Raw genomic sequence first — 144,179 nt, 5'->3', positions numbered from 1 at the left:
TGTTATTTTCCTCCAAAGAATATAAAAAAGCCAATGGAAATTTCCTTAATATGTATCCAATATGTTAATTTTGTAATTTTATCTCTGGCTTTTAATTAATTTCATCACTTCTGAAATGCACAGTTGGATATAGCTGGGTAAAATGAGAGCTGTCTGTTGGCCAGTGAGATTCGAGACCTTGTTTGGAAGAGGGGAAATATGTTCCCACATAATTGGTAATTGGAAATAAAATGAATACATTGGCAGTAATGTCTTGTTTTCTTTTTATTACAAACACATTAAACATTTAAGTCTCATTTTCTAAGTTTGTTATATCCAGTTATGAGGATGTTGTTATAATAGTGAAACAGCAGCTAGTTTATACTGATAAAGAAACATCTGAATTCCCTTGAAGAATAAGGGGAAAGAATAAGGAATATATTTCAATAGGGTTTTCCAGGGAAAAGTAAAATAAAGTCCATTTATTAAACATCCTTCCATCTGAATTATTCTGGTGTACCTTGATAGGTAAAGCTCAAGTAATTACACGGTTAGGTTTAGAATTTAACTCGTGCTTGTTGCATCCAGGCAGCTGATAAACTTTGGGCAGGTGATTGCTTATTTACTTGGCAAAGAAAATAAAAAGATGCAAAATAAGTATATTTTTCTAGTTTGATAATTCAGAAGCTTTGTAACCTACTTCTGATTGTGTTGTCTTAAGTGATAAGCAAATGCAGCTCAACATCAGACTGCAGCCATTAACTGTCAAGGATTCACTTTGATCAAGATTATATGACAAAGCCTGTAGTATCAAAGCTCTTAGAATTAAGACTTGACTAGTAATAAACAGGGTTTAGTGTTCACATAAGGAAAATTGAACCACTAGAAGGGTTACACTGATATATATATTTATTTATTTATTTATTTATTTATTTATTTTCTGAAAAATGGTTCTGGACTTTCCTTTCTTGTTTATCTTTTAATAATGATGGAGTAGCATGGCCTAGTGATTAGGTACATAGATAGCTAGCCTCTGGAATTAAAAGTACCAGGTTTAATTCTCATATTTATCAATTAGTAGTAGTGGGAAGTTAGGTTATTTCTTCACTCCAAAAATGGAAATAATGATAATACAGCTTCAGGATGATAGTTGTAAGATTTAAATGGGAGTAAGTATAGAAATAATTTGGCATATGACCCAGCACAACTTAAAGAATTCAGTAGACATTTATTGATGCTGTCGTTAGTATTATATGATAATCCCATGCAGTTGACCAGGTTTCCTGAAATTGGGAATGGGAGGGGGGGGATACTGTATCAGAGCAGATAAGCTTCCTGTCTAATGCACTCGTGATACCGTTTTTCAATTTCTTGAGAGTTTTATATTAATTTTTCATTACCTCTCCACCATTGGGAAGGAAAGGGGAAATACCTTGGAATGTCTACCAGAAGCCAGCAAATTAATACCTTTAGCCGTCAGCATGCCCCTGTGAAGTAGTTCTTTTTGCCACACTTATATATGTGAAAAGAAGGCTCAAGGAGGTTATATAATTTGCACAGCATTGCACAGCTGTACTGATTTTACTCGTTCTCTGTCCCAAGTTCTAGAGGCTGAGCCCCATGGTGTCTTCTTAGATAGCTGGAAACATTCAGTGGACATGAAGGGCATTGCTTCCCTTTACCCTGTGGGTCTCAAGTGGCTTTCGCCTACCCTTCATACATGTTGGGCACTGACCATTTATTCTTCTCTTCCATGTCATCATCACGCTGGAGATTAGTGGACTTTCACTGTCCAGGGCCCTGGGCTCAGTATGTTTCAGAAGGACCTTATTCACCTTGAAGTAAAATATGAAATGTGTCACACTCCATCTCTAAGCAGCCCTTTAATAAATTTTTGAAGGCCTGTGAAGTGACAGCCTGCTTGCTATAGAATGAAAACGTGGGCCCTGATAATTGTATCTGATGGGGTTTTTGGTTGAATTGTTCTGCTCCTCAGTGAAATAACTTTATGTGTAACATTTCTCGGGGTTTGACTCTCTTTTTGCAAGGTTCATAATTACTTTTATGAGCTTTTGTCCAGAACACTTCAAAGTAAATGTATGTCTTTGTGGTTGTTCATTGTGGGCATGCTAAAACAATGTTTCGCTGTAATTGGTCACGTCATGCATTAGTGCATCATTAGTTTCTTGGGGGAAAAAAGTGAGGAAATTAATTCAAGTAAGAGAAGTGGTCTGTTATGTCCCCAATTAGAAATGAAACGACCTCTCATTTTAACTTTTATGTTTGTACTTTTCAATTCGTTATCTAGAATATACTATTCCTTACTCACACATATTTTCTAGTATCTTTTCATAGACTGCTTTACTGGTTTGTTTTTTTTCTGAAAAGTTAAAAAAATTAAGAAAAAGTATGTAGGCAAATAAAACAAGCATCCATATTCCTACTGCCCAAGAAAGAAAACTTTGAATATTTGAAATTCTTTTAGGCCCTTCAGGAAATGAAACCTTGCAGATTACATCAATATCTCTTAACTACATAACAACAACAAAAATCCTATTCCTTCCCCCTCTTCTTTGGGGTAACAACTATGGTGAGTTTGGTGTAGACTTCCACTCATGCGCTTCTTTTCTGAGACATCATCTGTCTTTCCCAAATTATCCAGAAAACTATGTCAACTTCTGGTTAACCAGGCCATACAATCGGTGTTCTCCTACACAGGGGATTAGAAGTAAAACAAAATACACTTCAGGATTCCCCAGATTTTATCTTTTTTTAAATAAAGATTTTATCTATTCATTCATGAAAGACACACAGAGAGAGGCAGAGACATAGAGGGAGAAGCAGGGAGCCCGCAGCAAGCCCGAAGTGGAACTCGATCCCGGGACCGCAGGATCATGCCTTCAGCCTAAACCAGACACTCAACTGCTGAGCTACCCAGGCATCCCCCTAGGTTTTATCTTTTATTGGTCTCTTAAATCTCTAATGTATTATGTGACCAAGTTTCACTGGATCTTAAATTACTCAGAGAGATCTAGGCTGGAGTTGCCCTGAAATCTTAGTAACTAACTCAGAGTTTCCTAGGTGACACTGAAGTGATGAGTTTCAGAGTCTTTTCACTTGTTCCTAAACTTCTAGTCCCTCTCAGCATCTTCATGCAAAGATAATATGGAAGAAATTCCTAGATTTTGTTATATCAGAGTCCCTAACGTCTGTTTACCAGGCGGCCTTCATTCATCCCGGGGCTACCCATGCCACTGGGAACTGCAAGCGAGAAGAGTTGCCCAGTGACCCTGGCCCTCCAGTTTAAACAGGATGCACTCATTTCATGCATCTCATCCTCTTTTGCCTCTACTGCAACCAGAAGCTTAAATTCTCCAGGTTATGCATGGACACTCATATTCTTATTCTTATTCTGGATAGCCCCTAAGTTGACCTCTCCTGTTACCCCCTCCTACCTTTAAACTCTTCTTTTGTGCACTCAAGAACTGTCTTTGGCAAGCTTCTCTATATCCACATTCTTTTAACGTACTTTGACTAAGTGAAACCTAAATCTCCCCTGATGACGCTGCAGTCCTCTTGAGTAGAGGCCATATTTTTCCTCTCCAGTAACACACTGCAGCAAATAGATATAGATTAGGCATCCTGTGCTTGTATCTCATTGCCCCTCCTCCCTATTCCTTCAAGAAATTAAGTGCTCCATGATCTGTCTTTCTAATGCTGTCATTGGCTACCATTCATCTAGTCGTTGGAGCATCTGCTTTAGAAGGTGTGTCTGACTTTGAATTCTGGTGCTACTACTTGTTAGCTGTATGACTTTGGACATGCTTTGCTTGTTTCTTTGTCTGTAAAATGAAGGTCGTTGTGAGGAGAAATGATAATAGATAAAAGGTTCTTAAAATGTCTGACACATAGTACATGTTTATTAAGTGTGAGCTATTATTTTTAAAAGCAATTATCATCCTTCTCTTATGTTTATCTCCATCAGTGACTATAGTGTATTTAAAATTTCAGTTTCAAGTAAATTAATGTCTAAGCACTGACTCCTTCCCTTTCACTTCACTTTCTCTGATGCTTCCTTTCCAAGCATTTCTTACATTCTACCAACATCTCCAAGATTTGGATTCTACTGCCCTTCACTCTCATTCATCCTCCATGTGGGCACTATCTTCCACCTAAAGTAGTGTCTGTGGTCCCTCTTCATAGTCCTTCTCCTGCAACATCAGCTCCCTTCTTTATACTCATCTGGGAGAACCACAGCTCTACTTAACTGCAATTTTATACCTATTCTGCAAGAATCCAAGTAACTAAATGTTCATGGAGAAAACTATGTAGCTTGCAGATTTATGAATATAAATCTTAAGTGGGGACTTAATACTACCCATCAATTCTACTGAACTTTCTAGTCTGTTCACTTTCCCATACTCCAGAATGATTGTTTTATACATTCTCATTCTTCAAGCCTATAAGTCTTGTTCTATTGCCTCAGTTTTCCTGACTGTCTTCCTAATACATTGGCTTTTCCCCCTCTGGTCTCCTTTGCTTGTTCCCCTATCAATATTTGTTTTTTTTTTTTTTTTCCCTATCGATACTTGTAATACTGTGCTTTGCAAGTTACCTCAAATCCTAGCTGGCTTAAAACAATGATAATTTTTTAAAAAGATTTTATTTATTTATTCATGAGAGACACACAAAGAGAGTCAGAGACACAGGCAGAGGGAGAAGCAGGGTCCATGTAGGGAGCCCGATGTAGGACTCGATCCCGGGACTCCAGGATCATGCCCTGAGCCAAAGGCAGACACTTAACTGCTGAGCCACCCAGGCGTCCCTAAAAACAACGAAAATCTTTAATTACGTTTCTCAGTTTCTGTGGATCAGGAATTTGGGAGTGGGCTTGGGGTCTCATGAAATGGCAGCCAGATGTCAGCTGGGTTTGCAGCCATCTGAAGGTTTAACTTGGACTAACTCTCTCATATGACCCCTCTGTGGTGCTGCTTGAGCCATCTCAGCATGGTGACTGGCTTTCCTTTGAAAAGACAAAGAGAGCTGGGCAGATGCTGCAGTTCTTTTTGTGACGGGACCTTGAAAGTCATACACCATTACTTTCATAGTGTTCTATTGGCCATACATGCTAGCCTGGATTCGTTGTGCACGGGCCAGATTTTGGGGGAAGTACACAAGGATGTGGACACCAGGAGATGAGGTTCCTTGGAGGCCATCCTAGAGGCTGGTTGCCACTACATGTCAGCCTGACTGTTAAATGTTGGCATTCCCTGGTCTCTGAAGATAGATCTCCTTTCTTCTGTGTTTATATTCTCTCCCTTAGTGTTCTCATCTAGTCTTGTGGCTTTATATATTGTATATGAGCTATGGGCACTCAAATTTGTCTCCACCCCTAAACACTAGATCTGTACATGCAAATGCTTACTTGATGTTTTCACTTAAATGTCTAATAGGTGTTTTAAACTTCTTTCTAAAATATTTTCCAAGTTTCTTCATCTCAGTGAATGGCATCAGCATCAGTGCAGTTGCTCAAGCCAGAAATCTAAGAGTAATCTTGGATTTCCCCTTTTTCTGATGAGTTGTTAACAATACCTTCAAACCATATCCCAGATTTATCCATTTTGCTTCCTCTCTGTTGCCACTACCTTGATCCAAACTATCATTGTTTCTCATCTAGTCTACATCAAAAGCTCCTAATTGGCTTCTCCATTTCTGCAATCCACTATTCATCAGTCATCTTTAAAAAAGGTTGATATTATGTCTTACTCATGCTTAACTACCTCTGTTGGCTTTCCATTTCATTTAGAATGAAATCCCTTTTCCTCACCCTGACTAAAAGGCCTTCTATCCATGGCATCTAAACTCCTCTTCAACCTCATTTTCTACTACTTCTTCTCTGGTTTACATCATCCCATCCATATTTGTTTGTCTTCTGATCTTGACATATGCCCAATGCATCCCAAAGTAGGACCTTCTGTGCTTTCACTCTGAAATGCCCTCCCCTGGATCGTGCGTAGTCTCAGGTCTCAGCTTATGAGTCCAGCCTCTTCAGAGAAGTCAGACCTGATCATTCAATCTAAAGCAGCTCCACATCATTCTCTATCACATTGCCTTATTTTCTGTACAACACTTAATACCATCTGCTATTTTTTCTCATTTGTTTGTTGTTTGTACCTCTTAGTAGAATATAAACTTCATAAATGCAGAAGCCTCAAGTCTTATGTTGACGACTGTATCCCCAGCTCCTAGAATAGTGTCTGGCTCACATTAATGCCTCAAAAAAGGGTTTCTGAGTGAAAAATTAAATAGTTAACTGATCACTCACTAAGGTACCTTTCTTGGTGTCATTTAGATTGAATTACCCCTGGAATATATAGGTTATCATAAAGAAAAAAAATACTTAAGGACTATTTACATCCAACATCTGTCCTTCCTCTTATGTATTCTATTGCAAGAATTCTCTTTATTGCTCTTGGTACTTAGGCAAATTTCCCTATGTTTTAAGAATATCGTAATTTCAGTTATAGATAATTATGCCTTTGGGGTGCCATGGGTTTAAGGCATCTTGTATTAACAAAAACACATGTATCTTTATGCTGTGTGCCGTGGCTTTTGTTTGCAGAGTTATTCTCTACAGTTCCGGTTCTCAATTTTTATTGTCAAATTTGTTGTTAAACCTGGATCTATATTGCAGAGAAACTGTTTAAATATTTCTTTTCCTGGCAAACCACCATAGCCTGTTTATTATTATTGTTCTTATCTTCAGAATAATCATTCCTATATGTTACATGTCACTGTGCTTTTTCTTTAGAGTGACCCTGAGATCCCTCCCTTACTCCCCTTAGCTCAAAATCTCCTTCTCTCCTAAGGGGTGATATATTCTCCTTAATTTTATTATTTTAGCTCATGTGCATTGCTTTATTTTACAATGTTACATTGATTAGTGAAGTTCTATGGTATTGTTTCCCTTTTAGGTGGTTTGTTTTTCTTTTCTCCTATCTTACCCCCTAAGACAACACATTCTGCACAGCTGACATTCAGTCTGGATGAGTGGGTGCTGCTCTCCTGTTCATGCTGACCCGAACAGGACCTGACCTCTGACCCTAACTGTGATTCTTAGTGACACATACTTCACCTTGTGAGGCAGGCACCCAAGTTACATATGAGTTAACTTTACTTCATTCTCATCACAGTTTATGCCAGAATGTTTTATGAAACAGTCATTTCTGGGACTCCTGGGTGGCTCAGCGGTTGAGCGTCTGCCTTTGGCTCAGGGTGTGATCCTGGTCTGGGGATCAAGTCCTACATTGGGCTCCCTGCATGGGGCCTGCTTCTCCCTCTGCCTATGTCTCTGCCTTTCTCTGTGTCTCTCATGAATAAATAAATAAAATCTTAAAAAAAAAACCCAGTCATTTCTGTTAGTTTAATTATACAAATATTTATTCATGTTTATTCAACACCTACTAATCAGATGCAATTCTGAATTCAATAAAAAACACCCCAGGGATTTAGATGTATCTGGAATAATTAATAGTACTAGCTGTAAACAGTCAGGGTTTTATCAGCAAAACAAAACCAGCAGGATATCTATAACCATATCTATGGTTGTAACCCAAAATCAGTATTTGCAGTGCTGGCATGGTCATTCACAGGCACACACAGAGTGGTGAAAAATTGGGATTGCCTAATGCACATGCTTCCAGCTGAGGTTGAACAAGGAGATGACCTGCCTTCTTGTTTCAGCTATCATACTGTAAACAAGCGTCTCTTTCATGATCTACTTAATGCCACATTTTTCATATTTTTATTCTTTTTGTTGGTGATTTCAGTGTTTACAATGGTCCCCAAGTGTAGTGCTCCAGTGCTGTCTAGTGTTTCTCAGCACAAGAAGCCTGTGTTGTGCCTTATGGAGAAAATGTGTGTGCTAGATAAGCATCATTCAGGCATGAGTTATGGTGCTGCTAGTTGTGAGTTCAGTGTGAATGAATCAACAGCAAAACAGATCCAGAAAAATGAAGAAGACGTTCCCTGCTCTGTACATGAGGCTGCTCTGGAAAGAGCTAAAGTATAATGTGTGATGAAACTATGGAAAATATGGGAAAATGGCTAAATTTATGGATTCATAAGATAATAACTCATCGTAAAAAGCAGAGTGAACAGCAATGTTGTGAGGCTGAAAGCCAAAGAAATTTCAGGTCATGTTACTCATGGTCAGGAAAATGTTAAACCCTTCTTGGCTAGTGCTGGCTTGCTCACGTGTTTCAAAAAGTGATACAGCATGACAAATATTAACTTGCAGATGAGGTAGGTGCTACAGATCAGGAGGCTGCATAAGAATTTTAAAAATACCTGTTAAATGATAGACAGGAAAAGGGTTATAGGAAAGAGCAAATTTTCACACTGAGACTGGCTCATTGTATAAGAACACTGGCAAAAAACCTGTATAATGCAAATAGCCTCTAAATCTCCTGGCTTTAAATCATTCAAAGACCATGCAATTAGTTATTTGTAATAAAAACATATTAAATAAGGAGTTTTTAAATAGAAACAGATGAAACAAGATTATGTATTGATTGATTGACAAAAATGTTGTGACTAGACACTTGCAGGAACCTACCCTGTATTTCTCCCAAGAACAACAGTTGCATATGCATGAATTCAGTGATCATGGCAACTTTGTAGAATATAACTGGGAATAATGAGAATCAACTTCTTGTCAAGGACTTGTATTGGTTCATGTAATTGTGGGTCTGGCTAGGGAAGTCCAAAATCTACAGGGCAGGCCAGCCAGCCAAAAACTCTTGGGGGGCAGGAGCTGGCAATTCAGGCCAGAGGCATTATTTATTTTATCTCAGGGAAATCTAATTTTTGCTCTTAAGGCCTTTTAACGGAATCAATGAGGCCCTCCCAGATAATAAAAGCTAATTTTTACTTAAAGTCAACTGATTATAGAGGTCATCCACATCTACAAAATACCTTCACAGTACAGTAGAATACTGTTTGTTTGAATAACTGGGTACCATAGTCTAGCCAAGTTGATACTTAAAATTAACCATCACACTAATATTTATTGAGTCTTTACTATGTTCATACATATTATCAATACCTTCATACTTATTTAATCCTCAACAATCCTATGCAGTTGGTACTATTATTATCTGCATTTACAGATTAAAAAAACAAAACAAAAAGTCTTCCCTAGGATCATACAGCTAGGGTGTAGTAAATCTGGAAATCAAATCTATGCAGACTGGTTCCTAGTCCCTGCTCTTAACCAATTCACTCACCTTATGTAGAGAAAAAGTTAGCTATGGCAATAAAGCTCATAACTTCACAATTGGACAGAATTTTTACATTAAAGATGATACTGTTTTGGTTGACATTGAGGACTATATGTACCATCTGGGGTTGGGGGCAGCCTTCTGAGTAAGTACTGTTTCCTCCTTCTGTCATGAGCTTTACCACTGTCTATGTAACCCAGGTTCAGCCTGGTCCTGCATTTGATGAGACCACAGTTGTGAGATGATTGGTTATTTTAAGTGTTAGGTATTTTTAACTAGCCTGGAATAAGCTAATTCTTAAAACAGAAGCCAAATACTGTCAAGAAACAAAGTTCACACCAAGAGATGCACCAAATTATGTTCTGAAATATTTACACAGAACTAAAATAACCCCAGAGGTCCCACATAATCTCCATAATCACAATATAGCTTAGCGTGGTTGTTAGCTAAACCACTAACTACCTTGAGGCAGAGGATCTGTGATTGCTGAAAATATCTCTTATAACTGTTTAAGTTGTAAAAAGCAAACAAGTCAAAATAGAAATGCAAATTACCAACTACTGAATTGAAGTAAAATAAAGTTAAATAAAATTGAGCTTCATAAAGATTGATAATGGTGGCCCTACATCAATAGCATGGGTAATGTGGCACATATCAAACAATTGATATTTCACTATTTTTATAATGCAGTTCAAAATAATTTTGGTGATTTTTTTTGTTTAGTTGGTAGAATTCTCAAAATAATTTGTGCTCTTCTAGCTTCTGGATATGGTCACCCATCTGCTCACTGAGGCAGCCCTGACAAAGGTTGTGAGGAAGAGTTAAGAAGCATTGATGTCCCAGGAAAAGGTTAGAGCTTCACTCATATGAAAAATACGTTGTCTCTCCTACTACCACGGGCAAAATCAGATCGGGCCACCCCTTCTTCAGGTCAGCAAAGTTATATGGTCTCATTAGGTAGAGGCCAACTCTGATGGGTTCTTGAGAGGAAATACAACATCCCTATGGGCATCACACTTTCTCTTTCCTAAAGTACAAGAGGCATGTGGAGGAGTAAAGAGAATGTCAACGTATATCTGAGAGGAGTGAATCATAGTTTAAGCAGATAGCTTTTGGCTGCTTGGTGAGGGAGCAGATGTCTCAACATATATTTTAAGATGCGTCATATAGTTAAGAGAGTAAAAGAGAGTGGTTGATCATTGTACTATAAAAAGATAAAAAGACTGGAGCCCTATTCTTAGAAGTAAGTTATATTTATTTTCCTCAGTAAAGTGCTGAATGTAGGTCTTCAAAGAAATGTAAGTGAACAATTTCAAGTTCATTAATGTTCTGTGGAAATTGACATTAAAGAAAGTAGGCCTTGATTGTCAAAGCAAAGAAATGGGAAGCTCCTCAAGATAAACAGTAGAGCAAGCAGTGCAATTTGGAACAGGTGAAGAAAAGCAGGAGGTGTTGTGTATGGAAAAATTGTTGGCAAAGACTGAGTGGGAGGCTGATAAGGAGTGAGGGCTTAAATAAGAGGAGTAGCGGTTGGCAGTTTAGGGGCACGTTGAGGCATAAAGTCAACCTGATTGTGGATTTTGTCAGGGCACAGCTAGGAGAGGGAGAAGGCCAATGTGTTCAGAAGATGGTAATTTCGAGCAAAATACATTCCTCTGGAAGGGAAAAGGATGTGATGGTTGAGCAGCTGAGACCTTAGCTGACTCTTGCCACCTCTCTATACACTAGTGATGGCTGTCAGTGTTGGACTTTTAGGATAAAGCACAGAGAAATAAGTAACAACTTTCTAGAGAACACAAAGGATTTCCCTTTGATTATGATTTTTCTGTCAACCAAAGCCATTCTTCTGGGTGAGTGTGTAAGGCCAAGGAAGCCATGGGCCTGGGGCAGCTGACACTGGTCCATGTGGTTACTCTCTTGGGGTTCTGAATTGATGGGAAGGAGAAGGCAATGTGGTGTCTTTGGGGTCAGATTGCCTGGTTCAGACACAGCTCTGCCACCCACATTGCCTGTGACTTGACAAATTAAACTTTTAAAACTTCAGTTTCCTTATTTGTAAAATGGGACCGATGATAGCATCTCTCTCATAGGACGGTTAGAGTGTCCGTGGTGGTGTCACCTTTATCATGTGCCCACTCTTGGTAAGATGCTTTAGTTATTTCATTTAAGCATCAAAACAACATTTACAAGTTGCTGCTATTATTTACATATTTTTTACCTGTGAGAAAATCGAATTCAGAAAAAATTACTTGTCAAGAGTAACCCTTATAATCACTTTTGGAATCTAGGTCTTTCTTGATTCAAGTTCATGTTAATTGTACAGTGATGCTTAGCACATGCAAGGGCAGACATGGAGCACCATCGGGAACAGAGGCCAGAGCCTTGGTTTGGAGAGCCCTGGCTGTGATGGAATGATCTATCACATCACTCAACGGTGACGCCAGACTCAATGTGGTTGGTAACCGGAACTCATATTGCTTTATTACCTTGATATGTGCTACGTGCTGTGAAAGATGTTTTCCCACTTAATACTGATGGGAATTCTCTGAGGCAGTTGCCCTTATCTTTCCATTTTGCAGATGAGGAAATGGGGCCTGTAGGTGGCAGAACTGGAATTGGAAAGAACATTTGTCTTTCTCTGCAGCTGTAGGCTGATGGGCCTCATGTCCATGTTTTTGGACACCCCCAGCCCCAACACACAGTGCTCTTTTGAAGTAGGTGGTGCTCACCAGATCCCTCTCCTCCCTGCTACAAAGTGTACCTTGTGCTTTCTGATTGCCATGGCTTCACAGTATTGTCATCCACCTCCGTATTTTCTCCCCCATAATTTCTTTCACATAAAGCGATCCATTTGATACTGTTTCTTGAACATCTTGCTCGGTCCTGTTGTAACTTATCTGAGAACACACAGCGCTTCTTCTTGGCTTAAACTTACCTAGCAGTTGTCATTGCTAGTTGTCATTGTATTCTTAGACTTTCATGTGTCTGTGCCTTGTCTTTTCAAATACATTACCAAGCCCTTGTGGCCCATGTCTTCCTTTTGTAGGATTTGTTTCCTCTAGAAACCCTTACTTTACACATCATCTAACTTAGTAAATATTAATTAATTCATTAATTTGAGGAAATAATATACTCATCAAGGGAGATAATTTTAAAACATGGAAGAAAACAAATCTGTTATAAAATTATAGCACAAGTCACAGCTTATGGATATTAGAATTAGGAGCCTTCATCATCTTGATTATTCCAATGAAAAGAAAGTGAATGAATGCAGAAAAATCGCAGCCAAAGAAAAGCTATCATAAGGATGCAAAAAAAGGCTGGAACATAACAGAGTCACACTGGTGTTTACCTACCAGTTTGGAAGACCGATCAACCAAGTGTTCCAAATCCTTCAATGTGTAAAAAAATGCAGCAGCTAAAGTAAAGGAAAAATCAATATCCTATATAGCTATTAAGTAGCATTTCATTTCTTTTATGTGTCTTTTTTAAATGATTATTTCTTTCTTTATTTATTTGAGAGATTGAGAGAGAAAAAATGAGAGAGAAAAAACACAGGAGATTGGGGGAGAAGCAGAGGGGGAGAGAGAAGAGACTTCTTCATTAAGCCCTTACTTGGGGCGTGATCTCAGCATCCCAAGATCATGACCTATGCGAGGCTTGATCCCAGGACCCTGAGATCCTGACCTGAGCTGAAGGCAGATGCTTAACTGACTGAGACACCCACACACCCCTACGTGTCTTTTTAATACTCCTCATACTAAATAAAATCTTTTATATATGGTGATATTATTTATCTGCTTCATCCACGTAAATCAGGGAAAGATGATTCAAAAGTAAACCTCGTATTGGATTTAGAAATTTTTGTTGTGTCTTCTTCCAGTGTTTTGTTGCACAAGGAGCAAGCAGTTTCTGTAGTCATGTAGGTTTAAATATAGTTACCTAGTCTTAAATTTTTTTCTTTTAAGAACCTAGTATTTATTTTCTGATGTTTTATCACATTGTTTTGTGTTATGTGCATTTTTAAAATATGTATTTGCTTTGCTGGTTATTTAGCCTGTTATTCAATCCATTTTTGTACTTGTTGAATTAAATCTTTTAGTAGGAACTAATTCACTGATAGAATGTTGTAAAAATCAGATTTTCATGATTAGTTCTACTTTACTTCTCACTCCTTTCTCCAAACCTTCCTTAGAAATATGTAGAACCGGTTTCTGTTTCATATACTAACGGATGATATTTGTAAGAGCATCTAAGATCTGATCTTCCATAACTTTCCTCTTTTTTGAATATCTTCCCATCTTGCCAACAAATATTTTTGGAGGGCAGAATGTAGCTGTTTTGCACAATTATTAATATTATCTTGCATAAAATAGGGAATTAAAAATATTATTCTCAAAGAGACTTTTCTCCCTTTTGGGTCAGTATTAAGTAGAAATTCTCAGTGCGGTTCCTGCTTTATTTATACTCCAAATAATTCTGTTCAAAGTTGACTATTAAGATGCAAGAGCATAGGAATCATTATTACCCTGTTTACTGGCTCTTTTAAACGTGTGTAATTTATTTTAATATGGAACAGCTGGAGAACAATCAGGTGAAACCTCTGTTGGCATCAAGAAATAATTATATCATCCTTGTGCTAATACCCACCATCTTCTGTTGCAGATGGCAATGCTGTCACCCTCCAAAGATCTTTCTCAGAGATGATTCTAACTGTAGAATCTTTGCTTGTTTTCAGAGATTTCATTTTACTTTAAAAATACAGAATAAGTGGAAGAAAGGAGATGATAGCATCTTCTTATCTTTAGAAATGGGTATTATTTTTTTGAAATTGTAGACAGATGTGGGAGATGGTTTTGCAAGGCACTGAAGCCCAGTAGTGTATGTTACTAATAATACATTTAGTGTAACCCATCTGCCTCTTATGTGAAGAAAGGTGGCTGTTTTCTACAAAATGCGTTTTTAAAAGCCACCTTGGAACTTTGTGTGGGGGATGATTCTTGGGAAGATGGCAGTTTGAGCTGCATGCGATCATTGAATCTGATAGGCAAGGTCCTAAAATCTCCATTCTACATTCATTTTTAAATCTCATTCAAGTAAAACATTTTCAGAGTCTTTGAATTAGTGAGGTAAGAATAAATGAATTGAGATGGAAATTATTATACCATTTTTCCAGCTTAAACTTTTCCAACCCTCCATGGAACTCCCATCCCCAGCTCTCTTCAGCCCTCAACTAGCCACTGATTCTGGGAATATTCCCTTTGTGTGGCTTATTCCCATCTTGCCCTGAGTCCTTCCAGGAGCATCTGCAGCACATAACCAACAGCCTAGAAAGTACTTAAACCCAGGGAAGAGAGTCATGAAGAAATGTTACCTTGAGACTTACAAGGAGTGACATATCCATCTTGAAGCAGCCTTGTGGGGAGGGTACCATAGGAATATGCCCTGACTTCTCTTTCTTCCCTTTTTCCCCTCTTCTGTCAGGAACCCACTTCCCCTGCCATTGAAATCAAACCAGAAGGCAGAGGATATGGGAGCAAGTTGCAGATCAGGTGAGATAGGCTTCTGAATAGAACAGAGTAGAGAAGCCAGCAGAGAAAGGGGCTGGGAAAAGGGGAGGGGGGGGGAGACAGGAGACAGCAAATACAGATAAAATGTCCTGCCACTGAAAGCTCCCAGTCTAGTAGGGAGGATGAAGAGGGAACAGACATGGACAGCCTGGTGTGACATGTGCTCCTGATGTGGTACACATAGCGTGCAATTGAGGAGCACCGAGGATGGGTCCCTAACTCAGAGGGATGGGGGCTGGAGGGATTTACAGGAGGCATTCCTGGGATTTTGAGTAATGAAGAGTTTTCCTGGTGAGAAAGGTAGCCGCTGACAGCAAGGAATGGCTTGGCAGTCACAGTTAGGCCTAGCTATTCTGTTGCACATAAACAATTTCACAGAACATCGACATCAGAAAATGTTGATGGATCCATGTGCAGATGGATTAAATAAAAAGGAAGAGCACTCTGAAATCATGTCTGAACATAGATGAAAGGTTGAACATTGTTCACATCACAAACATGGCCAAATACTCCTCCATTCTGGGTCATATGAGTGACTGTTCTTTCTTTACGAATTACCGATTTAGCTTTGCTTCAGTTCATCCACCTTATTGATAAGATTTATTGGAATTCAATCACAGACATGAGACATCCTGATCAAAACTTTTCCTTCCTACCCAGATTCACCTAATACTCACCTCAATCCTTTAATACGTTCCTTCTAAACCCTCTTACTAAGGCATCCTGGAGCTCCTCAAGCTGTGTATTATCCCTCTCTGCAGTGAGTAATAAACTCAACATGTACTACCACAGGTGTGTTGCTGGTGATTTTTAGCTGGAGCATGTTAACACTGGTTAAAGTTGAGAAAAGGAATTTTAGATTAATATTGCAGCATGTAAAAATGACTAGGATGGAGAGAATATGTTATGTTGGAAAAATTACAATAGTTCACAAGGGTTGGTACTATCTAAGTACATTAGAGGCTGTAAATGTGACCCCTATGTGTATTCAAAAATAAATTATATTCTTTCCTGGCTTTTGTAATTAGGTAAGGAGAAGAAATAACATGTATAAAAAAGGGAGAAATATTTTACATTTTGAAATACCTCAAAACTTACCTGTATGCAGAAATTAAAATAACTTCTTTCTAGATTTTCTGGTTGCAAAATTACAGTATAATCATAGAAATGTACTTTTTTAAGTTTTTTTTTATAGGGTAGGGTGGAACTGTGGCTTTGTAAGTGTGCTAAGTGCTTTATAAATGTCCTGTGCATACTTAGTTGACCTACTGCTGATGCAGAATCTGTGGGCATTATGGCAAAAAAACAAGACTGGAGTAGAAGTAGAGACAAGACAGGAAGCAGCTCTTTTATAGTGAGCCTGGATGTTTCTCTGTTCTTTGAAGACACTAGGGAATCACCATATGAATCCTTAAAAGCCTTGCAAAATCCATATCTCTAAGCAGAGTCATATATAAATGGAGAAGTTGATCATTTTTGATGTTTTCCTTGTCAAATCATCATAAAAATGATTTTAAAATAATAATTCCTAAAACTTACATTAAATTAGTTTTATGCCAGGCATCCTGCTAAGCACTTTCTATACATTTATCTGCATATTGCTCACAAGAACCCTTTGAGATAAAAAAAAAAAACAAAAAAAAAAAACCAAAAAAAAAAAAAAACCAAAAAAAAAAAAAAGAACCCTTTGAGATAAATATTGTGATTTTGCAGAAGGAACTGAGGAAGTGTGTTTAAGGGTCACATAGCTAGTAAGTGAAGGAGACTAGATTGAAACCCAGTGGTTTGTCTCTAGATCTGCTTTGCTGGATTGGAAGAATAAATAGTCTGGTGTAGACCCGTGCTTTTCAAATCTTAATGTGCATGGGAACCTTCTGGGGATCTTGTTTAAAAATAATTCCTGGTTCAGTAGATCCCATGATGGGGCCTGAGCATCAACATTTCAAATACTTTTGATCTGCTTTGTGTGGTGAGGGGTCAAGGACCTGGAGAGAGAAAAGTGGAGTCCAGTCCTAGGGCTAAGACTCTGGTGAGCTCAGTTCAGTTCTTCTCTTTGCCAATTCCTTTTCCCGATGTGACATGAGCAGTTTGCATGATTTTTAAGTCCAAGCCAAGCCTGCAAACCTTGCACTTACCCTCCCCCCCCCCCCCCCCCCCCCCCCCCCCCCGTTCCTTTCTCTCCTTTCTGCTGTCATTGGTTCCGTTCTCCTAGTCCTGAGCAGCTAGGAGGCTGTAGACAGGGGAGCTGGTGTGGGCAGCAGCCTCCTTCTCCCCACAGGGCCGAGTTCAGATGACAGCACTTGAGCTTCCAGACAGACAGGGGCTGCTCTGTGATGGGCTGTTTCCTTCCACGTCTGAGAGGTTTGCCAGCATCTGGTGCTGCTCGGTTTTGCCTCATGGATTCTCGTTCCCTGTCACAGCTGATTAGGGGGTTGGATCTAAGAATGAAGCCTGATACTCAAGGCACCACATTGTATCATTTATATTGTGCTCTGTCATTTCAGCCCCAGACTGTAATATTCCTGTGAAGAAACCTCTAGCATCTTCACAAGGCTCCTTTTTCTTTTAAAAGGATTTCTACTATAAAGCTAATGGGAGATACTTAACTCAGTGTGGCCAGCCAGAGCTGTGCTTAAAACTCACCATTTTCAAACTTCTTTTGCTTTTGTAATAGCTGTGAGGACCTATGAATAGAACGTGATAAGCCTTCTTATAACTTAAGCTTCAAAGAACATTTTATTGTTAGGGTTCCCTAAATCTCCAAGTGATGTACCTGAGTTTAGGGCTCCATTTCACTGTAATCCCTAGTTCTATATTCACTATGCAAATCACAGATTTGTGTTTCAGTTGATCAGTCTGGGTCCATAGTGGGCATTTCTTTTTCTTCCTTTTGCTTTGATCATGCAGTACTATAGCACACGCTCAATAAATTATGCAAAGAATTTCTCCAGATGCAGAGCTTCTGTGACATTGTGTGTTATGGTTTCCTTGCTGCATTTTGACATCTTGTGAAATTTAATTGCATCTGATGATGCTTTCAGCCTAATCAGTCCAGAGCAGCAGTGTTATTTCCCCTGCTGTGCTCAGCAGTACCTCCTGGAAAGTTGTGAAGGGTGTTTGCTGTCCTGTTACCGTGTTTATGTAATTCATTATCTCTTAACTACATTCAGGGCTAATTACAAGTCATGAAGATGTTAGGACAGGGTAATCTTTTAAACATACATTTAATTTCCAAGTAGATAAAGTAGAAGCAAGTCTTTCCATCTTTAGAATGGTCTTCATATTGGAGGTATCAAATGTCTTGGGTTTCCTAATTTTTCCTGATCTGTGGTTAGGGATGTTTTTATTATGTCTCATTGGTATTCAATTATTATTCCAGCTATTGTTTAGGATTGGTGTGCCCAGTATTTAACTAGGGATGGGATTTTTAGAATTGTTAAAGGATAGAAAGGTGCAGAGTAAAATAAACTGTTGTAAAGCTTGTGATGGGTAAGAGAGGGATGATGGTTCCAAAAACCTTTGAAGAGAACCACTATCTCTATCCGTATGTCTGTCTTGGCTGAATGCTCCATTCCCACTTGGGTTGAAGATCTGGAATAGATGGAAGAGTGCTGTAGAAATCTAAGAAGCAATTCTTTGGGATTTTCCTAAGATTGGAAAGATGGGAGAATTGTTACTAACGGAGTAAATACTGCATTTAAATATCCCTTATGTCTCTAAAAGCAGCTTCCACGTTAACTGCTTTTGAATTATAGTAAAAATCGAAAAAAAATCTATTGAATGGACAGAGGTTAGGGCAAAAATCAGGGGTGATTTCAGAGGAAGACAGACTGTTTTTCTCCTGTATGCTACCCACTCTTAGCCTAGCAGCCCCAGATAATAGGCCTCAGCTCTCCCAGGCTTGTGGGGTTGGTGGTCTCCCATGAAACTGCCCTGGGTTTCCTGGGGCAATGTTAGATGAACCAGAACATGGTGTATGGTTAGTCTCTTCCTTTTGGGCCAATACTTGGCAACTCAGTCAGGCTATGGAATCCTGGGTCTAGGTAGCAGTTTTGCATATAAAGACTTGGGTCTAGCAACAAATAAGAGGCTATAATGGAATTTGTGTCTCTCTGCCAGATAGTCTGTTATTTGGATTCAGATTCCCCTTCTTGAAATAATCACTTGCATGTTTTATACACCTGCATGCATTTTGAATTTGAATATTCGGTATAAAAAATTGGGACATATGCATATTGTTGTTCTCTCTCTCCAAATTAATTCCAGTGTAGTTCTGATGATTTTGAAATGTTATATGTGGAGGGTGGAAAATACTTTAACATAAAATATTGCGAAGTAGATAAAATGAACATTTTTAAAAAAGGATAAAAATTTAATACTGTGAAATCTTATCTTTACAGAGCATTCAATTAATTAAGATTAATGGGGAAATAATCATTTTATTGGCATTTATCGGGATGCAGTGTTTGCAGTGCATAACAAGATTATTCACTAATAGTCTTTCAATTCTGCTTTTATTACACGGTTCTCTTATGATTCAAAATGAGAAATGACAATGCTTAGAATTTGGTGGAGATAGTTTAGTTATACATAGATTTTTTTTAGACTGCTTATTTCTAATAAGAAACACTGTTGATAGCATCTTCATCTCATATTCTTTCATGCACTTTAATGTATTCTAACATTTTGATTTAAAAATATTTGTGTTGGGCAGCCAGGGTTCAGTGGTTTAGCATCTCCTTCAGTCCAGGGCCTGATCCTGGAGACCTGGGATCGAGTCCCGTGTCGGGCTCCCTGCATGGAGCCTGCTTCTCCCTCTGCCTGTGTCTCTGCCTCTCTCTCTGTGTCTCTCATGGATAAATAAAATCTTTAAAAAAAATTTAAGTATTGAAATATAATAAAAGTTTTAATAAAACATTTGAAAAAATTTAGAGTTTTGAATGAATTCAGTGAATACCTTTATATTGTGTACCTCTTCCCCAAAGCATTCTGTTCCAATTGCCTCAGAAGTGCCATTATCCAGAATTCTGTGTTTATGTTTCCTTTTTTAAAAATGTTTTTACCACATATGTTTGTATCTCTAAAAATGCATTTTGTAGTCTTTCATGTTTCTGAAATCTGTGTAAATCAAATCATCATTCTGTATTATTTCTGAAATTGCTTTTTTTCACTCACACACCTTATGTTCCTGAGATTTATCTACATTTTTAACTATCATTAATTCCTTTTAATGGCTACAGATTATTTCGTTATAAAATTATACCACTATGTATCCATCATGCTATTGATAGACCTTTGGTTTTCCACTACTTTGCTACCACAAACAGTCCTGGCCTGAACAATTTTTACATGCTTGTTGGTGTAAGTGTATGGGACTTTTTCTAGTTAATATTCCTAGGATTGATATTTCTTAATCTTGGACACCATCAACATTATTGGGTGAACCAAAACTTTTTCTAAAGTCATTAAACAAATATTCAGTTTCATCAACCAAGTATATGCAATCCAGTTGATTCATATCTTTGCCAGTACTTGATACTGTCAGACTTTTAAATTCTCACCAATATGGTGGGTGTGAAATGGTATGTCTGTATGGATTCTAACTTGTTTTTTCTATGAATACTAATGAGATTCAGCATATTTTCATACTGTACTATTGACCATTGGGATTTCCTTTTCTGTGTGGTGCCCATTTTAGGTCTTTGCCCACTTTTCTATTGGGTTGCTGTTATGGCCGGAATTATATCACCCCAAATTTCATATGGTGAGTCCTAACCCCTAATACGTCAGTATGATCTTAGGATTTTCAAAGAGGTAGTCAAGTTAACATGAGGTCATTAGGGTAGGTTTTAATCCAATACAAATAGTGTCCTAATAAAAAGAGGAAATTTGGACAAAGGTACAGAAGGAAGATGATGTGAAGACACAGAGAGAGGACAGCCATCTGCAAGGAGAAAGGCCTCAGAAGAAACCAACCCTACCAAAGCCTTAATTTGGATTTGTAGTATCCAGACTGTGAGAAAATAAATGGCCACTATTTAAACAACCTAGTCCACGGTACTTTGTTATGCTGGCTTGAGAAGACAAATATAGTTAATTTTAACAACTTCTCGATGGTTCGCATTTATTGTGTCCTACTTAAGAAATCCTCCTACATTCCAAATTCATGAAGCTATCCTTCTATATTTTTTCTAAAAGCTATTAGTTTTGCTTTTTCGTGTTTAAGTCTCTTTCTTTTTTTAATTATAGTTGTCACACAATGTTACATTAGTTTCAGATGTGTCACATAGTAATTTGACAATTCTGTGCATTATGCTATGCTCACCAGAGGTATAGCCACATCTGTCACCATACAACACTATTACAGGACCATCGATAATATCTTAGTTTTCCTTTTTCATATTTAAGCCTTTAAAGAACCCATAATTGATTTTTTTTAGTGTGTGGAGAGTAACCTGGGGGTACAGTTCTTCTTTAACTTTATGAAAAACGAATGATCAGAATATGATTTAGAAAAAAAGTGTGGCTTTTGCCTGATGAACTTTCCTTCTATCTGTAGGTTTGTTTTTACTTTCCCTGTGCTACTACCACATGATTTTAAGTATTACAGACTTATAATAATTCCTGATGTTTGGTACAATAGCTACTCTCAGCTTTTTTTTTTTTTCTGATTTTTTTCAATGGGTTCTTAGCTATTCTTGGATATTAACTATTCCAAATTTATGAGATTTTGATTAAAATCATATTGAATTTATAGATCAATTTCTGGAGACTTGATATCATTAAGATATTCAGTCTTCTATAACTGCAGAGCTAATGAATCCTATGACTTATACTATTTTAAGTGACAGAAGTCAATGACTCTTGAACCAGGCATACATGTCGTAAGTAATAGCCCCATTTTGGTGACTCAACTAGCTGATTGATTGCCCGGAAATGAATCCCAATTATGTGTTCTGGCTGTTCACAAGGCACTTTAGGGTCTACTTTATTCCACTGCCTTTTAAAGAATTCTATATTTTTGGACTTATTTTTTAACATGCAGTTAAAGAGTCATTGTGATGTCAGGATATCTATGCAATGAAGGATAAGAATCTTTTTTTAAAGTAAATTTAAAAAAAATTTTGGCATAAAGTAGCTTTCTCATTCAGTTTTCATTCATCTTGAACTTTAAATTTTTTCTTTTCTTTGAATTCACAGTGTATACTTGTTTTCCTAGTCTTTTGTTTTGGGCACCATGGAGCATGTACATAGACCATGGCAGTGTGATTGCTTCTCCTTGAGAAGCATGTCATTAATTCTAAAATCTATCAACTTAAAAAAAAAGATTTATTTATTTATTCATAAGAGACACACACACAGAGAAGCAAAGACATAGGCAGAGGGAGAAGCAGGCTCCCCACAGGTAGCCAGTGTGGGACTCGATCCCAGATCCTGGGCTCACGCCCTCAGGAAGGCAGATGCTCAGCTGCTGAGCCACCCAGGCGTCCCTAAAATCTACCAACTTTTAATGAGTTTAATTTAATGCGATTAATGAGTTAATCTCAATTAACTCATATTTGTGAAGCCTGATCAAATACATAAAAACATAATAGAGCAGCAGATCTTTTGCACAGTGACAAATTGTGTCACTGGTTTTTAAGCCATGGGATTCATATCAAAACTGTTATTAACATGTAGCAATGATCATTGATATCTATAGACTACTTATTGTGTGCCAGGGCTGTTTTGCATGTTACTTACGTGTGCCACTTCACTGATTCTAGCTAGCATCCACCACATGAGGTAGTTACTGTCAGTAGCCTACTTCCCTGGGATGGAAATGGAGGTGAGCAGAGTTAAATACTACACCCAAGATCATTTAATAATAAGTGGCAGAAACTTAATATGAAACTTAGAGCCAGTGTTCTTAACCTCTACAATTGCATCTTTTGTAAGATAGTCATCTTGGAAAAATTAGCACTGCAGAGAATTATTTTGCATCTTTTAGCTCTGTGATCATCAGATTTTTTCTAGTCAGCTTGCCATTTACTCCCAGAGTAGAAAGGGATGTAAACAATGAATAAAAACCCAGATTTCCCTTTGAATCCCACATCCTCCATTCTTTAATTCATTTTGCACTTACTGTCTCTAGTCTAAAACTTGTCCTTTTTTTTTTTCACCATCTTTGGCTTTAATTTGGTTTTTCTGACTCTAATTACTTATCTCTACCTATCCTTCATCTTTCATTTACTAATGTGTATTCAAAGAACACGGGATAGTTTCATTAGAAATGTAATAGCTGGGATCCCTGGGTGGCGCAGTGGTTTGGCGCCTGCCTTTGGCCCAGGGCGCGATCCTGGAGACCCGGGATCGAGTCCCACATCGGGCTCCTGGTGCATGGAGCCTGCTTCTCCCTCTGCCTATGTCTCTGCCTCTCTCTCTCTCTCTCTGTGACTATCATAAAAATAAAAAAAAACAAAAAAAAAATATTAAAAAAAAAAAAAAAAAAAAAAAAAAAAAAAGAAATGTAATAGCTGAATTAATAAGAAACATGTTTTATATAATAGGTTGAAGATTTTCTATCACTTTATACTTTTAAATTATTTATTTCTTGAATTAGAAGTCAAATTCTGAATATCCAAAAGAGTAGTGAGAGAACAATGAGTACTTCTCTTACTCCTTGTCCGCCAGCTACCACTTTCCTCCACAGAGACTACCACTGAGACCATGTCATGGGTTGTATTGGGATATAGAAAGGAAAAATTGCCTTCTACTTGTTTTAATATTTTTACAGTAACTAGTGCAATAATGTTTAAGAGGTTTAATTCATTGTCCATGATCTACAATTTGTTTTGTTTTGTTTTTGCCAAGTGCCTGTCATTAGGCTATAGGCTATAGGCTAAGTGCCTATAATAAAGTACATATTTTTTGGTAAAAATTTTTAAACCCCTAATATCATAAAATTTTGAGAATTCCAAAATAATTAGCAATTCTAATTATAAGTGGATGTTACAGGATATGTACAAAAAGAGTCTTATACCTAACATGAAGTATCAGAACTAAAAATACAATTGCTTGTCTAATTTTTAACCTTTAAAAATTGTTAAATGTGCTTAGTACTTATTTTGTATGTGATAAAACTTAAACAGGATACATTAAGTTATGGAGCAGAGTCCTTTTTACTAAAATTGAGCCATTCTAGGCAAAATCAGCAAGATGGATTCCTTTCAGATCTGGTATATTTCAAACTACTATAGGACACTTCTCTGAGCCCAAGAGTTAGATCTTGAAATTTTCCTGTCTTCTAGGACTGGGAGTTTAAACTTTTAAACTTTTGGTTTATGTGCCTACTAAATTTTTACAAATTGCATATGCCCTCACATTTTTAAATTGGTATCTTAAATTTTTAATCATGTCAAGAGTTTACAAAGTATGTCATTTCCCATGTACTGTAAATGTCAGTGAATTAAAAAAAAAAAACCTGCTTTATCTTTTTAAAAACATACCCAATAGAATCTAAATTCTGCAGGGATTTGTTATCCATCAGTACCCATCTTACAAATACACAAATAAGAAGGATTTCCAGCTATGGCAAAGTGAAGAGTTTGGAGAAATCTTTCCACAACCAGCAAGTATAAAACTGCATAAAAATGTCAAAAACAACAACCTCTGGGCTGTGCAAATAGAACAGAGGCAGGCAAAATATTGAAAATCATTTATTACTGAAATATTTCTACAGTTCAGGTAACATTAGCAGGATATGTGCAGCCTTCTTGCCTGGGATTGCTCCCAGCCACCTTGCCAGACATAGTTTTGCCAACTTATCAGCATAAAAATGGATGCAAAAACAAACTAACTAGCCAACAGCTTTGCTGCTAGAGGAAGCAAACAATTTCAGATGAGGAGCAACATGACTATTTTGTCAAATAAGCTTTACAAACTCAGTGGAAGCTTTGATAGTCCAGTGTCATGTTCCTGTTTGAGAGGAGCTATGGACAGCCAGAAAATCAACAGCAGGGTTCTGGAAATGAGAGTGTCATAAAGGGCTGAGATAAGCTTTGCACTCATGCCTGGTAGACTGGGAAACTACATACAAGCAAACAGTAAAAAGCAAGACACCCAAGAACTGGCTTCAATTCTGAATATGCTCCCAAACCACAAAGAGATTGACTCACAGAAGATGGAAGGTGTATAGTTCAAGGTGGTTAGTCAGTGTCTGCCCAAGTCATTAGCTAACTTCTAAGGTATGCAGCCTCAGAAGCAAACTCTAGGAAATGAAGCCAAAAAATAAAGATAAGAATAAGAAATATGAGCAGAGACATCAGAGGCTACATACTGCAGAGGAGACAGATTCCAAAGTTGAAGGCCAGGCAAGTTACAACAGCAGCAACAAAACCCTCAGAAAAAAGTAAAATAGAGCTGATAATTTCTACAATATATCATCTGAGATGTCCAGATCTTTTCAACCATGATTTAAGAGACATATAATAAAACAGTAAAGTGTGACTTATATTCAGGAAACAAAGGGAAATAACATCAAGAGTGCCCAAATGTTGGATTAGTCAGGCAAAAACTTCAAAGCAGTACTTACAAATAATGTTCTTAAGAGTTAAAGGAAACGATGTCCCAAGAATTAAAATATGATAACAATAGCTCAACAAATAAGGAATATCATTAGAGAAATAGAAGCTGTGAAAGTAATCAAAAGAAAATTCTAGAATTAAAAAACCTCAATAAATGAAATAGTCTCTAGATGGTCTCAATAGCAGATTCAAGATGATAGAAGAAAGAAAGAATCAGCAAATTTGAAGGTCAATCAATAGGGATTATTCATTCCAATGACCATGTGAAAAAAGAGATTGATGAAAATGAATGGAGCCTCAGCGAATTAATAAAAAAATGTCCTGTTTATCAATGTATGTTTCATGGAAATTCTAGAAGAAGAGGAGAGAGAAAAGAGCAAGAAAATAATTTTAAAAATAATGGTGAAATGGTTCCTGGATTTGATGAAAAGCATTAATCTACAGATCCAATGAACTCTAAGTTAAAAAAAAAAAAGAAAGAAATCCAAACCCACATGCACATAGTCAAACTGTTAAAAATGTACCTGATTTTAAAACTTACCATATAACAGTATAGTAATCAAGGCAGTGTAATATTGGTAAGGACAGATGTATAGATCAGGAACAGAATGGAGAATCTAAGAAAACTCCCAAACTACGTATTTATGGTAAATTGATTTGTGACAGAGGTGCCAAGTGATTTCAATTGGGAAAGGAGAGCATTTTCAACTGTTGTGAGACATTTGGATAACCATATCTCTATTCCTCCTTCCAAAAAAATGTAGATCCTTTTCTTACCTTCCTCCATATATAAAATTAACTCAAATGGATCATAGTCCAAAATATAACAGGTAAAACTATAAATCTTGCACAAGAAACAGAAAATCTTTGTGACCCAAATAGACAAAGATTTCTTAGCTATGATATCAAAAGCATAACACATGAAAGAAAATTTGATAAACTGGACTTCATTAGAATTAAAAACTTTGCTTTTTAAGAAAATGAAATCACTATTAAGAAAATGAAAGACGAACCAGACTCGGAAAAAATTTTGCTATCTGTCTGATAAAGGACTCCAGATTTTATAAAGAACTCTTATAGCTCTCTAAGAAGAGGACCAAAAAAAGTCCAATAAAAATGAGCCAAAGATGATAATAAACCAAGGAAAAACTGTGATTGGCTAACAAGCACATGAAAAGATGTTTAGTATCATTAGTCATTAGGGAAATGCAAATTAAAATCACAATGAGGTCCTGCTATACATTACCAGAATGGCTAAAATTAAAATGTCTGTCAATACCAAATGTTGGTGAGGACGTGGAGAAACTCTTCTGCATCGCTGGTAGGAATGTAAAGTGCTGCAGCCACTTTGGAAAATAGGCACACAGTTTCTTAAAAAGATAAATGTAAGATGGGGTGCCTGGGTGGCTCAGTCAATTTAGCATCTACCTTTGGCTCAGGTTATGAACCCTGGACCCTGGGATTGAGCCTCATAGGACTCCCTGTTCAGCAGGGAGTTTATCCCTGTCTCTCTGCCCCTCTCCACCACCCCCACTTGTGCTCTCTTGCTCTCTCTCAATTAAATAAATAAAATCTTTTTTAAAAAAAGATAAAGTTACATTTTCATTTAATAAATAAATAATAATAAAAAATAAAATAAAATAAATAAAATAAAATAAAAAATCTTTTTTAAAAAAAGATAAATTTACATTTTCATTACATATTTCAAAAAGATAAATTTCATTTTCATTCTACCTAGCAATTCCATTCCTAGGTATCTACTGAAGAGAGATGGAAAGACATGTCCACATAAGACTTGCACACAAGTGTTCACAAGACATTATTCGTTGTTTCCAGTCAAAAACTGGAAATGAACTAAATATCCGTCAACCAACTGGTGAATGGATACACAAAATATGGAATATTCCTATGATGGAGTACTAGTCAGCAATACAAGGAAATGAATCACTGAATATGCAATGGCATGGATGAAACTCAAAAGTATTATGCTGAATGAAAGACACATAATAGATGATTCAAGTTTATATGAATTACCAGAAAAGGAAACACTATAGAGATAGAAAGAGGGCCAGTGGTTGCAGGGAGTGAGGGGAATGGGACTGAGTATTGATTACAAAATGCACATAGGACTCTTTGGGAGTGATGGAAGTACTTTAAAACTGGGCTATGAAAATGGTTTCAGGATTGTTATAAATTTAGTGAAAGTCCTCATATTATTTAAAATGGGAAAAATTTATAATATATAAATTATAACCCAATAAAGCTTTAAAGAAGAAATTGTGAGGATATATGGATGAGTAGATGGATGGATTTTTTTTTTAAGATTTTATTTATTCATGAGAGACACAGAGAAACAGGCAGAAACATAGGCAGAGGGAGAAGCAGGCTCTCTGTGGGGAGCCCGATGCAGTACTCTCTCCTGGGACTCTAGGATCATGACCAGAGCCAAAGGCAGATGCTCAGCCACTGACCCACCCAGGTGTCCCTAGATGGATGGATTTATGATAAAACAAGTATAAGACAATGCTAATGTAGAGTCTCTGTGGTGGGTTTATGTATATTAACTACGAAGTTCTTTTAAAAATACACAAAGACAAAAAAAATACACAAAGACTCTTCCTCCAACACATCAAATTTTGTGTCTTCTCTTTTTCCCCTTGAACTTGTATTTTCATTCTATTTCCATTACAATATTTTATGCTAATATAATAATTTAAAAAATCAAATGGCTTTCATTGACTACTCTATATCATATTTCCCTGAAATATGCATTGTATGCACATTTCAAATTTTAAATTAACTATGACTGCAACCCTTTAAATAATTAAAATGTTTCTGGATTTGGTTATGAATGCAAACAACCTAAATGTATTTATTATAAACACACTGAGACCATACACATTATGGTTAAAAAGACATACTCTGGAGTCAGACTGCCTAGATTCAAAACCCATCTCTGCCCAGCAGGGTAGCTTTGAGAAAGTTTCTTAACCTCTCTGTGTAGCCATTGCCTCTGCTGTAAAATGTGGTAAAAATAACATCTAGCCCACGGCAATCTCAAGGGAGTTCAATGAGTTAAAAATGTGTAGCACTTAGGGTCCTTAGAAAGCACTATATATATATATGTTTATTATTATTTTTTATGTTGATGCTTATATAGAAGATCAAATTTTATTGTAGTTGTGTGATGAATTTCAGTTATTGCTTAACATCAGTGTTATCCTTATTTTCCATTGTGACATTGTAGAGGGAAACTTGTTTTAATAAATCAAAATGGAAATGTAAGAAGGATTTTTTTTCTTGAAGTATAACGAAGTCAATTAGAGTTCCATGCTAAAAAATCACTTACATTTTTTTTTCATAAAATAATCACCTAGTTCAGTTTTATTGAAAGCAAGGATTTAGAGACCACTTGACTTGCAAAAGCTTTTTCCTCTGTCTTCTCAGTCATTTTCCTTTGCAACCACCACAACCAGGTTTTGGTTTACATCCCTGGTACCTCAGCAGGGTGTTTTTTTTTTTTTTTTTTTATAAATCTATTTTTTATTGGTGTTGAATTAGCCAACATATAGAATAACACCCAGTGCTCATCCCGTCAAGTGCCCGTGTGAAATTCTGGGAGAGGGGAGGGTTGGCCTTCCGTCTATGGAGTGGTAGAAATAGCTATCAGGAAAGAGAAACAGTGTGATCCATGGACTCCTGACCTTATCCGGCAAATCTAAGGAAACAATACATGTGGATAGATTTTGTGCGTAGGCTTCAGTTTAAAGAACTGGCTATCTTGGGGTGATTTGCTGGAGTAGCTGTGAAGGTTTCAGGCTGCAGCCTGTGGGACTACTGCTGGGTGTGTAGGGGTGTTCCCGCTGCACCCCTGGTTTCTTTTTTTAAATCTTAAATGATGCCCTACCCCCTCCAAGCAAGCGTCCTTTCTCCACTTACCATGACCACCCTTGGCCGAAGCATAGATTGTAACCGACCCTCCTCTCCTCTGAAGTTGGCCTTTGGTGAGAAATTCGGAGCTTTCCCCATATCTTTTCCCCACCTTAATAGAGGGGTGCTACTTTTTCCTTCCTCCTCCTTAGGTCCCTTTTTGCGCCATCACCACCCAGCACTTTCCACGACACTTCCTTACTTTGGCCAGAAGCTATCAGGTAAGATTAGAAAGAGTCTCTGACTTCCCTCGTTTAGTTTTGGAAACAACATTTACTCACTCTCCATCAGCCTGGGAATGGATATTGGGTCCCCAGCCCTGCCACCTTCTGCTATCACCATCAGCTGATGTGGTTTAGATAAAGTGAAAAAAACTCACCAGCGTTCTCAGACCTGCCAACTCTTAGCCAAGGGTGCTTGGGGGCTAAACTTGAAGAAAGACCACAGAAGACACTTGTAAGCACAGACAATCCCTCTGAATGAATTGTTTTCTTTTCATGTAGCTGCTTCTGCTTTTAATATTTGAAGAAGTTTTAAGCAGGGTTCTTGTGTGATCATCTTATAATCCATTTGGGTCTAGTTTAAAATCTGACAAGTGGAACAAAAAAACCCTTGGATTTGGTGCATATTTCTGTTTTGGTTCCACTGCATCTCATGGTCCTCAGCAGGGATCGAGAAAAGACTTGGTGTGCACAGCAGATCCCTGAAATTGGCGGGCTTGTGTTTTTCTACTTTTCTGTTCAGGACCTCTAAATGCGGAGATGTGGATGCATACCGAAATAAAAGTGATTCGTTGTGTTCTAAAAAACTAAAGAAAGAAAGAAAGAACTGGCTTGGGGGGGAGCCCTCATTTCTGTCAGGTGTTTGAACCAGGAACATATTGCACACAGCATCTGCCAACTTGAATTCTCTGTTCTTGTTCCCGTTGGATGTGGGTATTCAGAGTGGCCTCTTAGTAAACAGGAGGAAATGAAGTTGGAAAGAAAAGAATTCTTATTTTGGCTGAACACATATTATGGGTTAAATTTTGTTTTCGGGGATTAACCAGTTTGGACATTTTTACATAAAAGAGTTTTTTTTTTTTAAGATATTTATTTATTTATTCATGAGAGACACACAGAGAGAGAGAGAGAGAGAGAGGCAGAGACACAGGCAGAGGGAGAAGCAGGCTCCATCCAGGGAGCCCAACGCGGGACTTGATCCCTGGTCTCCAGGATCAGGCCCTGGGCCGAAGGCGGCTATAAACCCCTGAGCCACCCAGGCTGCTCCATAAAAGCAGTTTCTTGTGTGGAAGGATATTTTTTTGGTGTGCATAGTCTTTGGATAATCTTATTTACTTATAGAAATAATATTATATTACAGAAATATTAAAATAAAGAAAAAACAAGACCCATAATCCCATTATCACCCTGAAAGAAAGATTCCAAGTTTTTCTGTTAAAATTATATTCATACAGTATAGTTTTTTAATAGTCTTAAATTTTTTAAATTTTGGAATAATTTAGATTTATAGAAACATTGCAATGATAGTACCTATATACCTTTTACCTTCTCCTAATGTTTTTTCCCTAGTTTATTGAAGTATAACTGACAAATAAAAATTGCATATATTTAACATACACAACATGATGATTTGATATATGTATATATTATGAAATGATTACCACAATCAAGCTAGTTGACACATCTGTCACTTCACACAATTACCATTTTTTTCTGTTTGTGGTGAGAACACTTAGGATCTACTTTCTCAGCAGATTTCATGTATACAATACAGTATTCCTAACTACAGTCTAATGTACATCAGATCCCCCAAACTTATTCATCTTATAATTGGAAGTTTGTTCCCTTTGACCCCCAATCCCATTCAACTCTCTGTTTCTATGAGCTTGACTTTTTTAGATTCCACTTATTAAATGAGATCATACAATGTTTGTCTTTAAATGAGATCGTACAATGTGGTATGTTTAGTGTGTTTTGTCTGTAGCAAAATGAATGGCCTTAAAATGGCATTCATTTTTAGGATTCTCTTCCATGTGCTTTCTTTTTTAAGATTTATTTATTTATTAGAGGAGATCATGAGCAAGAGGGGCAGAGAGGGGATAAGGGAGAGAGAATCTCAAGTCGACTTCCCAGAGTGTGGGGCCCAAGCCAGGCTCCATCTCATTATTCCTAGATCGCAACCTGAGCTGAAACCAAGAATCAGACTCTTATGCGACTATGCCACCCAGGTGCCTCTCTCTCTTTCTCTCTTTTTTTCCCCAGAGGAGGTTATAATACATTGGAGAGCGGCAGAGCCTTAAGAAAAGAGTATGTGAGATGAGCCAACCCAGAGAGGGCAACTTTGTTAAGTGACTTTGGGAACATTTCACCAAGTGTGTGCAGCAGCTCACCAGTTTTCTTTTGTGGCCTGCCTCTGGACCCCATTTCCCTGAGTATTCCTATATATGCTCCATCTATTCCATTAAATTCCCTTATAGCTGTCTTAGAAATACACTGCCATTTGCAGTTTATAGCCTGAGTTAAAAAAAAAAATCACCAAATCTTAGCTCAATGCATTTAATTTTTTTGTGACTAGAACTTATGGGATAATGTAGAACATTTCAATGGGTTTGAAGAAATAGAAAAGCCACATTTTGAACTAAAAAACAGAAATCTGTCTACCTGCCTTTATTTCCTCCCCTCCAAATCATCACATAAAACTAGTACCTGTGTACTTTCCCTTCTTACCTTGTAAAATATTTAACTTTCATATTTCCTACTCTGAAAATAGTCTTCTAAGGTTTCAGGGATTGCCAAGGACATTTGAGGTCCAGGTTGATGAAAAACATAGGATGTCATTACTGTTTGGTTTCTCAGACACGTGGTTCCCAAATAAATAGGAGTGTGGTTCCAATGGCTGCAGAGGACAAGCAGCCTGCAGACTAATTGGCATGCAGCGGGGAGCGGGAGCGGCCAAATGACTTACAAGGGATCCGCTGTGTCCTAACAGGCCTAAAGACTCTCTGCAGACCCCGACAAGGGGATGCAGGCTGCGTTTGGAGTAGCTCAGACTGGAAGCCAGTGAGCAGCGTGGCAGCTGCTTGATTAAAGAGCATTGTTCAGTAGAATCAATGGGAACAGAAATCAGCTGTAAACTGCTAGCTTCCCTGAGGAGGGACAAAGTATGTTCGTCCACAGTAGACCCATGTGGGGCCTGTCTTGTGTAGTGCAGAGTTGTCAGGAAAACCTCCTTTGGGCTGATCCTATACTAATGTTGGTCCTTCCCTTAGCAAACTAGCCATTTCATACTTATTCAGATAACTTGCCTTGTGCTATGAATGCCTGTCTTTCTGTGCATAATTTTCTTCACATATATTCTCATATGATGGTGAGGCATTTGGGCAGCATTTTTTTGCTTTTCATTGTGTTTATTTATGTTTATGTGCATTATAAACCTACCTGGGACACCTTGGTGGCTCAGTCAATTAAGTATCTGACTCCTGGTTTCAGCTCAGGTCATGATCTCATGGGTTGTGAGACTGAGCCCTGCGTTGGGCTTTGTGCTCAGTGATGAGTCTGGTTGTAGGTTCTCTTTCTCTGCCCCCCCTATCAAATAAATACATAAATCTTTAAAAAAAACTCATCTTATAGGTAAGCATCAGTAAACATTAAGCTAAGCTTTGGAAATCATGTTTTGAAAAAAATATGGAGACATAAAGGCATATTTTTAAATTTATTATTTTAAATTTATCTTTAAAGAGAGCGTGCACGTGCAAGCAGGGGTGGGGTGGGGAAGAGCAGAGGAAGAGGGTGAGAGAGAATCTTAAGCATGCTCCATGCTCAGCACAGAGGAGACTCAGGGCTTGAGCTGATGACCCTGAGACCATGACCTGAACTGAAATCAAGAGTCTCATGTGTAACTGACTGAGCCACCCAGGTGCCCCAAGGCATATTTTGACTTTAAAGCAAAGTTCTTAAAGCAGACATAGAGCTGAAAGAATGTTATCCAGGTATGATTGGTTCCATTACCGTCTGGGAGTTGGATTCTAAAAGCAGAGAATGGATAAAGACTCTTAGCCAATGGGAGTTCTCTGTTTTCTTTTCCATGTTTGCCTCTTTCTTTGGCCTTTTTTTTTTTTTTTTTTTTTTTTTTTTTTGTGAAACTCCCACCCCTTAAATAGTTTCTGACAATGTATTTTAATAGTATTTTAAAAGCTGGGAGTTGCAGGGTGCCTGGGTGGCTCAGTTGGTTAAGCATCCAACTCTTGATCTCAGCTCAGTTCTTGATCTCAGGGCCATGAGTTCAAGCCCCACAGTGGGCTTCACACTAGGTGTGGAGCCTACTTAAAAAAAAAAGACAGTAGTTGTACATAGAAACATATTCTACTTTTTACTCAAGTCTCTGTAATGTGGAAATATTTTTCTTTCTCATTTTTTCTTTTCCACTTTCTTTCCTGCATTTTGTTGGTGTGTCAAGTAGTGCTCCAAACATAGATTGTCTTGTTTAGTGTTCATACTGCCCTATGAAGCTATTATTATTACTCTTGTAATTATTATTTCTCCCATTTTACATAAAAGGAAAATAGGCTTGGAAAGGTTAAATGGGTAGACCAAGGTCACTCAGTTCAAAAAGGACTCAGATTCATTTGTGTCTAGCAATTAGGGTCCATAGCCTATGTTTTAAAAACTACTGTATAAGATGGCACCCCTAAACACCCCAAAAATTCTCTGAGTTTGAGACATAGTTTTGTTATATTGTGTAAAAAGATACAAAAACAGTGATCTCTTCTCTTCCTGATTTTGCTGTTCTACACTTATTCAGTATCCTTTCTTACTGATTTCTCTCTTACTAGAAAGAACTAGTCTGGATCATGTCCATTTGGCAGAAAAAGCACTTTCTTTTATTCTTATGTTTACAGGAGAAATGAAATATCTCACTTTACTCAAAAGGAAACTAAGATAACGTTTCATTTTGGCTTTGTTCCTATTTAAGATATGGATCTGATTCTCAAAGCTTTCAAACATCTTGGATCCGTCTTTTTTACAGACTATTTCTCCTCTTTTGCATCTCCCATAAAACAAGATTTGAGAGACTATATTCTAGATTTGTGTTTTGACTCTTGTGGATTTTTTTTTTCTCAAAGAAATCATCTTTTCTTTGGAATTTATTGAACAAATCAAAGTTTTTAGGAGGACCTGCTATTTTGGGTATGCTGTGGCTCTGATTGGAAAATTCTAATATACTCTGATTGTACATTATGTCCTATATCTGCATAATGTATTGTAAGAAAAATGCATTTAGTGGCACCTGGGTGGCTCAGTCTGTTAAGCATCTGCCTTTGGATCAGGTTATGGTCCCAGAGTCCCAGGATCAATGGAGCCCTGCATGGGACTCCCTGCTAAGTGGAGAGCCCACTTCTCCCTCTCCCACTGCCCCTCCCCCCTTTTTTTCTCCCTCTCTTACTCTGTCTCAAATAAATAAATAAAAAATCTTAAAAAAGAGAGAGAGAGAGATAAATTCTTTTAGTGGAGGAATCCTTATCATGGCATTCACGAGCTTTAGAGGGTCTCATTGCAATTGTCTGCAAACACTGGTCTGCTTTCAGAGTTCCAGGGGGTCCTGAAATTTTAATAGCACAGCTTTGCCTGTTCTCTAAAGTTACTTTCAGTGAAACTATTTATCTTATGATTTTCATTGATTAAGATTAGCAGCTTTTTTTTTTTTTTTTGTATTTCATATAGATTTATTTAGGGAGTAAAGTGTATTAAGTTTGTTGGGAGCTTCCTTACGTGAATTTCTTTCTCCCCTTAGCTGTATTCATTCCTTCGTTCATTTATTACATTTACACTGTGCCATTTGCAAAACTATGTCTTCTCAGACTAGGTAAGATCACTCCATTATAAATTCATTCTATAGTTCTCCATGGAGTAACTTTATCACTCTTTGCAAATTATGTATTTGTATGCTGTCTCCCTCATTGTGCCAGAAGCTATAGGAGGCCAGGGTCCCTCGGGATTGGGCACATTGCTCACGTAATAGGATCTCCAAAAAATCACTGTTGAATGAATATATCTTTGTGTCCCTTTATAGTGCCTAGCATCTACCTGAGAGTCATTTTATATCTATCATAAACAAGTGATCACAATAGAGTGCTGGAGGGATAGAAAAAAAGAAACACAGCATGATCCCTACATCAGGGAACTTTCAGTTCAGCAAAGGAAAAGGAAGTATCAAACCCATAACTCTCAGGGAGGTACTGTGGGAATGAAGAGAAGGACAAGGAAGAGTGGGCAGCAGGGAAGGAAGGCTTCGCAGCAAAGACCTGACATGGGGAATGATTTGTGGGGAGAGCGAACATGTTAAGTCGTCTGAAGAGCAGGATCAGGGGGAAACCTAAGGAAGACCTGGTGATGTAGAGGCAACTGCAAGGAGTCTGTAGAATTTCCCCAGTTGTAGCACTGTCTCTGCCTCTCTCCTTGGGCACTAGAAACAAGCGATTTTCCTAATGCCAGTGAGCAAAGAGCCATGGCCAGGTTAGGGGGCTGTTGCAAATGTGTGATTTGGAAAGGAGAAAGGGCTGCACTGAGAGGCCCTGAAGCAAGACTAAGTCTTGGAGCACAGGATGCCCCAGGGTAGAGAGCAGAGGAGGGCGAAACTAGTGTGGGCACCAGAGTGAGTTGCTAAAAGGAATGCATAATAGCAGCTAAGCAAGTTTTTTTCTGAGAAGGAGACAGGGTATCCATGATCCAGGAACCATCTATGTATCTCATGAACCTCATAAGGATGGAAATGAGAAGGGGCTGCCCTTCAGGCAGGGTCACCTGCATATGTGGTTGATCTTGCACAGTAGCTGTAAATCCAAGACTTCCCAGCATACCCTTCTACCCTGCAAGCATCACTTTGTGTCTATTTGGGGTCAGTTAGCCTTCTGCCCACTGTTTTCCCCCTAATCTCCCAGCATATCTGCCTCATAAGACTCCAAATGGCCCCAGATATACCTTCCATCTTCTCAAGGACAGGAATACTGATACTTCATCCACTACAACTCACAAACACATGCTTTTCACAAATAATAAAGTCCACTTTTATGCTAGCAGTTTGTTATTTACTCTCAACATTGCTGCCCACCTCCCATACCACATATTATGAATAAAGCCTGACCTGTAGGCTTCATTTCTCCTGCTCTTCTTTTTTTAAAAAAATTTTTGTCACTAGTTAAAAAGCAAGAATAATAATAAAAACTTATAAATTTAAAAAAAATAAGGAGGGATTTTGTAGAGTGAGAAACCATAGTACAGAACTAGTTTACCAAAAATACCCTTAGAGAGTGTCATCAATAGTGTCAACAATAAAATCTTGGGAACTAGGAGTCTGGTTCTAGTCGTTTATTTTGAAGAGAAATAATTATTTTTATGGATGACCGTTCTCAAGCGTTTGACGATTCCTGGAGTCAGTGTTCCAGATGAAAGCATCTGTTCTAAACAGTGCTAAAGTACTTCGAGAATCACTTCTTCACATTCCCACATTTCAGTGAAGAAGCCAAAATGTAGCTAGAAGTAATTACTTCAGACTAAGCCCTGATGCTAATGGTACTACCTCATTAGTATTGTGGCTCAGTGAGGAGCCAGAGTGTATTTTTAATGAGTTTAGAATGATAATAAAATTAAAGTGGAATTGTTGGGCAGAAGGAATATGTAATCCTATTATACTAATGTCTCAACATAAAGGGAATGGTGACGGGAATTATAGGGGATTGTGTTACTTTTGCTCTTGTCTTGCCTTTAATGTTCCCGCTGCTTGAGATCTTGCCCTTTGGGAAATGCACACTTTCCTCCTCATCTAAACCTTCCCCTTCCTATAGGTATCAGATCAGATTTCGACTTCTCTGTGAAGTTTTCCTGACCACTAGATGTACCTTTCTTTAAAAGCTGCTGGTGGTGTTGTTTGGGCACCAAAAAAGTTGTGTTTCATGCCTCAATTCTATTTCCTTCTGTGGCAGTGCCACACACAAAACAGCCTTGATAGGTTGATTTTATTTATTTCTTTTTTTTTTATATAAATTTTTATTTATTTATGATAGTCACAGAGAGAGAGAGAGAGAGGCAGAGACACAGGCAGAGGGAGAAGCAGGCTCCATGTACCAGGAGCCCGACGTGGGATTCGATCCCGGATCTCCAGGATCGCACCCTGGGCCAAAGGCAGGCGCCAAACCGCTGTGCCACCCAGGGATCCCAGTTGATTTTATTTCTAAAAAGCATAGGAAAAGGGTATGTAGAGAACATGGACAACATTAAATTTTGTTCAACAGTTTTCGAGGAACTATTGTATATACAGAACTTTGAGAAATAAAAAAGTCTGAAGCCTTTGCTTTTATTCAAAATATTATTGAAACTTAATATATATGAATATACATCAAACTTCCCATCCAGAAGTATGTGAACAACTTTATAAACATCACATGAACTCTTTCTAATGTGAGCACCATCAATGAATGACATAGAAAGACATAAAATTATTCATCCATCCATCCACCTGCCAATTTAGAAGCATTAGGTGTTAGTGCTAGGTGTTGAGACACAGAAGTAAAAAATGGCATGGATGGAATTCCTGCTTTCATGAAGATCCTGCCTCTCTAAATGTAGGGTGACAGAAATGAAGTTAGAACCAAATTATGAAGGACTGTGTATGCCATGGTAGGTCATTTGAATTTTATTTTGAATTCTGTAGGGAAATGATAAAGATGTTAAGCAAGGAAATGAGAATGATTTATGTTCTAGAAAGATCTTTCTGGGAGCATTAGAGGTAATAGCAGAGTGGAGATGTGGCAAAGCAAGTTTAAATATAGAGAGATGAGAAAAAGACCATGATATTCAAGACAATCTCTCCAAACTCTCTTTAAGAATAGATATCTCAACCACAAATAGGAAAGCTGGAAATATTTCTGGCAAAAAAAACAGTACCTGTTTAAAGATTTTAAAATTTATTTATTGGAGAGAGGGAGAGGGAGAGAGAGGGGAGAGGGAGAGGAAGGGAGAGAGAGAGAGAGAGAGAGAGAGAGAGAGAGAGAGAAAGCATAAGCAAAGGAAGGAACAGAGGGGGAGGGAGAAGGAGAGAGAAAATCTCAAGCAGACCCTGCACTAAACACCAGGCCTGGCACAGGGCTCAATCTCACAGCCCTGAGTTAATGACCTGACCTGAGACCAAGGGTTGAACCCTTAATGGATTGAGCCACCCAGGTACCACAAAACTGTACCAGCTTTAAATCTTTCTGCTCATGCACATCAAAGATGAATTAAAGCAACTAGGGACTTTTTGGATTTTGAAAAGGAATTAATTTTGAAAACAAAATTAGGTTACAATTATGTGCATTTCTATTAAACTTATGTGTAACAGGAAGCTATATTTATTCAATTTGTTGGATTAAACATGGAGCTTTTAAAAATAAAGTGGCATTAAAAAAGTTGAAAATATTTTATGGTTTAATAGAACTGCTTTGTTCTCTCACATAGGATTTTGTTTTATTAATAAGACACACTAAAATTTAATTTTTCTTCATCTTTGCTGTATTCTCTCCAAAGAGCTGACTTATTTTTATATAAAAGAATGTGTAAAAAAAACTAATAAAATTCAATGAAAGGAGTACAATTTTGTCTAGACATGTAAAGGGAAGAATTACACGAGCAAAGATTCTTTAGTTGACACACCAAAGAAATTCAGAAATCTTGTTCTGCACAGCTGTTACCCACCCTACTATCAAATTTGGTTAAAAGAAAATAATTCCTAGTCTAGATCTGGTTCCTTCATCCCCTCCCATTCCTACCTTGGAATAAATAGGACATTTTTAGATTGAGCATCTTGTGGGGTCCATAATTAAAGATTCTACTGTGCAAATAAATTTAGCTTGTCCTCTTCAGTCGTGATGGGAGATTTATAACCCCACCTATCAAAAAGTCAAAATTCTGTTGCCTGTTAGTCCTAATAAAGCAGCAGGAGTTTCCTGAAGGGAATGCTGATGAGCTTAATTGTTCACAGCTGGAGGGTGAAGGGTTGGTTTCATCAATGCAATTTTAACCTTCTCCTTCCCCATTTCCCTCTTGAATTTACAGATAGGAGTTGGGCTCCAAAAGTCCATAAAAGAGATATGGAGATTTTCTTTAATAGTGGTGATCTGTTCATATTTTGGCAAGACTGTGAGATATTGATTTGGATTTGATGGTATAATGAGGTCTGTGCAAGTGTTGATGTCTGGAGCAAGAATTTCAGTGCTGAAGTGTGACTGTTTTTTGGGATCAATCAAATGAGATACGGGAAGCAGCTACAGAAGAAAGGTCGCTTCTTGACTTGCCTATGACGTTCTATATATAAAACATCAGAATGAAGAGACAGTTTATTTAGAAATGTTTCTTTAACAAATGTAATATGCAAATCATTGTAGAAATACATTATTTGGAGACCATACCCCTTACAAATATTAGAGAAGTCTTCACAATCTGCTATTGCTGTCATTTACAACTACTGAATATCTGTTGGGAAAGGATATCATAATAGAATTGGTAATACAAAGAGGGGCTTACAATAGAAATATAGGGAGGCCGGACATGTTCATATAAAGGTAGAAGATATATCCGGGTGGATGCTATGCCAAGTGCTAAAAGACTAGAGAAAAAAGGAAGATCCAGAGTAGAATCAAAGGAAATGAGAGAGCAATGAGATATATAGTACAAAACCAGGAAAGCAAAGATTGGAAATTTCAGGAAGGAGATGACCAGCACTATTTATTATTACTAGAAAGTTAATGAGACTAAGGACTAAAAATAAGTAAAGAAATTACACTTAGCTATTTGAAGATCATCAGTGACAAGAATATGCAGTTTCAGATGAGTGTGAATGATGAATGAGAAAATGTAAACATGACCGGAATTGGGACTAATTCGAGATTAGAATTATCGTAACAAGGTTTTAGCAAATTGAATCCAACCACATATACAAAGATAATACACTATCATAATTTGATGGGATTTATCTCAACAATACAGGTCTTGGTTGGTAAGTTACACATACATACACATGAATACACACACATGCACATATTTTACTTGATTGCCATATTAACATAAAAGATAAAAATAAAGAAAATACTCATAAGATCATCCTAAAAGAAGCAGAAATATATTTGACAAAATTGTTCATCCATTCATAATTTAAAGAAAAATCTCTCAGAAAACTAGAAATCAAAGGGAAATTTCTTAACCAATGAAAGATATCAACAAAACATCTTACAACTAATATTTTACTAAGTGGAAAAGTCTGAACAAAACTGAGTAAAAGATAATGATTAATCATTCAACATTGTCCTAGAGGTCCTACCAAGTGTAATAAGAAAAGAAAAAAAAAGCATACAAATTGGAAGTAAAACTGGATTTACTTACAGAAATCATGACCATGAACTTATATATTTTAAAGAATCTATATATAAAAAAGCTGCTACAACTAATAACTGAGTTTGGGAAGGTAACAGGATAGAAAGTTGTTGTGCAAAGACAAGTAGTATTTCTATATAGTAGCAATGAACAATTGCAAAATAAAATTGAAATAACATCATTTACAATAGCCCAAATCATAAAATACTTAGGGATAATTTTATCAGTTATAAATTGGTTGAAAATTATAAAACACTGCTGAGAGAAATGGATGAAGACAAAATTAATATAAAGATATACTGTGTTCATGACTCAAAACATTCAATATTTTTATGAGGTCAATTCACTTCAAACTGATCTAAAGATTCAAAATCACCCCAATTAAAATCCCATTAGGTTTGTTTAAAAAATTGTTTTTTAAATTTTATAATACAAATTCTGGCAATTAAAAAACTTCGGAGAATTAGAACAATTATAATGAGAAGAAAAATTTGGAGAACTTATACTATGTGATTTCACAACTTACTATAAAGATCTGGCAATCATACCAGATGATTTGGGCTTATGACAGACATGTAGACCAATGCAAGAGAATTTGAATCCAGAAGCAGACACCATACATAATTTGTCAATTGATATATCAGGGTAATTTAAGGGGGGAAATGCTATTTGTCAATAGCATTGGGAGAATTGAATATCTATATAGAGAAAAAACCCAACCTTCAACCCTTCCCTCATACCAGATTAAGAAATTAATTCTAAGTAGATCATAGACATAAATATAAAAGCAAAATCTATAAAGCTTTCAGAAGAAACAAAAATTAACATCTTTGTGACCTTGAGGTAGGTGAATATTTCTTAGATAGGAGAAAAAAAGCACTAACCATAAAAAGAAAAACTGATAAATTGTTCTTTATCAAAGGGTAAAGTATCATTAAGAAAATAAAGGTGAAAGGCAAGCTTTAGACTGGAAGAAAATACCGCAGTACATATATTTAATGAAGGATGTGTTTCAAAATATGTAAGGAAAGCTTATAGCACAATAAGAAGCCAAACCATCAAATTGACCAAATGGACATAAGATTTGAATAGGCATTTCACAAAATTAGATCTATAACAAACACATAGTAGATGCTTCATGTCATGAGTCATCAAAGAAATACAAAATAAAACCAGTTTTGAGGGAGATGAAAATGTATAAATCTGTCAAACTGTATCTAAGCGGATGCATGAAATGTGTGTATTTTATTAGATGTTATTGTATCCAATAAAGTTGATTCCAAAAGTAAAAAACACGATATATATTCAAATGTTATGGTTCAGCTTGGTTTTGTCTTTTAAAATAGGATTGTTATATGTAGCACAGTGTCCAGTTTAGCAGGATATGATATAATTAAAAATTAGTGACTGAAACCTTTTCCTTGATGATGTATGTTATATTTGAGCAGTTTTCAAAATATGAACCTTTGCTCTAAGTAACCAAGCAGCTTTTGGGTTCACTAAATAAAATTTTAAAAACCCATTAGATCGTACATACTAGTTTATTCCAAATAGTCCTAGAAGTCATTAAACTCTTGCTCCTTCCATCTCTTCATTTTCTTCTTGTTATTTTAATAAAATGAAAGTGTGGGAAGTATGTTACATTGGCTGATTTCAGTTTGATGAAAGAATTTGTCTGATAGCAATGAAGTATGGATGAGAAAATTCTAGTCCTTCTATTTCCAGGAAAGGAAGGTAATATTTGTTTTCCACTGGAGAAACACTTGCTTTTTATACACTATTTTCTTTAATACGAAATGGATAAGTTATAGATCCAGAGACATGTTCAGGGCAAGATGAAGGAAGTGTTGCTGATTTTTCTTTGGATTTTGGTTAGTTTTTATTACTTTATTCTTTTGCATCGTACCAATTTGCCAGGGACAATTTAGTCTCTTTGTAAACCTTTATAATCTGTAACTTTATGGTAGAAAATTTTTAGAGGCGTTTGATGTGGGCATGTGTTTAGATTTAGGTTAAAAAGTTTATCTTTAAAAATAACAATTTAAGATATCGTGATATTAGTCAGATTTTTAAAAGCTGTGAATGGAATTTTTCTCTCGTAAATTCAGTTGGGTGAGTTAAATGCTTACTTCGCAAAGCCTTGTGTTGGGAATGCAGGGAAGACACAGATGAATAAGGCACTCGCTGTTTCAACATACTTAGAAAAACTAAATGACTTTCTCCATTTGAACATTAATTTGCACATGGTTTGGTGACTGGAAATATGGCAACAATGTGATAGTACATCAGTGAGAAAATGAAACTGGCTGCAAATAAAATGGAAGCCTTTGATTAAACAAATCTCTGTGAAGGTCATTAGCAATATGAAGCTGTCTAGTCCATACTAGACAGTAGTAGAGTTGGACAGTAGTAGAGTCAGGACACCTGTGTGTCCATGAGAATGAGGTGGGGCCACAGAGCCTGTTATTTGGTTATGTGGATGGCACTTCTGTACATCAGTACTGAGGCTTCCTTTTCTGTGGACAGATGCAGGCTCCAGCCCAAGAGCATGTGTTACTTTTGCCCCTAATTGTCACCTCAGCTTGGCATCCTTGCACTACCGCACTGTAGTGATCTGACCTCAATATCCAGGCTGACTTAATAAGGGCAATGTTGAAAGTCAAATTACACTTTTATCTTTTAGGATGATACTGTGTTACATTTTCCCTTTCCTTCCAGGAAAGAAGGGATTGATAGACATTTTGATTGTCCTATTTCTGTACTTATTCAAATCGAATCCCTTCATGCCATGCATGGCAGAGAGAGACAGTAGTTTCCTATATTGGTGTGGCCCTGGAAGGCATAGGCCACAGTGTTTTAGTATTTTCAATGGAGTTGTATTGGCTGTTTCAGTAATGTCTACTTTGTGTGTTTGCTGGGCATTGTGTTAAGTCACTTAAATACTTGATCTCATTGAAATCCTTTCAACAACCTTATAAGGCAAAAGTTATGATGACTGCTTTACTGCTGAGGCACCTGAGATTTGGGGAGCTTAAATTGTTTGTTCAGACTCCCAGCTGGTCACTGGCTGAGCTGGGATGCAAGTAGGTCTGCCTCCATCCCTGGGCTGTGCTGGATTGACCACACTCAGATGTCCTGTAGAAAGAAGGAAACCTAGTTTTGAGAGCTTAGAATGAAAAGAATCATTAGGGATCATTCTAGAAACAGGCCCCAGAAGGTTTTTCAGAAGGTGTAGGAACTTGCCCAAAGACACAGAGCTAAAACTGAAGAGTTTTCCCAGGGGAGAAGGGTCTTCATTAAAGGGTTTTAAGAATCAGAACAATAGCCGTCATCAGCAAGCCCAATTGGTGAGTGGTTTAGACCAGTTTGTAGTTCCTATTTAGGGGCCACAAGGAGGCAGATCAGGCTTGGGCTTGTGGTATCATCCAGGCCCTAGTAGCCCCCTGATCTGTCATTCGCTTGCTATGTGACTTTGGGCTGTGCCACTGCCTCCATGTTCCATTTGGAAAATGGAGATGATGATGTAATAATAGCTTCCACCTGGTTAGAGCAAAGGTTATGTGGGACCATCAATATATAATCGCTACAATTCAGATAAGAGGCAATGTCTGAATGATAATAAAAAAAAATAAAAACCGGGATCCCTGGGTGGCGCAGCGGTTTGGCGCCTGCCTTTGGCCCAGGGCGCGATCCTGGAGACCCGGGATCGAATCCCACATCGGGCTCCCGGTGCATGGAGCCTGCTTCTCCCTCTGCCTATGTCTCTGCCTCTCTCTCTTTCTCTCTCTGTGACTATCATAAATAAATAAAAATTAAAAAAAAAAATAAATAAATAAAAAAAAATAAAAACCTAGTTTTGATAAGGATAGGAGTTTTGGGGGATAAATTTGGTTTTTGTTTATTTTTGTCTCTGTGTTTGTATTTTAGTGTCTTCCCCCTTTTTGCTGTGTGGCTATATAGTTACCATTGACTCCCCTACACAGACTACCTAAGGACCAGGGTAGGTATCTGGGATGTTGCAGACAGACATCCACATTCTCAGGATTCATCACAGATATAGGTCATGACAGCTGAACAAATTGGAGTATTTTTTATTAATTTCTGTTTTCACATTGGAAATACACTTTGATTTGATTAAAAATATTAAATTATAAGCAAATAGGCATACAGATTGCATGTTAGGACACAGCAGAATTTCTACTTTCCTTAGCAACCTTCCAATGTAAACATCTTTCCATGCCTTAAATATAGATTGTCAGGTCTATGGAGAAATTAGGAGAAGGTTTCAAAAATTACAAAAGTGAAAGAAACACATATTTCATTTTTATATAAACCATGATTATGATGCATACATTACTTTTATAATACTGATAGGCATATTAATCAAACTTTAAAATCCTGACATGAATAATGTTTGTATATATGTCTTAATACTCTGTGCTAGGGTCAATATGGTTCTCATTTCTAATCTAAAATCTTATTTATGGCTTTCCCTTACAGAGCTAGCTTTCTGTGGGAGTAAAAATTCAAAATAAAAAATGAAATAAAATGCAAATAAAATATTCAAGAAGTGAAGAGTTAAAAAATCTACAGGCTGTTTTTAATATAACACAGACCTTTGTCCTCAAGGTAAAAATAATCAGAGTTCCAACTACATATCTCCAGAGCTCTTTGTCCAAGTCATTCTCCCCTCTTTGTGCCTTTTGATCCCTGGCCACTGTGACCTTCCGGGATTCCCAGTCCAGACCTCTCTGTTCCACCTTGCACTGTAGCCTGGGAACTTTCTCCAGAGCAGTAAGCTGGGGCAATTGTTTCTGTTTCTCAGGGTCATTGGCCTTCATTGCCTGGTGTTTGTGTGATTTTTTGGTTTGGCTTGGTTTATTTTGTTTGTTTGGGAGGAAAAATGAATTTTAGAGGTGTTTGGCAAGATTGTACAGATAATGACTTATTCCCCATCTTCTAGCCCTATCTTTGAGGGTAGTCAAATCCTCATACCTTAAATATAAGGCCACATTGAGACCGGGAAGGGGTCGTGACCTGTTCTTTGGATGGGTTTTGTTTGGGCTAAGAAAAAATTTATTGTCTCTTATATCAACAGTATTTGCACCCTTTAAGTTGTACTGTGTTTTATTAGGGCCACCTACTCTGCTGAAAGGCTTTGACCACGAATGTAAGATGATCTATTGAGGAGGAGCTGTGGTCTGTCAGAAGCTGAGGTTGCAGAATGTCTTCTTTGGCCCCTGTATGAACTCAGCTCAAGAAACTCATGTGCTTTAATTTTTTTTTAACTTTTTATTTTGAAACTATTTTAGATTTAGAGAAAAATTGCAAAAATCATACTAACTAGGAAATTAACATTAATACAATATATTAAGTAATCTATATATCTTATTCAAAACCTACCACTGTTCCACTCATGTTCTTTTTCTTTTCTTTTCTTTCCTTTTCTTTCCTTTTCTTTCTTCTTTTCTTTTTTTATTTAGTCATGATAGACATAGAGAGAGAGAGAGACAGAGACACAGGCAGAGGGAGAAGCAGACTCCATGCCGGGAGCCAGACGCGGGACTCGATCCCGGGACTCCCGGATCGCGCCTGGGCCAAAGGCAGGCGCCAAACCGTTGAGCCACCCAGGGATCCCCTCATGTTCTTTTTCTGGCTTAGGATCTACTTCAGAATCCCACATAAAAATGCACTCATCTTATTATGTGTACATTTTAATAAGTTTTGACAAATTTATGTATCATATAACTACTATTTGAATTAATATAGAGAATGTTTTTCTGATTCTCAAAAGAATCTCTTAAATTTCCAACACCCTACAAAGTTCATTGTGTGGGCAGCCCGGGTGGCTCAGTGGTTTAGCGTGGCCTTCAGCCCAGGGCGTGATCCTGGAGACCCAGGATCGAGTCCCACCCCAGGCTCCCTGCATGGAGCCTACTTCTCCCTTTGCCTGTGTCTCTGCCTCTCTCTCTCTCTCTATTTCTCTTATGAATAAACAATTAATATCTTTTAAAAAAGTTCATTGTGCCTCATCCTAGTCCATCTTGCCCACCCACTTGCCCTGGGAACTACTGATCTACTTTCTGTCACCATAGATGAGACTGTTCCATTCTAGTATTTCAAGTAGATATAATTATCTAGTATATACTCTCTGGCATCTGGCTTCTGTGTTCAGCATAATAGCTAGGAAATTCATTTATGTCGCTGTATCTGTAGTTAATTTTTTATTGCTGAGTTTGAAAATACCGCATAATTTATTTGTTCACCTACTGATGAATGTTTGGATTGTTCCTAGATCTGAGGTATCTAGAGGGGGAAATCATAGGAAGGTAGACCCTCCCCTTCCCTACTGCTTATTCTTCTTCCAAGTAGGATTCTTGGCTAACAAAGATAAACATAAAGAACAATAGCAGGCTAGTAATCAGAATACCATGAAATATCCCTGATTCAGAGCATTCTTTTAAAAGCTGCATTGGTCAAATTGGTTTGGTCTTAAGCCCTAAGTGAGGTTTCTTTTTCCCCCTGCCTTAAACCTGAGATGTCTGGGATTGTAGATCTGGCTCCAGCTTAAATTATTTACCCAAGTGCAGACACAAAACTGGAATAAAGAGAAAGAGAGCCAGTGTTGAGAGTGAGGGCTCAGAACCAGACTGCACAGGTTCAAGTCTCAGCTCAGATAACTACTGGACATGTCACCCTTTGGCAAATTAACCCACTCTCTGGGTCTCATTTTTTTTCTTCTATAAAAGAGGGATAACAATAGCACCCACTTCCTAGGGTTGTTATGAGGATTGAAAGGTTAATACAGGTGTTCAGAACAGTGTCTAGCCTCAGTATGCATTCAGTAAATTTTGGATATTGTTATTAAAATATTCAATAATAATAATTCATTCAGGTTTGCCTGGTTGTTCCTGAAGGTTAGATTCACAGATATGTTTTCTATCTTTTCCATTACTTCCAGGTCTACCACAAGACTAGGCAGATAGTAGCTTCTCAATATCTGCTTTTCAAATGGAAATTGATGTCTTAATAATTCATCATTTTCACAGTGACTAAGTTATAGCTGTTTGTTGTCAGTTTCCCAAATTGAGCAGCAACTTCATGTTATCCCTGGGTTAACATTCTTTCTAACATATATTGTTGATGTACTTGAATCTCTGGGAGTAGTATTTGCAGTTCAAGTCTCCTCCTGGAAAGGGGAAGACAGAGATTTTACTGATGATAATATGAGAAGTAGTAGAGCATCAATGATTAAGGGCATAGGTTCTTGTTCAGCATGGCCTAGGTTTATATCTTATTTTACTTACTAGCTGTGGGAATTTGGGCAAGTTACTATTTAGTGCCTCAATTTCCCCTCTATAAAATAGAGATGATAATAGTACCCATGTCATTGAGTTATGCTGAGGATTGATGTATTAAGGCAAGTAAAGCACTTAGAAAAGTCCCTTGCACAAAGCAGTCATTCAATAAATGTTATTTGTTGTTATTGTTACTATAAGGTGGTAGGTATATCCCCAATTTTTGAAGACAGTTCTAATGTCAGAATTTTCCTTCACTAGCTTAATTGTGCTAAAATTTATTGGCCCTTGTATCCCAATTAGGAATTACAGCAGCATTGGCTCTTTTAATCTTCTTAGTACTAAACTCACTCATGCACCTGCATGAGTATATGCTGCAGGTAGAAGTGATTTTGTTTGCTTGGATTCCTTGGAGCTTTGCTGTGCACTAAGTTTGGACAGATGGAAATAGAAGAAAAAAAAGACTAAATTCCACATACTTATAATTGTGTAGCTGAGAGAACACTGAACTTCAGAAAACTCAAATTCTAGTTAATTGTTCACTACCTCTGACCACTTTACCTTTGAGAGCCTCATTTATAATATGAGTGTTTTCTGTAATATGAGTGTTTATAATATGAGACAGTGTTTTCCGTCTGCCAATCTTATAAGAGTCTTTCAAAGATTAAATAAGCAAATGGATGGAAGAGCCCAATGTAACCTATGCAATGAAATATAAACACATAATGTGTATATTTATGTGAGTGGTTGATATTCTGGCAAAGTACATGTTTAAGTAATAGAGAATTTTCATACATAACAAATTAATAACCAACTAGCAGAAGACTGAAATACATTGAGAGAATACTTAGTAACTAAATCATTTCAACATATCCATCCATATATATATATATATTCTCATTCATCCTTATCCATGGTTGGGAGAGTCTTTAGTTCCTACTATAAGAGCCTTCTTAATATTTCTGAAAGTTCCTCTGATTATATGCCACATCTCCAAAGTACTGTACAGTCTCCAAAGTGCTGTACTCTACCTCTTATTCTGGCTCTCATTACTGGTATTTCCCTCTGGTCCTGGGGCCTTGCCTCTCTGCCTAGTACCCTATTCCATGGTGATGCATTCTGCTAGGACTCCAGAGTGGCACTGTATGCACGATATATGCTGCAGAATCGGCCTTGCTCAAAGTCTGATCATGCCATCTGCTTAAAGCCCTTCCCTGGCTCTCCACTACCTTCAGAATAAAGGTAAGATTCCTTAACAGGCCTCAAAAGCTAGTTTCTTTTCTATCTCTCCCTTTATCTCTAGCTTCATTTCTTACCACTCTGCCAGTGGTTGATACTCCTGCCATGTTGAATTTCTTTCATCTCCTCCAGACATATCTTGGTCTCTTTGAACGCCCAGCTTTTATTTCTGTTCTTCCCTTGAAATCATCTTCCATCATCTCATGAATTCTTCATCATCGTTCGTGTGCTAGCTTCAGTGTCATTCTTTTGAGGCATTTGTCCATGACTCACTCTCAGCTTCTGCTTACAGCTTCTCTCAGTGTGGCATGCAGATCTGTGTTCTTGAGGCTGGTTGACAGGTCAGTCTGAGAAGCTACAGTGCAGCGATCTGGTCTAGAGTTTCCTCTCTCAACTGTGCACACCCTCTCCCTCTGGTCAGCTGTTTTCCACTTGGAATTTCGAAATTAACCTGTTCTATATAGGCTTCTATACAGGGTTCTATTTTATCTCACGGTTTCCAATATGTACATTTATCTTTTAAAATATTTTGTAGAAGGCCCTTTGAGACTGCACACTGCCTAAGTTCATTCTTTTTTTACTGAGGGTGTGCCAGGGACTGTTCTAGCTTATAGAGACACAAAAGATTCATAAATGAGGTTGCTGTTTTTTAAATAAAAACCAGTACACATTATATTATAGATACCCAAAAATACCAGTGAATAAAAGATATTATATTAAAAACATGCTGAATAAACCAACTTTTATTTTACTTTTACAGGGTCTAGATTAGTCGATGGTTTTTAATTTGTGTTGTGTCCTACCTCCTAACAGCCGTGTTAGGCTCTGGGCTTCTGGATATAAATTCCCTAAGCCCCAAGACAAGGAAGAGTTCTGACTCAGATTGTCTTGAGGATTAGTTAAGATAAAGCAAGCAGTATACTTTGTACAGAGACAGCACATATTAAATTCACTAAATGCCAAATTTGTTATTATACTGAAACTTCTCTGAGACTGTTAACCACAGAAGTAGCCAGTAGCATGAAAACTGATTAAAGCTATTTATTGTAGAGAGAATAGAGATGATGTTTCTGGAGGCTCTGACTAAACTAGTGGTAGAGTGTTGAAAAAAAAAACCCACTGGACTAAGCATAAAGAACCTGAGCTCCAGTTGATTTTTGACACTTTGATACTATATGACTGTATGACTTTATGCAATAAAGTCTCTGACTTTATTTTTCTTACCTGTAACATTATAGGAGCTCATATGGTCCCTTCTAGTTTCAGTATATGAGAACTTTGCCATCTCTTTAAAGATTTTCAAACGGGTTTAAAGAATTAAAAAATTATATCTTTACATATCTCCTGTATTTCCTATTTCTACATTTCCTAGCATGATAACAGGACACATTTTCTTGTACACAATTCTTTCTTTGTAAGTAACGTGCCAAAACAACCGTTTAACATTTCAGGAAGAAAAATTTATCATAGCTGTGGGACAAGATATTGAAGGTTTGATGCAGTGCAGACATTTGTGAGTGTCTTTTTTGACTGGTTGGACAGCTTCTTCCCTTCAGAATCAGCCTCTGAATATCAAAGGAGACATCAAAGGTTGTTCTGCTCCTCTTAGAATGCCATTGGTTATTATGGTTTAGATGAAGCACTTAATTTGTTTAAGGTAGTACATTTCAGAGAGAACCCATAGACATTTAAATTCTCTTTGTTGTTTTTGTTAAACTGTAATCTTTCCTAATGTGAGCTGCCTCTTTGCTACTTTGGTCAGCTGAGAAATCTTTTTACTTACTGTTCAAAGGGAAATAGGATTTCTGAATTTTTATTCTAAAAACTTTGAGTTCCAATTCTTTCTTGTTAGTAGATGTGAATCTTCTTTTTATTGCTTAAAAGAACAAGGAAAATTGTATCAATATAGTTAGTGTTTTAGAAAAAATTTTATATAAGGTTTTTTATAATTCATGGATTGTTATTACTTTATGTTAACAATGCTTTGCAATGAGTTAGATGATGGTCACCAGAGCCAGTATTTAGGCAAAAATTATCAAGTGTTTATTATTCTATGAAGAGCTTGAAACTCTAACAGAATATTTTCATTTGAACCACCAAAAATTAAGATGGGTAAACAATTTCCAAGTGCCTATTCTCCTCCATCCTGTTGTCCATATTCCACACTGTTAGCATTCTTATTTTTACCCTGGTTTAGCACTGGATACTAGGAAAAGAAAAGAAAAAAAAAAAGAGAGAGCAAGAGAGTGAGAAAGAGTCTGAGAGATGACGGGATTGACGAGTGAAAGTTCTAAGTGGATGAGTAATAAAGGTTTTATAAGTTCACTGTAGCTCAGTAAATATTTATTGATCATCTTGCTATAAGTTAAGTATATCGTAATCATCTGATGGTACAAATGAATAGGGAGGAAAGCTCCTTCATTATCCAGGAGCTTGCAGACTTGTAAAAGATGGGTAAATGTGTTTTTGACTACTACCAGGCTGATTCTGGCAAGGGCTATTATGAAACAACAAAGATGTATACACAGAGTTGAGAGCAGAGGCTCTGGAAGGAGACAGACCTGGCCAAGCCAAGCTCTCCTCTTTACATTTTGTGTAACCGTGGCCAAGGTATTGACTGTTCTATAGAGCCAATGTCCTCATTTATAAACGGAGATAATGTCTACCTCTAAGGGTCATTTTGAGGATTTCAGGCATAAAGATTATAGCATAGATAACTATATGCATTGGCACAGTGTCAGACATATAGCAAGAGTTGACAAAATGGTAACTAAGTAATAGGAAAATCCAGGGAATGGAGAGATTAAATCCTACTGGGAAATTGTGGATACCCACCTTGGGAAGGTGAGATTTTAATTTGGTGCTAAAGAATGAACAGGTCTCTGCTAGAAGCCCTGGAAAAGAAAGGATTTCTGGGCAGAGGAAGGTGTAGGGTTAGGGTTGCAAAGGACAAAGAAGGAAGATCCAGAGAACTTGGGAGGGATTTGGGTATGTTTGTAGTGGAAGAGCATCTGGATGCTGCTCATAGTCAGAGTTTGGAGACTTTGAGTGCCAGGTAAGAAATTTGGACTTTAATTTTAGTAAAAGCTCCTTATTTGAAGTGATTCTCAGTTTTCAAAGAATTTTCTCACAAGTTAAAAAATAAGTTTTTATAGTCTATGAAATAGGTCAGGAAAATGTTACATGATCTCACTGCATACATGAAGAAATTTATTTTCAAGGAGGTTAAATAAGGAGTTCAAGACTGCAGACCTAGGAAGTAGTAGATTCAGAACCGGGTCTCACATCCTTTGGCCTAGACAAAGTGTCTTGCCCAAGATGCTACCTCGGGTTCCAGTGAGTGCAGCTGAAAGTATTGGTTAAGGGCCCTGGTGAGATCTGTTTTTTAAGAAGGGAGCTATGCTCTGAGTGGATGGCATTGAGGAAAAACACTAGAGTTGGGAAGACCAGTTGGGGCTTTGAGGTAATCAAGGGGAGGGATAACTGGGCCCCAAACTAAAGAAACTCCAGGGCAAATTGAAAAGGGAGCACAAACTAAAGAGCCTTTGTGAAGACAGAATCAACAGGTTGGGAAGACTGATTAGCCATGGAGGGTGAACTTTAAGGAGAAGAAGTTTATGGTCTTGAACGTGACCAGCTAAGAAGGGGGAGTTCATGAACAGAGAATTTGAGGTGTTTTTTATAATTGTTTCCTGTCTCTTCAGGAACAAACCTCCGGGAAGGTGACCAAAATTGAAAAGTAACTAATGACATTTAAATAGTGCCCTAAGTTTACATGGCACATTCAGGTCTTTATCTTATGATTGAATTAAGTAGCTGAGAATATCTGATATAGTGATTATTATTTCTAGTTCTTTGTTCTTCTCATCTATAAAATGGGGAATATAATGATTCCCCGCCCCCCCCCCCGGGCTTATATTGCATGAGTTAATATGTTTAAATCACAACAGTGTCTGGAACATACAAATTGTTTCCCATTATTATTTTTGGTTTTATTATTGTTAAGTTTCAGTTCTGTGAGCTATATATAATGAATGGGCTGACAAGGAAAATCCCACAAGCTAGTTTTACAGGAGTGAGGGGGAGGAGGAAGAGATTTAGAGAACTCAACCCCTGGAGTGAATTTATGAATTCACCTCTGTACAAATTTATGAATTTCAGCCTCTGATCTAGAGTGGGGAAAAGGCAAGATCATTGCTGGCTTATTTTCTATTTTATTATGAGTTGACAAGGAGAAATAGAAACTCTGAAATAAAGATCATTTCTTCAGTCACTGACATTCTAGTCCCTCATTGCTATGGGAAGCTAACTCTTAATTAAGAGTAAATTATTTGGTCCCTTTAGATTCACTTTCTTAAGGAAATAGAATTTTTCATGGAGAGAGGAAGAACTGCCAAGTAAGAGAGAGCCTCATAAATAAAACTTCAAATAACCATCCCAGCATGCTTTCAGGGAACTGGAACATGAGAAATATACCTCAATATAACATTAAAAGAAATCCCCAAAATGACACAAAATTTGTCATTTCAGAGAAGAGGAACCACTTCTAATTTCATGAGCCTTTTGGAGTACTATTCCATTTACTTCCAGCTCTTCCAAGTAAGTTTTTCCACACTGCCACTCTCTTTCCTTTCTTACTACTCTTTATTTTGATCCTCTAAAGAAGTTGCAGGAATATATGATCCAGTAATTCCACTACTGGGTAGTTACCCAAAGAATATGAAAACAATAATTTTAAAAGATATATGCAGCATTACTTACAATAGCCAAGATATGGAAATAACCAAAGATGAATGGATAAAGAGGATATGGCATATATAATGGAATGTTACTCAGACGTAAAAAGGAATGAGATCTTACCATTTGCAAAAACATGAATGGAGCTAGGGAGTATAATACTAAGTGAAATAAGTCAGTCAGAGAAAGACAAGTATCATATGACTTCACTCAAGTGTGGAATTTAAGAAACAAAACAAAGAAAAAAGAGACAAACAAGAAAACAGACTCTTAACTATAGAGAGCAAACTTAGGTTACCAGAGGGAAGATGAATGGGTGGAGATACATGAAATAAGTGAAGCAGATTAAAAGTACACTTATCTTGATAAGCACTTAGTAATGTATAGAATTGTTGAATCACTAGTTTGTATGCCTGAAACTAATATAGCACTGTATATTAATTATACTGAAATTAAAAATAAATAAATTTTAAAAACTTGAAAAAAGATAAAATAAAATTAGATTAAATAAGAGAAAAGGAGGAGGAAGCAGGGAGGAAGAGAGGGGTGGGGGGGGAGATGGAGTTGTTACAGGAATATCCCGAGTTTGGTCTTTGTGATGTTGAGCTGAAAACAATACCTATCAGGGAACCAGAGCTGAGAGGAGGAAGATGTTTAGCAAAGATTCAGCAAATTAGGATCACAGATCATAATGAGACTGAAAATCAAAGGTAGGCTTTTACCTAAAAAAAATGTTTTAATGCAAATATATGCAAAATGTTATTTGTGATGTCAAGGGTTGTGAACTTCCTTAAGCCTATCTTGGGATAGGAGCAGCACCTATTTTGGGAGAGATGGCTCAGGGCTTCCTCCTTGCCAAGCCCACTATTAGGCAGAGGAGAGAGAGAAGAAATAATAAATACAGTGCTTGGAAGTGAATCCCTGCACTGAGACTCAGTTTAGTCTTCCAGATTATTTTCATTTTTTTCCATTCCGTAAATACATGGACAGTCAGTTTTTTAGGAATGTCTGCCAGGTGTTGGTATGATAGCAGGAGATCTGGTATTAGGAGAGAAGGAAAGAACTATAGAGAAAGAAGACTTGTGATCTGAGTGAGCTGGTCGCTTCCTCTTGGTGCCATTTGGGTACATTTAACTGCTATGAAATACATGAGACCACATATATTTTCTAAGTATCAACACAGAAGCTTCTTTTGGAGTTACTGATACACTCTGGTAGTCAGGCCTTACAGAAAGATTTTCCCAGAGAGACCTCATTCAAATGCAAAATTCTGAGGGAGATGGGAAGAAATACTCTGAGGAAAAATTGCATTTAAAAAAGAGTGAAAAAAAATAAAATAAAAGAGTGAAAGGGTGAGGATAAGTAAAAGTGGTGGACAGTAAGGGAAATGGTTATAGGATTTTATGATTAGATGCAACTTATTGTCTCCTCTCTGTCCTTTAATATGTAGTTTATTTGCGTGTAGTTTGCACATAGTAATTACCTCTGGATATAACCAAAGGATTTATGCAAAATTTGACATTGAAAAGAAAGTAAATGATCACATAATTTAAAATTGCGGTCCTGAAGATCATAGAAAAAATAATGACACCGGATGTGAAGTAGGTGGCCACGAAGCTCACCTTTGGTACTTATTAACTGTGACTTTGGAGAAATCACATAACCTCACCTAACCATAATATCCCTCTTTTTTTTTTTTTTTTAAGAATAAGGAATAGGCCTGTTTGGGAGATATTCAATAACATAAAATAACTCTTTTATTCTTCAGAATAGAACTATGAGGTAGATACTATTATTGTCGCCATTTTATAACTGAGAAAAATACAGAGGTGTAGAAAGGTTAAGTAACTTGCCCAAGATCTCCCAGATAGTAGGTAGCAGAGCTGGAGGACAGAAATACAGCTGGTCTGGCCCCAAGGCCATACTCTTAGCTTTGGTCCTTGTTGGTTTTCCAATATGTCCCCATACATGAAGGGCAAGGAGAGATGGAAGAAAGATGCAGGCCACTCCAGATAGACAGGTGGCAAATTTAATCAGCAAGGGAACTCATATATGAGGCTTGTCTTCAGCAGCCATAAAATGAGTAGATCTCTGCACCTGCTGGCCAGAATCTTATGTTTATAGAGTGGTCTTTAACTAGATTCAGTCCTGTATACTGTCTAGATGGTCTCGACAACACATCACTGTCTCGAGTCTATGTCCTTGGAACCATTCCTACTGTGGGAACAATGGGCAGAATGTACTTTCCAAGGATAGAGGAGGGAGTGACTGAGTACAGCTTGTGGGTCAAGTGGCAGTCATGTCCTCTCAAAGACCTCTTCCAATAGTTCCTTACATTTATATTTACAGTTACATTCTGAATTTAATTCAGGTTGAGTGAAACATTTTTCAAGACTAGAGCATATTCCTTTTGAAAGAGTGTTGCATATGTGGCAGATTCTTAACGCTGTTTTTTGAAAAAAATTTTCCTTCCAGTTTCATGTATGTGACTAAGAAGCTGCAATAGATATTTCTGCTCCTATAAGACTATTTTTTAAAAGGACTATTCTGGTCATAAGCTATGTAAGTATGTATATGTTTTTGGACTGTCTGATAAGGAATGTTTTTACTTTTATTTGGTTCAGAGATACATATTTAACAAATTCTTCATTGGAGCCTAGTAACATGGTCCAATAACATGCTATGATAACAATGGATATTTGCCCAACCACTTAAAGTTGCTGAATCGGTAAATGGTCCCACAAACCCACCCATTCTCTTGTGTTATTGGAGTCTCCCAATAAGCCAGTCAGCCAATATAGGTGCTCGGCTTTGTGTGATGTTAATGTATCTCATAAATTCCCTAACAACAGTTATACATAAAAATGTTTTTCTGCTTATTTGTCATGTCAGCCACTAACATAATGTGATTATTTACCAAACATTAAAACATTTGTAGGTGAAGAGACTTATTCCAAGAATGGAATGAAATGGAGACTGGTTTTTAAAAAAGAGGGAGGACCATGTGTCTAGAAAATACCCTCAAGCATCTTGCATAGAGTTAAGGTGTCACTGACTGCTCTACAAGTCTTTGTGTTTGTGTGTGTGTTACTATGATGAAAGTTGTCAAATTTCAATCCATCTGTTCTTTGAATAGTTTGCTTCTCAAAGCCCATTTTACTATCAGTTTTCCGACAAGTTTTGTGGTTGGCATTGCTACTGAAATGTCTTTAAGAACTTAAGTTTAGCCTGAAAATTTGCCAATTATCTTGATCCACCCTAAACGAGGACATTGTGTAAGTGTGAAATTGAAATGATGTTAAATTATTGCATATCTACTATCACAGTAACATTGGACTGATGCCACACATTTATCCCAATTTTTGGATTTGGGCCATTATACTAATAAGTCCATGATATTAATTTTTAAAAATCTAGCCATGACTCCTTCAAAATAGAATTCTTCATCTTTTGTTCAAGCAAAGAATGCCTAGTGACTTCAAAGGGACAATGTAATCGGTCCTAACAGAGATGAGAAGAATGCCCAGATTTGCCTATGAACAATACTCATGACAGCAGTGTCACCTCAGGCTCTGTAGTCCTCCTGCCCAAGACAGCCACAGGATCCCACTGGTCAATGAGATGAAAAAAAGAGAAGAAAAATCTTTCCTTGGGGTCTGCTAAAATAAGCCTTTGTTAGAGTTTTGTCTCAAGCCATTCAAGAATTGGCCTTATTCCAACTGTTTTCATGCAAGAAACAACATTATACAACACATTGAAAATAATTTTCAGAAGGCTGCATGAACAGGATGGTTAAGAGCTTGGGCTTTGGATTTGAAAACTTGGCTCTTGCAATTTCCTAGTGGTGTGATCCTGGACGATGAATTAACTTCTCTAAGCCTCAACCTGCCTGTAAAGGGTGGGATGGTGGGCAATGATACCTACTTCCTAGAGTGTTATGAGGGTAACGTAAAATAGCAAGCGTTTAGCACAACGACGGGAAGGGCATCGTAGCCAGCAGCTGCTACCTTTATCAGCTTCGCCTTTGCCTCATCACCATCATTACTTGCTCTTCTCTCAGCCAGCTACTTCTGGTCTTCCTGCTCAATACATTATGAAGATAGAAATGCTCACCACAAGAATTGTCTGTAAAGTGCCTTGAGATGTCCAGAAAGGCATATCATTCCACTGAGTGGTTATTTACTCCTCAGTTTTTTGTTCTGTGGAGTGATTTTGTTTGTCCTGCAATATTTCTGCCTGTGGATAATGGAAGGGTCTGTGCTACTCTTCAGAGCAAGAGAATCCAGTTTCGTTCATGCCTAACATTTTTTTAAGTCAAGGAAATTTATTTCCTGAGGTCATGTCACAGGAAGTAGACTCAGCCACAACTGTGGAGCTCTCACAGGGAGGCCAGAACTTTATTGACATGTTGGATGAGCCAGGGCACTTATGGGGAAATGTCCTATTACCTTTGTTAGTGTTCACAACAGCGGAGAGCCGTCCCAGAGCAAAGGTGTCAGGGAGCAGATCCTAAGGCACATGCAGGATGCTGATGCCTCTGGTTTCACTGTGAGACTTTGGGGAGGGGGAAGCGTGAATAGGTTATGGAGGGTCCAGCTGCTGAGTCAGATTGAGACAAGCCATGTGGGGTGGAGTTTGGGTCAGCAGGCTGGAGAGGTTTCTGCTTTTTGATCATTATCATTTGGGGCCTCATCAGATGGTCTTGGGGCCACCTGAGCCCCAAAGCTGGGAAATTCTTCTGAGCTGCTCATCTTAGGAGCCTTCTTGCTGCTGTTGGTGATCCAGGGAGCTTCCCATACCACAAAGCCCTTGGGTGGCACCTTGGACTCTTCATGGACTGGTGGCTTCATGTACATCTGCAGCGTCTCGTTGTTGACCACATCAGCCAGGTATCCCTCCACTAGTTTGAAGATATGGGGGATGGCTTCCTCCACATTCTCTGGGAGCCCCATCATGGTGCTGCAGTCTTGCCTAACATTTTTGCAAGGTCAGTAGAAATGACATTTGAAACCTTGTCTAGGTATTTGTTGGATAGTTTTAATAATCTTAACAATGTTATATTTTGGTTTTGTACTTTGAGGAAAGAACAGTGACATTCTATTCAAGGTGTGGAGAAGAGTGGCAAATAGAAATTAATAGCTATTTTTGCAAAAGATACATTTAATTATGTCACCATTTGTCCATAAAAGTTATAGAAGTATTAGGTCAGAGGATATGTTGACCAATGAGTCTGATTTAGTGATAAGGCTTTCATAGAAATTGGTGACATTATTGGTTTGGTTGTGGGGCTATTTAAATATTCTATTATGTGGTATATATACCACAGGGTATTTCTATTTATTTATTATTTTTATCGAGGTAAAATTGGCATATAACATTGTATAAGCTTCAGGTATACAACATTATAATTTGACAATTGTATGTACTACAGAGTGATCACCACCAAATGTCTAGTTGCCATCCATATGGTATTTATACGGGAAGCTGTATAAATAATGCTAATTATTTGGGGGATACATTTGTTCCTTTGCATTTAACCTCACCTTGAGGTCTACTTTAAAAAAAATGGAATTCAAGAGTTCCATTTATGGGGTAAATTTTGATGGGTATTTATTGATTATCACCATGCTATCAATGATGATTGTAACAATAATCATGAAGAATGTATTTAGAAGCATCCAATAAACTCTTTTATGTGCTTTCAAAACCTCGAAAATCAATTCTGAACAGCATATGGAGAGCTAGAGGCAATTATTTGAAAGTGAGACAAAAGCAGGGTAGGATTTCATTTGAGAAAGTAAAACATTAATGAATATCAACATCTTAATTTCTACACCATTGAAACTGGTTATAGTGGTATCTAATACAAATTATATGATGTCATGTTTAATAAGATGCTCACACTTCAAATTATGTCCCTTTTATTGTAAAACATGTCAACAGTAATAATTTCTGACGTTTATTTTAGCTACTTTAGATTGATTGAAATGATAAGTTTTCTAGTATGTCATCAAAAGTTACTTACAAATTAGATCTTTAACAAAAGCCCCCAACAGTGTTATGCCAACCCTCTCTACCCCTGATCTATTTGATAGGCCAACTTCTATTGCATGTGACTTGGTGGAAGCAGAGAGGAATAGTGACGTAGATGATAGAGAGTTCCAGGCTAATGAGATAAAAATGGAAAGTGCTGCATACTGTGGCTAGTCTAGAGTTAGTGTTCCATCTATGAGAGTTTTTATTGTTACTTATTACTGTTATAATTATAATATTTTTGTTTCTAAAGCTATGATAAATCTCCTCCTTGTAAAGCACATTCTCTTTCTCTTTCTCTTTCTCTCTCTCATACACACACATACACTCACAAGAGAGAAAATTGCCATATCTGGATCTTGTTTTCTGATTATATTCTCTGATTCTTAAGCAACTTTCTAGGGGAAAAAAAAACGTTAATGAGCATTATATTCTATTTTTATCTCCTTAACATTTACTATCCTATGTGTGGGTTATATTCCATAATAGTAAGATATTCCAGTAGCATGTTTATTATTCTACATATGAATTATATATGTTTATATATATATATACATAAATATGTATATCCTTTAAAAATATCATTCCTTTAATGTACTGTTGGATTTAGTTTGCTAGTATTTTATTGAAAATTTTTGCATTCATGTTTATTGGGGATATTGGCCTGTTGTTCTCTTTTTTAGTGGAGTCCTTATCAGGTTTTGGTATAAGGGAAATGCATGCCTCATCAAATTAATTTAGATGTTTTATTTCCTTTTTTATGTTTTGGAATGGTTTGAGAAGAATAGGTATTAACTCTTCTTTAAATCTTTGTAGAATTCACCTGAGAAGCCATCTGGCCCTGGACTTTTGTTTGGTGGGTTTCAGTTTCTTTGCTGGCTACTGTCTGTTCATCTTTTCTATTTCTTGTTTCAGTTTTGGTAGTTTTTGTTTTTCTAGGAATTTATCCATTTCTCCCATGTTGTCCATTTTGTTGGCATGTAGATTTTCATCATATTCTCTCACAATTGTTTGTATTTCTGTGGTGTTCGTTGTTTTCTCTTTCATTTGTGATTTTTTTTTTTTTTTGAATTTGGGTACTTCCTCTTTTCTTTTTGATAAGTCTTCCCAGAATTTTATCAATTTTATTAATTTTTTCAAAGAACCAGTTTGTTTCATTGATCCATTCTATTATTTTTAAAAATTTCTATATCATTTGTTTCTGCTTTAATCTTTATTATTTCCTTCCTTCTGCTAGATTTAGGCTTTGTTGTTCTTTCTCTAGCTCCTTCAGGTGTAAGATTAGGTTGTTTTTGAGATTCTCTTGCTTCTTAAGGTAGGCCTGTATTGCTCCATACTTCTCTCTTAGAACTGCTTTTACTGCATCCCAAAGGCTTTGGAACATTGTGTTTTTTCATTTGTTTCCATGTATTTTTTAATATCTTCTTTGATTTCCTAGTTGACTCATTCATTGTTAAGTAGCAAGTTGTGTAACCTCCATGTATTTGTGATCTTTCCAATATTTTTCATATTGTTGACTAATAGCTTCATAGAGCTGTGGTCAGAAAATATGCATGGTATGATCCTAATCTTTTTGTATTTGTTGAGGACTGATTTGTGACCTATTCTGGAGTATGTCCCATGTGCACTTGAAAAGAATGTGTATTCTGCTGTTTTGGGTTGGACTGTTCTGAATATATCTGTTAAATCCATCTGGTCCAGTGTGTCACTAAAAACCATTATTTCCTTGTTGATTTTTTGTTTAGATGATCTGTCCATTGATGTAAGAGGGGTATTAAAGTCTCCTGCTATTATTGTATTATTATCAATTAGTTCCTTTGTGTTTGTTACTGATTGTTTTATGTATTTGGGTGCTCCCGTGTTGGGTGCATAAATATTTGCAGTTGAGCTTCTTGTTGGGTTGTCCCCTTTATTATGATATACTGCCCTTCCTTATCTCTTGTTACAGTCTTTGTTTTAAACTCTGTCTTGTCAAATATAAATATTGCTACTCCAGCTTTCTTTTGACATCCATTTGCATGATAAATGTTTCTCTGTCCCCTCACTTTCAAACAGGTGTCTTTAGGTCTAAAATGAGTCACTTGTAGGCAGCATACAGATAGGTCTTTTTTAATTTAATCATTTGACACTGTGTCAAATGATTGCAGTGCTTAATCCATTTACATTCAGAGTGATTATTGATAGATATATGTTTAGTGCCATTTTATTACTAGTTTTACTGTTGTTTCTATACATTTTCTCTGTTCTTTTCTTTGTCACTTCTGATTTTTGCTTTCCACTCAGAGAGTCCCCTTCAATAATTCTTATAGGACTGGTTTAGTGGTTATGAACTCTTTAATTTTTATTTGTCTGGGAGATTCTATTTGGAATGATAGACTTGCTGGGTAGGGTATTCTTGGCTGCAGATTTTTCCCATTCAGCACATTGAATATATCATGCCACTTTCTTCTGGCTTGCTAAGTTTCTGTTGATAAATCTGCAGCTAGCCTCATAGGTCTTCCCTTATAAGTTAAGGACTTCTTTTGTCTTGCTGCTTTTAAGATTTTTCTTTATTGCTATATTTTGTAAAGTTAATTACAATATGACTTGGTATTGGACTGCTTTTGTTGATTTTGATAGTAGTTCTCTGTGCCTCCTGGATCTGGATGTCTCTTTTCTTCTCCATATTAGGTAAGTTTTCAGCTATTATTTCCTCAAATAAATTTTCTGCCTCCCTTTCTCTTCTTCTTCTCCTATAATATGAATATTACTACATTTGATGGTGTCACTCAGTTCCCCAAATCTATGCGAATGTTCCATATTCTTCTTTCTCTATTTTGTTCAGCCTCATTATTTTCCATTATTTTGTCTTCTGTATCACTTATTCATTCATCTTCATCTTTTAGCCTCGTGTTCATTGCATCAAGTCAGTTTCCAATCTCAGTTATTGTATTTTTCTTTTGTAATTTATTTTTTTAAATATTCTTTTATCTCTGTGGTAAGAGTCTCCCTGAAGTCTTCCATTCTTTTCTTAAGCCTAGTGAGTATCCTTATGATTTTTGCTTCAAATTCTCTATCAGGCATAATCCTTATATACATTTCGATTAACTCTCTGGATGTGACCTTATCTTGTTCTTTCATTTGGGATGAATTCCTCCATCTTGACATTTTGTCTAAGTGTCTGCCTTCTTCTCTGTGTTAGAAAAGCCCACTATGTTTCCTGTTCCAGAGAGTAATAGCTTTATGAAGAAGAGATCATATAATGTCTGGGGCCTAGTGTGTCAGGGAGTGCTTCTGGTGGTGTGTGCCACATGAACTCTGCTATCATTTGGGTTACTCTATCTTTCAGGCCAGTCATCTGCACAGGTTCTCCTTGCCTGTAGTGGGCAGTGTTTGATTCTTGGACAGGTTGCGGCAAGTTTTGGTTAAGTGTGCTCTGGTCTGTCTGTTAAAAGAGACCTTATAATACTTCCACTAGAACTGAAGCCTTGCAGAACTCTCTGGTAGGGAAACATGATATGGGCATGGGTTTCTGCTGGTCTTCTGGGGAAAGGGCCCACCGTGCTGGGCCTGAGGGATGTAGGACTTGGTTTAAGAAGGTTAGACAGCCAGTGTGGACACTGTGCTGCTTCGTGTAGGTAGATCTGTGTTTATGCTGAGAGGTGGGGAAAGGAAATGGCACCAGCGAGCTCCTTTGTCCCCAGAGACGCATCTCTATGATTGCTATCTCTCAAGGAAGCATTCCAAGAAGAGTGAAGAATCTTCCCACTAGGTGTCCCAGTCATTTTCAGATTGGTGTTTCTACACTGTCTCCAGATTGTTTGCTTACCTTCTCTCCAGGAGCAGGACAGCCCCCTCTGGGCTCTATCCCAGTCAAGCCCACTGACCTTTAAAACTCTAATCTTTAAGCTCTGCTGGCTTAAGACCTCATGAAAATCATCCTGTTCTCATTTTCCTAGCCAATGGCTTTGGGAAAATGTTTGCCTTGTGTGTTCCCCTGTGTGCTCCTCTCTCTCTCTCTCATCTTTCTCTGAGACCATGATGCCTTCCTCCCCTCCACAGCACCTGTAATCCATTTCTTCTCTAAACTCAACCTATGGAATGGGAGAAGATATTTGCAAATGTATTATCAGATAATGGGCTAGTATCTAAAATCTATAAAGAACTTCTCAAACTCAATACCCAAAAAACAAAGAATCCAGTCAAGAAAGGGGCAAAAGACATGAACAGACATTTCTCCAAAGAAAATGTACAAATGGCCAACAGACACATGAAAAAATGCTCAACATCACGCAAGATCAGGGATATACAAATCAAACCCACAATGAGCTACTACTATCCCACATCAGTGAGAGTGGCCAAAATTAACAAGTCAGGAAATGACAGATGTTGGTGAGGATGTGGAGAAAGGGGAACCGTCTTGTACTGTTGGTAGGAATACAAACTGATACAACCACTCTGGAAAACAGTATGGAGAGTCCCCAAAAAAGTTAAAAATAGAACTACCCTTTGATCGAGCAATTGCTCTACTAGGTATTTATCCAAAGGATACACACATAGTGATTTGAAAGGGACATGCACGCCCAATATTTATAGCAGCAATGTCCACAGTAGCCAAACTATGGAAAGAGCCCAGATTCCATTGTCAGATGAATAGATAAGGAAGATGGAATATTACTCAGTCATCAAAGAATAAAATATTGCCATTTGCAATGATGTGGATAGAGCTAGAGGGTATTATGCTAACCGAAACAAGTCAGTCAGAAAAAGACAAATATCATATGATTTCACTCATGTGGAATTTAAGAAACAAAACAAATGAACATAGGGGAAGGGAAGGAAAAATAAAATAAGATGAAGTCAGAGAGGGAGACAAACCATAAGATCCCTCTTTTTTTTTTTTTTAATTTTTTTTATTGGAGTTCAATTTGCCAACATTTAGCATAACACCCAGTGCTCATCCTGCCAAGTGCCCCCCTCAGTGCCCAAGAGACTCTTAATCACAGGAAACAAACAGGTTGCTGGAGGGAAGGTTGACGGGGGGGATGGGGTAATTGGGTGAGGGGCATTAACGAGGACACCACTTAATGAGCACTAGGTGTTATATGCAACCGAAGCACTAAACTCTACCTCTGAAACTAAAAACAAATAGATAAATAAATAACATTTAAACAATAATAAACTTTTTCACTTAAAAAATTCCACTTTGTTTGCATTTTTATGTTCTTTGGTACACTGATTATTCTCAAATTGAATATCATGGTTTTATCCCTGGTTTGTAGATTTCTTTCTTTGTCAATGTCTGTGTACCTTTGATGTGTTTTCATTTGTTCTGTTATTGTCTTTTCAATATCACAGACTCTTCATTCTTGATATCAGTTCTGCTACTATTGGTCTCCTTTGCTGCTTGACTGCTTTTAAAGAACTTATAGATTTCATACAGCTTTTAATAGTATCTTTGCACCTTGTTTTAGTACGAATTGTCTCCTCTTTTAAAATAGTGGGAGGCAATTACTATATAATCATGTAAGCCATTTTAGATGATGGTTGTTTTGTCTAGCTTCCTGTCTTTTTAGTAGTTGCCCTAATAAAACTTAGCTTTTCGAAAATCTTATTTCTCTTCTATGTATAACTCATTGATATTTGCTCTTACATTTTCCTTTCTGTAAATAATATCTTCTTGTGAGGTTTTCTCTGAGTTTCCTTCCTTTTTGGATTCTCTTTTTCTAGTATATGTGCTGCTGAAGCAAGTACAAGGATTCTCTTTTTCTAAATTTAGCTAAGAAGTCATTTGTTTTTCAGTCTTTCCCAGAAGTTTCTTTCTTTCGCTCTATCTGTATGAAGATCAATAAACCCCAAGACATTGTGGTATGTTATGTAAAAAAGCAGAGAATGCTTGTCACCCCCAACTAATCTTTCTGTCATCTTCATCTTAAATGCATTTATATAGTAGCCCTAGAATAATACTTTTCACTATATTACTTAATCTAAAAGGACAAGATAAAAATAGTGGCAATAGTACTTGTGACAATTTGTCAGCGATTAAAAAGCATGCAATGCTTTTTAGAATGATTTCTCAATCATTACTTATTTTGTACTGTTACAAAGCTCTTGTATGGCAGGTGGGATGGAAAAATTGTCCAAATTTACAAATGAGTAAACTTAGTTTCGGGGAGGTTCAGTGACTTGCTCTTGGTCACTCAGCATGGCCAGGCCATGAACTTATATATATTTTGTCTGTAAAGCTTGAAATCTTTCTATTACAGCATCCTAATTCCTGAGTTAATGCTAAGACCTTCAACTAAGCAGAAAAAGATTATTTTAGAATTTTTTATTTAAATTGCAATTATTATGCAGTGTAATATTAGTTTCAGGTGCACAATATAGTGATTCAACACTTCCATACAACGCCCAGTGATTATAGTGATTCAACACTTCCATACAACACCCAGTGATCATCACAACTATACTCCTTACTCCCAATCACCTATTTAACCCATTCCCAACCCATCTACCCTCTGGTAATCATCAGTTTGTTCTCTATAGTAAATATCTGTTTCATTAGTTGCCTCTCTTATTTTTCCCCTTGCTCATTTGTTTTGTTTCTTAAATTCCACATATGAGTGAAATCATATGGTATTTTTCTTTCTTCTCTGACTTATCTCCCTTAGCATACTTTGTAGCTCCATCCATATTGTTGCAAATGCCAAGATATCATATGTTTTTATGGTTGAGTAATATTATATACTGTATCTTCCTGTCTTTTTCTTAGATCTAGGTTTAGGTTTTGTGTTAAGGTTAGGGTTAGTATTAGCATTAGCAGTTAGGCATTTGGGGTTCATAGTTTAGGGTTCTGGTTAGGCTTAGGGTTAGATTTGGGTCTCCTGCAATCCAGCGATCTCTCTAGAGAACAACCCTAGACTTCTAAGCAGAAAAAATTTTATCTTAGTCCAATAAGAGATAATGTTAGTCCAATGGGGTTTATTCTGATGCACGGAAGTCATGCTGAGCTGATAATTTATCATGTTCTCCATGAGTGAGATACTCTGAAGATCAGCATCATAAGCCCTACAAAAAAAGAGCTAACAACATGGTTTAGAAGTAGTTAATGGAACCCAAAGTTTGGATGCCTTTAGGGGCTTGACTTCTTAATTTTGATCAGTTGGCCTGTCAAATCACACAGGAGACCATTATAATCAGGAACCATTATTCAAATATGCTAGTGACAAGAACCCTTTGATCTTTCACATTTCTATTTTATCTCAAGTGGCCAATTGTAGGCTGTCAGCACTTCTGTGTGCTTGATCAATAACTTTTCCAACTGGCAGTGAATAGAGTGTGCTGATCAATTGAATGATATGACATTGAATCCTAAATGTGTTTATTTCAAGTTGTGTAGAAAGCTGTAATTAAAAGTTAGAGGATAGAGGAGTCATTGTATTTTGATTGGGAGGAAAATGAAAGGCAGCCAATGCATTAGCAACCTATAAGGAGTGAGTGCAATCCTTGAACAATTTCTTCCTGCCTACCTCACTGGGGCCTGTGGTTTTTGATCATTCAACTCCAGAATTTGACCACTTATCTCCAACTCCAGTGCCACCATTTTGGTTAAAGCTCACCTGGGCTACTGCAGATAGTCTCCTAACAAATCTCCCTGCCCTGTGGTTTTGCACCTCTTCAGAATCATTGTCCACATTGCTGGTACTGGATCTTCATAATTATCTTAAAATAGTAAGTGTTTCCCTGTAGCCTTTAGGGTGGGGCTAATACTCCTTGGTAGGGCATATGATTATTGCCTGGCCCTACCTGACCTCTTGATGCCTCCCCTGCCCTTCTTCAATAATAAACACTCTCCACCCTAAATTGCTCTCAGTTCTTTCAATACACCAAGTTCTATTTGCTCAAAGCTTTTTCACAAGCTTCTTCCTTTTCCTGGAATGCCCTTTCCTTGATCCTTGGCTACCGCTGCTTCTATATTGCTTCTAACACTTCTTGCCTGAACTTTCCTATCTGCAGTGTTATGTCTAATATCCCAACACTCTGTATTTACTTCTATTTTATTGTACTAGACAGTATTGTTATTTTTCTAATAGTTCTTCACTTTGATGTGAGGTCTTTGAGGACTGGGACCATGTCTTCCTTTATATCTCCAACAGATTATATGGTATTGAATCTAGACTAGACCTACGGTATGTGCTTTTTCCCAGCTTCATTGAAATATAATTGATCAAAAAGTTATGTGTATTTAAAGTGTACAGTGTGATGATTTGATAGACATTGTGAATAATTACCACAGTCAGGTTAATTAACACATTCATCACCTCGTATAGTTATTTTTTTACGGTACAAACACTTAAGATCTACACTTTTAGCAAACTCGAGTATACAGTACAATATTATTCACAACAGTCACCATATTGTACATTATTAGATCCCCAGAACTTATCTTAAAACTGAAAGTTTGTACCCTTTGACCAACACCTTTTCATTTCACACACTGCCTAGCCCCTGATAACTTCTAATAATCCCTATTCTACTCTGTTTCTATGAGCTTGACTTTTTTTTTTTTTTAAGATTCCACATGTAAGTTAGATCATATACAATTTTTCTTCTTTGTCTGGCTTATTTCCTTTAGCAAAATATCCTTCATGTTCATCCATGCACATCCATGGCACAATTTCCTTCTTTTTAAATGAATAAATAATATTCCAATATTCTATTATCTATATCTATCTATCTATCTATAGATATACATCTTTTTTATCCACTTATCCTTTGATGGACACTTAGGTTGTTTCCACATGTTGACTGTTATGAAGAATGCTGCAATGAGCGTAGGAGTGCAGATATCTTTTTGAGATACTGATTTCATTTCCCTGGATATGTAACCAGAAGTATGATCGCTGGAAGATAGTAGCTGAGGGGTGTCATGTATGGCCCTTATTATGTTGAGGTAAATTCCTTCCATATCTAATTTGTTGACAATTTTATCATGAAAGGATGCTGATTTTTGTCAAGTACTTTTTCTGTATCTATTAAGATGGACAGCTGAATTTTATCCTTTATTCTATTTGTTAATGTATGTATCACTGTTATTAATATCTGCATGTCAAATCATCCTTGCATCCTTGCATCCTTGCAACTTCAGTGTGTTGTTGAATTCAGTTTGCTAGTACTTCATTGAGGATTTTTTAAATCTATGTTCATTAGGGATATTGGTAGTTTTCTCATAGTATCCTCATTGATATCAGGATAATGCTGGCCTTGTAAAATGAATTTGGGAATGTTTTTTCCTCCTCAGGTTTTTGGAAGAACTTAACAAGAATTGGTATTAATTCTTTTTCAAATGTTTGGTAGAATTCATCAGGAAGCCATCTAGTCCTGGGCTTTTCTCTGTTAGGAGATTTTTGAATACTGACTCAATCCCCTTACTCATTATTTGATCTTTCCACATTTTCTATTCATGATTCATCTTGGTTAGTTTTATGTTTCTAGTAATTAATTCATTTCTTTTAAATTATCCAATGTTTTAGGCATTGCCATTTTTTTTTAAAGATTTTATTTACTTATTCGTGAGAGACACACAGAGAGAGGCAGAGACACAGGCAGAAGGAGAAGCAGGCTCCATGCAGAAAGCCTGATGTGGGATTCGATCCCGGGACCCCAGGATCATGCCCTGGGCCAAAGACAGACACCTAACTGCTGAGCCACCCAGGCATCCCTAGGCATTGCCATTTTTTAAAAAGTTCTTTAACCACTTCTGCCAGAGGTGACTTCTTGTTGGTTGATTTTTTTTTTTTTTTTTTTTTTTTTTTTCTGAAAACCACTTGCTTCCTTTGTTTCCTGGCCTTTCCCTCTTACCCCCATTTCCTTCCTCTGTGTTTATTCTCAAATTCCTACGAGTTTCTTACCAAGTCAGTCATCTTATAAATGCTCTCTTTGGTTAGCTCCATACCATATAGGCTATTCCAGGCTACACCATCTTTAAAATCAATGCTGCTTATTATTATTTTGATTAGATTAGGCTACAGTGAGGCTATACTGAGGTATCAAGTAACCCTGAAATCTCAGTGGCATAACACATAAAGATTTCTATCTTGTTCACAAAAGGTCTGCTTTGGATCATCAGGGCAATTCTTGTCTAAGCAGTGACCTGCATGGGATTACTGCTTTACTTCTGAAATAGGTGGCTTTGGGATCACTATCACAAGAAGGTATAAGGAGAGGTCTCAAATCAGTTCATCTTTAAAAAACTTGTTCTAATATATTTCAGTCATATAAAACAATCATTAGTTCAATTTTGCTTCAATTGTATTCCCCTACTCACCCTGCCTGCTCTTACTGGACTATTTTGAAAATGATGCCAGGAATTTCCTCTGTAAATGTTTAAGTATATACCTTTAAAAGATTTAGATTCATTGTTTTTTTTTTTTAATTTTTTGTGTTTTTATTTTAGAGAGAGATTGAGAGAGAGCAAGCACAAGCAGAAGGGGCAGAGAAAGAGGGAGAATTTCACTTAACTTAACTCCAAGTTAAGTGTGGAGCCTCATGTGAGGCTTGATTTTACCACCCTGAGAGCACAATATGAGCCAAAACCAAGAGTGGGTCATGATTGTGCAACCCAGGCACTCCGAAGGATATAGATTCTTTCTAAAAGCACCATCACATCACCATTATCACACCTAAAAGATGACACAGTTTTCTAATATCATCAAATATTCAGTTAGCCCCACCAATCCTTAGATATTTCAGCCAGAAAGAGACACATTACTTTACTGCTCACATCTGTTGGTGAGAACTAGTCACATGACTCTAACTAAATGCTAAGATTCTGGGAAAAGCAGTTTTTTTGTGTACTCAGGAAAAGCATTACAAAGCAGGACTTGGTGAACACAACCTAACATTAGATAAATTCCCAGCTTACTTTGTTTCTTTTCAAACATTTTTCCCCTTTGTATTTATATATCAGTAAAAGTTATCAGGCCTACTGATCAATGCACTGTCATTAACTTCTTGAACAGGACATCTCAGAATTTTGGGACAGACACACAGACACACTTTTTTACTTAGCCCATAAATTTCATAAAGGGCCAATTAAAGTCTTAACCTCTTTTGGAGAGAGGTTTTTCTGACATAAAACTGGCAATGACTTTCATTTCCTAATTGTTTAAATATACTGTGATTTGTACTAGATTGTGAATTACTTTGATCAGAGTGCTTTTCTTTTCAAAGCCCAGGCAGGCAGGATCTTGCCCCTGAACAAGTAGGTGCTATGCCTGGTGATTCTGCAGCATGAACCATACCTGGAGGAGTAAGTTGAGGCACAGGTGATATGGTAAGAGGTCTAGGGTGAACATATACTATGAAGGAATGCAAGTTTTGAAGTCAAGAGGAGCAGCTATTAATTCACAGAAATGGTATCAGTACGTTAGGTGGGAGATGTATGCTCATTGACAAACCTATCTACTACTCAGTTTTTCCTATATTTCTAGGGGTAACAGCCACAGTGATGGCATACTTTTTATTCCATGAACATTTCTTAGCATATTTATTGGCTTTGACTATTTTAAATAATTTGGCTTACCTGGCTCACAGCTAGATCCTCTATCCCTTATGGGATGAAGGAATGCCAGTGCCTGTGATACCCTTAGCAGCAAGACAGGAGTGAGACCTGTTGAGGTACCTTCTGAAGCAATATCATCCACCTGAGAGTCCATGCTGCATCAGAATTTTGATAGAAACTTAAAATTCCATGTCCCATCCCTTGTCCAGTTTTTTTTTTTGTCTTAAAATATAGTATTACAGAAGTCTATACACTCGTAGATTTCCTTGAGAGTTCTTGAACTTATGCAATGGAATGAGAAGTGTGACTTTCTAGTTAATTTAAGTGTAATTTCATATAAAATAAGATATAAACTCTCTAGGGAGCTGGCAAATCCCCTTTGGTTGACCCAGTCTGTCTCACCTTCTGCTTTTGTCAGCCTGGTTCTCTAGTACTCCCCAAATGTGCCCTACATTTGGTGCTCTGGCCCTGAAAGCCTAAAGAGTTGAAGATGCTTTTGTACAGCAATATGCTCATATTAGTTTTATTTCTCTACATCTTGCCTGTCATTCTTCAATATTTAGCTATTTAGTCACTTTTTTCCTAATTAAGAAAGGTTAGGTCTCATATGTCCAAAGTCCTATATCTCTCCAACCCCAGCAGGAATTTCTATAGGAGCAAGTGCTAGAACAAAAGTTTTCACCAAAAACGAAGTAAGTAGAGGAAAAAGCAATACAGCAAGACTGATGTTGATTTGAGGACTCTTGAGAAAAAGCAATACAGCAAGACTGATGTTGATTTGAGGACTCTTGAGAAGGAGGTGCCAACCAACTACTGAGCATAGAGTCAGTAATGATGAACTCAGAAGATGAGAGCAAGGTGTATGTGAATGGACAATGGTGATGGAGTTGAGGGCTGTGGTGATTGTCTAGAACAAGCTCTAAAGTTCCTAGCTTGACTTTAGGAGCTGGAAGGAACTTGATTAGTGGGTAGGTTGGCCAAGTGCAAAGACCAGGTAGAAGAGACACGGTGCACTCTGCAGCCTTCGTCTCTGGTTTGGGTGTTCTCTAATTGGCCAACTCATGTTCTGCTCAGCTTACTTTAAATGGTGGGAAGTTTGGGTTTTATTTCTACTTTTGTTGTGATAAAAAACTTAGAATTTAACTGCTATCTGAAAATGAAGATGTTTCCTCCATGACCCAGCAAAATGGTGCTGTGACACTTCCTGAGCTTGACCATCCAATAGCATGTCCTGGCCAGAGCCACTTACATTTGTCCTTTCCACTGTCTAGCCACTGTAGGGTAGAGATTGGTTCTCAAACCTTCTTGGGCATCAAGGACATTAAGGAACATGTTGAAAGTACCAATTCTGGGTATTATGCCCAGAGATTCTGATTTAATATCCTGAGTGGGTTTGAATTTGGGAACTGATGCCATAGATTCACATGTCACTCATTCTGTCAGAGTAGTGACATTTATATTTCTGTGAATATTAATCTTTAGAAGCTGGATAATTAGCACTTAACTGCACAAATATGAGATTAAAAACAAAGAAACAAAAAGCCCAAACTAATTATGATTCTCCAAAAAATTGGAGCCCTCAGTAGACAACATAAGCTGGCAGTTTTCAAGGCAGACTAAATGTAAAAATGGTAGCCAACCTCCACCTCCTAGTACTTGAAGGAGAAGAAGTGATGCAATGTATGTTTGAACAAAGATGTTTTTTATAATATTGAAAATCTTGGCTTCCATATCCATAGAAGTGGATAAAATTGGACCCAGAGGGAAAGACATAAAGACCCTCTGTTAGCATCATGTTATTTTCATGAGATATGGTATGAATAAGAAGATGAAGTGGATTTATTTAAGTGGAAAGATGTATTTCTGCTATAAGGAAATATAAGAAAAGACATGTGATACTTTTTAGGAAAACAACAGGATAGGAAAAGACAGAAAAGACTATTTAAGACAGAATTCAGCATTTTTCCTTCTAAAAACTCTTTCTGCTGACTTTTTACTTTCTGTTGACATCACAGAGACTCAAACCCTCAGATTTTGTTTGTTACTGTCTTACAGGCTTTACTTTAGAGTGAACTACCACCCACAGGATAATTCTGGCCCCTAGCTGTTTTTGTAAGGTCCCCCAAATTGCTTTTACATTTTTTAAGTGGTTGGGAAAAAAACCTCTAACGATGAATGATATTTCACGACATGTGAAAACTATATGAAATTCAAATGTTGTTAGTATCTATAAGTGAAGTTTTATTGGAATGCAGCCAACCTCATTCATTTATATATTATCTCTGGTTGCATTTATAATAACAGAACCAAGTAGTTACACAGAGGCATGTGATCCATGATGCCTAAAACACTTGATCGCTGGCCCTAGACAGAAAAAGTTTGCCAACCCTTCCTGTCTGGTTCCTTTATAGGAAAAGATTGTCTTAGTAGATTATAAGCTCCTTGAGTCCAGGAACTGTATCTTTTTAATACCTTTATCCTAAGAATCCTCTAACAGTGTTTACTTAGCACAGAGTAAATTCTCAATAGATGTTTGAAGAAATGTGCATTAAAAAAATAATATAGTACAAAATGAGCTGCTATTTTTCCCCTGCAGCAACTGAGGGACTTTGCTCAGGAGGGTCTCAGTATAGGGGGTTTTTAAAATTGAAATTTATTCTTTTGTTTAAATCAGTGGTTTTCAAACATCGCCATGCATCAAAACCACCTGGAGGACTTGATAAAACTCAGAGTTCTGGGGCCCCATCTTGAGAGTCTCTGATTTAGTAGATCTGGCACAGGACATGAGAATTTTCCTTTCTAGAATATTCCCAGGTGATATCGATGCTGCTGGTCCAAGGACCACATTTTGAGAACTACTGGTTTAAATAATGCTTCCCAAACCAGGGTGAACTTCAGATTCATCGAAGGAAGTGTGTTAGAAATATAGTTTTAGGTCTCACTTCCAGAAATTCTGATTTAGTACATCTGGGCTTGGACCCAGGAATCTGTGTATTTAATAAGGTGTCCAAGTGTCTCTGGGATTTCTGGGGGTCATCCCTTTAGAGATTCATAGGTATAACATCCTTCGGGGTGTGAGTACTGTTTGATATTCATGTAGTTAGTGCTTTATTCATAGACTAATAGACTCATGGGTTTAGAAGAGATCATCTAGTTTGCTAGCTTAGTTTTTAACTCAAATGGCACCATGGTTGGGTGAAGTGAGGTTTTTTGTTTTGTTTTGTTTTTTGTTTTTTGTCTTATACCTAGGAATGAAAAGAAATAGTGTAAGGTAGGATGAAGAGAAGAGCTGAGCAACCTGTGTTGTCTCTGGAGATGGTGTTGAGGTGGGGGGAAGGGGGAGGGAGCTTTTGGAGTTACAAAATTTGCCTCTGGATAATGGCCCAGCAGTTGGAAAAAAATGTTCCAGTCTAACTATTGGCTTTTAACTTCATGGAGAAAACTACATAATCCTATATGTTAATATTTCCGTTAAATTCTCAGTTGCCAAGAAACCGATGAAGTTGAGAGAAAATCCTTTTCTCCATAAATCAGAACATAATGGCAAAAATAATTTTTATAATGACAAAATTGCTAGGCTCTAGTGAACATTATGTAAAGCTTTTAATTTACAATTTTATTTCTGGCTGTGTGATGCTCTAACAGAAATTTTCAGCAGTGCAATCATCTATTGACTGTGTTGTTAGAAGAGATGGTATACTCATTGTAAGATCATATCAGCTCTGATTTAGTCACAAGGATACTCAAGTTCACCTGGGCTGCACTCCTGAACAGCCTGGGTCTCAGGCAAGTGCTTCCATGGAAGCAGTATTTGACACAGCATATTCCTGTGTCATATTCTCCACATTAACAAATGAGAGGCCATGTGTTGTATCAGAGAATTGGATTTGGAGCCAGACAACCTAGTGTCATGTGGGATTCCACTACGTACTTGGAGTGACCTTGAGACAGTCATAACAACCACTTTATTCCTCCATTGTAAAATTAAAGGGTTTTTGTTGGTATCAGATGATTCCTATACAAAAGTGTTTATGAACCACAAAGCATCGTACCCATTTATGGCATTGTTAATGTGATTGCTAATGTTTGTCAATAGATAAATAATATTCTTGCCTGAAAGTCTGGAAATGTGTCTGATGCAGAGTATGCAATCTGTACATGTTTATTGAATGAAACTGAGAGGATGAAATGATAGAAAGAAAATTCATTGTTTTAAAATAAATATATTAAATGCTTTATAGAGCAGAACTCGACTAAAGGTAAGAAATGAACCAAGTATGTGTTTTGCAGAATAGCACATTTGCTTTCTTGCTTTAGAATTTGTTGCTAGCAGTCTGAGATTTAGATATTTACTTTGCTAATTTTGCTCTGTTAATAAGGTAACTGTATTAATACTGTGTTAGAAAATTCAGAGTCTTAATGGTATATTTCAAATCTATTTTAGATTTAGTCAGGATGAGAAAAATCCCTCATTTAAACTGTGTTGTTGTTCAATACAAGATAAAAAAGAACCTCACATAGCTTTATTCATACATTGATATTTCTTTATTTTTACTTTTTTGTTTAAATATACTTGACATGCAATGTTACACTAGTTTCTGGTGTACAACTTAGTGAATCAAAGTTTATACATTATGCTATGTTGGTATATATTGATACTTCTGTAGCCTGTAAAAGGGACTGCTTTCTCATTTATTTCCCATTGGTTTATTTCATTCTACTAAGGTTGATTTCAGATACCTGAAGCCAATCTTCAACAAGTACCATCAGCTAGATGCCTGAACAACTGGAAGAATAGCAAATGCTTTTATAGAAATGTAGAAATGCACAAGGTGGCTTCAGCAAGAACAAAAAGTACAGACTTAATTAATGTATTTACATATTTGTAGGTGATATTTTAATATAGGATTAGTTAATAAAAGCCCATTGAGCTCATGTTCATTTATTTAAAGAGCCAGGTGCTAGGGAAATGATCATTTGTGAGACACAGCCTGCCCCCAGGAGCTTCTGCTTTGTGGGCAGACAAACACACGAACACTTAGTTACAAGGCAGTGTGGGAGCCCAGGCAGGGCTGTGGGAACACAGAAAGGGACCCAGCCAGGACCAGCAGCAGACTGTGACAGGCAAGGTTTGTCAGAGGATGTGACATCCTCGCTGCTACCTGGAGGGTCATCAGGAAATAGAGTTCAGCGGCCTGTGAGAATTGGTTCCAGAAGGTAAGGTGAACTGAGAGGTGCTGCTCTCAGGAACCGGACACCTGAGAGACAGCCAGGAAGACTGTAGTGATGATTGTGTGTGGACAAGAGAAAGAGAGAGGCGGGGACTGCCCTCATAACCATGCTCTAGTCTCAGTTCTGAACCGGTGCTCAAGAAGCCTGTGAGCAGAGAGAGCAAGGAAACTAAATGTACAGAGTGAAGCAGGATGGCCATGAAGGAAGCTGTGGCCCAGACAGATAGGAGTACCAGCCCTCTCCTATCCACTGATGGGAACTGTGGTTTCCCACTGGGAGACCTGTGACCTGGGCTTTGGCCTTGTTCCAAGTCAGTCCAACCTCAGTTTCATGCTACTTTCCCTAACGAGCTCCTTTGTTGCACACTCTTAGCACTGGCCCTGCTGTCTGTGCTATTGGTTTTGATGCCTGCTTAGTATTATGCAACTGTCGGGACTCCACTGGAACTTGAGCTGATTGTCACCCTTCTCAAGGTGACACAGTTGCAGCTATATTGCCATTTGACTCTTATGTAGTCACTAGGAGACTAAATCTGAGTACCACTGTTTTCCTGATTTACCCTTTGGGTGTTCGTTGGTTGAGGTTATTGGAACAAAATTCTCAAATAAATAAAGAGCTACTTCTGCTTGTAGAATTGAGCAAAAATGTAATGGTTATTGGTTACTGTGTGGTATATGATAATGTCAGTGAGTGGGCTGGGTAGATGTGATGCCAGTTGATAGGAGGACTCCCATAGGAAAGCTCATGGGAATTCCCAGGGAGTTGAGACATGAGACATGAGACAAAATCCCATGTTTCCAAGAAGGAGAATTCCCTGCCCAACTGACACTGGGACTTGTTAATCCACATTAGACAGATTTTGGAGACTGCAAGTGATAAAGAATTAGCACCACAACCCACAGTCTCCTTGCTCTTGAAGTGACTCAGACTCCTGAGATAATCAGGAAAACAACTCCTGTAACTCCACACACACTGTCTATTTGGCTAGAAATACAAGAGTTAGGGAGGACGCTGGAGCTCATCTGCTTGAGTCTGCCATACTGTCTGAAGCAGATGCTCTTTGCGGCAACATCCTTGGGGAACAAGCTTCTTTCCATAATTCCCTAGTTGTCATGATTCCAAACTTGCCAATAAGTGAACACATTCTCTTCCCCCACATTCTGTTCCATACACTTGGATTTCCTTCCCATATGCTCTATTCTGGCCGTGTACACTACCAATGTCCAGTCAGCTAAGCCAGAAACAGGAGTCATCTTAGACAGCTCCCTTTCCTTTCTTGTATGTTAGTATCTGAATCCTGGTTTGGTTTTGATTTGTTTTGTTTCATTTCTTTGAAGCAGCTTTTCTTCCCTTCCTTTTTTTCTGTTATCACTGTCTATCCTCATCAAGACCTTCATCATTTTGTGCTCTATTAATAAGTTTCACACAAAATCAGTGTTTCTATCTCATTGATTTTGTCAGATATCTCCTCTGTTATTCAAATCTTCTCCAGAGAAAACTGCAAGGTAAGTTTTATTGTACACTTAGAATTTAAGGCTCTCCACAGCTTGCTACAAATGGCAACCTCTTCAAACTAACTTCATAATTATTGTTGTCATATAGTACACAGTGTGAACTGTGCTTTTATTCTCAGGAAAATGTCTCATTTGCTCATAATATTAAGGCTTTTTTATTCGGTGGCTCCTGCCAGACTGGTTCTTGTACCATCATTCCAACTATCTAAATTCTCCCTAGAAGACACATCTTCCCATATTCATCCATTCTCCTTATTTCTTGAGCTCCATTGACACTTGGTATTGATAGCACATACACCATTCCACCATGCAACATGAGTGGGAATGTGTGTGTGGTTATTACCTGGACTGTAAGTATAAGCAAACGGAAGACAGGTTTTACCCATCAAGTGAGTTTAAGTGGTTCTGTTGAGAAGAAAATGGCTGAGAGTAACTTTCTTTGGATGATCCTGGAAAAGGTAGGTGACAAAAGAGTGAGATGCTAGGGATGTTCGAGAGCAGAGAATAGGTGATAGCTGCTTAGACCTATTATAACTGGTACTGGGTGGAACCAAAGGCCCTTTGAAGCATCAGTGCTCTCAGAAATGGTGAGAGCAAAAATAAAAGATAGCTTTAGCGAGGGTGTCAGATCACCAATACCTGGCAAGTAGAACAAAAGGAGGCGGGTCAGGGTGAAGTACTACACACTCGTCTTACAGGTGTTTAAATTGAGACAAGTGTCCTTCACAAAGCCAGACAATGTTCTTCCCCAGGAAGGAGGTAAGATCTATGAAACAGACTGAGCACCTGTATCTTTGTATAAACAAGAGATTTTTTTAAATAAAAGAATTGGAGGGATCCTTTGACTTTGAACACTAACATTTCTGATATAAGGCAAACACTTGCTGCTTTAAAATTTTTTTTCATATATACCTATCACAGGCATTTTCTCATGCTGAGGAAGTATTTTGGGCTCTGGTTACTTCTCTGACAATGTTCCTCAAAGACAAAAGAACCTAGAGTTCTGATTATCTTTTTGAACTTAATGCATCCTGGGATTTAAAAAAAAAAATCTTGATTAAAATTAAAAGTTTGAATATAAAGAACCATACAATTTAATTAAGTGCCAGTTGTTGGATGCCAATTGCCCTACAGTCTTATCTCCTCTTTCCTGCTCATATATTTTTGTTATGAATTCCTTTACTCTTTCCTGATTAACCAACAAAAATGCATGACTAAATTGTTTAAGCTTAATTCTTGGCTTATTTGTGCTTTATATTCTATTTTGTTGGCAAGATATTTTAATGTCTTTCTTCTCGTTAGCAGAATTTATGGCAGAAAATTGCCTTAGCTTTAAAAAAGAGACCTGGCAAAGCAGGAATTTTTAAGCTGATCACTTGGTTTCTGAGATTTTAGCAGAAATAAACAAGATGATTAGTTTGAAATGTAATTCATAGTCAATGAGTTTAAAAAAATACTTGAGTTGCTGATTACAGCTAGCTCAAATACACCCCCTAAAATGCAATTCACTTTTGGAATGATTCCAAATGGATTCTTTCTGCTTAAATTTGCAGAATTTTCCCAATGCTGTGTCAATATTTCAAATAGTATTGAAAAAGTTTATTGGTAGCATTGATCTGACTCTAAATGCACTGAATGTTGATGGTATCTCAAATTTTATGAGCGTAGTATACATGAATTGAAAGGAGACACTAGTTGAGATAAATGCATAGCCCTGATTTTTCCTCATACACTTGCAGTTCTATTGCCCTTTTTCTCCTAATGTGTTTCTTTTTTCCTTTTGAAAATTCTTATTATGGGTAATTTGAAATGTACACAAAAAAAGAGAGAGCAGCATAGTAAAGCTTCAACTACCCAATACTCTGTTTCAAGCATCATGAATTCACGGCCAATCTTGTTTCATTCATCTCCTACCTATTTTCTCCTTTCCCCTACACTGAATTCTTTTGAAGCAAATTCCAGACATTCCGGTCATTTCATGTGTAAATATTGTAGCATGATCTCTAAATTATTACTCCTTTAAAAAATAACTTCAGTATCATTGCCACATCTAAAAAAAAAAAATCAAGATTGCTTCCTTCATCAAATATCCAGCTCAAATTTCCAGTTTTGTCTGATATCATTGTTATATTTATTTAAATCAGGATCTAAACAAGTTCCATATATTGGAACTTGTATATTGTATTGTATATTGTAATTGCTCAATATGTCACTTAATTTCCTTCTGAGTATAGGTTTATTCTTCCTCATTTTTCCCCCTTGCAATACATTTGTTGGAAAAACTGGTCATTTATTCCTCTAGGTTGTCCCACCGTGTGCATGTTGCAGGTTGTATTCCCATTTTTTTAATCAGCATCTTACTCTGTCTCTTGTATTTGTTGAATAATCTGGTCATTTCATGATATATCCCTGACTCTTCAATCTCATCTTACATGGGGCTTTCTGTACACTATCCATCCCAGAATTTGCTCACCTTAGCTTAGAATGGCCTTTGACTACTCAGCTCAAATGCTTCTTTTTTAGGAAAGCCTTATCTGACCAAGGCAGGAACCCATCATATGCTTTTATAGCACATTTTTCTCCTTAGGAGTTATTTCTGTAACATATTTGTTTGTATGTTATTTAACATGTTTTTAAAAACTGTCTTTTTTTTAGCACACCATTGAATAGTCAGCACCTAATATAGCAACTTGTCCATGAAAATGTGCCAAAAAATGATGAATTTGATGATTAACTTAGATGAATCAACATAATATATTCTATCCTCCTTTATCTTATTAAATATTACTTAATACAAATGAAGTGATTAAAAGTTGTGCTCCAGTTATTCTTTATCTTTGTGCTATCTCCTGGCCTTACATGTATGGGTTACTTTTCAAGCCCACTATCTTGTACTACACACAAGTGGTCAGTATTCTTCTAGGGGAGACCATAAATTAGTCACCTTTCTTCTGGTGGTCATGATGGTTTGGGGAACCGCATCGGTAATGAGTCTTAAGGGAAATTTTCTTAAAATTCAAATCAACTCAGGTGGGACGACTGAGTGGCTCAGTGGTTGAGCGTCTGCCTTCAGCCTAGGGCATGATCCTAGAGTCCTGGGATCAAGTCCCACATCAGGCTCCCTGCATGGAGTCTACTTCTCTCTCTGCCTGTATCTCTGCCTCTCTCTTAATCTGTGTCTCTCATAAATAAATAAAATCTTTTAAAAAATTCAAATGAACTCTTTATCTAAAAGGAGATGTTTTTATATTTATGTATTAGTCAGGTTGGAGTGCCATGACAGGACACCATACACTGGGTGGTTTAAACAACAGAAATTCCAGCTCCCAAGACTGGAAGTCCAAAATCAAGGTGTGGGGAGGTTGGCATTTGGTGAGACCTGTCTTCCTGGATTACCAAACAGCTGCCTTCTCACTAGGTCCTCATATGGCTTTTCCTTTGTGCACTTGGAGAGAGAGAGAAGGTGAGAGAGAGAGAGAGCGCGTGTGCATGCTCTGGTATCTTTCCTCTTCTAAGGACACCAGTCCTGTTGAATTAGGTCCAACCCTTTGACCTTATTTAACCTTAATTACCTCCTGAAAAGCCCCATCTCCGAATACAGTACAGTCACATTGGGGGTTAGGGCTTCAACATAGAAGGGGACATAATTCAGTCCATAACAACTCAGTAACATATTTCCCAGGGGTCTGGGTCGAAATTGAATCCACTTTTTTAAACTATAAAACATCTTGTTTCTTTTTAATGCTTACTAATTGATGACCCACATTTTAAAAGGTTTTATCACAGTTTAAAAGATCATGGCCGCTTTAACTGTAGCATTATTTTATCTGTGCTTACCAACTCTAGGAGAATTGGATCAAAAGTCTAAAATTAGCATATATTAATTTTTCCATGCTTGTCTAATTTTTAAACATTTAGTTTAACATAATGGTTAAATAATATAATTTTAAGTACTAAAAATAAAATTTAAAACATACAAAAGGAGTAAAGAAGGGATAAATTTAGAAATAAGATTTGAATACAAAATGTAATGTGTATTTCTGAAAATTTTTGTCAAGTATCTAAAACATACTTAAAATGAACCCTGACATAAGTATCTCTTAGATCAGTTTATAAATTGGCTTTAGAAAAGTAATGTGAAAAACCATCCTCTAACAAATTCTGACGTATCAATTAGTTATATGACCCAAAGCTCAAATTTTGTGGACTGTGACCACCTCATATAAAATACATTCAGGGGAGCCTGGGTGGCACAGTTGATTAAGCAGCCAACTCTTGGTTTTGGCTTAGGTCATGATCTCTGGGTTGTGAGACTGAGCTCAGAGTTGGACTCTGTGCTTGGTGACAAGTCTGCTTGAGATTCTCTTTCCCTCTCTCTCTGCCCCTCCTACTTGTCCTCTCTTTCTCTCTCAGATAAATAAATAAATAAATCTTTAAGAAAATAAAATGCACTCATGCCCCTTTTCATCAATGCCTCATCTTCCTTTCATTGTTTTATTTCTTCCACAACCCTTATTTTCTGAAATATTATATAATTTGCTCATTTTGTTTGTCTGCCTACTTCAACTAGAATGCAAGATCCATAAGGTCAGGGTTTGTGTCTGTTTTGTTCATTGCAGAATCTCTGGCTTCCAGAGCAATGCTTATTACATGATGGGCATTTAATATACATTGGCTGAAATAAATTAGGCAATCTAGAAGAAATGGACACATTCCTGGAAAGCCACAAACTACCAAAACTGGAACAGGAAGAAATAGAAAACCTGAACAGGCCAATAACCAGGGAGGAAATTGAAGCAGTCATCAAAAACCTCCCAAGACACAAGAGTCCAGGGCCAGATGGCTTCCCAGGAGAATTTTATCAAACGTTTAAAGAAGAAATCATACCTATTCTCCTAAAGCTGTTTGGAAAGATAGAAAGAGATGGAGTACTTCCAAATTCGTTCTATGAAGGCAGCATCACCTTAATTCCAAAGCCAGACAAAGACCCCGCCAAAAAGGAGAATTACAGACCAATATCCCTGATGAACATGGATGCAAAAATTCTCAACAAGATACTGGCCAATAGGATCCAACAGTACATTAAGAAAATTATTCACCATAACCAAGTAGGATTTATCCCTGGGACACAAGGCTGGTTCAACACCCGTAAAACAATCAATGTGATTCATCATATCAGCAAGAGAAAAACCAAGAACCATATGATCCTCTCATTGGATGCAGAGAAAGCATTTGACAAAATACAGCATCCATTCCTGATCAAAACTCTTCAGAGTGTAGGGATAGAGGGAACATTCCTCGACATCTTAAAAGCCATCTATGAAAAGCCCACAGCAAATATCATTCTCAATGGGGAAGCACTGGGAGCCTTTCCCCTAAGATCAGGAACAAGACAGGGATGTCCACTCTCACCACTGCTATTCAACATAGTACTGGAAGTCCTAGCCTCAGCAATCAGACAACAAAAAGACATTAAAGGCATTCAAATTGGCAAAGAAGAAGTCAAACTCTCCCTCTTCGCTGATGACATGATACTCTACATAGAAAACCCAAAAGTCTCCACCCCAAGATTGCTAGAACTCATACAGCAATTCGGTAGCGTGGCAGGATACAAAATCAATGCCCAGAAGTCAGTGGCATTTCTATACACAAACAATGAGACTGAAGAAAGAGAAATTAAGGAGTCAATCCCATTTACAATTGCACCCAAAAGCATAAGATACCTAGGAATAAACCTCACCAAAGATGTAAAGGATCTATACCCTCAAAACTATAGAACACTTCTGAAAGAAATTGAGGAAGACACAAAGAGATGGAAAAATATTCCATGCTCATGGATTGGCAGAATTAATATTGTGAAAATGTCAATGTTACCCAGGGCAATATACACGTTTAATGCAATCCCTATCAAAATACCATGGACTTTCTTCAGAGAGTTAGAACAAATTATTTTAAGATTTGTGTGGAATCAGAAAAGACCCCGAATAGCCAGGGGAATTTTAAAAAAGAAAACCATATCTGGGGGCATCACAATGCCAGATTTCAGGTTGTACTACAAAGCTGTGGTCATCAAGACAGTGTGGTACTGGCACAAAAACAGACACATAGATCAGTGGAACAGAATAGAGAATCCAGAAGTGGACCCTGAACTTTATGGGCAACTAATATTCGATAAAGGAGGAAAGACTATCCATTGGAAGAAAGACAGTCTCTTCAATAAATGGTGCTGGGAAAATTGGACATCCACATGCAGAAGAATGAAACTAGACCACTCTCTTTCACCATACACAAAGATAAACTCAAAATGGATGAAAGATCTAAATGTGAGACAAGATTCCATCAAAATCCTAGAGAAGAACACAGGCAACACCCTTTTTGAACTCGGCCATAGTAACTTCTTGCAAGATACATCCACGAAGGCAAAAGAAACAAAAGCAAAAATGAACTATTGGGACTTCATCAAGATAAGAAGCTTTTGCACAGCAAAGGATACAGTCAACAAAACTCAAAGACAACCTACAGAATGGGAGAAGATATTTGCAAATGACATATCAGATAAAGGGCTAGTTTCCAAGATCTATAAAGAACTTATTAAACTCAACACCAAAGAAACAAACAATCCAATCATGAAATGGGCAAAAGACATGAACAGAAATCTCACAGAGGAAGACATAGACATGGCCAACATGCATATGAGAAAATGCTCTGCATCACTTGCCATCAGGGAAATACAAATCAAAACTACAATGAGATACTACCTCACACCAGTGAGAATGGGGAAAATTAACAAGGCAGGAAACAACAAATGTTGGAGAGGATGCGGAGAAAAGGGAACCCTCTTACACTGTTGGTGGGAATGTGAACTGGTGCAGCCACTCTGGAAAACTGTGTGGAGGTTCCTCAAACAGTTAAAAATATACCTGCCCTACGACCCAGCAATTGCACTGTTGGGGATTTACCCCAAAGATACAAATGCAATGAAACGCCGGGACACCTGCACCCCGATGTTTCTAGCAGCAATGGCCACGATAGCCAAACTGTGGAAGGAGCCTCGGTGTCCAACGAAAGATGAATGGATAAAGAAGATGTGGTTTATGTATACAATGGAATATTACTCAGCTATTAGAAATGACAAATACCCACCATTTGCTTCAACGTGGATGGAACTGGAGGGTATTATGCTGAGTGAAGTAAGTCAGTCGGAGAAGGACAAACATTATATGTTCTCATTCATTTGGGGAATATAAATAATAGTGAAAGGGAAAATAAGGGAAGGGAGAAGAAATGTGTGGGAAATATCAGAAAGGGAGACAGAACGTAAAGACTGCTAACTCTGGGAAACGAACTAGGGGTGGTAGAAGGGGAGGAGGGCGGGGGGTGGGAGTGAATGGGTGACGGGCACTGGGTGTTATTCTGTATGTTAGTAAATTGAACACCAATAAAAAAAAATAATATACATTGGCTGAATAAATAAATAAATAAATAAATAAATAAATAAATAAATAAATTAGTAATAAGCCGATTATTCTGTCCAGTGGGATTTTAATAGCCAGATCTTTTTTAAAATGTAAACTATAATTTATAAAGCAATGCATCAGAATCACCTGGAGTGCTTGATACAGACCATGTTGAACTCCATCTCCAAATTTGGATTCTGTAGATCTAGCACGAGGCCTGAGAATCTGCATTTCTAATGTGTTCCCAGATCATTCTGTTATTGGTGGTAGAGGAAACATACTTTGAATAAACACTGATTTACAGAAACTAAAACTAAATAGCATCATGACATCTGGGGGATGGTTATGAATTATTAGTATCTGGCCTAAACTCCTGGTATAGTACATCTGTTATATTGTTATTAACCTGCAGAAGCAAATGTAGTGGAGCACTGGATTGATATGTTAGTAAGTGGTCTCCTTGACTCTCTTCCAACAAATTAGAGTGCTGACTCCCCATAGGCTGTCATCTTGTTCAGGTGTTTCAAATATGGACCTTTGTGATAGAAGTAGACTCACAGAAGGCATGTCCTGGCTCTCCCCAGTCTTGGTTAACTCTGGTTGGATGAATGGAAATTTCCCCTATGGAAGGTTGTTAAGGCTTTTCTTTTGGTGGAGTATTTTTAAAAGAATTTGTAATGCAGCATGAAAAAAAAAAAAAAGAATAGCATTCCAGTTATTGAGATAGTAGGATTTCACCCTTCTCTGATAGCTTTCATCTTAAAAAGTCTTTGCAAATATTACCTAATGCTTCAGGCAATCCTTGGAGGCAATTTATACTCTACCTTTTGTTCTTCTAGAGGTTGAAGACAGAGGTTTGGCTTCTATCTCCTATTTTTGTGGCTTCTTTCCTTTTTGGTCTGTTTATGTACTGGAAAAGAGATAGAAATCAGCTGTTAAAAATCAGATTTTCCTACTACTTAGCAACCTCTTGAGGCCAGTTGTTTCCTGTCTCAATTGTTATTTCCGACAATATTATTTTTCATGTGCAATGATTAGTTACTAAGGCAATGATCTTAAGGACTCTGACTCTATTTATCATCTAGCAGGGAGTGAACTTATAAGAAAACAGAGGTCTTGCTTGTATGAACATTCTTTTGTGTTCAGAAAACACACACACACACACACACACACACACAATGAAAGAAATGTATGCAGAATTGTCAGCAAAATAACCACGACTTTGTTGGCCTGGAAGTTTCTCATTAACATGCTCACTGTATTCAGTAAGTATTGGGTTAAATTTATCTTATAACTTTTCCCATTTTCTTAAATGTTGAGAGGTTGGAGGTCTACTACCAGTAAGTGTATTTTTTATTGGAGAGGAGAAAGCATATACACAAAATCCAGAGGATCAAGCATATTATTTCTTTCATTCTAGGTATGCCAAATTCACCTTGACCAGTAGAGGGAGGGCAGCTACTCTTTCTAGTCTTTCTTCATTCATTTAACATTTGTTGAGTGCCTAGTTCGGGCTGAGTACTTACCTAGTTTCTGAGATTAGAGCAGTGAACAAAACACAGATTCTGGCCTCATGGAGTTAGATTATAGTAGAGGGGAATAATTAATAAATAAAATTGTGTGTCTGTATTAAAATTAAGTGTAGATAAATACTGTGTAGATATTAAGACAGAGCTTTCAAGTAAGATGAGACATGGTACAGTCTAGAAGGGACTGTGGGAATGAGCCACTTAGATTGTTGAGGGAAGAGCATTCTAGGCAGAGGAAAGTTAGGTACCAGGATCCTGAGGAAGGAGGATAGCTGACATATTCAGCAGCAATAAGGAAGCAATGGGATGTAGCACAGTGAGTCAGGGGTTTAGTGGTATCAACTGAAATCAGAGATTCAGGAGTATACAGAGAGTTACAGATCAAGTATCCTCATTTTTTGAAGATTTTATTTATTTATTCATGAGAGACACACAAAGAGAGGCAGAGACACAGGCAGAAGGAGAAGCAAGCTCCCTGTGGGGAGCCAGATGCAGGACTCCATCCCAGGACCCCAGGATCATGCCCTGAGCCAAAGGCAGATGCTCAACCACTGAGCCACCCAGATGTCCCAAGTCTCCTCATTAAAAAAAAAAATCCCATAAAGTACTTGGAAGGTTAGCATAGGTAGGAGACCCAAAGAATAGATAGTTATATTTTTTAAAAAGATTTATTTATTTATTTTAAAGATACAGTGAGCATGTGTGAGAATGGTCAGTGAGAGGGTACAGAGGGAGAAAGAGAGAGAAACTGTAAGCAGACCCCCCCACTAAGCATGAAGCCCAATGTGTAGCTTGATCTCACAACCCTGAGATCACAACCTGAGCTAAAACCAAGAGTTGGACGATTGACAGACTTGGCCATCAGGCACCCTAGATATTTAAATTTTATAAGATATTGCACAGAATTGGGTAAAAACACTAAGCTATATTAACTTTTCTCTGGAAAAACTGCAGATTGAATATATGGATTGTTTGAAATTTATGTTTTTTCATAGCATTAGAAATTTGAGACCTCAAGCTTAGCTTCTAATTATCACAAAAGAACTCAGGTTGCATCTTCTAAGGATTGTGCCCTTTAAAGCGAGTCACAGTGAGAATTTGTGCATAGAATTTGGTTTGTTCTGTGCCTTTCCATCATATCCTCCTACTACTCCTCTTCGACCTGCATTAAGACTGAATTTAAACCTATGTTACATCATGCAAACAATCACTTAAGAATTTAGCATTGAATTCAGTCCTTTGTTAGCATAAAATTTTTAAATGACCTAATTTGTTGTTGACCATTGTGATTAGAATAATCACTCCATTGGAATGTATGTACAGTAGAGATAAAGGGAATTAAAACTATGAAGGCTGATTACTCCATTTTCTTCTATGAATAGTTAATGTTATACCCCAGGAAGACCATAGTCTGAAAATGTGTTCAGGTTTCCTTTATGACTCTTGCAGATTTAAGCCAGACTAAACATGTTTGTTTGTAATAAATAGTGACATAAATCAGAAAAATAGCCAGTCTAATTTTGATTGGCAGAATTAATGTCATTGGGTCTAATTTTTTTTACAGTTCTTTATTTCCTATATCTCCTCATGTGTTTTCCCTGCATAACAATAAGAAACATCATTGAATTTTATTTATGAGTAATTTGTTTGGTATTGGTTTTTTATTACATTCTTACAAGGTGTCTTGAGGTTTGGGGGTATTTTTATTATGCACTTTACAATCATATGGCCTACTTATAAGGGGAGAATATTAAGTGGGGTTAGGGGTACATGAGGAGATCTGACTTGCCTAATAATGACCAAAACAATGATATATCTTTTCCTCATGGTGTGAAGCAATGGAACCCCACTGGAAGGGTGATTTGAAGGCTTTTTTCTCAGTAGAGGTGACCAGCTGTCCTCATCCATCCACCCACCCATCCAAACCCTCACTTGATCTCACGTTTCTCTTCAACTACCACCTCATTTCTAAATTCTCTTTCCACTGAAAAAATTCATAACCATTATATACACATATTGCTTTTATACCTCTCTTGTTTCTTCAATGCTTTCCAGATAGGCTTCTATTTTTACCGTTTCTTGATAGTAACTTTTACTGAGGTGATCAAGAATCACATCTTCAAATGCAGTGGTCAGTTCTAAGCCTCATATTATTCTTTCAGCTTATTCAACTGTGTTAACTTTTTTCTTCCTCCTTGAAACACTTTCTTCATTTGTCCTCACTCTCATTTAGAGTTTCCTTTTGCCTCACTGAACACCATTTTTCAGTCACTTCTGCATTTCCCTTACTTCTAAATATTGTAATAGTCTAAGGCTAATCCATGGGCTTCTTCTAGCCTGTGAATTATCTTCTTTGTCTTTATCTCTATGGTGATCTCCTCCTAGTCTCATGGCTTTCAATACCATCTGGATAGTGTCAACCTCAACATTAGGTCTTCTGCTTGGACTTCTCCAAACTTCCAACTCATGTAAAATGGTCTAAATTATGTCTCCTAGTGGTTATAAAAATATGCAATTCATGTTTAATATGTCCAGAACTGGACTTCTGATATCTGCATCCCCAATCTGTATACTTCCTGAAATCTTTCCCACCTATTAATCACAAACCTACCGTTCCAGTTTTTCAAACCAAAAATCTTGGATTGGCATAGACTCCTCTTTCTCTTACATAATACATTTAATTCATCATAAAGCCTTTTGTCTCTTTCCTTAAAATGCATTCAATCTTTTAACCTCTACCACTATCATTCTAGTTCTAGTCACTATCATTACCTCAGACAGTTTTCTTAAGTCCTTGTCCCTTTTACGTTTCCATAGCAACATGAGTTTCAGTTTCCTAATCAATATTTGCTCGTATCAGACATTTTCATTTTAGCCAATTTAGTAAGCATGAAGTAGAATCTCATGGTGAGTTTAATTTTCATTTTCATTATAATTAATGATGTTGAGCAGGTTGACCCATCATATTTAATTGCAACTCATCCTGGCCCATGATACCCTCCAGGTACTGTTTATCTGTTCAATTTATAGTTTTTTTCATAGCACTTATTACCTTCTAACATGATGCATAATTTATTTATATTTATTGCTTATTATGTTTCCCTGATGATCTTGTTTCCCAAGTAGAATGTTAGCATGGAATCTTCCCCTATTTTGCTTGTTGATATAGCCCAAAGAGCCTAGAATAAAACCTGCATTTATTTGGTATTAGATGCATATAGCTTGGGTGAATGAATGATCAATAACCCTGTATTACTAGGAATACTAATACTGAGACTAGTAAAGTTTCCAAGAAGACTTACACAAAAGAAGTGAAGTGGAAGGTTCCTGTCCATTATTTCCCTTCATCATCCATGTGCCACTTGTACTTTCTGTGTCTCTCAAAGGCAGAGGCTGGGCATCTGAATAGCAGACTAGTTGCAGTTAGCAGCTACATATATACATATATATATATAGCTATATATACTGCCCTATATGAAGATCCTCACAGAGAACTTGATGGAGATGAAAAACTACTATGAAACTGACAAAGTATTCAAGTGAAGCAGAATATCTTTTATGGTAGTAAAGAGGAATATATATATATGCAGGGCAATGCCTTGGCAAGAAAAACACAGTGGTAAAGTATGAGACAAAATACCAGATATTATGCTGAGTGTTGCAAATAAAAAGAATACGGCCTTGAGGAGCTTGTCTTGCCCTACTTCCAAGAACTGAAATGGGAAAGATGGCTGAAGCCAGGCTGGGAAGGACCCCGAATGTTCCACTAGGGAATATGGACTTCATGGAGAACAGAAACCACAACGAATTCTTGGTAGGGGAATGACTTGTTTATATCATATCCATGGTGGAGTGAATGAAATGTGTTCCTTCCACACAAGGAGCACAGTTCCAGATTATGGGATTTTTCTGACACAAAATACCCATTTTATATCTACTTGTCTTTTGCTCCATTGGCATAAAATCCACCCCCCCCCACACACACACTATATATTTACACACATGCACACATGCATTTTTCTATATAGTGAAATCCTGTTTCTTGTGCAGGACCTGATTCAAAAGGCACTTCTTGCTGTAACATTCTTCCATGATTTAAGCAGAATGAATTTCTTCCCTTTCTATAATATTATGATACTTAATATAGTCTTATTTTGATTTTGGCTTTATTTATGCTTATCTTCATCATAGATGAAGTCTGAAGCCAGAGGTTGGGTCGTAGTTATTTTTTGCCCAATAGTTCACCCACTCTTTGTCTACAGAAATTGTTTGTTGAATGTTTATTGAAACAAAATAAAACAAATAATAAAGACTCCTCTTTCCTTAAAAACTTAACTACAGTGATAATCAAATGCATTTTGACAGTTATTCACATCATAGGTACATTTACACAAATTCAATTATACTATATTGATTTAAAAAATCAAAAGCAAAACAATGGAAAAAGAGGAAAGTAATGAATTCAACAGTGTGGATAGAATTCTTATTGTTGCCCTCACTGAGATACCAATTCATTCCCATCTTGGTCAGTTCCATTCTCATGAGTCCTCATGGTGCGAGCATCTTGCTGTGGTGAACGGATAGTGTTTAAAGATATGCATTTGTCATACAACATTGCCTCTGAGAAGAAGCCAACTACTTTATTTGATATAACCCGCTGACTTTTAGACTCAATTTCCACACAAGGTATTACTCCACAGTAATCTGTAAGCACGATGGTCCTAAGTCCAGGTCATATTTCTAATAGAGTAACTACATATATGGTCTGTCTAACTTAAAAATGTAATGGAGAAAATAGATGATTCCAAGTAGAGCCGCAAAGATAGTTAACACTTGTGGAAGATAAATATCTAAGAAAGATTTAATCATTGCACTTATTCTTGTGGCAAAGAAGGTAGATAGATGTCCTAATAAAGGTCTCTAAATGAAAAATGATTTCTCACATGGAGAATGGTGCCCAGCTGTTCTTCTCCACAGAGTACACAACAGCAGGGAATGTTTAAAATGTAGCATGAAAGATTTATCTCAGATACAGAAAGATCTTCTGTTTGCCAGATACTGAGATGACTTCTTGAGAGAAGTTAACAGAATCTCTTAATGTGGAAACTTATCTTTTTAACCTCATTCTGTCTGGAATAGTTTATGTCCACATTTTTCAAAGTATGCTCTCACATTTTATGGACTGCTAAGGGAAGTTACTCAAAGTAAAGATTCTGTTATCAAATGCATTTCAGAAACATTAGGCTTAACAAAATTAAACAAAATTCTCTACTGAAGGGCTTCATGGCCTTTGCTGTATGCTTTGGAATTTCTGGTGGAGGTAGGGATGTGTATAGTAAAAAGCATTTCTAAACTTTTACAGGGTGATATTTAACCATATATAACCCATTTTAGAGGCTTTTTAAAGGATTGGTATTTTGCGTTACTTTCTTAGGGATATGTTGACCCACATATTTGAAAGCAGTAGATAAATTAGGTGGATTTTCACACAATATCGAAAAAAATTCTCACTTGCCACATTCCTACTTTTGAAAACAATGACAAAGTACTTCAAAGAGATATCCCTTTAAAAAAAAAAACACTTAAATATGGATTCCTTTGGAATAATTTCTTTTACAGTTTTACATGCTGTCTAGTGAGCCACAGTGAAATGAAAACCATGAGTGTTCAGAACTAGAAACAGACTCACAGAATCTCACTCCTCACTCTGATTTCTGAACACATCATTTATTATACTAACAGTAGAAGCAGAGGCTATAAATGTACATGTTGTTTTTTGCTGTAGTGAGGATTGCGGCTCTGAAGGCTTCTAATGAAATGAGAGGTATGTATATTCATGATATGGTATAATTGAAGGAGGAGAATTTCACCTAGAATAGCTAGCTTACTCACTACTACGTTGCATGACAGCTTACCCATAGAAAGCAAAACTATCACCCTACATAACTCTTCACATATTTACAGTTATTAGAGTAAGTTCTCAAGATCTTGAGTGAATCTTTTGGGAGCTTCATAAGCATAACCAGAAAGGTGTATGGGAGAGAAGTTATTTCTGTGTCTATTTAACTGATCATTTCAAATGAGGAAAAAAAAAATAGAAGGTAGATGGGGGAAGACACTCACAGAACAAGGTGACATATTATCTGGGTAGTAATTTACTTTGAATGTGTGTGAGATTAAGTGACCTATAATATACACTCTAGAGGTGGTTAGTTAGCCCTTAAAGTACCCAAATCAGGAGTCTCTGTTCCTTAGGGATCTTATGTTAATGTGGGTTCTTCAGAAAAACAAACTGTGTGTGTGTGTGTGTGTGTGTGTGTGTGTAAGAAAGATTTATTTTAGGGCTCAATTCATGGTGTTCATGGGGGCTGGCAAGTTTGAAACTTTAGGGCACACCAGAAACTCAAACAGCAGGGTTTCTATGTAGGAGTCTTGCGGAAAAATTATTTTTTCCTTGGGAAACCCCAGTCTTTGTTTTTAAGAGCTTGAGCTGATTAGATGAAGCCCACTTACCTGCTAATTATAAATGTGAATTACATATAGAAAATAACTACACAGCAATATCTAGACTGGTGTTTAACCAAACAATTGGACACTATATCCTAGCCAAGTTGTTACAGAAAACTATTAAAGAGTCTACACAAGCACTTTCAATATTGTTGTCAAAATTCATATCAGAGCCTTGTTCTTCAGCATGAGAATTATTAGAAAATAATCTTATATTGTTGAAATAAGTAGTGGTCAAACTAAGTGGTTGGCCAAAAGGAATGTATGGACATTATTGGCCTTAAATGAAAAAGATCCAGCTCTGGCAGGTCCAGCAGCCTTATGGAGCTAGAACTGAGCTCTGTTTGAATATTTCCCTGCAGAAAAGACTAGAAGGTAAGCTGATGCTACCTCACAGTACTGGACATCCTCTTCAGAGTAAATCTGTCATGCAAGTTTCTCCTAAAAAGCCCAAGACAGAGGGTGACTCTTAAGCTTCCAGGAACAGGTGGTGCAGGGTTCTATCTAGTTGCTCATAAATGTTTGCATTCCAGCAGAATCTTATCTAAGACTTGCTTTCATTGTTACATCCCATCTGGCTTTTATGGCCAAAGGCTTTTACAAAGGCTTTGACTGTTTTTAGATAGCCAAACTAGCTTAGCTTAGTTCACAACAGGAGGAAATTACAATTCAGTATCAAAAAGGAATCCACTGGGAGAAACACTGTGATTTCCTCTCCATTCCAGTTGACTACCATCCTTTTTTCTTTCTTCAAAGATTTTATTTATTTATTCATGACAGACACACAGAGAGTCAGAGACATATGCAGAGGGAATAGCAGGCTCCTTGAGGGGAGCCTGATGCAGAACTCAATCCCAGAACCCTGAGATCATGACCTGAGCCAAAGGCAGATGCTCAACAACTGAGCCACCTAGGTGCCCTGGCTACTATCCTTTTTTGATTTGGATGACTCCGGTAGCAGACTCTAGTTTTCTGTCTCCCAAGATTTAGGTCTTCATTACGATAATGTCTTCATGTAAGAATAATTGAAGTCAAAAGTCGTTGGACGAACCATTTCATTCTTTGTTTCTAGACACTTAAAATTCTTAAAGGGACTAATTAATATGTTGGGGATTCACTCTTCTCTTTAATGTGATTTTGAGCCTCATATGAATCATATAAAGGTTCCTGTCTTGTATATACATGTAAGAGATATAGGCTGATGTCATCTGATGGAAAACAGTCCTTTTAGGAATGCTTTCTCCAAACCATGAAATAGAGAAAATAGGTGTACAGAAAACACAGAAAAACACAGATATTTGAACAATTTAAAAACATAGGACCTTTCCTATATTTTATTAACCCATTAATATTTTCCCTCTTAGGTTCTAGAAAGTAAGTGTGTGCACACTTAAAAGTGGAGAAAGGTGACTATTCCATCAAGTGAGTTTCCTCTAAAAAAAAAAAAAAAAAAACCCTTTTAAACCATTTATTTTATTTTATTTTATTTTTTTAAAATTTTTATTTATTTATGATAGTCACACAGAGAGAGAGAGAGGCAGAGACATAGGCAGAGGGAGAAACGGGCTCCATGCACCGGGAGCCCGACGTGGGATTCGATCCCGGGTCTCCAGGATCGCGCCCTGGGCCAAAGGCAGGCGCTAAACCGCTGCGCCACCCAGGAATCCCCTAAACCATTTCTTAAGAAGCTAACTAATCCATCATGCTTTATCACTGTGAACTTGGAAGTAGGAAAGTAGATCTTGTCCAAAGAGATACACTATATTTTGATTTAGAAGATATTTTGCTTTTGGATGAATACATTGATTGATAACAGGAATCAGCTACATTATTAATAGTAGCTCCCCAAAAAGCTCTGTTATACAAATAAATCTCTCACATTTTTCTTAGCTGCTAAAATAGATGCTTTCTAGATTTATCTTTCATATAATGTGGCCTTGAAGTAAGCCAAGAATTTCTCGCGCATTTGTTTGATAAAGCACAGTGAACTCTTCCCTGCTTTTAGGAAATGCTGCTCTGAACTATTTGGATCTTCGCTAAGTGAGTGAAACTGGAATTTTTGCCTCTTTCTTTTTGTTGATTTGAGATTATAGAATGAAGGCACCACTTTCTGTGTGTCAGAATGTGTGACAGATGAGGAGTATTCCTGCAGTGAGGATGACTCAGCAGATTTTGGTGGACAAATGTTTTCCTAATGCAGTACTGAGAATTGTTAGAAGGCTACTTATCCACAGGAACAAGACTATTCATGTCGGCTTCTAATTTCGACAGATCAGTGTTCCCCACCTCCTCATTTTCTCTACTTCTGTTTTCTCTACTTCATCAAAGCTAACTTTACCATATGGCTTCACCTAGGATTCCATTCCCAGACCTAGGGACCTAGGATTCCATAATTTAGACCTTCCCTGAGCCACACATATCTCCAACCAGGACCAAGATGAGGTGCCAGGTTTGGGCCTCTGAGGAGCCCTTAACTAATTGTCCACCCTCTCTTCCCTCTCAGCTCTGGATTGGCTCTGAGCAGAGGAATGGGGTTTTACTTAGGTTCTCTCTTTTGTTCTCATAAGTTAACCCGCCCAGTACCCTGCCTGGTGCTAACCATATGGTCTTCCCTGGAGCCAGATGAGTTTAATGGTGGTCCTGGTACTTTACCCAATCTCCTGCTTGACCCTTAGTCAAGCTGACTTTGGTCCTACCATATGAACACATCTCTCTTAGAGCAATGCTGCTGCTTCGATTTTCCAACTGTGCCCCTTAAGTGAACACCTAGTACTTAATGCAGTGAAACTGGGACTAAAACCCACCCATATTCTACCAAGTGAGTGTTTGTAGCTAAGTGGCATCCCTCTGCACATCCGCCTGATGTCAGCTCACCCTGCCCTCCCACAATAATTTTCTGTTGCCTTAGTAACTATACTGCCTGTGATAGTTAATTTTACATGTCAACTTAAAAGGTGTTTTGAAGTAAATTAACGTTTAATTAAGTGAACTTTGAGTAAAATATATTGTAGTCCACAATGCAGATGGGCTTCATCTAATCAGTTGATGACTTGAATAGAACTTTAAAGACTGGCCTCCCCAAGCAAGAGGGAAATCTTCAACAGACTGTCTTGGGACTCCATCTGCACCATTGACTTTTCTGGGTCTCTACCTGCTGGCCTTCAGACTGGAGCTGTGTCATCAGCTCTCCTGGGTCTCAGACCTTCCAGCCCACTCTGCAGCTTTGGATTTGCCAGCCATCATAATTGCATGAGCCAATCCCTTGTAATAAATCTCTTTCTGGATATATGCACATCCCATTGGTTATGTTTCTTTGGAGAATCCTGACTCATGCCTTGTGTTGTAGTACCTCAAACTATAACACTATTACAAATGTATACATTTTTATGTACCTCTGTATATATACATGTATTTACTATGGGAAAAATGAGGCTTCATTTTGACTTTGGATCAGAACTCTAATAGGCAGTTTTAATATCTACAATCACAAGAGAGTGTCATTACAAAAACCTTCTAACGAAAAGCTGCAAGACTTTGTAGTTGCTATTTTTCTGCCTGGGATGCTCTTCCTCCTGAGAGTTACAGGGATTATTCTCATATTTTGATTTAGGTTTATACTCAAATGCTCCTTCTCAAGGAAGCCTTCCTCAACCACAGTCTAAAATAACTCCCTTTATCATCTTTCATAGACTTGCCTTAAATGATATTTCTTCAGGGTGCTTACAACCACTTGATATTTTATTATGCATGTATTTATTTCTTTATTGTCTAGCACCCCCTAGTATATGAAATCCATGGACTTTGCTTTATTCACTGCTGTATCCAGACTCAGACTAGATTTTTGAATTGTATTTGTTGAGTGAATTAATAACTGAAAGTTCTACATAATAATATAGTAATTAACACAAGGCTTGTGAATTTCTATAGCACTCAGTTTGAGCAAAATCAGAATCCTATAGCAAGTGCTATATCACTTTAGTGAAAAATGTAATTTTCTATAGCAAATATGTTACAGGGCTGAGAGGTCATGATAAGTTACATTATTGGGAGGTTAACAGAAAATGTTATGGAGTAAAGAATTGTTTATGAAGAAGAAAAAAGTAATGTGGTTGTGATGACAAATAATAGAATATGAATGGACTTAATGTTTAAGATCTTTGTCCCATCTGGCCAATTTCCAACTGGGCTGTTTGTTCATGGGCCCTCTGCGGTCCCTGGAATGTGAATGTTTTCCAGCCTTCTCTTGCTTTTCTTACTGAGAAGGGCGGTTTCAACCGAGCATTTGGACACTTATGTTAAACAGAGAGAAAAGAGTATTTGTGTATAAACTTTTATTCCTGAAGTAAAATATTGTGGCTAGTGCAGATCATGTGTCTATTTTTCAGATATTAAGTGCTAACATAAGCAGGTGGTCCATATAAAATAATAAGACAGACTAATTTGTAAGGAGCTACTATTCTGGAGTTGTCTCTCTTTAGGTTAAAGAATTGCTGTACTGCATTCAGCTGGCAAATTGAAGCAGTGATGCTCCATACTAGAGACCCACAGGGTTGAAATATTCCTAAAACACCATGGCAATCTTACCTGGCAACTTCAGCCCACTGCATCTCATCTGCTGGCAGAGAACATTTTGGCTACATAACAAATAGTGGACAGGCTGGAATTGCTTCCCATATCTGAGGATGGCTTTGGGGTTCAAAGCCAGATGGACTGTGGGGGAGAGGACAGGCTTTGGAGTCAGCCAAATGTCAAATTGAAACCCAGCCTTGCCTTTCATTGGACGAACTTGGCTAAGTTATTAAATCTCTTTAAATGCTAATTTCTTCATCTGTAATGTAGAAATAATTGTACTTATCTGGTAAAGTTACCAGGAGGGTTCATCTGTTTCCTAGTAAACACCTGAGAGATGATAATTTTTCTCCTTATTTGGTGTTTTTTTTTTTAATTTGTTTAGTTTTTGGGGGGGTTGTATATTTTTTAATTGGAGTTCAATTTGCCAACATATAGCATAACACCCAGTGCTCATCCCATCAAGTGCCCCCCTCAGTGCCTGTCACCCAGTCACCCCAACCCCCCACCCACCTCCCTTTCCACCATCCCTTGTTTGTTTCCCAGAGTTAGGAGTCTCTCATGTTCCATCACCCTCACTGATATTTCCCACTCATTTTCTCTCCTTCCCCCTTTATTCCTTTTCACTATTTTTTATATTAGTTTTGGTTTTTTTTTTTTTTTTCGTTTCACATATTTACCTCTACAGGACACATAGAATTTATAATTTGTAAGGAATCTGACAGGTTATCTAAGCCAATCCTTTCCTCCTTTTCCACTTGATTCTTAAAATAAACACACACACACACACACACACAGAGTTTTCTACTTCCTTTCCTACTTCTGGTCATAACCATAGATGATGAAGAAAGTTCATCTTATTGGCTACTCCCCAGATCTCCGTAAAAAGCTATAATGGTTTCTTTCCAATTGGAAAAGATTTATTCATGATTTTCACTCTCTTAAACACTCCTCCTTTCTAGCAATTGCTTAACACAAAACGTGAATGAAATGTCAGTGCTAGATCCTGTCCTTTCCTGTCTTGCCCCATCTAGAGAAGTGATTTTTAGAAGGGCTTCCCCTTGTTTACCTTTGAACATTTGAAAACATATAAGCAGAGTGTAGTTCACTTTTCTAAACAGAGCTATGAATTTATTATTCATGTTTATACTAAAACAAACAAGCAAACTTGGAGCTGCAGCATCTCATCCTACTTAACCTAGAAACATAATTTTTTGTTCTTGTGTGATAAGGAATTCTGTTTTTATTGAGGTATAATTCCCACACAATAAAACACACTGATCATAATTTTTATGAGGAGATAAGGAATTTTAATCTCATGACATAGTTTGTGAGAAGTTTAAGACTACTGATTGAAACCAAAACAAAACCCAAAAAGTGATGCAAAAGATCTCATTCAGAACTCAAAAACCAGAAGTGTAAAATATCAGTGCAGGAACACTGAATTTCCCTTGGTCTTCAGCTCCCCGATTATTATTGCATGTGGCATTGCCTCTTGCAGAAGGTGGCCTTTGAAAAGGCCAAATTGTAAAATCTGTAAAATTGTAAGGTTAATTGTAATCCTAATTAGCTTCACCAATGGTAGTATTAACGAGGATAAGGATTTTCTTGGATTAAAAGTTCTGTGATATTTTAAATAAATCTGGCCCTCTGATTTACTCCATTAAAAACACCTGTTTCATTTCCTATGGTCAACAGCAAAGGCATTACACTGCAGAAAGTCTTATTCTTTTTTAAGATTTTTATATATTTTGAGGGGATGAGGGGCAGGGGGAAGATGAATCCCAAGCCTATTTTGCACTTAGCATGGAGCCAGACATGGGGCTGGATCCCACGACCCTGAGAACTTGACCTGAGCCGAAACCAAGAGTCTGATGCTTAACCGACTGAGCCACCCAGGTGCCCCTACACTGCAGAAGATTCTTAAAGCATGCAGCAGCTATTGAGTTTTGCCATTGTCAGACCTGTATAGTCTCCATATTTGCTATCTTAGCATTTGTGGTTAGAATTATTTGTGAGGGACCCAAAGGTCTAAGATACATGCCATTTTTGAGTGGGGATGATACCTCTATCACATTGCTGTGAAAATGAAACGTGACTTACCTGGCACAAATCTAGAGTGCCTTGGTGTAAGATTCATACATGGGAATCATTTCACTAGTGAATAACCTATCTGATGGTTCAGCCCCCACCCCCTTCATGTAGCTGGAGTTCTGAACATATTTCTCAGGGATGTCAAAGAATTGTGTGATCAGATGACGTATGATGGTATTTTCTATTTTAAAATTCTTCAATAATAAAAATAACAAATGTCTCTCTGAAGCATGATGATTCCCCCAAGCAAGAAAGTTATTATGGTCATCAAGAACAAATAGTCACAAAGAACAATGAATACAATTGAAGGGTTTCAAATGGTAAGCATTGTATGATGATGAAAAATATCTCAAGTGTCAATGCTGTCAGACCATCATGAGGCACCCCGTGTGCTCAAGGCTGAGAACTTGCCAGCTCAACTTCATGTCACATCTACTGTGTGTTAGTACATTATCAGAGATAGATAACCTTTCATGGGAATTCCCACAAAGCCACACCAGTGCCAGAAAGATCAGTGAAAAATATGCAGCCGTAACTGAGAATTTTTCCTAACACATTTTTAAAAAGATTTTATTTTTATTTATTCATGAGAGAGAGAGAGAGAGAGGCAGAGACATAGGCAGAGGAAGAAGCAGGTTCTCATAGGGAGCCCGATGCAGGACTCGGTCCTGGACCCCAGGATCACATCCTGAGCCAAAGGCAGACACTCAACCCCTGAGCCACGTAGGCGTCCCTTCTAACACATTTTTATTGAACATCTATTTTGTGTGTACCTGGTCCTGAAATGACAAATTTGAACATGTTGAGTGTACCCCTGAGGAATTTGCAGTGTGATGGAAAACATGGCCACATAAAGAGATATAAAACAATGAGTTAAGGGCATCAATAGAAGTCCTTGGAGGGTGCTAGAAGAACCCAGGAGAGGGCTACCTAAGCTGGACAATGGGGATGGAGTTATGTGCGGAGTAGTTAAGGAAAGTTTCTTGAAGAAGAGAAACTGAATCTTACAGGATGCCCAGGAGTTCTAAAATGCCCATGATCTATTTACTCAAAATCAACTACCTTTATACCACACTTTCTTTTTTTTTTTTTTTTAACCTGAGAACTGCTTTTTTAATTTAAGATGGAGATTAGTAAGAATCAAAGAGCTTTTAACATACTTAAAAGATTTGCAAGAGAAAGAAGTTCCTTTCTTGCTACATGGCTCAGTGTTGTTTAATGCTGGGTCAGTAAACCACCTAAAATCACCTTGTGTCATCGGAAACACCAGTGTAGCATAATTGCTTCATTTTCTACAAAAGACAAGATTGTACTGAAGAGAAAAAACACAAACATTTGTAAACATTGAAAATAGTCATTGAACAAAGTACTGAAATACGTCCCTACTGTTCCTGATTCTGTCCAGCCTTACCACTTAAAATAAGCCCTCTCCTTCCCTTTTCAAACAAATGAATTCTAAACAAAGTAAACTTCAACTGACATTTGGCCAGCTACTTTCCTCACTGAAAGTTCTAGTCTAAGCCTCAATCCTCCACATCTATAGAATATATGGCTTGGGGGTGCCTGGGTGGCTGCAGTCAATGTTTTCTCCTTATCCAGATGTACTAGACAAAGAATATCACTTATCACTCTCTATTTGTACAGTAAGCAAAGTTAGAGAGCTCTGTTTTATAGAGCCTGGCCTTGCCTCCTACTCCTGTTCTGTATTAGCTTTCTTTTTTTAGTTTGAAAAGTTTTATCTGATTCTTTTTTTTTTGTATATTTTTTATTGGAGTTTGATTTGCCAAAAATATAGCATAACATCCAGTGCTCATCCCGTCAAGTGCCCCCCTCAGTGCCCGTCACCCAGTCACCCCATCCCCCTACCCACCTCTCTCTCCACCACCCCTTGTTCGTTTCCCAGAGTTGAGTGTCTCTCATGGTTTGTCACCCTCACTGATATTTCCCACTCATTTTTCTCTCCTTTCCCCTTTATTCCCTGTCACTACTTTTTATATTCCCCAAATGAATGAGACCATATAATGTTTGTCCTTCTCCGATTGACTTACTTCACTCAGCATAATACCCTCCAGTTCCACCCACGTTGAAGCAAATGGTGGGTAATGGTTGAGTAATATTTCATTGTATACATAGACCACATCTTCTTTATCCATTCATCTTTTGATGGACACTGAGGCTCCTACCACAGTTTGGCTATTGTGGACATTGCTGCTATAAACATTGGGGTGCAGGTGTCCCGGCGTTTCACTGCATCTGTATCTTTGGGGTAAATCCCCAGCAGTGCAATTGCTGGGTCGTAGGGCAGGTCTATTAACTCTTTGAGGAACCTCCACTCAGTTTTCCAGAGTGGCTGCACCAGTTCACATTCCCACCAACAGTGCAAGAGGGTTTCCCTTTCTCCACATCCTCCCCAGCATTTGTTGTTTCCTGTCTTGTTAATTTTCCCCATTCTCACTGGTGTGAGGTGGTATCTCATTGTGGTTTTGATTTGTATTTCCCTGATGGCAGGTGATGTGGAGCATTTTCTTGTGTGCTTGTCGGCCACGTGTATGTCTTCTTTGGTGAAATTGCTGTTCATGTCTTTTGCCCATTTCATGATTGAATTGTTTGTTTCTTGGGTGTTGAGTTTAATACGTTCTTTATAGATCTGGATACTAGTCCTTTATCTCATATATCATTTGCAAATATCTTCTCCCATTCCATAGGTTGTCTTTTAGTTTTGTTGTTTCTTTTGCTGTGCAGAAGCTTTTTATCTTGGTTAAATCCCAATAATTCATTTTTGCTTTTGTTTCCTTTGCCTTCATAGATGTATCTTGCAAGAAGTTGCCGTGGCCAAGTTCAAAAAGGGTGTTGCCTGTGTTCTCCTCTAGGATTTTGATGGATTCTTGTCTCACATTTAGATCTTTCATCCATTTTGAGTTTATCTTTGTGTATGGTGTAAGAGAGTGGTCTAGTTTCATTCTTCTGCATGTGGCTGTCCAATTTTCCCAGCACCATTTATTGAAGAGACTGTCCTTTTTCCAGTGGATAGTCTTTCCTGCTTTGTCAAATATTAGTTGACCATAGAGTTGAGGGCCCATTTCTGGGTTCTCTATTCTGTTCCATTGATCTATGTGTCTGTTTTTGTGCCAATACTGCACTGTCTTGATGATCACAGCTTTGAAGTACAACTTGAAATCCAGCATTGTGATGCCCCTGGCTCTGGTTTTCTTTTTCAATATTCCCCTGGCTATTTGGGGTCTTTCCTGATTCCACACAAATATTAGATGATTTGTTCCAACTCTCTGAAGAAAGTCCATCGTATTTTGATAGGGATTGCAATGAATGTGTAAATTGCCCTGGGTAACATTGACATTTTCACAATGTTGATTCTTCGAATCCATGAGCATGGAATGTTTTTCCATGTCTTTGTGTCTTCCTCAATTTCTTTCAGAAGCATTCTGTAGTTTTTAGGGTATAGATCCTTTACCTCATTGGTTAGGTTTATTCCTAGGTATCTTATGCTTTTGGGTGCAATTGTAAATGGGATTGACTCCTTAATTTCTCTTTCTTCAGTCTCATTGTTACTGTATAGAAATGCCACTGATTTCTGGGCATTGATTTTGTATCCTGCCACACTGCCAAATTGCTGTATGAGTTCTAGCAATCTTGGGGTGGAGTCTTTTGGGTTTTCTAAGTACAGTATCATGTCATCTGCGAAGAGAGAGAGTTTGACTTCTTCTTTGCCAATTCGAATGCCTTTAATGTCTTTTTGTTGTCTGATTGCTGAGGCCAGGACTTCCAGTACTATGTTGAATAGCAGTGGTGAGAGTAGACATCCCTATCGTGTTCCTGATCTTAGGGGAAAGGCTCTCAGTGTTTCCCCATTGAGAATGATATTTGCTGTGGGCTTTTCGTAGATGGCTTTTAGGATTATACCACACTTTCTAAACACACTGATAGAAAACAACTGTACACTTAGATCTGTATCTCCCGAGTTTCACTCTCCATAGTTTTAGTTACCTGCAGTCAATTGGGGTTCATCAGGTAGGCATGCCATTATTTCATCCTCATCATTAGAAGAAGAAGGGTGCATACAGTACAGCTAGATATGTGAGAGAGACCACATTCATGTAACTTTTATTACAGTATATTGTGATAATTGTTCCAGTTTATTATTAGTTGTTATTGTTAATTTCTTCTGTGACTAATTTATAAATTAAACTATGCATAGGTATGAATGTATAGGGAAAAATATAGTGTATATCGGGTTTGGTACCATGTGAAGTTTTGGGCATCCACTGGAGGTCCTGGAACATGTCCCCACAGATGGGGAGAACTACTGTGATTGAAAGTACAGAGGAAAGTAGCAGTGTCTTTAGTCCAGGAAGAGAGGCAGAAAGGAGAGGGGATGCTGGGATTCCCTAACTGTAGCCAGGCGGTTTATCGGAGTTTGCCTCATATCTACTGGACAGCCCTTTTCTGGACAGCTGTGTCTAATACTTGTCAGTGGGAAAGATTTTGAATTTTCAGATATGTGGCCTTTGACATGAATCTAGCAGGGAGTCTAGATGCAGAGATGCAGCCATGCCAGTTGTCAGATGGCAAGTGTCTTAATCCAGGGCAGAAGGGGAGAGCTTGACTGTCATCAGCTTCCCCGAAGATTGATAAATTGGATGCAGACAGCGAGAGCCTAGGGCTGCCAAATAGAACTTTAAGAGTGAAATATAACTGCTATGTGTAGAACTCTGAAAAACACCCACATACCCCAAACACATCAGGATCCTGTTTAGAGTTAGAGCATGTTATATTAGAAATGATAATAATAGTTAATATCATGAAGCCTATTTTCTGCCTCCTTAGGAAGGCAACAGCCTGCAGTGGATGGAATATGTATTGTATGGGCAGGGCAGGAGTGCCGCTTCCTCTCATGCATACTCACCCCCACACTGTTGGCCACAATGCCTATGTCTGGGAGAGTGCGTAGTGTCGGTATTTATGTGAATTTGTGTGTGCCTGTCTCTGTTTTGGGGTTGGAGTATGTGGGTGTGTGTATCTGTGTGCATCTGTCTGTACACAAGTACATGTGTAGATATGTGTGTGTATCTGCCTATGTTTGTCTTGTCTCTGTGTGTGTATATGTGTGTCTTTGTGTGCATATGTAGGCATATGCATGTATCTGTGTCTCTGTCTCCATATACATGTGTGGATAGATGTGTGCATCTGTATGTGCTTGTTTCACCGCCTACATCTGGCTTATCTGTGTATGTATGTGAAGGATGGTGTGAGTATATCTATATGTTATTGAGTACATGTGTGGACACATGTGTATGTCTGTGTGTTTGACCACCTATACCTGTGTGTGCTTGTGTGTGTATAGGTCCCTGCTATGTCCTGTGCTCTGGAAGCTGAGCTTCCAAATTACATGGAAGCCTCAGGCTGGATTTCCTCTGTGGTCACTGATAGCACTCAGAAAGGCCACTTCTGTTGATGCTTGCCCATATGTGTGGCTGTGCCGATGGCAGTTAAACAACAATCTGAGCTTTACACTTGGTCACCTTAGAGACTCCTAACAGGAGTGATGAGAAAAGATTTTTACTTCTTTGCAGCTCAAGAAGACCTGCCCAAGCCAGAAAATGAAATTCAAGCTCAGTCATGTCTGCTGCAGGGGATCTATTAATATCCCGCCAATTGTTTCCACAGGTTTGCTATGAGGTAGGATAGGCTGCAGTCATTACCTATTTTTTACTTATGTATGTCAGCTTAAAGTATAGAAAAGTCTAGGGGCACCTGGATGGCTCAGTCGGTTGAGTATCTGACTCTTGATTTTGGCTCACGTGATGACTTCAGGGGTCTTGAGATTGAGCCCCACGTCAGTCTACTGGTTGCTCAGTGGGGAGTCTGCTTGAGATTCTCTCTCCCTCTGCCTCTGCCCTTCCCCCTGCTCACATACACACTCTCTTTTTCTCTCTCAAAATAAATAAATGAAATCTTTTTAAAGAGTATAGAAAAGTCTAGAGTCACAGAGTTAATTATACTGTTATACTGTTGTGTTTTAAGTGACTGTATCATTAGCTGTTTTAATGTCTCTCTGTTCCTTGTATGATCAGGAATACGTACCTTTCCATTGGCCTCATTTCCCAGAAACAAATGCACTATGTTTACTTTGGAAAATGCCACAAATGCCTTCTTGCTGGTTCCTCGAATTGTGTTTCAGTTTTATCTAAATTTATTTGGCTGAAATAAGCTATAATTTTTAAAAACAATTTTGTCAAATAAACTACAAGAATGTTTAGCCAATTTTTGATCCCCAGTCTCAAAATTAGGCTCCTCTCCCAGTCTTTTTGTGCTTGGAAATTCAGACATACCTCAGTAACATATTTTTGCCTAATTTTCCAACTTTCTACTTGGCAGATGCATGTGCAATTTAATGAAATATCATCTTAGATATTTTATTTTAAAGATTTATTTATTTATTTGAGAGCAGACACATGCTTAAGAGAAAAGAAAGGCAGAGGGAGAGGGAGAAGAGAATCTCAGGCAGACTCCCGGCTGAGTGTGGAGCTGGGTGTGGGGCTCAGTCTCAGGTACCCGAGATCATGACCAGAAATCAGGAGTCAGATGCTTCACTGACTGAGCCTCCCAGGCACCCCTCATCTTAGATATTTTAAGTTCAACTTGGCTGATTGAGGAGGAGGAATAAAAATTAGTGTTATGAACAGTAGCATTTGATGTTCAAGAAGCATTGGTAAATATTATTGTTTTAAAAATTAACCCCATGGAGTATAGAGATGTTGTCTTTAGGGGAAAATTTCAAAAATGAAAATAAGCACAGATCCACTCTTTGACTCTTCAAGCCAGTACCCTGGAAGAAATAAGGAGTGGTGCCTCCAAGTGCTCACAGCTCATGCCATGGAATCTTCATCTCACTCACCCCACGATGGATGGCTTTGTGTCTCAAGGTAACATAACTCAGATAAGATGGACTTTTTGAGCTAGAGAATCTCTGCAATCATACAGGCCCCACTGTTCCCTGAGCCTCAGGAGGTACCTAAAGACAAGAAAAGTCACAACTTACTCCAGGCCTGCTGACTCCTGATTTGGGCTCTCTCCTGTGCACATGGGATTCTTCAGTAGCTTTCCCAGTGACTGGTAGATGAGAGTTGACTCAACAGCAGGGCATGGGAAACCTCATTTCCCATCTCCTGTCCTCATGTCTAGTCCAAATTACTGCCATTTCTCCCTTGTCACTTTACATTCAGGAAGTACAAATGTCTCATAAATACACCATGGCATTTTACATCTTCCTGTCTTTGTACTTTCTGTACCTTCTGCCTAGATGCTGTCAGTAATGAGAGGTGCCAAGAAAACTCTCACATTGGCACCCAACTCATTGCTGTTAATTCCCTTTATACTCAGTTTTGCTTCCATGAGTGCTTACTTCCACTGTCCCCCCCCCACCCACACACCCTTAATTCTTCTCATTTCTGATAAGCCAACAACTTAAGGTTGCATTGGTACCTGAACATGATGGAGTTTTCTAGCTGCTTTGCTGCCAGGGAGGGTAGCAGGGATGCTGAAAGAGGCAGGAGACAAAGAAAAGTGGCCACTGAAGGCAGTCTCATCTGATCAGAGTTTTGCTTAGGTCCAGCCCACTGATTACACCGTACAACTATCAGAAGTTTCTGGATGGCAGTTTTGTGTCAGAGGTACATGTGAATGTTTAGATGTGCTGGGTTCTCACTTTTGGGTTTCTCTGCACATTGATCAAAATACTTAATACTGATCTATTTATTTCTTCAATGAGAATCATGGTTAAAAACCAATACAATAGTATTAAGTGAAATTTTATTTGTCCTTCATGATTGTGCCTTTCAAAAACTATAGGTTTTGGGAGGGGAAAACTCTAGTTGTTCTGATTATCTATTGCTGAGTAGAAGACCACTGAAGTAGTGACTTATGATAACATTTACTTTGCACATGAGTCTGCAATTTGGTCTGGTCTCAGGCGGCTAGCTCTTCTCTGCTGTACTTGGTGTCAGCTGGGGCAGCTTGAAGGCTAGTGTTGAATTATCTGACAGGCTCCTTCACTCACGTGTCAGGCAGATGATGCTGGCTGTCGGCTGACAGCCCAGCTGGAGCTGTCACCAGGATGGGTGGCCTCTTCCTGTGGCCCATGCTTCCTCACAGCATTGTGGCTGGGTTCCAAGATGAGTGTCCTTAGAAAAGGAGGCAGGAGAAAGCCCTATCTCCTTTATGACCTAGCCTAAGAAATTACGCAGGATCATTTCTGCCACATTCCATTCATCCCCACAGCCCCAAAGCCTGCTCAAATTCAAGAAGGAACGTGTGGGACCAGAAATATTGCTTTGGCCATTTTTAGAAAATACAATCTGCTACACTGGAGCATAAAGACATTTTAATTAACTTGTTATTGCTGGTTCTCCTGTTCATTCTAGCCAACAAAATCTTCTTCAGGGTGGGTTGTGTGGGGGCCAAGAAAACCTTTTACATGACTAAGTAATTATTGTATTTGGTTTCTTTTATAATTAGACCTGCCCTCCATCACCAACATTTATTTGTCCAGAGAGAAAAACTTTTGTGCATATAACAATTAGGTCCATGTGGATGAAAGGTTTTTATTACAACAGCTTTAAAAACAATCTCATAAACTATTGTACAAGATTAAATTTCGGCCCATCCACTTTAGTATTTAATGCTTTGTGTACAACTGAGAGATTTACAGGAAATTTGAAGTATTGATTTGAGTAGATATAGGTTCTTAGCAACAATGAGTGCAGTCTTTGACCAAATATCTATGTTTTCTGGAATGTAATTAAAGAAGTTGTCTAGAAATATGTTGATTTGCATAACATCATTAATTGATTATCTTCAATTAAGTAGTTTAGTTGTAATTAAATTTGTCCTTTAAAAAAATGTGTCCTCTTTAAAAAATTAATAAGGAAAATCACATAAGAATTTGGCCTTGAGAAACATACTACAAGGTGTAAAAATTGTAATAGTATTGCAAATATTTGAACTGTTCTGAAACTTATCTTTTGTCTCATTCAACCTGCGTTATTGTGAGGCCATGTTTCTTTCTGGATGCCTAGAAAAATCCCCGAGTCAGAAAATAGGGTCTTGGTTCTGCCACTATCTGTTGTATGACCATAAGCAAGACACAAAATTTGGTGTACCTCATTTGTAGAATGAAGGCATTTGACTAAACAATCTCTAAAATTGTTTGTTTTATAAATAATACAGAAGAATGCCATTTGCTGAGAGGGAGTATAAAAAAAACAAAAATAATATGAAGAGATAATGTTGTCTGATGTTAGACTAGTAATTAAAAATATTCGAAACCATATATTTTACTTAGAAATGCACTTCAAAATCTTTTATTTCCCAGCAACCAATTATTCAAACTCTCTTGAGACATTTCAGGATCTTGTTTGGATTTGATTAAGGAAGTCGTCAGCCCTTAGCTTGTTTTATATGACTTCATTACAATTTGAGAAGCAGATGGTTACTTAATAGATACTATTTGATAAAGGCAAAACTAGGACAAGGCTCTTCGCATCTTAAATAGATCTTAAAATAACAGTCTTATGAAGCCTTGCCAGTAATTCAGTCTGTATCCATATTACAGACAGTCAAAAGGAGGCAGGGACCTTTGTTTTAGGACAGTTACTAATGCCAAAGTCTTTATTCTTTGGGAGTTTTGATTATTGTGATAGATTAAATATAGATCTCTTTAAATATTTATAACCACTTTGAACACCTTTTAATTCAACCAATATTTATAGAACATTTACTTCAAATTAGATGCTTAGTATTAGGATCTCAGCCACGAATGTAAATGGCACTTAGCGCAGGTCCTCAAGGAATGCAGAGCTTGTCAGAGTACCAGTGCTTACCCTGAACACTCAGTAAGCTATACTATCCCTTAAAATGATATTATATTCATTCTATTTTGTATTAATCAAAACATTCATTTGATATGGACAAAAAATAATAGCAAACTACTGTTGATCTCTTATAACATGTCAGATATAATGCCATGCAGTTTATATTCATTGCCTAATACAACACCCACTTTGAGGAGTCTTTTTCAGCATGGATCCTACAGTCAAAGATTTTGGATTCAAATTCCATCTTACCCAGTAAGTGGTGATGACCTCAAGTCTTATTGCATTGACCTTTGAGGATTACATGTGGATTTACATAATCATGCAAAATAATATAGTGTCTGGAACAATGTTCAATAAATGTTAACTCCTTATGATTGTTTTTGTCATCATCAACTCTATCGATAGGTAATAGAGAAAATTTTTGTGTGGCTTTGAATAATAAAGTAACTTGCCCAGTCACACAGCTTTTAAGCGGCAGGGCTGGAAAGCCGATTAATGCCAAATTTCTTAACTTCTAATCTGTAATTCTGCCTGGTGATTAAAATTATGAAATTTAGTAAAATATTTCAGTTCTTTTAATTCTGTTAAGTGATCAACACTTGATCCTTCCAAGATTCCTATGGTCAAAATCCCAGGTTATCTGGTTTTGTGTGCCAAAGATTTGCAAGTGAACTAATCCAGTTTCTCATCTAAAGTCTCTGGACATGGAAAAATAGTTTTTGGTAGGTGGAAACAGAAAAAAAAAAAAAAAAGATTGGGAGTGCCCCCTTTGAATAGGCAGGAGTCTTTGTGGCTTGAATTATTATTTCTAAAACTTTTGATCTGTTATTCCTATCCTAAGAGAAACTTATACATTTATGTTTCTTTTTTGTCTTTTATAAAACCCACATCAGAATGAGTCAAATGTCTAAAATTTCTTAGGATTAGTGAAGCAGAAATAGTTAATGAAAGCTCTCAAAAGAGACATAGAATGTGGTATTCATTCACATGCCAGATAAAGTGTGATTTATTCACTTTGGTGCCAAAGAGCAGATTCCTAAACTACTTTAGGAAAACATGAATGAGAGTGGAAAAATACACTGGAATGAGAAAAGCTAAATTCTAAGGAGAGGCCCGAGGTCAGAGCAAGATTCCCCACAGATGACTGGTGCCATTCAGAGCGTTGAGTTAGTGTACGTCCCTCCTTGTAAGGCGCCCTTGGTCAGGACTGGACAAGATTGAACCTGCTGATGTAACTCAGGTAGCTCCAGTTATAAAGGGAACCAGGCCACAGGATAGAGAGCCCAGATACCTTTGGCTTGATGCTCTGTTTGACATCTCACAGTGCCATTCATTAAAGGGACAGGAAAGCAAGCTGGTCTTGTCACGAAGCCTGTACTGAGAACACCAGTAAAATAACTCAACGTGCATTTTTCATAGTTTTGATGTTCTCTGCATCACCCTCTGTAGCAGTATACGCCTGTGTGTATGTGTATGGCTAAATTATAAAGCTTACCCAGTCATTATTTCCTGGACCTGGATGCATTTGCCATGCATTCCTTTCAGTTTAGTCTTCATGTCTGAAACTATTTTTAGTGCTATTTCTGTTTTCATATTCCTCAATACTTCCCTCTGCCTTCTCCTGCATAGATGCTGATGAGCCATAGCTCTCAAGGCTACTTATATTTAGAACCAGATCAGACAGTGTTAGAATTTTTGCTTCAACTGTTAAACATAATTTAGAAGGCTCAAGAGGAAAAGGAAAGTCTATTTATTCACCCATATTTTTTCTTACTATATTCTTTCTTCTTGATGTGCCAAGTTTCTTTCTTCTATCATTTCTTTTCTGCTTAGGGAACTTCCTTAGTCATTCTTTTACGGTAGCTCTGCTGGCGACACACTCTCATCATTCTTCATCTGAGAATGGCTTCATTTCCTCTTTCTTCCTGAAGAATATTTTTACTAGATGTAAGATTCAGGGTTGACAGCTCTCTCTTTAAGCTCTGGCCTCTGTGGATGCTGATGGGAAATCCACTGGTATTTGAATTGCTTTAAAATTTTTTCTTGGCCTTTAGTTTCCTGAAGTTTATGATGTGACATAGTATCGGTATTTGTTTGTTTGTTTTTTAATTATCCTGTTTGGCATTTGCTTAGCACTTGAATCTATAAGCTTATGTCTTTTGCCATATTTGGAAAGTTTTTAGCTGTGATTTCTTCTAGGACTTTTTCAGCCATGCCCTCTCTCTGTCTCCTCTCCTTTGGGGACTCCAATGACATGACTCTTTGATATTTTGGTATAGTCCAGATCACTGAGGATCTATCTGTTGATCTTTTTTTCTCAGTCATTCAAATTTGATAATACATTGTTCTGTCATCCAGCTCACTGACTCTTTCCTCTGGCCCCTTTGTTCTGCTAAGGAGTCCATCCACTGAGTTTTTAGTTTCAGTTATTATAGCTTTGAGTTCTAAAATTTCTGCTTGGTTCCTGTTTGTATCTTTTTATTTCCTTGCTGGAAATTTCTAGTTCTTTGCTAAGACTTGCTATTTTTTTCATTAGTTTTGATCATGTTCATAATTGCTTGTAAAAGCATTTTTATGATGGTTGTTTTAAAATCTTTGTCAGACATTTCTAACATCTCTGTTATCTCAATGTTGACTTCTGTTGATTATCATTTATCCATCCTTTGGGAATCTTCCTGGTTCTTGGTTTGATGTGTGTTTTTGACTGAAATATATTTTGGATATTTTGTTGTGAAACTCTGGATCTTATTTACACCTTCAGCTTTAGCTGTCCTTCTTTGACACCTCTCTGACCAGGCAAGTGGGATCCCGCCTTGTTACCGCCAGGTGGGATTGGAATTCCAGTTTCACCTGTTTGCTTCTGTTGACGCCAAGGTGGTCTTAGTGGGAGGGAGAGTCTCCTTGTTACTGTGGGGCAGGGAAGTCCTAGGACTTCCTCCTAGGAAGGACACTTCCTCTGACACTTTCCTGGCAGAGGGATAGGAGTGCCTATATACTATATATATACTATATACTCCTGTGATCTCCACTGATACCAATGGGTGGAGCTGCCTCATTACCCGTGTGTGGTGGTGAAAGTCCTGACTCTCTAGGAGGTCTCTCCTGACACTCTCCAGGGGCGAGAAGGAGGGTGAAGCCTCATGGTAGGCCAGGCTGCCAAGTGTTTTCCACTAACACTGGGAGTCAGGGAGGTACAGGGTTTTTTACCGCCTTTAAAAGTCCCAGCTCCCTGCTTGGCCTTATCTGATTCTATCATAGCAGGAGAGGGGGATAATTGAAGCAGTTTGTTACAGCCCTGTGGTAGTGGAAGTCTGGCTCTCTTCTTGGCATTTGCTGGCATGGTGAAAATGGGGCCACTGTGTTTTCTGTGGTGTCTGGCTAGAGTACAGCAGTTTTTGTCTAAAGGTTTCCTGTCTTTCTAGGCTGCCCCTTTCCTGATCTTGGCTGGAGAGAGCAGGCTTCCTTGGGTCTTTTTGTCTGCACGTGTTGGCATCCAAGTTGCTGGTTTCTCCAGTTCCAAAACTGGGATACATAAGGCAAAGAGAAGAGCTACTGTATCACTCCTTGGGTCCTGAAGTCCCTAGCCAGTCTGCCTTCTTCTCAACACCTTTCATAATCTTCATACATTTGTTTTACTTATACTGTCTAAGGTTTTTAGTTGTACTTAGCATGCAAAATGGGGAAAAGTATGTATATTTCCCAGAAGTGGAAATCAACTGCCTACATTTTACATGAAATTACTTATAAGATAAATCATTGTTCTTACAGTTGTTCAATTATTTGCTCATTCTCTCATTCATGTAGGAGTGCTGACTGAGAGCTGGCCACTTAGCACCTCTCTGTGCATGAAGGCCTGGTGCTGGGGGACAGTGACTCCAGAAGAAGCCTGGCCTCTTTCTCCCTGAGCACAGCATGTCTCTAGTTCTGTTGCCTACTGCCACCCTGATTCTCAGCCAGGCTTCCCCAGACTCAGCTGGAACCAGTAGCATTATAATAAGGCAAGAAATGTAAATATTAAATATTTATTTATAGTTACATGACTAAGCTTGTGAATAATGCATAAAAGAATTTTCCAGTGAAAAAAGTTCTAAGGGCACTTTTTTTGGGTAACCATTTAAAAATTTTTTTATTGAGAAATAATCTCCAACTTGTTAAAAGTTGCAAAAATAGAATAGTAAAAGGAAAACCCGTATACCCCTTACCCAGATTCACCTGTTTCTAACACTTAACAGTTTACTATATTTTCATCATTTGCACACTCTCTCCTGACACACACACACACACACACACAACACACAAATTTAACATGCCATCTGTAGTTTTGTCAATTGACTCCATGTCCTTTATAAAGTTTCCCCTCCAGGACAGGACTCAGTATAGCATCAAGTATCACAGACATCTGAAGAGCCTCCTTTGTCTCCTTTAATTGGGAACAGTTCCTAACTGTGATTTTCTTAAATACAATAAAATGGTAAAACTATATCTGTCTCATATCATTAATGTTATTTATAGGTACACTTAGCAGATTGTGAATTTATTAACATAGAAAAAGGAGAATTTCAGTACTCTGTAGTAGTAAAGAGGATCTTGTAGCAGCATGTAATTAAATTAAAAAATGAAGCCATAGCAAAACCATAAAAGCCATAAAATGCTTGACCCGAAATTAGAAAGTTGTTTATGTAAGTTAGAATGGAAAACATTGTTCTTTTATCACCTAAAAGCTTCCAGGGGTGATTAATGAAAGTGCATTTGTACAATTTACACAGAAATTAAATACTTGCAAAGTTCTAAAATGACAGGTTTTAAAGCTTAGCTAGAAAATTTGCTTTATTCTAACTTCAACAGTCAAATATTGCTAATGTGCCTGTCCCGATAAATCCCCTCTGGACATGCACCGTAAAAGTATAAGTGAGAGAAGCACAGTATCTTTACTTACTTTAAATGCTGAATTCTGAAATCTGTCAATGAAATCATGTTCAAAATCATAGGTACCATTAGCCTACAAAATGAATGATCACCTTTATATGCTAGGAATAAGCTCTAGTCCCTGAGACTGTAGTGGTGTTTCTCAAACATGCTTTGAAATTGCATCTGAAACGCATGTTCTTAGTATGCAGCAAAACCAAACATTAGGCAACCAGAGTTTATCTTTTGTTTTTTGCATGTCAGTGGCTTGCATTGGCTCCTTTGCACTCTGTATTGAGATCTCTAGTCAGAGCAAAGAGTTTTCCTCACAGCCAGGACCAGCTAAATTCTGTTTTCATCTCCTTGGAGGCCAGGAAAACACATCGTTTCATATTCATTTGAATATCCATTTTCAAAAAAGAGTCCTTGCCCTGTGCCTAGAGATGGAGAGAGAGTACTTTTTTCAATACCTTGGACTGATGAGGTCTGGATTAGACCAGACATTGAAAGATCTTTCCTATTGAAGAAACATGTTAATCTCTGTAATATTTGCATTAGAATTTTAAGCAATGTGACACCTGTCAAGATATTTTCAAACCCAAGTAGAGATTATTTTAGATGAATTACTGCTTCTTTAAGCCATAGCTCATTTCATTGGTTTTGAAAAACATCATCTCACTTTTATTTTATATGGATGTCTTGGGTTATTGCACCCTGTTAGGGGCCGGCTCTGGAGGCAGGGCTGCCCTGATTGCATTCCTCAGCAGTGAGCAAGGTACTGAACCCTGCAAGTCTCAGTTTCCTCATGTGTAAGAGGGTAATGATAGTAGTGACTTCATGGGATTTTAGGAGCAGTAAAATTTTAAATTAGATGATATATTTAAAACCACTATACTTTAGACTCAATTACAAGTTCCCTTAGACTTCAGAGGTTTCCACTCTGCCTCTTTATAGCAGTGTTCTTTCCTACAAAGTGAAGAATCTGGGATGAGTGGAGGGGTGGCAAGAAAGTGCTCTCCCTTCTCCCTGTCTCTCAGGGAATGCTACCCTTCTAGAACAAGTTCTGGGCACTAGAAGCTCCTGGTCCCTGCCCAGTTGTCCCCAGGTACACCTGCAGGACCTTTGTAGGCTTTTTTTCTGCTTCTGGCCTCCTGAAGGCTGACACCCTCACCTCCCCCACACCAGTGGTGTGGGCATCACCCCTCCTGAGGGATGGCCGGAGAGTGGCAGTTAGTAGGGCTGTGGGAGGAGCTTTGCAGTCTGGATGTCCACACATGTGGCCCCTTGTAGAGTTGCCAAGATTGAGTGGGAAGAAAAGGGAGGTGAGCAGGGGCTGCCTTCACCTGGGCTTCCACATTCCTACACGAAATGTCAAGGAGAATGAGCATGCTAAATTCTCAGACTCATGGCCTCCTAGGTTGTGAAGGAGGAACATTTGTCAAATAGGACACCAGATGTGTTTTATGTGTTTAGCCCTATTTGGACTCTTGCCCCAGACTCCACCAATGTTAGGAGTGAGAGCATATTTAGGCAATCACTGGCACATAGTAAGAACTCAAGAAACACTTTTCACCATCATTGTCATTATCATTGTCATCATCACTTATGGCATGTGGCCATTTCTCTGAAATAGTAGGAAACCAGCTCTTTGTCTCACCATTGCATGGTCATATACCAACTCTATTTCTGATTTCATGGGTGGTCTTTGGGAAGGCTGTGGGGGAAATGATGCGATATGGGCTGGAGTGGACATTGACATTTGGTACTTCAACTTCCTCTTAAGCCTCTTGCTTAATTTTTTTCTTCCATCTTTTAAATGTTGGTGCTTTTATAAGAGACTTCAGAATGGTTCTGTTCTGTGGAAGTCTTGTGCCTGAATAAAGGTACCTATAGTCTAAGAGCAGCCATGCCTTGGGGACAGGATCTTTGGCAGATAGAAGTTTATTTCAGGGATTAAGAGTTGGTGCTCAAATTCTCCTCCAATGATGCCAGTGGCCCAAAAGTAACTTGTTGATTTTGCATCTAGGATGGTTCTGTAGTAGAAGCAATCTTCTAGAGTACCTTAGCACAGGCTTTTGTATTAGAGAAAATAAAGATTTTGGTCAAGTTCCAGTTTTTTCAAATAAGTTTCTTTCCACAAGAGAGATCCCACCATCTGATGCATTTTCAGAAGAAACAGATCCTCTTAGCTTTGTGAGTGATGTGCCTCCATTGGCAAGAACCACAAGGACCACAAGAACACAGCACCCGGGTTTCATCAGATTAGGTAAGTGCTAATGACAAAGATCATTTATGAGGGTGCTTATTGAATGCCTGCATTGTATTCAATGATTTGCACATATTTTTTAATCAATGAGAAACTAATATGTTTACATTAACAAAGCTAACAAAACAAAAAGCCAAGATTTGAACCCACATTTAACTTTTAAAAAGCTAAGAGATATTATATTTCACTACTTTTTTTTTAGGGAAGGAGGGTATTTTCCAACCTAATCTATGCCCAATGTAAATAAGAGGTGCTTATAATTATACTTTCAAGAAACTTTAAATTTGATTAGCAAGAACAATATTTTCTTGGGGGATGGGCAAAGTGGGTGAAGGGGAATGGGAGATAAAGGCTTCCAATTATGGAATGAATAAGTCATGGGGTTGAAAGGTACAGCATAGGGAATATAGTCAATCGCATTGTCATAGTGTTATTCAGTGACAAATGGTAGCTACACTGCGGTGAATACAGCACAATATGTAGACTTGTGGAATCATAGTGTTGTACACCTGAAACTAATGTAACATTTTGTGTCAACTGTACTTCAATTCTTTAAAAAAGGACAGTATTATCTCCTGGAAACAGTGATGACTGCCATCCCTAGCCAGGGACTATAACAGTTTATATTACCTTGTATTTGTTTGCAATAATAACACCATAACAGTACAATTTGATAAACTTTTCTCCAATTTTCACAATACTGGATAAACATGAAATGAAACATTCTTAATTCTTTCCTCTATTTTATCACCTATTTTTCCCTTCTTGCCCTTTTCTCCATGTGCTTTTCTCCTTCTCTCATCTAATCAAGAGCAGTTACAAGCTGTGTCCTCCCAAGTGGCTCTCAAAATTATCTACCTTTTTGAAAAAAAAAAAAAAAAGATTTATTTATTTATTTATTTTAAAGAGAGACAATGTACTCGAGCAGGGGGAGTGGCAGAGGGAGAGAAGAAGATGGAGAGAATCCTCAAGCAGACTCCTCTCTGAGTGCAGAACCCTACCAGGGTTCAACCCCAGGGCTCTGAGATTATGACCTGAGCTAAAATCAGGAGTTGGGCACTTAACCAACTGATCCACCTAGGCATCCACAAATTATCTACTTTTCTGTCTCCTCACTATTATTGCCTCTGTCCAGGCCAGGGAATAGACTGTAGAATCAAACTATTTAAATTGGAATTCCAGCTCTCTGCTTACCAGCTGTGTGACCCCAGTCTCATAACTCAACCTCTCTGTGTTCAGTTTTCAGTCTGTAATTTGGGGATGATAGTACAATGGTTCACAGAGTTATAAAGACTAAAGAATATATATAATACACAAAAGGTACTTAGAATAATGATGTAAGGTGCTACTATCCTTAGATTATTATAAAATATCTAAGGATTACAGTCTTCTTAAATTAACAACATACTTACAGTCATTTTCATTTTCAACTTACTTTGTCAGGAAAATTATTCAAGACTTACAAGTGGGCAAAAAAAAAAATAGTTTGTTGGCTATCCTTTTAGTGGAGCATTGGTATCTTGTCCAGTGGAACCTCCAGGAATGATCTGATTCTATAGCTGTGGACATCTTTGATAGTCTTTCTTCGATTAAAGTATCTTACAATAGTGCATGTGTAGAAACTGTAGAAAGTTAATGCAAGTGATCTTTGTCATAAAAAATGGAAAAGAATTTTGTCTTATAGAGATATAACCGATTTCCACAATGTGGAAAAGATAACCTCAAACATGATGCTTTTCTGCTTTATATATCAACCACTTTTGCATCTGTTAGCAAATAGATTTCATAATTCCTGATTGTATATGTATGCATGTGTATCTGTGTGTGTGTTCATTGAATTCTATTTTGAAATAGTTTTAACATCTTACTGGTACCTTCCTTAAATATTGAGTTAAATAAAAACTTTGACATATGCAAAGCTCCCAAACAATATAACTAAGCCAAATCAGAGTCCCTGGTTAAAATTTGAAAAACATCCTTCTTTCATCATTTTTGAAAACCCAAGGAAGGCCCCAAGATTGGCCTAACACAACACTGAGAACTAATAAATACATTGTAGTATTTTCTTCTCCCTTTCCGTTTTCTACCTTTTTCCATACTCCTCCTCTCTATCACAGCAGGTGCCAGTATTCTATGGTGGTGGAGGCACATCTATCTCAGCTTCACATCTATCCCAGTCTCACTCAATGCCCCTTTGATCCTCACCTCAAGAGCAGTTTGTGTCCTGAATCTTCCCTCATCACCATCCTCAACCTATCCCATAATACAAACCTTATCAGTTCTGATCCTTAGTTCCTCAGATCATTAGTAGCTGGTAACAGGCGTTATGAAGAATCATTTATTCATCGAGCAAAGATTATTTGTTGAGCTCCTACCTTGTGCCGGGTACTCTGCTATGTACTAGAGATAGAAGAGTGAAGATGACACAGTTCATGTCTTCAAGGAGCTTTCAAGTCTATTGAGAGAAACAGACGAACCAGAGATTTAGATACAGGGTGTAGAGACTATGACTGAAGCATGGACAGGAAGTTATGAGAGTGAAGAGAAGTGACATTGAAGACCTGAAGACAATGAGAAGGGATCCCTGGGTGGCGCAGCGGTTTAGCGCCTGCCTTTGGCCCAGGGCGCGATCCTGGAGACCCGGGATCGAATCCCACATCGGGCTCCCGGTGCATGGAGCCTGCTTCTCCCTCTGCCTGTGTCTCTGCCTCTCTCTCTCTCTCTCTCTGTGACTATCATAAATAAATAAAAATTAAAAAAAAAAAAAAGACAATGAGAGGGCTATGGAAGAGAGCATCCTGGGAAACATGAATTCTACAGCTTGATCCTCAGGAAAAAGCCAACAGGATCCTTTAAGCTCAAGTAGCTCTAAATGGCCAACAGCACAGTCTCACATTGCCTTCAAAAGATGAAGATCCCTGGGCAGATGTCCTTAGCATGGAGCAGCAGAGAGAAAAACCTTTCGCCTGCTCTTCTTGTTCCTACCTCTTGGTGGCCTTTGTAATGAAAAATTCCACAGGAAAAATTTCCACGGGAAATAAAACAAAAATAGAACACTTGGTTCTGTGTGACTCGAGAAAGGCCTGGACAAGAGGGGTTCCTTCACTTGAGGAGAGCTTCATATCCTCCTTCTGCTAGTAGCAACCTTCCGTGGCATTTGAAATGGCTGTACCTCCCGTACCTGATGAGAGACGATCATGTTTCTCCTAGTAGTTAAGTATGTGGCCTTTGAAGTGCATCAGATTGAAGTTCAAGCTCTGGTGTCTCATTTGCTGGATGGTGACCTTGAATAAGACATTAAATCCCTCTGAGAGAAAACTCCCTTTCTTCACCTGCCTTTACACAAGTGCTTGGCACAGTGCCTAGCACATGGGAAGTAATAATAAAAGGAGGCAATATTCAACCTTCCAAGCATAATTCATCAGCAGTCGACAAACAATACAATCTGCTGTTGCTTGCAAAATTTTGTCCAAACAAGCATGCAGAACCATTTTTACATTTGCTAGTTTGGAAATATGAGGGTGATAAGTTCAGAACCATCTATTTCCATATGGGTGACAGATTCTAATGCAGTGTGGAGTTTAGTGATACTGAAATATTCCTGTATTACACCATTTGGGTATTTTATATCCCTTAGAAAAGTAATCATCTCTATGTCCTTTCCATGTGTGTGTCTCAGCCCAGTGCACTCCTGGTCTACAGCAGAGATGAGCCAATTTACAACTCTGTCTGGCGCTTTTCCCCCAGGCCATTTCAGAACTGACTGGAAGGGATTGCAGTAGGGCTGTTGCAGGACTTGCACAGTTTCTTTGAGCAGGAGTGCGTGACGCCTCTGCCTTTTTCCATTCACAACTTCCCCCACACCCACAATGCATTTTGGAACTGTGCAACACAACAATCCCAAAGTCTGCACTTACTGTGTTTCCTGGGAAACACACCTTTACAGCAATATGCCTATGCATGTATTTGCATATTCAGGAGATTTGGTTCAATCAATTAGGTCAACAGCAGTTTGGGGAGCAGAAAATATAAAGAAAAAGAAGATATCATGTCTCTGCTCTCCCCCTCAATTCCCTCACTCCCTGACTGACCCACTAGAGAGAGCACAAAGTTTAATAAGGATCATCTACGAATACATAACTATTCATGCAAAAATATATTGGGAAAATGAACACTGGGTCTGAGCCAGGATGAGCAGTCATCTCTGATAGGACAAGTAGAAAAGAGAGGTCATTGTAGTCTTCACAGGGGAAAGAAAGCTTGTATTGCGCTTTGAAAGATGAGCAGAATTTCCTCAGATGGCAAGGGGGGAAGGTACTACTATCTAGTACAGGGCTGTTGAGACTACCTTGTCCAGTAGGATGCAGAGGAGAAGCGGTGTTTGGGTGATGATTCCAGGATAGAGAACCAATTGTAGGGCTTAGGGAGAGGAAAAAATATATGGGAGATTCCCAAGCTAGAGGACTGTGAAAAATATGTGATGCCTGACCTCTTGTTTCTTGACACTGTCAATAAAAAGCTGTTGCCAACCTGTTATTACTTACTTAGCACAGCTAAGAGGGTTTCCTATATCATGCTCAGGAGTGTTACTATGCATATACAAGATTATAGACCTCTAGGTCCACCCATAATAGTTTCCCTTTTTTGTGAGATTTCAATGAGAGAGCTGACTTGGCTCTGTCAGCATCCTTGTCCACATGAAGCCCTTCCTAATGTGGTCGGAAAAATCAGTACAACACCCGTCTTTTTCTGAAGATTGCAAGTCAGAAAATTCTAATTTAGCTGCCTTCTACCCCCACTTACTCCCATTTCCATTTTTCATGTTCCAATTACTGCAATAATAGGGAGTCCAGAGAGAAAAGCAAGATTTTGATGAGGGATAGAGGGTATGAATGAGTTTAGTGTTCCCTTGTTTGTTTGTTATTTTTTAAGAGTTTATTTATTTATTTATGAGAAACACAGATCAAGAGACAGTGAGAGAGAGGCAGAGACATAGGCAGAGGGAGAAGCAGGCTCCCTACAGGGAGCCTGATGCAGGACTCAATCCCAGGACCCCAGGATCATGCCCTGAGCTGAAGGCAGACGCTCAACTGCTGAACTACCCAGGCATCCCTAGCCCCTAGCATTCTTCTGTTAAGTTCATGATCCCAGCAGAACGTCTGGAGGTTGAGCAAATAGAAAGCCATGGGAAATAATCTCAATCTGGAGAGCTTGATGCAACTAAATCCAGGTGTAACCCCTGGAGTAAGAAAGGAGGATAGGTGGTGTAGTTGAGGATGTTCACATTTCAATGACAGCATAAGCCAGATCTTCTGTGAAAGCAGGAAGATGTGGATTAGGGCCCAAGAGGAAAGTAATACACATTTGAAATTATTGAATCAGAGAGTTCTAAAGGTAGGTGAGAAGTCACAAGTGAAGGAATATCTAAGCAACACTGATATTTAAAATGCAGTGGGAAATCATGGGCTATGGAGTGTCTTTATGATACTCAGTTTATGTAGCTGTTACCAACAACGTATGGCAAACTAGGAGGAAGCAGAAAGTTGGGTTGGTTCTGAGTTGGGGACTGGTTGGAAAAAAAGGGAAATTTCTGCTCAGGTTGGTGTATGATGTTAGTGTTTGGTGTTTTTTGACGATGGTATATACCCCCCCCCCCCAATAGCTCTCTAGCTGTATCTGTGTGAATGCATATGATTATAAGTGACAAATTCAAACTGACTCAAACAGTAGAAGGAATTTGTTGGTTTATGAAACAGGATCCAAGATCGGTAACTTGTCTCACAAGATTATTATGGGGATTAAATGTAAAGAATAGATGCTCAATAAAGAACCTGGTGTATCAACATTATCATCCACAATCCTTCATATCTTTGCATCTATTCTTCCTGCTGTGTTTGAGAGCTTCTTCCTTGTTTGTATCCGGTGCGAAAAGACCTGTCTTCTAACTTCTGTCCTGGAAGAGTGAGGAGCTACCTTTCTCAAATATCTCACAGCTCATTGGTCTGATCCAGGTCTATAACAATGTCTGTGGCAAAGGTATTGTCATTTGCTTATTAACATTGTCTATCTTGGGATGCCTTGGTGGCTCAGCGGTTGAGCATCTGCCTTCGGCTCAGGGCGTGATCCCAGGATCCGGGATGGAGTCCTGCGTCGGACTCCCTGTGAGGAGCCTGCTTCTACCTCTGCCTATGTCAATGCCTCTCTCTTTGGGTCTCTCATGAATAAATATAAAATCTTTTTAAAAAGTCCTTAAACTTTAAAAACAAACATTGTCTGCCTTAGTAGGACAATCACCATGGTTGGAGAAAAATTACCACATACCCTTAATTGTAAAGACTTCATCTGTTGAAAACAGATTTTGAGAGGAAAAGTAAAAAAGAAGAAATGCTACATTAAATGTCCATATCCATCCTGATTTCAGAAACATAATGTTGGGAAATGTGCATTTTAGAATTGAGGAAATGTGGTAATTTATCTTGGAAATATCACCAGGAAGTTTCATTGTTTAAAACTAGATGCTTTATGGATAATTACTGAGATTTTTCTAAAGAGCTATCAAAGGTGAGTGATAATGCTTCCCTGAAATTTTTCCAGAGTGAAATCATTGTGGCTATGAGGAAAGCATAGAAATCCCTCCTTTGTTGGTGTGTTGGAGATCTCAGAACTATTTCTAGAGGTAAATCTTGGCCATTTAGTCAGATTTTTCCTTGAGCCACTTCTGCTCTGATCTCTTTTTCTTTATTTCCCATATTGTAATAATGATTTGATTTTGTCAGCCGCCTAGACTCCCCACCCCAAATAACACAAGGCTATAAATGGATAACGGAGAGAAGCACAAACTGAACTGTCTGAGCATGCAGCTGTTCTCCAGGGAATCACGAATCACTGTTTTTACTTCTGCTTCCAAAATATCTCCTGAATCCCTTCACTCCTTGCAGTAGCCATAGTAGTGGGAAGAGGATAATGACTGGCAAAGATGCCAGCACCCTAATCCCTAATCTGAATACCTTATGTTACAAGGCAAAGGGCAATTAAGTCTAAAAGATGGAATTAAGGATGCTAATTAAGGATGGCTGATCTTAAAGAGATTGGCCCGGATTTTTTAGGAAGGCCCAATGTAATGGCCAGGCCCTTAAAGGGAAAGAAAGAGAGAGAGAGAAGATTCAGAACCAGAGGGTTGACATTATGAGGGAGAATTGACTGGCCATTACTGACTTGGAAGATGGAAAAAGGAGACCATGAAACAAAGAGTATGTCAGCTGCTAGAGGCTGGAAAAGATGGGTCCCAAAGATGAGACTCATTTTGAACTACAGACCTCCAGAGCTCTAAGATAGTAAATGTGTTGTTTTAAGTTACTAAGGTCATGGCAATTCTTTATAGCAGCACCACTGTGGTTCTGCACATCCTATTCCCTAGGTCAGTGAAAGAAGCCTTGATGTGACTTCCAGTTTTGCCCCATTCCACTACATTTCCACCCTGCAGTTAGAGCTGTCTTTCTAAAATGCTGTGCAATTGGTCTCAGTCACCTTCCAGTGACTCTTTTCTGCTTTTAAAGCCCAAAGTCTCTAATGGGGTCGACCTCCAAGCCTCCTTCAGGATTGCTCTACATCCAGCCAGCCTGAATTTCCTTCAGTTCATCAAAAGCCCCCCACTCGCTTCTCTCTGGATTCTCTGCTCAGGGGATTCTCTTCCTCCCCAGGGCTGCTCCTCCTCTAGACACTCATTTCCATAGAATTGCAGCTTCACTGTTGCTGCCTCCTGAAAGACTTTTCTGGACTCCACACTTAAGTTACATACCCTCCCCTCTGCTCCCATGAGACCCTGGTCATCCTGTAATTGCCCATATTTCCTGCTCTCCTGTAAGCTTCTAGGGGGCAGAGATGCTGACTGTCCCAGCAATTAACACAGTGCTTGGTTTCTAGCAGGCCCTGCCGCACATGTAATGTCTGTACCCGTTACTCAAATGACAGGAATGCTTGAAATTAATTGGGCCAAACCAGTTCAGGAATTTCCCCTTTTAATGGTTCTATGAGAGCTCACACATACTTTTACCTTTTCCTGTCCTGCCCTCATTAGAACTGTACTCTTCCCATGTTGTCCAGGCCAGGCATGTGATAATTACCTCAGCCAGCCCAGCTTTACTACCCAGCATGGTTACTTGCTTGAGGAGCTGTACAAATCCCCCTGCACAGCCTTTAGGTCTGGAATGTGTTTTCTTTCCAAACATCGTACCCCTGAGATTTGTGCAAACCAAAGTGAAAACATGGAGATGGAAGAGAGTCCTCAAACCTTCGCAGTTACCAACTGAATTGATTCTAATATTAAAAGAAACTAGAATGGAGGAAATAAGTTAAAGAAAAGCAAAGAAGATATGCTACCTGTTATAGCTAATTTTTTAGTTTACAGAGGAGGATGTAATTTTAGCCTATTTCTTGTTATAAAAACCATTTAACCCTTTGTTCTGTTGTGCTCACATAGGTCAATTGAGGCTATGTCCTCAAATCTCCATGATTAAAAAGACTGCCCTTTTTGGATGGATAAACATGAAAAGAGGAAAGGATTTGCCTAATGCCAGGCTCCTCCCAATAAAACAAGTTATTAATTACTCTCTTTGGGGGCCTAGCCTCGCTGTAGTGCAGCCTCAATGTCCTTACCTCTTCTTCTCACTAAGTTAGGAAAGCCAGGCTGGCCTGGTTATTTCAAGTTATGTGCTTCCTTGGTTGTATGATGTGCACTCGGGTCTGTAACTGGGCCCTGCTGTGCTCCCAGACATGCCTTAGATAAGATGACAGAGCCCTCCTCAGGCTCTGAGTGTGTCTCTGGTCCATGCAGATCCTTTGTTTACATGCTAATGGAATTTTGATCATATGCAAATACAATGTTCAGATGTGTCCTTTTGCCTTCTCCATAGTTTTGTGTGTAATTATGTTTAATAACTTAAACAGTTCACTTATTTTGGAAGCCTTGGCTTAGATAGAGATAATGCATGATTTCAAATGTAAGTTCATTAAATCCATGAGTAAAAACACGAAGTAAAATGGCAAATTCCTAATTATCACTCTGTTTTTATTGTTTTTAGCTCAGAAGTGAGCTGTATGCCACAATGCCTAGGCACACTACTTTGTGGTAATTTACTGAAAGCTTAAATTTGGAACAGTGAAACAGTTTACTGGTGTCCTCAAATAAGTGCATGATACAAGTTGATGCTTTTCAGAACACTGTTTATTTCACTTGACTCCTCCAGTATATGGAGTGTTTTTTATTTGTTTGTTTGTTTACTCTTAACAATGAACATATACTTGGAGGAGGTATAGTTCTTGGATTACAAGCCTCAGCACTGTAGACATTCTACTGGAATTCATAGCCAGTGCACTTAGGCAAGAAAAGAAAAAAACCAACATGTATATGTCTTAGAAAGGCAGAAGAGATGACTATGTATTTATAAAATCTTAACAAATCTATGAACAAACTACTAGAACCAATAAGTGAGTTTTGCAAGGCAATGGAACATAAGATCAATGTATAAAAATGAGCATTTCTATATTTGCAACCAATAATTAGAAATTGCAATTAAAGAATAGCCATTACAATACAATTACCAAAAAAATTAGGGCACCTTTAACAAATTATATGTAACACTTGAAAACTGAAAACTGTAAAACATTGCAGAAAAAAATTAAAATAAACCTAAAGAAGCTCATTGATTAGAAGTTCATTTATTTAGATGTCAAAAACTCCCAAATTGACTTAAATAAATAAAGTTAGTTGCAGTTGCAAATCAAAATCTCAGCAGACTTTTCTGAAGAAATTTTTAAGGTGAATGTAAAATCCATATAGAAATGCAAAGAATCCAGAATTGAAAAAACCACTTAGAAAAATAAGAATTACACTACCTAATTTAAAAATTCTTATGAATGCACATTAATCGAGATACTGTGATATTGATTTAATCATGGACATGTTGATTAATGAAACAGAACATAGAGTACAAAAACAGATCCAAATATACAGGGCCAATAGTTTTTAATGAAGTTCTACAGTAATTGCATAGTGGAAAAGTTAATCTTTTTGACTGGTAGTACTGGTATAGTTGGATATCCATATGAAAATGAAGCATTTTAGCCTTTACTTCACATCATATTTAAAAAATTAATCAAAGAACATGTATCAATGGCCAATAAGCACATGAATGATTCTCAACATTAGTTGAGATGACCTTAGTCATTAGGGAAATGCAAATTAAATCCCTAATGATACAGCACTATGCATACAACAGAATGGTTAAAACTTGAGGAAATAATCCTAACAAATATATTTCTGATGAGAGTGTAAATGGTATACACTAGCTTGGAAAATACCTTGGCAGTTTTTTTTATCAAGTGAAACGTGTATATACCCAATCTTCGGACTGGGAAATCTCATACTTACTTTTTTACCCAAGAGAATGAAAACACACGCCCACCCAAATATTTTTATACAAATGTTCATAGTGGCTTTAAACATGATGGCCCTTGGAAATAACCTAAATGTCCATCAACTGGTGAGTAAACAAATTATTATATAACCATATAATGAACTACTTGGTCATATAAAATAACATTGTATTGTTACATGCAACAATATAAATGAATCTCAAAACCATTATGTTAAGTGAAAGAAGCCAGATACAAAAGATCATATACTGTAGGAATTCCCTTTATGTGAAACTCTAGAAAACTCTAATAACTATAGTATACAGTATATATAACAGAAAGCACACCAATTGTTGCCTGATGCCATCGATGAGCAGAGGTGATTGGCTACAAAAGGGCACCAAGGAATTTATAGGAGTGATGGAAGTTCTATGGCTTGATTGTGTCATGAGTACATGAGTGCATAAAGAATTCTCTTTTTCCACTTTATTCTGCACCACAGTCTTGTTTATCTCTTGCTTAATATTCAGCCTGTCAAATAATTTAAAACAGTGTCCATCAAAAACTTTATCAAATATGACTACAAATATAAATTTCAAAGGGAAAATTAGACCAAAGTTTCATGTTTTATTGAGGAGTAGCAGATATGTTTGAAATTTATTAAACATTCAGATTCCTTCACTAGGAAACAATTTACCAAAATTTACAGTGATTATCTCTGGGTCATGTGATTATTCTCAATTTTTATTCTATTTTTAAGATTTTCTTATTTGGTAAATATTCTATGATGAATGTCTTATACTTTAGCTATTAGAGGATGTCTTTTTAAACTGAAAGGACACAGATTAGGTGATGCTGACTTTAACAATTAATTCATTGACTTAGTAGTTTTACTGGTATTCTAGAGTGAAAATAAAGGGCATTAAGTTTATAGGAAAACTACCAGATGAAAAAAATGTTTTGGCAATTTCTTCACACTCTGAGAGTTTATTTTTCTATCTGGTTCAAACAGAAAAATAAGGCAGTCATTAAAGCAAAGCTCAGAATAAGGTATAAAATGAACAAAAATCACTAGCAGTTAATTTTACAGGAGTACTGAAGCTGGGTAGGTACTTTCAGCTTTTCTCTGGCGAAATTATAAAAATAAATCATGTTTTATCAACTGCGCTTCTGGAAGAAACCTGTCTCTTGAGAAATGAAAAAAAATAAAGCTACAAATACACCGCATAGTAATTTTTTATCTTCTTGTACCAGGCTGAAAACACTTTCTGCTTTAAAAATATTACCGTGTATGCGTGAGTAGCCCCTGTTGCAAACATTCAGATGACATTGGTCATTTTCGAAACAAATTGTCATTTTTTTAATATGCGCTAGAGAGAAAGGAGAAAATGCAAGGACGATTCATCATTTTAATGGTTATTTACACAAGTGATTGGAAGATTGTTTTTACTTTGATATTGCAGCAGATCCTGAGGGAGAGATTCCTCCTCTCTCATTTGTCCCGTTCCAGCTCTAAGTGCCATGTTTCTAATGTTCTCCACCTTTGCACGCAGCAGGGAGGAGAATAATTGGGAAATTCAGGGATAAGGGGATAGAATTGGAAATCAGTTCTAACAACGGTCTGTTACTGTTGCAGTGAACACAGATTCCAAAGACCATAGTTACATTAGTCATCAGGGTTATATTCATCTATAATAATCAGTCTGTTTTTTCTGGCTTATAGTTTTCAAATTAGCATGGTATTAAATTGGTATTCATAGACTACCAGACTGTTCTGCTTCAACTTTTTATTTTTAAAATACTGTAGAATTCCTATTGCCCTTTCTCTTTTTAGCATAGCATATTTTATTTCTGCACTGTGAGCAAAATCGCCCCTGGAAAATGTTGCTTCTAAGGTTATGGATTTAATTTAAACCCCAAATCAAAGAAAAATGTCAGAACCCTTTTCTTAAAGCTTCAACAAACATGAGTTCTAGTTTTTCTTTTTCTTTTTTTTTTTCTTCTTCTTCTTCTTTCTTTCTTTATTTATTTAGGTATGAAAGAGCTTTCTTATTTTTACTATTGCTTGTGCCTTAAAGCTTGTATTTATTTCCAGACACCAGAGAACCACTGGGACATCTGCCATAGGCTTCCAAGGTTTTGTGATTATTCAGTTTTGTGACAGTTACCTATTACTGTGTAATAAACTACCCCGCCCCCAAATCTAGTGGCCTAAAATATCAATAATCATTTATTTGCCCGAAGTTCTGCAAACGGGCAGGGCTCAACTGGGCAGCTGGTCTCCACTCTGTGTGGTATCAGCTGGTCAGACTCATGTGTTTCCAGTCAGCTGGTATTATGACTGGGTCTGGAGCATCAAGGATGGACTTACTAATCTGTTTGGCACCATCATCTATGATGGTTGGAACAAATGGGTGCTGGTTTGGCCTCTCCTTCTTCAAAGTGGTCTTATATCTTCTAAAGTCTCTTTACATGACTTGCAGTTCATGAGGAGGCTGGCTTGGGCTTCCTTGCATGACATCTTGTGGCAGCAGGAGAACAAAGGCAAAAAGTATGAGACTTCTTAAGGCCAAGGCCTACTTTTTGCACAGCATTGCTTATGCCATATTTTTTCAGTCCAAGAAATTGATCATATTGGAGGATAGTATCCAAGGGTATGAAATCATGGAGGAGTGACTCATTGGAGCTATTTTGTAGCAATAAACCCCAGTCATCCTGAGGTGTGCCTCTATCATTTCATTATAATGGAGGCAAATAATAAGTTACACATATTTTCCCCCTTCAGTGCCCATCTGAAATCAGCTCACTATTCCTACAAGGAACTTAAAAGTAATCCTCCACAGAAGAAATTCAGTGAACCTGCCTGAATAAGGTACAGAAGGAAACCTCCAAGTGAATAGGTACTTGGTCAATACTTGGCTGATCATTTTGACAGGTCAGTTAAATATGAGAAATCATAAAACAAATTATATATATAATTGTACATATTCTATTTTAACCCAAAATGGGAAAATATGCATGCATTCATCAATATTTTATTTTTATTTTTTTCATCAGTATTTTAATATCAGACCCAGGGCTTTTCTTTGAGTAAGAATCCACTGTTTATTCTAAGATACCACTTCATCTTTCTTGTATAAACCCACCAGTCATGATAGCCAGTGATTATGAATCTCGATAGCTTTGAAGTGGAATGAAAACTTAAACGTGATTGCACATCGATTTGTTTAGAGAATCTGAGATTTTTAATTTTTCTTCCAATCTCTTACAGTTGTCGCACTCATACATTATTCATAGCAATTACCTGGTCATCTTTATGATTGTGACATTATCTTTCCACATCACTTACATGGTTTTCATTAAAAGAGCACTTAGTCCTTTTTCCACTTATACTTTTATCAATTTCCAGGTACTTTAATTTATGCAGTTTTGATAAAAAATACAACCAAGATACATTTGGGATAAACTCAGTTGAATTTTGGCAGTTCAATGCAGTTCAGTGCAACGGGAGCAGAAGTACACAAGCATATCAAAGAATGTTTATTAGGACATCTACCAGTATGTTTTCACAGAGGAAATGGGGAATATCTATTAATCTGGTGACCTGATGAGGTGGACATTATTTAAAAGAGCTTCTACTGTAGGTGAAATAGGTAAATTGTCATAGGTAAATTAATATTAGCTTTGAATTTTACCATTCAGACTCCCTGCATGATGCAATTATTGGTTGATTAATGTGGGTTGGTCATCAAAAAACCCAGCATCTTAGAATGTAAAATAAAAGTCTCTTTTTCCTGGTGAATTGGAAGGTTTCAGTGCTATCACCAGAAAATTACCTAGGTTCCATGGAATACTTGTTCACCTAGATGCCTGCTTTGAAATTCCACTCCCATTAGGCTTTGCTGTACCCAGTGGTTTAAATTTGCTGATATGCCCTGTTGTTTGGTTTTTCAACCATGTGCAGGATTCCAACCTGTGATATCAGAAGGGTATATAAAGAATTTTAAGTCCTTGACTTTCTATTGGCAAATTAAAAGGAAATGTGCTTTTAATGCTTCTGTACAAAAGGAATGTTCATTCAATTTTTCATTTGCTAACACATGAGAAGGGAAAAGATTGAAAATCATGAGACTGGTATCCAATAATATATTACTTTGTAATCTCTCCTGTATGGAAATTCCATTAGACTCTGAAAAATGTAGATTGAGTAAATAAATAACAAATGAATGGATATTGTAGAAACATCATATTGTTTGTATTGTAATGAAATCCAAAAAACCTAATCTCAGTTGTAAATTAACCTACTGTTTAGTACTATCTTATGATATCATTAAAAGATTGTTTTATCATAATACCAAATGAAAAGCATAGCCAATAAATTAAAATAATAAAAAATTAGAATTCACTGAATATTACAAAAAAACCCACACTTCCTTACATTATTATTTAAAAGAACATTTAAAATATTCTCTCATGGCTCTAGGTGGCCTTGGATACCAGCTGCCATGCATTTCTGGAAGAACTAAAATAACAAGGCCATTTGTTACTCAAGCTTAAGGAGTGGAGAGAGGTTTCTCTGCTAAAGTGGTGTTACTATTTTGGGACTTTCCTGTAGAGCCCCCAAAATATCCATCTGGTATCACAATTATTTGTCTCTTCTTATTAATAAAATAATATTCTCACTGTATGTTCTGTGTTACTTAAGTCTGGCAAAAGGTAACAAATGGATGTTCATTAAATAAAATAAATTAAATATTATTTAATTTTTAAAATGTACTACAGTTTTAGTTCATACTGGTCATGGCTGTACACTAAACTTCAGAATCAAAGCACAATATCTAAATATCCAGAAAGAGTTCTGTTCTGTTTTTAACCTCATACCTATCTTGCACTTCAGAAATAATTTAAGTGATAGTCCATTACATGAGTCACTACGGCTGTTTGGACAGAGTATCCTTTAGAGTGTGAAAAGTGGAGTTAGTAGTGGTACCTATCTCAGAGTTCTTGTAAGAACTAGAGGAATTAATTCATGTCAAGCACTTAGAACAGTATCTCACTGCAAATGGAATCAGACCCATGCCTCTGCCCTCCACTGCTCCTGCAGCCTGTCCCCCAGACCCAGCCGGAGTCACTGCCATAACTTCTACAGGGCTTGGGGTCTCCACTTTTGTCTTATCCCTTTGGTTCTCTCCTGGGCAGCCTCAGGGATTCATGGGCCCCAGAGACAAGTCACTGCCCTGCTCAGAGCCCAGCACCCCCCCGCCAGCCCCCTTCCAGAGAGTAGGTCAAAGCCCTCAAGTGGGTGTGCACACTGCACCCTGCTGTCTGGCCTGTCCCATTCTATTCCCACCTCTGGCTGCTGGCTTCCCACCCCTCCCCTGCAGCCACCTGGGGCCCCTTGCATCTGAAGCCTCACCGACTGCTTCTGGAGCTCCACAGGCTCAATGCTAAGTCTGGGCTTTTGCACGTGGAGGTTCCCACTGCCCAGAGTGTTTTTCCCTCATCCTTGCAAGACTCACTTTCCCGCTTGGTTCCGGTCATATGTCACCTTCTTCAAGAGGCCTTCCCTGACTGGGCTGTTCTCACCCCCAGCACTACCTCTTCTTCTCCCTCTTCCCTCATTTATTTTCTCCCTTAGCATTCCTTACCCTCTGATAGATCACTTATGGTTTTGTTACTTGCCTGTCTCCCTCCACCAGAAGAGTACTTCTTTTGTAAATGTTCTCAGCACAAAGGAAAGAATCAGGCACAAACTAGGCCTATGATAAATATCTGTTGGATGAATAAAATGCTGCAGATATATATATCCTGTATAGGCACTACTCATGCTGTTTATTTTTTTAACGTGAGTTGTCTGAAGTTACAAGTATGTGGCTGAAGGGTAAGAAAATCAGTCATTATAGGAAGAGATCCTAAGCCACCTTAAAGCAAATCCATAAAGGCAATCGCCTTCACTACTCTGCTCCCCTCCTCTCTCCTGTGCCTAGCATTCCAAGCCTCTAGGTCCTTGGGGAGTTCACCTAATAGTTCTACGCCTTCTTTTAAAATCTAATGACTCCTTCCTGTTATTATATAACTATCTTTCTCTCATCTATAAATGAGCAGATAAACACACTTCCTTGTGCCTCTTTTTTTCTCCTCCCTTCCTTTCTCTGCTTTCCTAGGTTGTGTCCGCATTTGAGTGGCGGCCACTCCTTGAGAGAGTTGCCCTGTCCCTCTCACTAGGTTCCTGGTGGCTCAATCCAGCAGACTCTTCCTAGGCATTATCCTCCTTGACCTCTCAGCTGCATTTGACATTGTTGACCACTGTCTCCTCCTCTAAATTCTCTCTTCTTTTGGCTTAAGAAACATCACAATCCCTTCAACTACTCTTCACCTCTTTCTCGTTGCTTTGTCAACCTCTTCTTCCACTCCCAAACCCCTCTTCTCAAGCTTGCTTTTTCTTAAGAGATCTCTTTACTTTCAACAGCTCCTGTTATAGTCTGTGTGGTGACTTAACTCTTGAATCTATATTTTCACCCCGTATCTTTCCCCAGATGTTAGAGCCATCTACCCAACTATCTAAAGGGCATTTCCACAGTTTGCCCTTTGCGCCTTCAACCCCGGAATATCTAAAACTAAGCTCATGATCTTCTCTCCAAAGCCAGCTCCTGTCCTTTATTCTCCTCACGCCTTCTGTGTACCTCATCAGAGTGAAATGTTCGTAGTTGCCAGAGTTTTGTTTGGGTGTTGCCTTCTCTCTTTGGAAAGCCTTTATTCTTCCTTTACTCTCTGTCCTACTCCACCCTTGACCCCAATTCTTCTGCCTCTCTTGGTCTAGCATTATGTTGTCTGCTGAGACCTCAGTGAGTGCCTGGTCCTCCTGTGTGCTGCCAGTCAGCCCCTGCTCCCCTCCTGTGTGCTGCCAGTCAGCCCCTGCTCCCCTCTGTCTCAGCCCTTACCACGTGGTATTGAAATAAATTGATTTTCTTCCACCATGGGAGCTTCTTGAAGGTAACGACTGCATTATTTTTTTCTTCTATGTCCTCTGCACTCAGCAGAGGGCCTGTCACTTTGTAAGTGATTAATAATTGTTTGTTGAAAGAGTGAATGAGTGTGAATTCATAAAGGCCATAGGGCTCTTGGGAGAGAGGACAAGTTGATAATGTTAAGCAAAATTTCTTTTCCTTTTTTGTTTTTAAAGATTTTATTTATTTATTCACGAGAGACACAGAATGAGAGAGGCAGAGACACGGGCAGAGGGAGAAGCAGGTTCCATGCAGGGAGCCAGATATGGGACTCGATCCTGGAACTCCAGGATTACACCCTGAGCCAAAGACAGACGCTTAATCACTGAGGCATCCCAAGCAGAGTTTCTTAATAGAAGATGTGTTGGCATTTTGGATGGAACAACTCTATTTGGTAGAATTGTTTGGGTCACTCCTCTGCTCAGAGTCTGGCTCCTGTCCTAAGCATTGCAGGATGGTTAACAACACAGTGGTACTCTCAATCACTAAAATCAGAAATGCAACCCCCTGCCACATTTCTAGATGCTTCTCGTGGAGACAGCAGCTCACCTTGGGCTGGGAACTTCTGGGTTGGTATTCTGGGTAGTGCAGTGGTTTCCACAATGGGAATACTTGGGGAATCAGAGAGAATTAGACCACTCATTAAAACTATATAATTGTATAGATTCCAGCTACTATACTGAAAATCAGAAGGCTGATGCTTTAAGAAAAAAATGTGAATCTTCACTAGAAACATGAAGGCATGAAACCGTTGCAGAGTCAGTTCATTTTTAGCACATATTACCTTTATAATGCCTGGCTTCGGAAAAGCTGTCTGTCGTTGTGCTTTGCTGATCTTGAGTCATTTAAGTTTGATGCAATTCCAAACATTGAATCACAATCAGAGCTCATTGAATAGTAAAGTCCAGACTGTGACTACTGGAGTACTTTCTAGAAATTCAGATTCTTAGGGGCCACCCCAGACCTACCGAGAAGGGTAGGTCTTCTACCCTTCTGAGAAGAACCGAGAATGGGGCCTCTGGACATTTCAACAAACTTCCTAGGAGATGTTTAAGCACCCTCCTTTGAGGACTATTCATCCAGACTGCTTTCTCTGTGAGTGGATCTCAAGAAAGTTCCTGATTTTTGGCTGTTTGTTTCTTAAAAGAACAAAGATTTGTTATGGTGAATTTGGGAATATTAACTTGGAGGAGGAGGGCTTGGGCATTTCAAGAGCACACAGAGCATTGAAGAAAATGAGTGACTGTGACTACAAAAAAAAAAAAAATTCTGTGAATTTTCCAGAGAATTTGTTTTTAATAAAGTTTAATTTCTGGTAGAACTAGTCCACTTTGGTAGGGTTTTTGCCAATGTCTGTCTGCAAGTGAATCAAGTTCTCCCAGATATAAGAAAAATAAGGAGAGACTGCATGTTCTTCTATGTTGTAACATTCCTGGGCCTCATGCAGGATAACATTTGCCAATTCAACATGTCCTAATCCCAGAATATTCAAAGATGTTGTAATGTCCATGTTTCTAATAGAGGTATATGGATGCACAAAGACTTTTTTCTGGCTGGTTCTCTCATCTTTTTTTTTTTTTTTTTTTCCTATGAAAGAAGTTTCCAGAGCTCAAGGTTTCAGTAAGAATTATAAGTGACTATCGTAACCTATTTAGAGTTCCTCACAGGAGGCCTAATGTGATCCCCTACAAATGAAATCATGTCTCGTATGCATGGAATACATGGTTGGGAATACAGGATTTGTGCTCTTCCCCAGGTCTCCTCTGATGACAGTTATTCACTAGGTACATATTTCCTGCTACCACTATCTCTTCCCTGCATCTGTCCACCAACCAGAGGGCTATTCATGCTACAAAGTACTATAACAACAGGAATTCCATGAGCTTGTTGATCTGTCACACTGGCACCTCACAGAATTTTGAATGTTATTATTACCTTAGACGTAGACTTTTAAATTGAGCATGCCTGGAATTCCACTTGATGTTGGCATTTCAGAGAAACTTCAAGAAAAACTGCTCATATGTCTGTAAGATCATCTGCTCTGGATAATGAAGGATTGACACACTTTGGAGTGAATTCTTGACACACTCTTCCAGTCTTGAAATAGAGTTGATCACTCATCTTTTACACCTAAAAGCACTCAGTGTAAGGGAAAGTTGTCTCAAGTGTCACTGGGTTAGTGATGGAGAAATAATGAATGATCTCTTGGCTGATGGGAGCAAGTCAGAGGCTGTTGACAGCTGTGATGAGAATGGCTTAGGGAAGATGAAAACAGATAGGAGAGAAGCAGAGCCAGGTTTTCATTGTGGCATGGATCATTCCGACTGTGGAGCCAACTGAGCACCACTGCACAGAGGTCCCACATGAGTTCTAATACATCTCTAAGTGACAGAGCCAAGGCTCCTCCCCAAAGGAGGAAGTTCAAAATGGAGACTACCATATTTAAATATTTAAATACAATAACATATTGTAAATGTGTAGTAGTGGGTGGTTTTACACAGATGATTTCATTTGTTCACACAGCAGCCCAAGGAGATGTTATTGGCCTTAATTTTCAGGCATAAGTCCAAGGTCATGCAGCTAGAAAGTATCATAGAAAAGTCAGTCAGGGCTTCTGAATCCAAATTCCATTCTCTTTCCATTTTTCCAAAGCAATTTCCTATCATTCTGTCCAAAGAACTGAGGCTCAGTATCTTCATTTCAAGCAACCAAAAAAAAAGGTTGTTATGGTCACCATCATCTGTTTAAAAGAGCAGAGAAGGCGGGGTGGACGATGGGCAAAGTGGGTGAAGGGGAGTGAGAGGTATAGCCTTCTGGTTATAGAATAAATACCTTATTCATTCCGTGAACAACACAGTCCATGGTATTGTAATACACTTGTATGGTGATCGACAATAGCTACAGTTGAGGACAGCATACGACATCACTGTGTTGTACTCCTGAGACTAATGAACATCTTGTATCAACTCTACTTCGGTAATAAATAAATAAGTAAATAAATAAGCAGAGAAGTGTAATAGTGCAATTTAGAGTTTCATTCAATAAAATCCCTGCTTACTGGTACATAAAGGATTCAATCCTTGGCTATCAGCCAATTCAGTTATTTACCAAGATTCATTTCCTGAGGAAATAGACAGCAGTAGTTTTACTGTAAACTGACTTGGAAAATAAAAAGGATAGAATCTCCCTACGTCATCCTGAGGAGTCATCTGTACTCATTTTGTGAGTCAGATTATTTAGTAAACCACTCATTTAAAAATATTTTCCTAAATCACCTGAGAGTTTTTTTTCAGGTCCATCCATTATGGATCAGAAGCAGTACATTTAGAGCAGAAAGTAACTATCTGAATTATTCATAGCAATTCCCAATAGTGAAGGAAACAGACCAGTGGATTAGCCATACTTATTAGTGGCAATTTATTGACATGATAATTCAAATGTTATAAGAGGAATTAAGTTCAAGTTAAGATGACGGACCAAATGCTACTCAAGAATAAGGAAAGACTGAGGCACTTAATGAATGGCAGAGGCTAACATGGGTGAGATAGTTTCCTTGGGTATTTTTTAGTTCTGTGAAAGTCATTTTTTAAACCTTTATTTAAATTTGATTAATTAACATAAAATGTATTTTTGGTTTCAGAGGTAGAGGTCAGTGATTCATCAGACTTTTACAATACCCAATGCTCATTACATCATGTGCCCTCCTTAATGTCCATCACCTGTTACCCTATCCACCCCCCCCTCAACCTGCAACTCTCAGTTTGTTTCCTATGATTAAGAGTCTCTTAGGGTTTGTCTTCCCCTCTGATTTTGTCTTGTTTTATTTTTTCCTCTCTTCCCCTATGATCCTCTATTTTGTTTCTTAAATTCCACATGAGTGAGATCATATAATTGTCTTTCTCTGATTGACTTATTTTGCTTAGCATAATATCCTCTAGTTCACCCACTTTGTTGCAAACGGCAAGATTTCATTTTTTTGATGGCTGAATAGTATTCCACTGTAGATAGATAGATATATATCCCACATCTTCTTTATCCATTCATCTCTTGATGAACATCTGGGCTGTTTCCATAGTTTGGCTATTGTGGACATTGCTGCTATAAACATTGGGGTGCAGGTGCCCCTTTGGATCACTGCATTTGTATCTTTGAGGTAAATACCCAGTAATGCAATTGCTGGGTCATAGGGTAGCTCTATTTTCAACTTTTTGAGGAACCTCCATACTGTTCCCCAGAGTGGCTGTACCAGTTTGCATTCCCACCATCAGTGGAAGAGGGTTCCTCTTTCTCAACATCTTGCCAACACCTGCCATTTCTAGACTTGTTAATTTTAGCCATTCTGACTGAGATGAGGTACTATCTCATTGTGGTTTTGACTTCTATTTTCCTGATGCCAAGTGATTTTCAGCATTTTTTCATGTGTCTGTCGGTCATTTATATGTCTTCTTCAGAGAAATGTGTTTTCATGTCTTCTGCCCATTTCTTGACTGGATTATTAGTTCTTTGGGTGTTGAGTTTGATAAATTCTTTATAGATTTTAGATACTAGCCCTTTATCTGATATATTATTTGCAAATATCTTCTCCCATTCTGTCAGTTGTCTTTTGGTTTTGTCAACTGTTTCCTTTGCTGTACAAAAGCTATTTATCTTGGTGAAGTCCCAATACTTCATTTTTGCCTTTGTTTCCCTTGCCTTTGGAGATATGTTGAGTAAGAAGTTGTTACAGCCAAGATCACAAAGGTTGCTACCTCTGCTCTCCTCTAGGATTTTGATGGATTCCTGTTTCACATTTAGGTCTTTCATGCATTTTGAGTCTATTTTTGTGTATGGTGTGAGAAAATGGTCCAGTTTCATTCTTCTGCATGTGGCTGTCCAATTTTCCCAACACCATTTGTTGAAGAGATTTTCTTTTTTCCATTTCATTTCATTTCATTCCATTTTCATTTTCTTCTTTCCTGCTTTGTCAAAGATTAGTTGACCATAGAGTTGAGGGCCCATTTCTGGGTTCTCTATTCTGTTCCATTGATCTATGTGTCTGTTTCTGTGCTATGAAAGTAATTTTTATGAATTTCCAGTCATATTTTCCCTTTCGTCTTTTAAAATGTGAAGCATAGTTAACTTCAAATAAATTAATGTTTGAAAATGGTAATCAGACAAATAATAATGGTACATGCATTCAGAAAGGAGATTGCAAAGAAGTACACATGCTATAGTAAGAAAACGACTGAAAAAATAAAAACATTAGCCCAAATCATTCAGTTTTGAACAATATTAAAAAAAATCTAAAGGAAATGACTGAAATCAAGTGTAAAATTAAAATATAATCATATGAATTTCATCAATAAATAATCTTTGTTTATTATCTGGAGTACAGTCCCATTTTATTGCTATCCAGATTTCAGCCTTTGGACCTTTGGTTAAAATTAAAAACAGTAGAGCTGAATGCATATTTTAATTTATATTTTTCTAGAAAACTTAGGAAGCTAAGTTTCATACACTTCCTGAATAACATCTATTCTAAATCAGCCTTCCATAATGCCATTCTTTGCAGGAATGGGATGTTCATTTTGAATAATTGGAAAAAAAATTTTATTTAAAAAAAGAAATCTCAAAAAAAAAAAGAAATTTTAATAGTCTAGTACTCTGAAAATTGAGTTTATTCGACTTGCATCTTTGAGAACTGGCGCCTAAAAGCTAACTAAATTGGCCAATGAAACAAAATCAAGAAATTATCCCAGTAAAAGATTTATTTAGTAGTTATTTAAACATTTTGTTAGTTAAACTAAAAGTTTGACTGAATTGTCTGTTTTGAAAACTCATCTAATGACTGAAATACAAGTATCAAGTATCAGCTTTACTAACATAGGTTATTCAGACTTTTTGTTGTTGCTGTTCTTGCCTTCCATTTTTCCCTTAGGCAAATCCTCCTGCCCAAAGACAATGTCTTATCCAAATGTCACAGATAAAGCTGGCTTGGGTGGAAGGGAATAATGTCTTCACCTACCAATTTGACTAGCTGTATTTAAGGAAAGGCTGTTAGATAGGTATTAAGAGTCCCTTAAATGATCAAATAGTTGTGTTTATGAAACACTTAAGTTTTCTAATGTTTTAATTAAAAGGATTAAAATTCTCAGTGGATTTGAGATTTTTTCCATTGCAACTAATTTCTTCCTTTTTTTTTTAGCACATTAAGCTATATTTCTGTAATTAGTCTTAACTACTTAAAATATCAAACATGTTATCTTACAATGAATTTTTAAAATTCAAGTCAGAAAAAGATGAAAAAGCAATAGTAATAGAGTCCCCCCAAAACAATACAAATGTTGAATAAGACTGAGAAGGAAAATCCAGTGGCTATTCATACTGAGCTTCAAAACAAGGCATGAAAAACACCATTCTGCTACAGTTTAGTGGAGCTTTTGTTGAGTTATAACCAATGGAACTCTGTTTTTGAGGTAGGGTAGGGAATAATTACCAATAGAATTTTTGTATGACACACCTGTAGAAGTCAAAATCAAGATGTACTTCAATTTATTCGGATAGGCATCTCTTTAATTATTATTCTTTCCAAAAGAAAATAACCCTACTTAACTCTTCTGGACACCTCAAGCCCTGATCTAGTTCAAACACATGTTTAAAGGGGAAATACACAGTGTGTATTGTTTCTGCATGAGTCTATAGTAAAAAAATATACATGCATGTTTTAAGAGAGCATTTGATTTAGAAAATCAAAATAAAACAAAACTTTTCCTGATCTGATTGTTGAAGAATCTTTTTAATGAAATTTAGCTTTGTTCCGTAACTAATGCAACAATTGCACATGATTAGGTGAACCCCAAAGAATTTTAACCTAATCTAATACCTGGTAAGAGAGGATATTGCTTTCAGACATTTGGTGTTACCAGCAACAGAAAGTATCTGCATATTATCCATATGGAGTGCTATGCTCAGTAATAGAATCAGTACATTATTATAAATAATAGTGATTCCATTCTTTGATGATTTGGGTTATTTGTTAAAGCAAAATCCCTGCTCTGATCATAGCCATCTTGAAGTCCTCTCCCATAAATTTCATGATTCTGCAGCTGCAGACAGTGTTTGAACACAGGATATAGGAAAGGCCTTCTCTGCTCACAGAGTTTATATTTGTTTCTCTCTCCTAGGGAAAGGATCAAGCTTTTAAGAAATTACTTCTTCTGTGATGAAGAGAGGAAAAGATCCCAGATAGGCTTTTTACTACCACATGTCATCAAGGAAACAACTAGTGTGGGAATTGGTGCACCGTGTTTCCCGGGCATTCCTTAAATCTGTTAGTGGCCAGAGAGCTTAGCTTGATATATACATAGATAGATGAGAGAGAGAGAGATACAACAGATTTTTAAATTATAGTCTTGGCTGTGACATGCTCTTATAACCCTTTCTAAGAAGCAGCCAGGTAATTCTTAGACACAGCTGTCCAGGAGAGTGCTAGGGCAGGCCTTGAGTAGGTTAGCACAGGGTATTTTATGCTGTAGTTGTAGCTATGATATCCACTATCCTCCAAGAGCTGCCTCCCAGAGATGGCACTTGGGATTTACTATCCCTCGGCTGGGGGATAAAAAGGTCCTTGAACTGTCTTTGCCAATTAAAGCCATTCGGAGAGAAACAGTGGGGCATTCTGAGGCTCACTGTTTTCTTTGTCCAGCTGGCTCTCATGTGTCACTCATAACAGCTTCCTAAGCTCTTATATGGGCCTCTTAAGCTAATGCAACTGGTCTTCCTTAGCCTTTCAATAGAAACTGCTTCTGCCCCATTTTAAATTATCTTCTTAGATGGGGCAGTATGGGGGAGCAAGCTTGGCATTTAATTGTCCGGAGACTTGACAAGCGCTGATCCTATTTTTATTACTTGAGCATTATCTTGGCTTTTCTACATTAAAGCCCAGTCCCATAGGCTTATTTCTAGTACCTTTGGTGACAGAAATGAAGAGAACCTATTAAATGCCATATATGTCTACTATAAATGTAGCAAAAAGAGCTAAGTCATGCAGGGGTGCTGATTTGCCTTCTTTATAGTTTTGAGTTAAAGAAGTAAATAAGCTAAGTCTCTTGTTTCCTTAACTGGTGCAGACTTGTACATACATCCAGTCCTCCTTTGCATCTGCTTCTGAATATTGGGAATGTTGGCCTGTCGTCTGCTTTGTTTTGTTTTATTATGTTTCCACATAATTGTGCATCACTTAATTCTTTTAACAGTATTTGCCAGGATTGCAATGCTAAAAATATACATTATGCCATGCAGAATCTAGTGGCAAAAGAAGAGGGAAATGAAATTTTAAAAATCAAGAGAAAGAACTATTTTGGCAAAAATTTTATATGATTTCCTTTCTCCATTATGCAGATCCTTTACCCAAGGAATTTCCATCACGTTGTGCAAACAGAGCAATGCATGAGCAGGTGGCCAATGGATGGCCCAGCTGGGCCAGAAACTCAACACCTGGGGTAAGGATTTTCTAATGCAATGCAGCTCCAGGCAAACTAAAATTTATTTAATCCTTACAGCTTTTGCCTAGTAACTTGAAATTATGCATTATAGCGTAGTTATTTAATTTACTATTCTGTGTCAATGGTTTTCTTCCTGAGGGACAATTTTCCAGTGGTTGATGTGGCTAGGGGAATATCTGGAGTCAAAAGAACAAATAAACTCTTCCTCATTGAGAGCTTTTTGTACAAACAAATAGCTTGATATTTTCACTCTTTCAAGTTATGTCTCCACCATGCAAATGCCTTGGACGACCATGAGCACAGGAGGGGGAAAAATGTACTATCTGAGGGCTCTCCAGTCAGATCCACAGCATACGAGGGACACTTGAAATCTTAGAAATACCTTTAAGGAAGTAGAACATCGTGAGATATTATAACTTAAACACTGTTTTAGGTACCATGCCTTGGTGTCTTCCTAGGGCAGAGTAATTAGAGCTTTCAAGCTTTAAAAGGATGTAATATCCATTTAAATATGCTCTTTCCCTTGTCAGTCAACAACAATATTTCTCAAGGGTTCTTCCTGAGAATATTAGTTCTGAGGGATATCCAAAGCTGTTCTTAAATGGGCAAGGTGGGAACAGGGAGTTGCTTGGTCAAATAGATTCAGAAAGCAAAAGTTTAAAGATAAATGATTATTGCAGGAGCCTTTAATATGCTAAGAACACTGTGAAACTTTGAAAAAGAAGTATGGATACAGC

General features: G+C 37.8%; 2 long non-coding RNA genes across 2 annotated transcripts; one reads left to right on the top strand and one right to left on the bottom strand.

Moving 5' to 3' along the window:
• Positions 1-51,835: 51,835 nt before the first annotated feature.
• On the top strand, positions 51,836-143,440 carry LOC111092883. Its single transcript, XR_005379647.1, has 5 exons — positions 51,836-52,319; positions 53,795-53,863; positions 114,173-114,375; positions 117,415-117,539; positions 143,339-143,440. It is a non-coding gene; the product is annotated as an uncharacterized LOC111092883 (long non-coding RNA).
• On the bottom strand, positions 85,926-94,314 carry LOC119866312. The gene is made up of 3 exons (XR_005379648.1): positions 94,206-94,314; positions 86,604-86,689; positions 85,926-86,033 (listed from the first exon to the last, which is right to left on the bottom strand). It is a non-coding gene; the product is annotated as an uncharacterized LOC119866312 (long non-coding RNA).
• Positions 143,441-144,179: the final 739 nt, after the last annotated feature.

This window comes from Canis lupus, chromosome 27 (assembly GCF_011100685.1).
Source record: "Canis lupus familiaris isolate Mischka breed German Shepherd chromosome 27, alternate assembly UU_Cfam_GSD_1.0, whole genome shotgun sequence".
In the NCBI taxonomy this organism is placed as follows: Eukaryota; Metazoa; Chordata; class Mammalia; order Carnivora; family Canidae; genus Canis; species Canis lupus.
Note: the sequence above shows the minus strand (reverse complement) of the source record. Positions and strands in the feature narration are given on the sequence as shown.